Here is a 129285-nt window from a genome sequence, read left to right on the forward strand (position 1 = left end):
GGCTCCTGTTAACAACTACCTGGGAGAAAATAATTTCTTTTTTGGTACCTCAGATCAGCAAGCTGCTCCTCTTCTGCGGCCAGATGCTGCACTATCCGCCATTGTTAAATACTAATAGTGAAACTTAAAAGATGTTCTCTTGCGAGACAACAGGTGGCCACTGCAACCTCCCGCTCTGATTGGTGGAAAGGCCACAGGCGCCCAGTGGCCCAGAGAAAGGGCCTCCACTTCTGCGTTTCAAGAACCTGCTCAATGGGGTGTTGTCCTGATAATATCTCAGCTCGCTGCCAATTTGTGCAACCCGCTGGGCCATTAGGGAGCGCCGCTGGGTTGTCAACGTTAAATGGAGACCCGGGAGAGAGGACCTAAGCTTTTTCGAGGGGGGGTGGGGAATTGGAGTCAACCCAGGGACAATGTGAGCGGTTGTTCCTCTCCTGAATACACACCGCTCTCACAGGCAGTATCCAAACACACGTTTCAGCTAAGAGCAAATACACAAACTTTCACCTAATTGACGTTTATTTTTCCTGCTTGGTTCCAGAAAGATAATATTGGGTGAAGGTACATATACAGGTGTCACCAGGCCGGAGTGCCTGCTTTGGAGAACAGAAGAAATGAAAAGCAACCCATCTGATGTTTGTCTGAAAAAAAGTTCAGGCCCTGGTCCGGCCAAGTGTGCTCAGGGGAGGAAAGTGTTAGCGAGTGTTCGCTAAAATATTTGAAAATTTCTCCCTTCCGGTTGCAGCAGCAACTAGATAACCAAATTGGGGGGGGGGGGTGGCACATCTCACCGCCTCTCCCTAACGTTCTCATCTAGCAATAAAGTCACTTCCCTTCGCCAAGGCTGAGGGCCAAACTCTCAAATTAACCCAAAGCAGTAAAGGGGGGGGGGGGGTGGGAATAGGAAGGAGGGAGGGAGAGGGAGAGAGATAGCTTAAAGAAAGAGAAAGAAAGAGGAGGTGGGTGAGTGCAGTCTGAGGAAGTTAATCACCCAGAACCTTTTAGGAAAATGGGGACATTTTCTCTCCGAGAGCAGTGAATGATCCGCCTAGATCCAGTTACTCAAATGCCTTTCGAATACAAACAAGAGCAAAGGAAATACGAAGAGAACCGACACGAGGCTTAACCCGGGAAGCTTCAAGTCTGCCTACCTGTGAAAGGTCAGGCCCCAACACCCCTTCTGGAAAATACCACAGGTGTACATAGATGGGGTCCCGGCTCCCGGCTCCCAGGAGGCCCTCCTGCAGGTTAGCTGCCAGGATAGGTGCCTCCAAGCAGAGGACATTCGTGCGGGAGGAAGAGTAGGGTAGACGGGACGGAGGACCCGCACCACGAGGGACTAATGGCGGGGGGGGGGGGGGGGGCGAGGGAAGGAAGCCCATGGAACGAGGGGTGGCAAGGGAGCGGACGGCTTGGGGATGCCGGTGGCAGGAGCCGGGGGCCGAGGGAAGCGGGGCTCGGAGAGGGGGTTGGGAGGGCCACACCGCGCCCCGCGGGCTGGCGGCGGGCCGGCCGAAGCGGCGGAGGAGAGGAGGGGAGCGAGGAGCGCTCCGAGGCATCGGGGACAAAGAGGACCGGAGAGGGAAGGGGGGCGAGGTGGGGAGAAGAGGGGCCCCGGGGAGGGGGAGGCCGCAGCGCGCGCGACGGGCACCGCCGGAGCTGCGCGAGGCGCGGGGTGAGCCGCGAGGGGCCGCGCGGGGCAGGGGCCGCGGCGGGGCGGGGTCGGCGCGCCCGGGGGCGGTCCGGGCCGAGGAGCGCACCGGCGGGGCGGGCGGCGCGCCAGCTGCCCGCGGTGGGAGGGGCGGAGCGGCGGCGGCGCGGGGAGGGGACCGGCGGCGAAGGCAGGAGGGGGAGAAGGAGGGGAGGGGCCGGGCCCCTTGTCTCCGCGGCTCCTCTCCTCAGTCCGCCCGGGGAGGAGGAGGAGGAGCGGGGCCAGCGCCGCCGCCGCCGCCGTCCCAGCCTCGCCCCGCGCACCTGAACTCGCCGCGCCGCCCGGGCCCCCGCGCCGCGCCCCGGGCGCCCGGCCCGCGCGCAGCGCTGCCTCGGTGCCCCGGCGGGGCGCGTCCCCCGGGCCGCCTCCCGCTCTCCCGCGGCTCGCGTGGCCGCGCCTTTGTGTGCGGCGGCCCCGGCTCCCGGGCTCCTCGGGCTCCGGTCGCGGCGCCCCTCCGGCCCCGAGCCCCGCGCGCCGCCCCCGGGCAACCCCGGCCGGGCGCCCCCGACGGTGGATCTAGCGGCTTCGAGGAGGCGGGCACCGGCCCCGGCGAGCCCTAGCCCCGGCCCCTGGCCCCGGGCCCGGCTCCGGCATGGATGTGAGATTCTACCCCGCGGCGGCCGGGGACCCCGCCGGCCTGGACTTCGCGCAGTGTCTGGGGTACTACGGCTACAGCAAGGTGACCGGGCCGGGGCCGGGGGGCGGCGGGGCGGGGGCCACCTCCCCATCCCGGGCGCGCCCCGCGCTCCAGCTCCCCTCGCGCTGCACTTTTCTCTCCCCTCTCCACTCCTTTCCCTTTGCGCCCTCGTCTCTGTCCAACTCTCTCTCTCTCTCTCTCTACTCTTTCTGCCCCCTTTCCACCCTCCTTTTTGTCCCTCTGCCGGCGCTCCACTCTCTCTCCCCTCACCCCCCTCCAACCCCGCCGACTCTCCTTTGCCTTCCCAAAGAAACCAAGAGCGGCCCAAGGACTGAAAGGGGGGGGGGGGCACGCTTGTGATTCTTTGTTGTTATTAGTAAACACGATAGCAGCGCCCCGGAGTTGGGGGGGGGCAACGCCGGAGTCCAGTGATCTCGTGGTCCGACGACCTCGCCGCCCTCACCCCCCACCCCCCCCAGCCCCTCTTACCTTCCCCGCGCACTAGAGAGCTGGACCCAGGGCAGCTCGGGGAAAGGAAAGGAACAAACTTTTGAGCGTGCCCTGGATTGAACGGAGGTGGGGGGGCCGCGAAGTGTTGGGACCCCCGCAGGTGGCCTTTGCTGCCCTCTCGCTGGGGCGCTTTGACCGCGGAACGGAGATGCCGGGCCCCTCCCTGGTTAGCGCAAGTGGCTTCTCATCTTTCATTTTTTTGGGAGGGGTAAGTTTTGCATTTCGGGGAGATCAGGCTTGGAGACCTCCACACCACGCCCTGGGTCACCCTACCTCCCGCCCCCCCCCCCCTCCGGTCCCCCGCGCCAACTTCGAGGACGGAGTGTTTCAGGTGGGCGAAGGTGGGTCTCAGAAGGGCAGCTGCGCAGCTCGGACCGGCGAGTCGGTGCGGGAGTCACAGCCCTTGGGCCTGGGTGGCGCGGTCTCCCCTTCTCGGTGTTTCCTGAAGCCCCCAGGGCCAAGCTTTGGAGGAAATATCACCCCGAGGGCGATGTTCGGAGACCGAGCAGTGCTCTGGATGGCCTGTGCCTTTTGAATGTGGTTTTTCTTTCTCCTTCCCCCTGCTCCTCCCTCCTCCCCCCTCCCCCTTTCTTTCAAATCGTAGTTTGTTTATGATTGCTTGGATAACAGAGGAGGAAATAAGGAGCCGCTGAAAGAAAGGTGCTATACAAAACTAATGAATAAATAACAGGAAGAGAAGGAATTGTATCAAGAGTGAGGAACAGTTTGCTGTGCCCCGTGGCTGATGAAGGCTCCAGTTCCTTTCTATTTGTTTATACTCCGTTCCCAACTCCAGTGCTGAAGTTTGTGAAAGACCATTGGGGTCTCTCTGCCTCACCCTTGTGTCCTCGTCGTCCAGCCCCGCGCCTGGCACCGCGGGCCTCCCCACGAGTATAGAACGAAGGGACATTATTCAGTGTGCTTTAACCCTTTGGTGGTGTTGGAGGGGGGGGGTCGTTCATGGTCTCCAAATTCCAAGAGTGGTACGTTGAGCGTTGAAAGGGAAGCAAGAAAAGGCCTATCGCGGTAGCAGGGTTAAGGTTTTACTTTCTGTCCTTGGTTTTGGACTTACTCAGGTTATTAAATGCTTTAAAAAGTCCCCCTTGTATGCTCAGTGAGGGACTTAGGCAGCCTAATTAAGTATGTCGTGTTTCTGAGAATCCACCTAATTGTTCGGCGGGGTATTATTTATCTCCTTACAACTTAGCCTGTGTATGCAAGCCTTGGATAACTGGGCATGCTCTTATTTTTGGAAGCCATTACCTTGCTTAATGTAACTTCTTTCTCTGATTTAAGATCAGCAACACTCGAATGACACCAAAATAGAAACCTTTTGTACTAATCCATCCAGTCACTGCAGTGCGTGGCAAATCTCTCTGTTCACTGAGATCCCAAGGGTACTTCAAGGGACCAGAGGAAATTGTGGGTGTTTTGTGTGTGTGTCTTTTTTTTTTTTTTGAGAAAAGCTATTTTGAGTCCATTTAAACTGAGTAGTTACTTCAGGGAGAGCATAGAAAGCTTGAAAATCGACATTATTTATTGAGATGCTTGTTCAACTTTGGGAGGAGGATGCAAGTTGGTTTGCTATCATTTGTTCTTAATGCAGTTTTTTGCCTGAAATAACCTGGTTTCTTAGTAAATCAGCAATCTGGTGGTCATAAGTGCTGTGTGTGCCCGATTTGCGAAAGTTAGACACAGCGCTCCATATTGGTAGAAATCAAATTGTACTTATTTTAAGGGATGTTTGCATTTAATTCCTTGCAGATAAAAATACAATAGTCCTTAATTTGAGCCCCAATACTTTATTTTCCTACTCTTAATTTCAGCAGTGAAAAACCCAGTTTTATTCCCTGTAATTTTTCTTTATAGGGAGAATGTAGTAGAAGACGATGTATTAACTTTATGGGTATAAAGCAGCAAGTGCTAATTAAGGGTTTATAGCATTTTGTTTCACAGCTAACTTGTGTGTCTGAGTGGTGCTATTCAATATAGGTCTATATTGAAAATGTAAAAACTAGCATACAAAGACCTACATTTATTTCACTTGGAAATACCTGCATTAATTAATCTCTTAAGACTTAACTTTTGCTGCCGTGTATCATCATTCTGGATGGGAAATGATGAGTTTCAAAGAAGGCATGTTTCTGCCCTTTCTTGTTTTAATGACCATCTGGGAAACTTTAGAAGAAATACAGAACCCTTTGCTCCAGGCTTAACAAGTGAAAAGTTAGAGCTTATCTTTAAATTTATTTACAAACCGTGAATAATAGGGGTTCATTCATTTCTGTCTTTAACAAACGACCAGAGAGTCCTTTGTATAAATTATATGTGTGTGTATTATCTTTACATTCTGTGAGTATATGGATCCTTTTTAAATGTCAGCGCTCAGAAAGTGTACTGTCTACGGAGAATGGATAAAAGAGTTTTGAGGGTTCAAAAGTCCTTGCAAGTAAGAGAATAACTTCAAATAAAATATAGCCAGGATCATTAAAATCAGTTAATAATTCATGAACCAGCCACTGATGTATAAACTTACAGTCATCTGTTTTCTAAGGGCTAATTTCCATTTTAATTTCAAGTGGAAAATCTACTGTTTGAACATTTCTTTTTCTGATGTGGCCAACAAATGAAACTAACACCTACGTTTTTTTAAAGGGGGAGGGGCCTTATGTTGCTCAAGCCAATTAGCGACCCATTGTCTGTGTATCTAGAATTTTTCTTTTCCTGGGTTCAGTTTGTCTTTTCACCAGCAAGCAGGTAATATGCAGCATATCAGTTGGCATGTCATTAGAAGTCTGCCACCCCGAAATAAACTATTATATTGTAGGTGGGCGTGCACAAGGTGAAATCACACAGTGGGTTAATAACGAACTTGGACCAAACTCAATATTTCATAGCTTTTTCTGCATATTCTTAGGTGGTTTTTTTTTTGTGTTTTTTTTGTTTTTTACCAGCCCCCAGTCCTTGCAAAATCTGGCTATTGACTTCTTATCCTATGCAGAATAGTCTTTTGTTGTTTTTACTCCATCAGTCCCAAACCTTGCTTTGTAATTACTATATGTGTTATTGATCATTCTGCTTAATTAAGACATTCTGATGTGAGTGTTTTCACTACACCTCCTTGGATTGGCCTCTACCTTGGCTAGCATGAAGAGTTAGAAGACCTGAAGGGTAGTTTGTCATTTGTCTATCTTCTTCGAGACCATGGTTCAAATTGAGAATACATTGAGAGGAGGATTTGATTGCAGCTCTCCTTAAATTGATACTTTGCACTGGCGTGAGAACCAATGATTTCATTTTAGGGCCTGCTGTATGGGGGTGTTGAATTTTGAGAGCAGGTTGAGAGATTTTTTTCTTTAAACATATTATTTATTGTCAAGTTGGCTAATATATAGTGTATATAGTATGCTCTTGGTTTGGGGGGTAGACTCCTATGATTCCTCACTTACATACATACAACACCCAGTGCTCATCCCAACAGATGTTCTCCTCAATGCCCATCACCATTTTCTCCTCTCCCCCTCCTCCAAGTTGAGGGATTTCCATGTGAGGTCTTCAAGCAAGATAATGGGGCGCCTGGGTGGCTCGGTTGGGTGTCTGACTCTGGCTCGGGTCATGATCTTGCAGTCTGTGGGTTCGAACCCCACATCAGGCTCTGTGCTGACAGCTCAGAGCCTGCAGCCTGCTTCAGATTCTGTGTCTCCTCTCTGCCCCTCCCCCACTCACTCACACACTCACGCGCGCGCTTTCTCTCTCTCTCACAAATATAATAAACGTTAAAAAATTTTTAAAAAAGATATTGAAGTCACATTGTGAAAGAGATGTAAAGTTTTTCTAAGAACCTTGGACAAGGGGTCATAAACTCAAAATGCTCCTTGGGACAGCCAGTTTAACCTACAGAAGATAGGGTTTGTGGTCAGGTGGAGAGCACGCCCCGTGTAAAGGGGTAGCCTTGTTCAGCATTTGTGGATTGTTGCCATGCCAACATCTGGGCCCAGTGTCCCCACATTTTGCAGTTATTTTTCCAAGAGAATGATAATCTGAGTTTTTATGTAAGATATCTTGAATTCTAAATGGTGGCAGCAAATTCACATATTACTGAAATCCTTATGTGGGACCCTTAAAACATGCCTGTGGCTTGTGTACTGCTTCTTTGCAGTTTTTGTCCTAGATAAACTCATATGCAGATGAGGTTCAAAAATCAATTTTTAATAAGTCATTTATGGTTTATGGTCAACTATGCAAACAGGTTGGACAGTTCCACTCTCCTGTTCGATCATGCGGACAATTCAGCCGAGTGAGTACAAGAAGTAGAATCTAACCACTTTCAGTGTACTTCTAATTGAATAGTTTGAATTCTATCATTCATTCATTTTAGGTCTCAAGGCAACGGAACAGTTCTAGATCAGGGGCTGGCAGACGGTGGCCCACATGTCACATCTGCCTGTTCTTGTTTGGTTTGTGAGTTAAGAATGGTTTTTATGTTTTTAAATGGCAGAAAAATCAAAAGAAATATTTCATGACTGAAACTTACATGACGTTCACATTTGTGTCCATAAATAAAGTTGCAGAACTGGCAGCCCGACTCACTTGTTGACATATTGTCTATGGCTGCTTGAGTGCATCAGTGTCCAGGTTGAGTAGTTGTAACGTGTAGTATGGTCCCTTTACAGAAACAGTTTGCTGATCCCTGTTCTAGATAATCAGAGCACTTGATGGTACCAGGGTCTTCCTTTGTCCCAAGACTTGGCAGTAGAAGGAAGATGTAATTAACAAGATGGTATAACTGGAGAGATTACCATTTCAGAGAATGTTTCTCAGAATGTTTCTAAAACAGTGGGAGTTTAGCCTTGGCTATACTCTAGTCATAGCTGGTGGGAGGAAGCTTGTGAAAGATTCTCCAGGTCACCCTTACCTCAGACCAGTTCAATAAGAATCTTTGGGGATGGGAACCAGGTAGCAGTGTTTTTAAAGCTCCCTAGATGATTCCAGTGTGCAGCCATGGCTGAAAACTTTGTTTTAGGCTAGGGATCCTCCTTTGGAGTAAGTAACCTGGAGGGGCAGTAGTAGAACTGGGTAAAGAAGTTTGTGATTGCTATAAAGTACGTAAGACTTACGACAGATGATTGGTTCTAGGTTGACACTCAGGGCCTTTTCAGAACCCTGGTGGGTCCTAAGCACTGCTGACCTGGCTCCCCTCCACATCATATCAGACGTGAAAATGCTGCATCCACGTCCTGCATTTTATGTTCTATGATGTATTAATATATCATGACTGAGTTGCTGCTGATTAGTTGACTTCTGTTTGTGTTTTGTCAGCATCTGTTAGTTTTAATTTTGTAGTCTGTGTGTGTGTTGTGTGGCCAATTAATTTTTTTCCTCACCTTTTAAACATTTTTGTGTGCCCTTGAGAAGCTTATACTTCTAGGTAACCAGTCGTTGGTGACTAATGGATAAAATAGTCCAGCTGACACTAATTGAAGTCCATAAACTTACCATTTTGACACCCCACACAGTGGAATGTTGATGAAAACCCTGTGCTCCATAGAGACTGATACACAGTAAGCCAAAGAAAATTAATTTTAGTTGTTTTAGATGAAGTCAATGGAGGTATGTGGCCACGACATTCAAAGTATGTGTAGCTGTTGTAAGAACTATCTGTTTTGGGTCACAAGCTGTCAGGGGGATGCTGAATCCACCTGTCCACTTGAGGACTTGCTTTACCTCATTTGAACCAATATTTTAAAAAATTCAGTAGCTGTCTGTATCTAAAAATCTTTGCAATATAAATCTAGATTTTCAGCCCTTCCTCCCTTCCTTCCTTCCTTTCCTTCTTTCTTTTAAGAAACAATAAATTTGGCAATCTTGGACCTGTTCCCTTGCAAGGCAACATGTTCCTCTCCCCACTCTAACTTCCTCATATTCTGCCCTTGGTATTCCTGTCAAGTCCCAGGAGGCTTTGAGTTTGAAAACTTCAAGAAGAGATGAAGTTAAACAAGCGACCAATGTGATGCTCAAACCCTAGTGAAGTGAGGTCGCTGTCACTGGAAAAATATTCCTTATGGTATGTAAGGTAGTAGGTGAATGGAGACAGGTAATCTGTGATCATATTATTATAAGCAGTGTTTCTCAAGCTACAGCATGCACAAGAATCAACTTCAAGAGCTTTTTGTAATACAGACTCTTGGGCTTAGCCCTAGAGATTCTGAATCCTGGGGTCTAGGCTAGGGCTCCCACATGATGCTGATGCACTGTGAGTAGCACAGCACAGAGGGCCTTCCAGTGGTAAGGTAAGGAGTTTGTTCTTTTTAAGAGTTTGTTGGTCACAATGCACTGGGCTACAGGTAACAGAACACCCAACAAACAGTGGCATAAAGCATAAGGACGTTCGTTTACTTACAAAGAAGTCATTAGTTAGGTGGTCTCAGGCTATTTTGGATGAAGGCAATCATGTCTTTAAGAACCCTCTTTTCTTTTTATTCTGCCATTCCTGAAGTTTTAGCAGTCTCCTCAAGGTCACAAGTTGGCTGCTGTAGCTCCAGACATCACATCTTCACATGATCACATGTAAAATGGGAAGCAAGGTAGTGGTGGGGATGGGAGTGATAGCAAAAGTTTTCTGTACCTCTCTTAATAAGAAGGGATAAGAACTTTTCCGGTAGTTCCATTGCACTCTTGTTTATTGATCAGAAATGGATCGCATGCCCACCCTAAGCCAGTCATTAACAAAAAAGAAGGAGATTGCCGTGATCGGCTTAGATCAATCCCATGTCATCTGGTGGGGGCCAGGCACATTGTCACATGAGCATAGATGATCTTTTATACTCTATTAGTAAGGAAGAAGGCCATTGGAAAGACAGTCGGCTTTACTGCTGAGCATATTGTGAGGACTTTGGAGCAGGCCAGTGGTGTGGTTGGAGTTGTAAGTTGTGAAGAAGTATCTGACCTTTTGACTAGATCACTGTAGGGCCTGACAAGAGGTACGGGGACCAGGGAGGATGCCACTGCCCAATCGAGATAAAGGTGTGTTAGGATTTGAACTGAGGTGATGTGAACGTGGATGGGAAAGAGAGGAGGGCACTGAACAGAGCATCTCTCACTTAGAAGGGAGGGAGAGGAGGCAGAGGTGACTCAGAGTGTTGGAACTTGGGCCTCGGACAAATGGTAGGACCTTGAGCAGAGGCAAAGAGGTCAGAGGAGAAGCTGGTTTCGAAGGAAAGGTAGAGCTGATATTGGATATTTTGGCGGAATAGTCCTACAGAGATATCAAGTAGGCACTTGGCACCAATGCCCTGGAATTCAAGAGAGAGCTCAGGAGGGCCAAGGGACCCAACTGGGGGGTCTTCCCGTGTGCAATGGAGCTGTAGAAATGAAACTGCCTGCTCCCAGAACGGGGAGACAGGACTTGCTAGGACACATCCTTGGTTTGAGGTTTCGTTGGTGTGGTGTTTGCAGACTCACCTCCCCAGGCAGCCAGGCAGTGTTTCAGGAAGTAACGTGTGGAACTCAGAAAACTTGGAAATCCGCTGTACCATGATCGTGGTGTAAAGGAGTACGTGCGCTCATGTGCATGTGCGCGTGCGTGCATCTGTGTGCGTGTGCACGTATGCTCGTGCTTCTGTGCCCAGGCACACACGCATGCTTGATGGTTTATCCTTTCGGTCTTAGGAGTTGTTTGGAAAGAAACATTTTTAAATGGTTGCCTATTAAGCGGGGGGGGGGGGGGGGGGGGGGGAGGATGACATAAAATTTATAGTAACGTAATTTAAAACCGTACGAGCCATATGAATGAAAATGTTTCACGTTTTTTTCTTCATGTAAGAGGTGCAATTTCAAGTTGGATTTTATGACGTGTGAGTGAAGTTGTAAGTATCTTGGAGCATCTGTTTAGATTGTGCTTAATAAGGAAGGACAGGATTTTTGCCGAGTATTCTTACAAATAAAATGTATTTGAAGGTGGGTTGAGCTCTTAAAAAAAAAAAACAACTCACAAAACCCTGTTTAAAATGGAAGTAGAGGCTGGTACTCAAGGTCTGCACGAGCTTCTGATCGGTTATATCTTCACTCCTTGTAGCACCTTATTTTCTTTTCTTTGTTTCCTGGGTTTGTATCCTTAATCCCTTCCTCAGGGAGGCCATGTTCTCTTAACTATGTCCTATGCTTGTGTAAAGCACATCAGCCATTGGCAAATGGCCCTTCTTGTATGACTAACGTTCTGTCTTTAATCATAATTTGATTTTACTTCGTTTATAAAAGAATAATTTGAATGTCTTGATAATCCAGAAGTTAAACAAACTGGCCGATACCAAGAAGTATTTGGATTTCACTCTAAATACATATTTGAATGATATGGATTCCTTCTTTTGGAGAAGACACATTTTAACCTGGGCCTTTCTATTCCAAATGTTGGAAGGTGAATGTGGCCTTTTCTACATTAACTGATTTGGTTATACGGAAGAATTATATTAAATATGATGGAGGTGAGTTTTTTAATATTTCGAATTGATGGGATGTCAGTGGCTGTACCATATTGTGAAAATTTGCAGCAATATTCCATCCAATTTGTAATGAGCAAGGGATTTGACATACTGTAGAATAATAACAAGTTTTACATTTTCTTTTAAAAATTGTCTTGGTACAGGAAGTAGAAGTCTCTAATGTTGACCACCTAGAAAACTTTTCTGAAGTGTGTATGATTGGTTGTAAGTTGATTTTCTTAAAAAAGAAAAAAAAAGGTGGGTTAAACTTTACTAGAAATATTGGACACTTAAGCATACTCTGTGGATCTGTCTTGCTTCTCCTTTATGCCTGTGTGTCTTTAATGAGAAACTCAACCCTTATTATTTGGCTTTTATATAAATTCCAATAAAAAATGTTTAATGGAAAAGCAGTTAAAACTGCTGTATTAGCGAAAATGCTTTTGATTGCAAATGGGCAAAAGTCCTTAAACTGAATCAAGTGGAAAAGGGATAGTGAGTTTTGTGTCTGGCATAGTTGGGCCCGGAGTTTCAAGGGATGTTATCAACACTTCCTTACATTTATTTGCCCTGCTCTCATCAGCGTGGCTTTGCTGTCTGTCTCACTCAGGTGGTGGGAAGGTGTCCGACAGGAGCTGCAGGGCACATCCGCGCAGCTCAGCCTCCCCAAGAGGGACAGAGTCTCTTTCCTCCTTGTTCCAGAAACTTCTCTGGGTTGCTGGACAGATGTGGGTCCTCTGTGCAGGCCCAAAGCCACATACCCATCTCAGGAGCAGGGGTGGGTACTGCTGTTGCCATGGAAACCAGGTGGGCTGGTGGGCTGGAGCGGTGCTTCCCCAGAGGGAGAGCACAGTGCCGATCTCACCGGGTGGGGGAAGTGACGGTGGGTAGGAGAAAAAGTCCGCTTAAATGCTAAATGAAATGAAGCCTGCCAATTTTGTAGATTTCTGAGGACTTGAGTTGTCCGTGCTTATTATTATTCTTTGTGGAAACCAGAAATAGCCTGTGCTTATTGAGGAGATAGGAGATACAATAGTTATATATGAGAGCTAATAACTATTGTTTATTAAGTACTACTTGTTAGGGGCTGATGTCAGATGTGGCCCACCTTCAAGAAACCTCTAGTTTGGTAGGGGAGCAGCTGTGTACACATGAGCATTCATGAAATGTGTGTGTGTGTGCACGCATGTGTGTGTGTGTATGTGAGAGAGAGACAGAGAGAGAGAGAGAGAGGGAGGGAGGGAGGGAGACTATTTGTGGACCTAAGGGAGATACTCTAGGAGGCAAAAGTGCTCCAGGAGCAGATTGGACGAGAGCAATGGTTTCTGAGGCAGCGTGTGGTCAAGTACAAGAGCTCCCAGAGGCTGACAGGCTCGGAATGGACAAGTAGGAAAAATGGGATGTTAGACAGGCGAGGGCAGGAGAAGGCGTTCCAAGGCAGCGCTTCTGCATGAGCGTGACACCCCAGGAAAGGTTCCCCTGGAGGCCTGTGCAGGATGGTCCCATTGACAATGTAGGGGGACGAGTTCGCATCTGTGTGAAAATGTTCTTCTGGTGGGGGATACGGGTGTGGAGGCCCTAGGGCGTCCAGTGAAAGATCTGAGGCTTTACCCAGCAGATACTAGTAAAGTTTGTGTGCATGGATGTGTGCGTGGGTATATACATTTGCGTGTGCGTTTATGGACGTGTTTCCGTGTGTGTGCGCGTGCACACCAGTTTGTGGATGTGTGTGTGTGTGTGCGTAGGGGAGACTGAATGGAGGAGAGGAGGGTAATGAGAAGATGTTTTGCAGACTCCACCTGAGAATGTATGAAGGAGAGATTAAAGGGGCACAGAGAGTGATGTAACGATGGGCGGGATGAGTGGTCGGTTGGCGTTGGGATAAAGGCTGTAGATAGAGGGGGATTGGCCTTGAAAGTTGGGTAACCCTTTCTCTGAGTTAATGGGGCAGAAAGAAAAGATGGCTGAAGATTCAGATACACATTTTAGTGAAATGGTGTGGGAGGGAGGGAGGGAGAGAGACAGAGACAGAGCAAGAAGGAGGGAAGGAAGCAGGGAAAAAGGGAGATGAGAATGTGGAGGAGGAAGGGGTGGGGGAGTGGACTGATAGGCCCACGATCCATCACTGTTTGTTTCTACCTCGCTTCTTGCCATTACCCCCCCTCCTCTTGACTTTGTGTGTCTTACCCACAGGAGTGTGGCCTGACCACTTAAAAATATCTGAATATCTCAAATCTCTACCCCCCCTCCATTCCTCCAGTCACTGTCTCATTACTTTATTCATAGCCTGTATCCCTGTTTGAAAATTTTTAAAAGTTTATTTATTGATTTTGAGAGAGAGAGCATGAGAGGGGGAAGGACAGAGAGAGGAAGAGAGAGAGAGAAACCCAAGCAGGCTCAGTGCCCCCAAGCAGGCTCAGTGGGGAGCCCCATGTGGGTTTCGATTCTGCAAACTGTGAGATCATGACCTGAGCTGAAATCGAGAGTCAGCTGCTTAACCAACTGAGCCACCCAGGCACCCCCCTATTTGAATTTTTTGTTTACTCATTTATTTATGTATTTTCAGTTTACTTCTTTCCATGAGTATCCAAAACTCCGTGAAGGTAGGGACATTTGATGACCACTACGCCTGGCTTCCAGAACAGTGCTTGAGCACATAAGAGAAAATGCAATAAAGAGCGAACTAGAGATGAGTAAGACTATTGTTGAGTAGATCTGGTTCTAGTTTAATCTGAATAAACCCATGTTGGACCTGTTGTATGCCAGATACTTGGAGGCAATGAGAATGCAATGGTGACGAGTCAGCTGTCCAGTTCTTAAGGAGCTGGCCTGTGGTTGTAATGATGATCCCTGTTAGATGTTTTTAAGTTTAAATTTTATTTTAAGTTTTTGGATTTCATGTATTTCATGCACTGCCGGCAGGGAACGGAGCGATGGGTGGTAGGGATGAGGTAGCGAATCTTGTTCAGGCAGGAATAAGAGGAGAGGGGTGGAGAGAAGGGGAATTTGAAATGACTGTTTTCAATCCAAGTATCCAGGCTGGTCAAAGAAGGTCAAATGGTCAAGGACAGGGAGACTCCGATGAAAGGCAAAGAAGAGTATGTTACTTAGCGTTGGCCAGCAGGAAAAAATAACTTGAGTAGCAGTGGCGTAAATGAGGTAGATGTTCGTCTCTCTTTTCTCTAATGAACTCTAGAGGTAAGTAGTCTAGAGCTGTTACTGGGGCTTTGCAGACAACTGGGAGCCAAGCTACCTCCAACTTTCTTGTAGCCGTTGGCCCTTCAGGCTAGAACTCCAGTCATCATCCCTGGTCCAACCAGGAGGAAGGTGGTCAAGGGAAAAGGGAGGTTTTCAGGACCTGCCATGTGACACTTGCTTATTTCTCACTGGCCAGGACTGAGACGCATGGCCACATCTATGACTTTAAGGTGTCCAGGAAGTGCAATCTATATTGTGGTTTGCAGTGTGCCCAGCTATGTACTCCATTGCTGTGGAAGAAGGGGATGAGTGGATAGGCAGGAACAATATATGTGTTTTAGCAGGTGCATGGGAGTGAATGATGGGCGAGGTCCAAGAAACCCTTCTGGGATATTTTCATGTTTGAGGTTTTTGCATACCGATTACAGCACTCCATTTTGGTAAACCTTATTCAGTATTTTAGTTTTCATTGCTCTTTGGAAGGTCCCTTTTTGGTGATGCACTGTGATCAGATAACTTTTCAATCCTTTCTTCATTTGGGGGGGTTTATTTGGGGCATGCTTAAAAATCCCCGGTGAGGGGCGCCTGGGTGGCGCAGTCGGTTAAGCGTCCGACTTCAGCCAGGTCACGATCTCGCGGTCCGTAAGTTCGAGCCCCGCGGCAGGCTCTGGGCGGATGGCTCGGAGCCTGGAGCCTGTTTCCGATTCTGTGTCTCCCTCTCTCTCTGCCCCTCCCCCGTTCATGCTCTGTCTCTCTCTGTCCCAAAAATAAATAAAAACGTTGAAAAAAAAATTTAAAAAAAAAAATCCCCAGTGATTTATGTTCATCTTTGCAGGCACTGCAAACCCGTATGTCCTGACTTTAACTGATTACCTATATTTCAGGCCCAAATTTCTCTTCTTTTTTTGAAATACCTCTTGAATTTTTATACTGCCATTTGTCAAGTCCTGACTGTTGGTAACAAAAGTTTTGAGTACAGGTCAATCTTCAGTCAATGTTTTTAAACTAGATTTTTTTTTTAACTGATATTTTTCTTTCTTGATCAAACCCAGCTTACCTCTGACTCCTCATATCCCTGCATCCACTGGACCTCCTTCCCTAGAAACATGAAGGTCTTTATGCTCTTTCCACCTCATTTCCTCCACTGGCCCATCTTGTTAGCCCTTGACTGTTCTACAGCCTTGGCTACAAGGACATGTCTGCTGTCCTGGGCACCACCAACCCCCTCAGCCCCCTTCCCTTTTGCTGTGCGTGTTGTATCAGACTTCAGGATATGGCATTTCTCACCTTGAGGGTAACTGAACCCTATGAATGCTGTCGGAGAATACTTGGGCCTTTGGTGTGTCATCTTTTTGTTTATCTGTTGATTCTCTTGGACCTTCTTCACAATGGACAGTCCAGGACTTGTCCAGCAGTAGTTCAGCCAACCCTACCCTCATTCTTGGAAGGTAACTCTGATCTTTCAGTTTATGGGGAACGTTGATAATTTGCTGTCCTCCCTTGTCTGGAAACCAGTTCTCTCATTTTTCCAGACCCAGGGGAGAGCAGTTCTTTGGGACAAATCCTTCCAAAGGTGCTTGTCCCTTTCTGACTGCTCTGTATTCTTGGTTTTACAGACAGCTTCCTGATTTGTTCCTTTCTACCTTCCTATGTGCCCACGTATCTTCTGACCCCCACCACGGATTTTCCAGTCTTTAGCTTGTCAAGTGCCACCTCCCTTGTGACAGCTTTTGCTAAGACCTCATTCCATCCACATTAGGATACGGTTCATATTTTTTGTCTAACTCCATTTTTTCCCCTTAGATAAATGTGAAATGAAGACCACCACAAATGAAAAATCCTATCACTTCCCTTACATAGAAGAAAATCCTGAAAATAAACACAAGGGGAGTAAACACTATTACCAAAAGTGCACTGGAGACCTTGCTTACCTAAGGCTTTGCCCTGTGTTTGTTCAAAGGGATATTTGCAAGTGTGAGGAAGGTGTTGAAGACCCCTTAGCACCAAACTGAGACTTTGTCTTTGATTTTATTTGGGGTGGGAGGAGGGCTTGAAAGGGAATTCAAAACAGGACTTTCTCAAGATGTAATGAAAGGCTCTTTGGGTTTGTTGTCTTGGCATCTTCTCCTATTTGGGTGCAAGTCCATTGGGCATCTGGATACAGTACAGATCCGCAGGGCTGGGGTGAGCCTGAGAATTGGCATTGCTCACATGTTCCCAGGGCACGCAGCTGGCCGCTGGCTGCTGACCACACTCAGAATTGTAGAGTCTGAGAGAAAGTACTGCCTATGTTCACATGTTTGCCTGACTCTGCGGACCCCTGTTACAACACCTCTCTGAACAGTTCCTCAGACAAGAAATCTTGACCCGGGGTTCCATGTCTTTCGCACCCAGGCTGTCCTCAGCACTCTGCAAGTTATTTCCCTCCTTCGTTATATTACCAAAACTATCTTTCCACTTTTCCGCAGGGAGCTCCGCCTTGCCGGATTGGACTCCATTCATTGTCATGCAAGAATATGGAGTGTCTGCTTAGGCCAGATACTGCCCTAAGCCCTGGGGTTACGCTTTGCTGATGACTCCTTGAACTCACCTATTTTTACTCTATCCCTGTTTCTCTAACCTCCAGTGTCCCTGGTTCTCTAATATATCTAATATCATCCCTGCTTCTGATTGCTTTTGCTCTGTCATCTTGTCCACTCTCCCGCCTCTTCCCGGCACTGGGGCTATCCTCCCAAAGCTTGGTTTCTTACTCCTTTGCCTCTGTATTCTTTTCACTTTGTGTGTGGATCTTGTTTTCTGCCTTCAGCTGTTCCCTCTCTGGTACTGTTTGTATCAGTTATCTATTGCTGTGTAACAAACTAAGCTTTGAGGCTTAAAACAAACAAACAGAAACCACATTTCCCTGGTTCTGCAAGTCCACGATATAGGCTGGGTTCCCTTCTGCGTTTGCGGTCAACTGCAGGTTTGACTTAGCTTCTGGACGTTGGCTAGCTCTATCAGGGACCCCTCATTTCTCCTGCACAGACTCTCTCTTCCACCACGCTGAGGCATATGCAAGAGCTGTCCTGGTGGCAGCATTCCGAGGGGGTACACTAGGGCCCTTGAGCCCAGGTGCAGACCTGTCACACTGTTTCTTCTACCCCATTCTACTGCCCCAAGCAAGTCTCAAGGCCAGCCCAGATTCAAGGGGAAAGGAAAGAATACATTCCATTTCTTCCAGAGAGAAGCTTCAACAATCACACTACAAAGGGGCACAGATACAAGAAGGTGGGAAGAATCGCCTTCCTTTTTGCAGTTTCCCCCAAGGCCCCAAGTCCTCACCCCTACCTTGATCTGCACCTCTCACTTTCTAGATGGCGGGCAGCTCTGTGAAGGAGGCTAACCCCTTCATGGTCTGCTGTCAGTTCAAGTCCAAAATGAGCCCTATGGCAACCTGCTTTCCTTCTACATCCAAAGCTCGTCTTCAGGTTCTTGCCATTTCTCTCAGTGCCCCCGTGATTTCCAGGTACGAAAAATTAATTTCTAGGGGTGCTTGGGTGGCTCTGTTGGTTAAGCATCCGACTTGGGCTCAGGTCGTGATCTCACGATTTGTGAGTTCAAGCCCCGCGTCAGGCTCTGTGCTGACAAAGCTCTGTCTTTGAAAAATGAATAAACATTAAAAAAAATTAATTTCGATTACTTGTCCCCTTTCATTCCCTTAGTGCAGTGAGTCTTTTTATTGGTTTTATTTTGCCTTCTAATGATCTCTTTTGTGTCTGTCTTCCTTCTTCCATGGATCCCGGTTTAAGCTTCTGCTAGAACCACGGGGTCCTCACTGACTCTCTGTACTCTGGATTTCTTGTATCTCCACTTGAATCTATGCCCCAATGCTGCTTTAATCCTTAGGAGGATGTCAGTCTAAGCTATCATTCCCCTTCCAAAAACACCCCCAGTTGCTTGTCTTTGTTCATGGCAGTGCTTTCTCAGACTTTACCACCTTCATTTAGGCCATATCTATTCACCATTGATATTACTCTTTATTTCAATTTTTTTACAGTACTCATTTTGAAATTTATACCACTGTTGCCTAAGGCAACCTTGTATGGCTCACAATATATGAAAATTACCCATATAATAAGTGCATAACTATTAAGATTTTATAAATTTAGTTATATATGAATTAAATTAGCCCAGCATGCATAATATTGAGAGAATTGGCCTACAGGATAAGTTGCAGTGTCTCCAATTTGACATTGAGGACCCTTCGTATCTAATACTAAAGTTACTGCATTAAGGAAAAATGAAATTCTTTAGAAAAAAGCTAGTGAATTTTCTTAAATTTTAGAGTTCTGCTCAAGGTCATTGTAATGGTTATAGATCAGCACCACAAAGTAGGATTGCCTGCCTTAATTTTTGCATAGTGCTAAACATATTAGTTATTTTGAAAATACTAATTTGAAGTAGTTATTTTCCCTGCCCCTCAAAGCCCAATTGTTCAAAATAAATAACTTTCTTTGTGGCATAATAGCCTTGCTCTGTCTTCATTAATTTATCAAATGTCCTCTTCAATCTTGGCTTTGGCTTAACAGGTTTCTAACTACCAGTGGGCTAAAATTGTATACCACATATTCCCTTTTTGTATAGCTTCTCTCAACTTTAGATTCCTAGAAAACACTGTACTATGATATATACTGCTTTGATAATCTGGATTTCTCTTTGTAATTAGGCACTTTGAAAATACTGGCACTTAAGCAGGTGTATAATGGTGGGTTACAGTTACCATTCCCCTCCCTCCACATTTCTTGTCTATGTGGGAGACACTCGTGGAAGGTTCAAGGCAGAAACCAAGGGAAGTCCGAGTTCAGTTAAAGGAAATTCTGGTAGACTAATAAGAAAAGTACAAATAGTGACAACAGAAGACAAGAAGAGTGACAATGGATGAGAACGATCTAGAAGATTCTTACGTAAGGGTGAGAGACAAAACAGTATCAGTTGTGGAGAGGAAAAAGAGATGGTATATTTTTAGGAAATGAGGCCAATTCAACCTAAAGCGAGCAGGCACTTTAGATGACAGACCACACCTCATTGCTTGATTATGGTTGCTTAACTAAAATTTCCGAATGTGACATAACCCATATAGGTTAGAATTCAGCTCTCTGGGAAATTTTTTTCTGATGATAAATATTGCCATCATACTTAACGGCTGGCACAGAATTTTTGTCCTTTGGTTTCTCATAGCAGAAATTATAGTCTTGACGTCTGCTGTTCAGTCCTTATTAAAGGCTTTGTCGTAAGAAATAATATATTTATGGAGAATGGCCTGAAGAAGATTCAGTGCTTCCATTCATCCAGACGAACTGATCTGATGGGAAGCTTCTGCCAGACTCAGAGCTGAATGCTCGGGGTGGTGCACTGTTGCGAACACCCCTTCGCACTTGCCTTCACTGGGTCTCTCACATCTATGGGATTGGCACATTCACTTTGCATTGAGGGGAATTACGAGTAATAGTTTTGTGTACATCCTTTCTTCGGGTTCTGTTTAGATACAGCCTCTTACATAGCACAGTGTCCATTTGTATGACACTTTACCAGAAAGTCATCTTAGGTTACTATATCAGGAAGAGCTGCAAACAAACAAACAAACAAATCAGTTTTATCTTATGGGTATTATTAATCTTGCCCTTCTCATTTCTTTCTTGGCATTAGGGTCCGTGAAACCAACATGTAACTAACCACAGTAATACGTGCATTCCTGTGCTCTGACCATCTTGGCTTTATAGCTTTCTTAATTTTATTTTTCCTTTGTGTTCTTATAAGTGTTACCCCTCCTTTTAGAATCAAATATACTTTTAAAAAGTCACCCCCGATTCTTTTATGGAGAAAAGCAGGTTGTGAATAAATACTTAAAGTACTTACAAGTGCGATGAATATGTTTGTATAGTGTCAAGGATACTTTGCTTATCTTTCTACAAGAGAAATTTCCACTTAAAAAAATTGAAGTCTACTTGTGCCAATATTATAAAGCTAAAAAACTTAACACTTCCTCTTTTGGTCTTTAAGGATGAATGTAATTCTCAATTTATAGCACTTCCTTGAATTTGTTTCTTATAGGATATTTCCCCTGGCATTATGTAATCTGCTAAAATGATGAAACTAGAGAAATTGCTACACCCCCTGAGCCTTTAAATTAATGTGTGAGCTCTCTTATTATTTAAAAAGTATTAATTCTTGGGGCGCCTGGGTGGCTCAGTCGGTTGAGCGTCCGACTTCTGCTCCGGTCATGATCTTGCGGTTTGTGAGTTCAAGCCCCGCATCGGGCTCTGTGCTGACAGCTCAGAGCCTGGAGCCTGCTTCCGATTCTGTGTCTCCCTCTCTCTCTGCCCTTCCCCTGTTCACACTCTGTCTCTCAATAATAAATAAACATTAAAAAAATTAAAATAAAAAGTACTAATTCCTGAAAGTTCGCATCGCACCATAATCAACATCTGTCTTAATTAAGGTTCAGAGTAAGATGCTGAGACCCAGCTAAGATTACCCTGTCATTGGGGGTCCATTGGAGCAGTCATCAAGTGTTGACTGGTCCACACACGCATCCCATGATCCATGAGTTGACTTCCCAGTGGTCGGAAAGAAGTTTCTGCACTCTCACCCAAGGCATTTGTCCTTTGAGAAAGCACCGCTGACTTGGCCTGGGGAAGCCTGCCTAGTGCTTTGTGAGCCCTGCTCAAATTAAGAGAAGCAGTTAACATCTTGTAAAACTGGCCACCCTCTTAGATTGCTTTCAGGTGACTCATGGCAATGCAAATACGCTTCACCATTGTCCTGGGGTCACTTTTGTTTAATCAGCTTCCTGAAAAGTGGAAAATTTTATTTGGTAGCTTTGGAAAGCAGCCTGATTCATTCCTGCTTAGGTTGTTGTTGGTTTTGTTTACCTGAGGTTAGGCCCAAGAGGGCCTTTGGATTTCGATGACTTCACATATCTAGCGGTTGGCAGGCTGGCAGAGGGGGAGCACAGAAGCCTAGTTTGACCCAGTTTCCACCACTTACTTACTGGCTCTGTGACCTCCAGCATGTTCGGAACCTCTCAGTGTCTTCATCTCTTAAATGGGCATTTTACTCTGTTGGGTGCCAGATAAACAGTGGTGAATGAAACAGAAAGTCCCACCCCATCACATGTAGATTCTGGGGAGTTACAAACCCAGATAGAGGATATTATCCCTATGTAATAGGGTGTATTATGTAATAGGGATATTACCCCTATGTAATAGGGTGTATTCCCCTATGTGTGTAATAAATACACTTACCATGCGGAGAATCGTAACAGTATTTACAATATAGAATTGTAAATACCGACTGTAAGTCTCTATATGAAGTGCTTCATTAATGTTAGCCATAGTCACCATTATTATTGTAAGATACTGTTATTATCCTAAGATCGGGTAAATTTCTTAACATATGGATAGATTGCTGAACATAGACTATTGGAAGAAGAATCTTGCCTCAGAACTCTTTGGAGGACTTTTCACTTTGAGCATTGGTAGGCAGACCCTCTGTTCTTTGCTTAATGTGTAACTTTAGCAAGATTTCTCCGCTTCAGCACTTTGCCGTGGGGGCTTTCCTGGGATTGGGGTATGTTCAGTTGCACCCCTGGCCTCCGCCCACCAGATGCCAATAACACCCACAGCAATAACAAGCAAACATGTCTCTAGACACTGCCAGTGGTCTCTGGGGGCCAAAATCGCCCCTGCTTGAGAACTACTGAGCTTGAGGAATATCGGGGAAAACTTTCTGGTTTTGTCATTTAGAGAGTGCTAACTGGGATGAGTTACTCCTTTGTTACAAAGGGCATCTGTCTAAATATAGGTCAGTTATTTCTCTAGGGCCCAGTGAAGCTAAAAGGAGCCGCCATCACTGTGTGTTTCTCAGAACAGCTAAGAAGGCCAGCGTCCAGGGAAGGAGGCTCCAGGACCCAGTATGCAAATCGACACCTGTCCTGGCACACCTGCCAACTGGTTTCTTTCGTTTTCCTTCTCTCGCTTTCTGTGTGGGAATCTCTCTGGCTTATTAACAGTGTTTTGAATCTTTAAAGCTGTGTGGTATACAGCATTAAGAGGAGAAAGTCTGTGTTTATTAGAGGGAATAATGGACCATAAACTGGGGAATGGGCTCATTTAGGGCTCACTTGTGTCTCTAGGTGCTTAACTAAGTCAGCCACAAAACTGTTTGGGATGAATTACAAAAACACCCATGACCAGCTGGTGACTAGTTCTGTGCGATGATTGTCTTAGAATAACAGATAGGACTTGGATGTCAAGAATTTCAGCTTCTCATCCTATTTCTTTTAATTTGGGGGCACACTCCGGTTGATTATTCCATATGTTTTGGCCAATCCCGGTTTATATGCTACTAAGTTTTTATTTTTTTTTTAAGTCTTGAGTCACATGAACCCTAAGCAAGTCTTTTCTTCATTTCTTCCTCAAATATTTATGGAATGGCTACTGTGTGTGGTGTGGCATGCATAGAAGTTTAAGAGAGAGCTTTGGCCTTTAAGCTGGCTGCCAGAGAGGAATGACTATATCTGTTTGCACAGTCTTCAGTGCCTCACACTGTGTGTGCCTGGTGTGTAGGAAATTTTCAACATGTAACTAATAGTAAGATTTTTATGCTAATATTCAGTGTCCCTTGCCTAATGGTTTCCTAGGCTGACCTACTTTACAAATTTTTTGAACCACTGGCAGGATGTCTTAAGGAAACTGTAGCGATATGTTTGAAAAGACAGATCCCAAAGAACATGTATTAGTCGTGGTCCAGCATTTCCCAGGCAGTAAACCGCAAAGCCTACCTGGTTGATCTTTCCCAAAGCAGTTGTCACCATGACCCCTTCCCTTTCTACCATGCCTGGTATTCCTAAAGGAAAGGGGGAGCGCCCGCAGACAACAATGTCCCCTCTCTGGCTGTGATCAGAGTTTTATTGTCAGGAAATCCCCCTTTTCAGGGACTTCATTGTCCGCATCCTCTGGCCAGCCAGCTCCCATCCCTCCATCCCCCACACACCCCCCCCCCCCCGACGATTTCAAGGCTTTATGGAAATGAAAAGTTGCTCTTCTTCACAAAAAAGATTGGAGGAGATAAAGTGATTAACACTTATTTTGTTCGGGAATCCATCCGAGGTACCATCCTTGAACACTCATTTGGCTTGTTGGAAGGGTAATCTCTTTCAGAAACATTGGACAGAATTGACCAATTCATTATGTATGTAAGTCTGCTTAAGAATGTTTAATTCAGTGAGCCCTCATCTCCTGGCTTCGTAATCTCCTGCCTTGGCTATTCTGTTCTCTTTGAGTTTCTGCAACTCATTTCTCCCCTGATTATTGAATCTTTCCCTGGACATTCCAGGCTCGGTAGAATCTCAATGAATAGGTTTATGGGGGGAAAAATTCCATACTCTTTTAGATGGTTGTCGATGACTGAATTGTTCTGGGGTAATTAAATTTGGGGAACTACAAATGTAGGCAAAAAGTATGAGAGAATGCTTCAGCCAATGGGAATGTTGGAGAATGTTTTAGAGGTAGTGGGAAGATTTTATAAAAAGTAGTTATGTGGGGCCTCATGGACAGTTTCTGTAGAGCCACAGTCTAAATGTGAACAAATCAGCATATATTCCTTTATCACAGACCAATATTTTTGCTGTTGAAAGGTAGACACAAATATTTCACATAATTTCATGGGTATCTTTCAGTGAGATATGTTACACATTTTTATTTATTTATTTTTTAAGTTTGTTTATTTTGAGAGAAAGGGAGAGCACAAGTGGGGCAGGGGCAGAGAGAGGGAGAGAGGGAGAGAGAGACTTCCAAACAGGCTCCACACTGTCAGTGTGGAGCCGGAGGCAAGGCTCAAACTCACGAACCGTGAGATCATGACCTGAGTTGAAATCAAGAGTTGGACACTTAATTGACTGAACCACCCAGGCACCCCATATTACACATTTTTAAAGTTTCTCTTCCTTTTGGGTTTACCTGGTAGGTACATATCGCAGTATTACTGCCTTATCCCTAACAGAGAAGAAGAGAGTGGGTAAAATATAAAAATAGTGGAAAACGTTGTTAGGATGTGTGTGTGTGCATGTGTGTGTGCGTGTGTGTGCATACGTGCATGCACACACACTTGCTCAAGCACCTGCACTCCTGGGATTCACGTGGACTTCCCAGCAGCGGGGAGAAGAGCAAAGGCTGAAAAGAGATCCTTCTTTTGGTTGCTGCCTTTGTAATTCATGCTCCCACTATCTCTGATAGCAAAGAAGCAATGAGATAAATTCATAAATGCTTGACAGTAGCCGCTGATTTCAAATTAGTGTTTGCCCCTCTAGGTGTAGCTGATAAAGTTACTGATGGCAGGATGCATGCTTCTTAGCAAGTGGTCAGGATGCCTGAAGTAGAATTTGATTTATTATTTTATTTTGTATGTGCTCTACTGTCTTAGTAATTTAGGTAGGCACTCTGGGTTCCAGATAAGTTTTCTTTCCTTTTTTTTTTTTTTTTTGCAGTAGGAAGGCTTCAGGGAAAAGAACAAAAGAAAAAGAGAAGGAAGAAACAACCCCAGGAATGTATTCAAGTGTATTACATCATACCCTATGGATAGCCCTTCCCCAGCCATCAACCACTGCATTCATCGGAAAGATTCTCCAGTCACTTTATCTGCTGCATGTACTGTATTTACAGTAGGTGCAGTGGGATCCACAGAACCACTCCCAGTCAGGTCCTGCGGTTTTATTTTTTAAAAAACCAACCCAAAAAATAAACAAAAAAACCCCCAACAACCTCTCTCTCCCCCTTCCCCGCAGATATCTCTCTCCCCCTCCCCCTCAGATATTCTACAGGACAAAGTAGAATTTTTCTTTTATAATTATCACCCCCTCTAAAGAAACTGTTTCAGGGAATTTTACCTCAGCGGAAGAAAGAACATCGGGGTGGGTGTGCCAGCAGCATCATGCAGGGCATGGGGTCAGGAAAAGGCGGAAAGGGGGGGGCGGTTCTCAGAGAGGAGATCCAGGAAGGAGCGTTGAGCCCAGATTTTGGACGGTCTTGGGCTGCCATGCTTCAGAGTTTGGGTTTTATCTTTCAGGTACTTTTTAGCACAATGGGCATCAAGGGACATGCTTAGATTTCTGTTTTGGAAGACAGGAAGTGGGGTGAGGAGCCCAGGGGGAAGAGGAGGAGAGGACGGAGTGGCCGTGTTCCTGTCCCAGGAGCCAAGCCCCCTTCAGCCCTCTATGGAAGGAGGAAGGGCCTGGAAACCTCCGTTCCCTTTATGTCTTGTGCAGCGAATGCCGATGTCTTCTGAAATCTCATTAGGAGACTTTGTGATCATGCACACGTACCCGTGGTGATTTGAAATCATTTGCATTTACTGCTCCATACATGTAAATCATAGTAATTTTAGGAAGAAAAAAAAATTGCAAACATCTAAAAAATTCATTTGAATTCATTTCACAAATTCCATCTTTAATATACCCTTTTCTTTCAGGCAATCTAATGTCCTACCAGATTTAAAAAAAAAAAAATGAAATAGACCACTTTTAGGCCCTTTTGCATTCAGCGAGTTATTAAATTTCACATCTTCCTGGGTTTATTTTTTTCTGATGCCATAGTTCAAGATAATGTTTTTTTAATACTACATGCAGAATTCCAGAGATTCATAATAGCTTATGACATCTTAATGTCCACAGTGACATTCTACTGGTCATATCCAACTGTGATAAACAGCTCTATACTCCATAAAGTCGACAGTCACTAAGCAAAATGCAGAAAGAGGCAAACAGTCCCTCAATCTTATGAATAATGTTACAGATCTTGAATGTTAATTTTGAAGAAAACACATACTTAAATTTAAAGTTTATGCCTTCAATTCATAGTCCTTTTCTTCTTCTAGGGAAAAAAAAATATCAAGCAGCTATGCTTTAAATGAATTTAATGAACTGCAAAGACTGACATTTTCACTATAAAAGTCACACTTCATTTAATGAGTAGTTAAATATTGATGCTATATTAAAATACAGGCAGAATAAAAATGGCACAATGGATTTCAAAATAGGAATTCAGGGTTCTTTTATGTTGAAAATTTCATGAACGGAAAAAAAAAAAGTACCGTTCATCAGAATGTCTTCATAAACACAAATATTCCAGTGAAATTGCAGAGTAGCCTGTGGTACATAAATCCCGGGGGAGGAGCCGAGGTCAGTCTTTCATTTCAACTACCTCATTCTGTGTCAATCTTTGTTGCTTAAAGACCCTATGACGTTAAATGTGGTTCCTGTTTTTGATGGGAAGAATGCTGAAATTCTAGAAGGGGTAGAATCTACCTTCCTTGAACTGATTTGGATATGAAGAAAAGACAACTGTATGTTGAGGAATATTCTAGAAAAGTAAGCTAGCTACTGTCACTCCTATTACTCCTCTGGTCAGAGCTCTCCAGTGGTTTGGTTTCATTCACCAAGTCAAGGTCCACATGGAGGCTTGCACAGCCCTAACTTGGTGACCGCCATGATATCCTTGACCATGACATTTCTTCCAGGCAAGGCTCACTCTTGCTCTTGCCACACATTAGCCTCCTTGTTACCTCTTGAAACTCTAGGCACATCCCCTACCTCAGGGTCTTTAGTTTACCTCTCTCTGCCCCAAACCTTCCTCTTCAGATATTTCCATGTCTCCCTTCCTCATCTTCTCAGGGTCTTTTCTCTGGGACACCTTTTATGACCACCCTGTTCAAAATTGAACCCTCTTTCCTCCCCCTCTGATATTCTCCACCCCACTTCCCTCCTTCATTTTTCTCCAAGTACTTGGTCTTAAAACATACTCTGCATTGATTTTATCTCTTCCATGTTGGACATAACTTTGTGAGGACAGAGATCTTTGTCTCTTTTCTTTGTTGCTTTATCCCTCTTGCCCAGAATTGTGCCTGCTATTGAAGAAGCGTTGAGGCACTGTTTGTGGAATGCACAGATGAATGAAGGAAAGTGTTTTTGGGGGCAAAAGTGGGATTTGCAAGGGAAATGTTCCCCATGAGAGTTGGGAATGGGGACCGGCATGCCAGGACACCTGGAATATAGATCTGGTAACCATATGCATGGAGAAGGTGACTGCTGTGTTCTGGGTTTCTTGGGACTTTCCCAGTTTTAGCATGAAAGACCCATACCCTGGGAACCCTTTCGGTCTTGGGCAGGCTGGCATAGTTGGTCACCATATGCACAGAGAATATACTGTAAAATGTTAGAGTTTGCAGGAGGACAGGGGTTGTAGACACTGGGAAGATGATACATGAGTGCTTCTCATCTGCTTGTGTATGTAGCGAACAGGAGGACACAGGCCCCTCTGAGGGCAGTGGTTGCAACTCTGGCCAACAGTAGCTCTGGGAAATTGGAGGCCAGCATTTCCTGTGCTCATGACTTCTTAAGGGGAAGATATTTTGATTCTGTGATAGTTTTTAATTTGTAAATGTTGGCAACCAATCTGGAACCGGCTAAGGATTACATATGGCCCGGGGGCTCTCAGTTGGCTACCTCTCCTGAGGTAGACCCAGACTTCGTTTCATTAGGCGAGAGGGCCTGTGAATCTTAACTGTTAAGTGGTTGGGGCACCTGGGTGGTTCAGTCGGTTAAGCGTCCACCTCTTGGTTTGGGCCCAGGTCCAAGTGGTTGGGGCGCCTGGGTGGTTCAGTCGGTTAAGCGTCCACCTCTTGGTTTGGGCCCAGGTCCTGGTGTCACAGTTCCTGAGATCGAAGCCCCCATTGGGCTCTGTCCTGACAGTGTGGAGCCTGCTTGGGATTCCCTCTTCCCTCGCTCTGTGCCCCTACACTGCTCACTCACTCTCTCTCAAAAATAAACTTAAAAAAAATCTTAAGTGGTAAATGAACATAGTTATTAAATATCTGTATTGTTTGGAGAAAATAAATGTCATTATTAGCTGTAGATAAAGGTTTTATGTAGCTTCCATGGAAGAATAATACTATTTATAGAATATTTCCAGGATCTGTACTGAGCACTGTTATGTGTGTGAGTAAATTCAATCCTCCGCAACTCTGAGGCAAGTTCTATTAAGTCTCAATCTACAGATAAGGAAATAGAGGCTTGGCTAAATTAAATAACTCGTTCAAGGTCATAGGCTAGGTAGAAGGTGCTAGATCTGGGATTAAACCCAACGGTTCCAGGGCCTGTGCTTCCCCCCTACCCTCCTCCTTGCGTCTCAAATTATAATGAGCATCTGAATCCCCTGGAGGGCTTGTTAAACTCTGGAGTGCTGGGTCCCACACTCAAAAGTTTTTGATTCAGTTGGTCTGGGGTGGGGAGCAAGAATTTGCATTTCTAACAGGTTCCCAGATGATGCTGATGCTGTTGTCCTGGGATCTCAACTTGAGTACTGCTGCTCTGAACCATGCAGAGGCCTCTGAAGAGACCGGGGACCGTTGGACAGAATATACTGGCGTCCACTGGAGCTGTGCACACACAGTTGTTCTCACACTTTGGTGCATACTTTGGTGCTTAACAGTGTCTTCTGCACAGGCAGCCATAGACAAAGGCAGAACATATTTACCAGACACCAGATGGGTTTTATGTGAAATGAAGCACTTCCTGGACCTGCGTGGTCTGACGCACGGGTATACTGAATACTGGAGGCCTCTGTGTGTTTCCAAACGTCTAAAAAAGAAGGTCAGGCTGGCCAGGGTCACGAGCAACCATTGGGATGCGTTGGTGTAGGGGAAGAGGAAGCTAGGTGGTATGAGTTACTACCATTGGTAGTATGTGGTTTGATTTTTAGCTACACTGACGTGTCATTTAACCATATTGAATTACATAGAAAGTGTTTTCTTTCCATTTCCCTTCCAGTCTCTCTTATTACATCAATGAGAAAAATCTCCATTTGGTGCCAGTATGTCTTTAACACCTAACACTTGCTAATCTCTTTTTTTCAACAGAGAGATTGAGAGACTGAGAGAGATGAAAGGGAGAGAAGGAGGGAGGATGAAGGGAGAGAGAGACAAAAAAAAAAAAAAAGGAGGAAGAGAACACAGGACTTAGTTACAAAACCCTTCTGTTGCCAGTAGTTTGGTGGAATGAAATAGATTACTTTACTTTTATTGTATGTCTTTTGGTGATTATGTTCTATTTGTGGCAAAGAATACTGTTTTTTTTCCACTTAGGATGTCAAGTTTCTTTTCTGTTAATAAAAAACACAATTGTTTTTTATTCAAATGGCTGACTTGAGAAATAATAAATTCCAAAATTCTAAAAGTTCTGGGAAACAAAGTTTGTAAAAAATTAAGTTTATGGCAACATATTTGCAGCAAAACTGCAGCTGAACTCACGTGAGACTGTTTTTGTTCTGTATTTATATCCCTTTGTGTGCATACTGAGACATTTGGCTGCAGAAATATTTGTGGGTTACGGGGTGCTGCCTCAGATCACGAGAGGTATTATATAATACATAGAATATGTCCCACATCACTTTTCTAAATCTTAAAAACTCTCAACTATAAAACACATTCTGGCCCCAAGGTTTTGGATAAAGAAGAATGTGGATCTGCTTTAAATTTTTTTTTAAATTTTTTATGCTTTATTTTATATTTGAGAGAGAGAGACAGAAAGAGAGAGTGAGCAGAGGAGGTGCAGAGAGATAGAGACAGAATCCGAAGCAGGCTCCAGGCTCTGAGCTGTCATTGCAGAGCCCTTCGTGGGGCTTAAACTCACAGACTGCGAGGTCATGACCTGAGCCAAAGTCGGACGCCCAACAAGCTGAGCCACCCAGGTGCCCCTGCTTTAAATTTTTTTTTAATATTTTATTTATTTTTGAGAGAGAGAGAGAGAGAGAGAGAGAGCATGAGCAGGGGATGGGCAGAGAGAGAGGGAGACACAGAATCTGAAGCAGGCTCTAGGCTCTGAGCTGTCAGCACAGAGCCTGACATGGGGCATGAACCCATGAACCTTGAGATTATGACCTGAGCCAAAATCAGATGCTCAACCAGCTGAACCCCCCAGGCACCCCTGCTTTAAATGGCAAATACATAAAAGTAATGTATGAATACTGATATTTGGCAGACACTGATCTAAGGTGAAGAGCTATAATTTGCGGTGAATATATTAACATGAATGGAACAAACATGACATCTGATAGAGTACTCAGCTGTTGCTTGCTATAAACAATTGGTAGTGTTTGCATCTCTGTTAGAAGATAACTGTCTTCTGAGTAAGGTAAGGTGCTAGTCCTGCTGCTAAAGCTGATCTTAAAATAAAAGCTTTTCAGGGGAAATTATAGTAGAAAAAATTACCCTACTTTCATTGGAAAACTGAAGACATCCAACCAAGAGGCAGTTTTTAAGTAGATTTAGAGGTACTATCTCAAGATTTTTTTTTAATACACTGATTACTTCTATGGACCTACTTTTTATGTTTGGATTTTATATACCAATACGTTATACAATTGGGTATATCTGACATGTGGTATCTACATCCATATTTCAGTTTCCATTGGCCATTTTACTACTTCTTACTTGGTAAGAAGTGCTGTTGGGTGTTTAAGCCCATCTTCTCACCAGAGAAGAAAAATGACTGATTGCCCAGCCATCTCTTCCTTTCTTCTTTTGCTCAGCAAGGATTCACCTCTTTCACCTAAGGCGATCGAGCAGAGGCACAGAAGAGGCAGAAGTGGTAGAGAGGAAAGACTCAGAAGCTCCCAGAAGATATAGGGAGGGGTGATTGCCTGGCTCAGGGAGCAGAGCATGTTGACATGAACTTTGGTTACCTGATAACCACCTATCTGATAGTGAGACCTAATCTTCTGGTAAGGTTGGCTAATGGATCCTGGTGGGCCAAGTGGCAGTGTGTTTTATCAGTTTGTGTGATGAATGAACTAGCCCTTGCATTTCTAGTTTCAAGAAGATGAAAGTGATCGGGAGTAACAAGGTATAAATTTCAATAAAACATGTGGGAGCTAATGTCAATTTCGTGAGCTTTAAGCAGTTTGTAGCCTCCAAAATATTTGTAGATAACTCAAGACAGCTTAGCCCATCCATCTGCCGAGGAAGGACATTCGGTGCTAGAAGAGGTTGGTTTTACATGCCTTGAGTGGTACTGTTTCCCTTTGATCTTCTTGGCTATAGTTGTCCTCACTGCTAGGAAGGATTTCCTGATAACTGACATTCTGCCCTTCTGTACCTTCTTCCTGCTCCTAAATCCAGGCTCATCCGTCATTGTCCTTTGTGTTTACACTCAAGTGTAAAGTTTGGTAGAAAAAAGATGAAATGATTTACTCAACCACAGAATATTAATGACCATAGAAATATGATTCAAATCAGAAACATCCTACCATGGAAGAGGATGTTTGGAAAAGCAGTTCATTGCTCATTATGCTTGAAATCTCTGAGAAATATATCAAGTAAAGTAGCTGTTCCTTTAATTTATATTATTCAGGCAAACACTAAGCATCCTAAATTACTATAAGGTACTCTTCATCTCTGTGCCATATAGTATTGCCATGGTTGCCTTTTACCAGAGTAAATGTGGATATTTAAGAAATATGTTGCTGACAATTCTTGTAAATATTAGAATTCTGTGTGGGAATATTGATATTAAAGCTGTATTAGGACTGATACCATTAGCAGCAATATAGAGAAGATGTTTTATTAAATACTAATTTCATATGTTATTTAACAAGTAGCCGGCTTTGAACACATTAATCTCTCTTTTTAATTCAAGGTTGATGGTCTGGGTCTTACATATTGTATCCCTGAATAGGCCATTCAATAACTATGCAAAATATCTATTTCTCCCATGGGTATTTGTGCTTTGATATATTCTGATCCTTATTAAATTTAAACAGGATCAAATTTATACAGCTCTGGCAGAGATTTATTAAAATACACTGAATGGACAGCTTGTGGGAGTGCAGTGTACTGTAATAACATATGCCTTTTACCAGAGAATAGTAATTATTGAGAATCAAATAAATCTGTAGGAGGTTAAGTATATATGGAAAAGATATCAATTGCAGATCTTCAAAACTAGCCTGAAATATTATTTGAAGATGTGTTACTGTGCAAAATAATGAACCTCATCCTTTTAGACTCTAAATATTTAGCAATATTTGAAATGCAGGCTTTTAGGGCTGTTGTAAATTCCAAAAGCAGGGGGTGGGGTGGGGACTCGGAATTATCAGAGGGGTTACACGTGTTTAGCATACTCCATCTGTAGAGGCACCTGCTTTTTACTTTGCCCTACTTTTTATTAAATGAAATTGAAAGCACATGTATTATACAGTTTGTAAAAAACTATTTTTTTGGAAGCAGAAATCTGTGTCTCCTTTACTTGGGGGTTTGAAAGAGGGATCTCAGATGGATGAAATACAAGTGTTTTCAGACTCTTAGTTTATATTCTTCAAATATAATGATATGTTTTGTTACTTTTGGGTTTTCCTGCATGCTTTCAAAGTGGTCTTGGTGTGTTCACTCTGATTGAAGAGATCACGGTATTCCCCAATTTGTTAGTTTTTGTGGTGTGATGGCACTGTAGAGAACAGTTAGGTTTTCAAGTACTTAACTTGTGCATAAGACACATGTAGCCTCTCTGTTCTTCCAGAGCTCCCCGTGGCTCTAATATTTTATCCTTCATAAATTATTTAATTATGATATATTAGTCATTATTAGTGCTTTTCTCTTCTCTTCTCTATTTATAGACACTCTTGGGGGCCGGGGCAGGGCACCTCCAAGGAGAAGGGAGTTATCAGTGGGGGCAAGAAGAGATTTTGCCATAACAAACCTGGCTTACCACTACATCTTTCTCCTTCCAGTATTTGAATTTATTTCTCTGCCTGGCTCTTACTAGTGTAGGGGCAGAGGCACAGGTATATTACAGTGAGCCATTCTCTTTCCTGGTCAAAATAATTATGAGCATTGAGACTAGACTGAAGTGTCTGGAAACCAAGAGAATCTTTGAGGGCTGGGTATCTAGAGAAAGTGAGTTAAGATCTGGAAATCCCCCCAATTCTGCCCTAAATTACAGTGAATATTATTAAGGGTAGTTAGGACAGGGGGTGGGAAGTCTGTTTTCTGCTCTGTATTATGGTGTCTAACTTAATTTTTGTACTTATTATCCCTTAACATACAGTGTGTGTGTGTGTGTGTGTGTGTGTGTGTGTGGTTTTCTAGGAGAACACTATTTACTTTATACATGCTTTGTAGCATACGTTGGGTCATAGTATTTGTGTGTACATGGTGTTCTAGATAGGTACACCATAGAAATTATTCTTAGGAGGCATCAGGGTATGGGATTTTGCGGGGGGGGAGTGGAATTCAGATATATTGAGATATAATTTACGCATGATAAAATTTGCCAATTTTAAGTGTGTAGTTTGATAAGTTCTGATAGAGTTGTGAACAACCACCACCGTAATCATAGAACATTTCTGTCACCTCAAAAAGTTTCCTGTGTCCCTTTGTACAACTTACCCCCAACCACTCATCTGCTCTCTGTCTACATGGTGTTTGTGATAAACACTTATGTGTAAACCAACTGAGTTAAGTCAATAAGTATATAAATGTTTAAATATATCTATATTGGTGAACCTTTATGGCTTAGCATATGTTTTGTTTCTTCAGTCTCTTGCTACTTTTGGTAATGTTGAGTCATTATCAGAAAGAAGGAATGTCTGAAATTTTAGTGAAAAGTTTATATCAATTATAGCAAAAAGATTTTTAAATGTCCCAAATTGTTTGTCTCTTGGAAAATAAGTATAATTGTCTCCATTTCCAGCCTTTCTTTTTCATTGTTGCTGATGAATGAGATAGATTTTTCTAAAAGCGTGTAAGTGATGCCTTCAGTTCCCTTTCTCTTGCAATTATAAATTTTCATTTTTATATTTTTATATGGGAAAAATATTATAATTTTTCTTGTATAGTGTGTTGTACAGGGCTATATGGATCTAGTTCCTGAAATTTGAAAACTGATAAAAATGTTAAATGAGATGTTATTTTAATCTAAGTGTGTTAGTGTTAATTGATTGGCTGATTTTTGTAACTGTTACATCCATGACCATGTTACATAGCTGTGTGAAATTTGAAAGTTATTTTACATTTGAGACATCTGCAATACTGAGTCTGGACCAGATGAACTCAGGTGCCGCTTTCAGTCCTGAAATTCTTTGAGGGTTTTTTCCCCCACATATATGTGTGTGCTGGATTTGTGTTTGTGTGTATAGAGGTGTGTATATACAGACCCCCCGCTCCCCGTGCACATACGTGAATAATAAATGAGAAAGAAAAGAGAAAAACCCAAAGCATTGTACTGTTGGTATTTTAGAGTTATTGGTTTAGAAGATTGATTATAAAAATAACCAAAATAGTTTAAAACCATTCTAGATGTTGACTGTGTCAATGAGAAAATGAAGAAAATAGAAAGCTAACTACTATCGTTTGCTATAGATATTCTTACTACCAAAAAGAAGGAAGTTACAAGGGCAAAAAGCTTAAGCTAGTCTTCTTTTACCTCCTTCAAATTGAATGTAACATGATCACTAGCTTCATGAATGCCAAGCTCTTAAATCCTTTGCAGTAACAAGGGCATGTTTTAGTGTTGTCAGAACTTTTGTTTGCACCTGGTGTTACACTTGATCACTGAATAATTGAGTGATAATGACTGTTATTTTTAAACTGAAGTATAACATCAGGGGAGGATGAGAAACACATAACGCCCAACTTCCCAAGGGGAGTAGGGGAAATATTTATAAGTACAGCATGATAGAAGTGTTGAAAGTACGTGCAACCAGCAATGCAAACTAAGAGCAGAAGTCAGGGGATGATTTTTTCTGCAGCTCAAAAAATCAGATTATTTTCTTTATGTCATAAAGATGGAAAATCAAACTGAAAAATCTAGTAGAATCTGGACACCAGTGAATTGGAATTAGGAAACAATCCTATCTAACCAAACACCATTATTCAGGACCAAGGACAGGGACAGAGGCACGCCTCTCCCCACTTAAAAGTTTTTTTTTTTTTAAATAAACTTCAAAGCTATGCTTTTAAGTTATCTATTTGCTTCATTTATTTATCCAGCAATATCTAGTGAGTATCTACTGTGTGACCAAACAAGACAAAACTCTGCCTTCATGGAACTGCATTATCTTGTGTCCCTTTATGAAAGTTTGTTCTTTTCTAAGGTTGTATATGCTCGTTCTCTTTTTCTGGGGCTTGGCTCTTCCAAGTAATTCGTATCTCCCATATTAATACCTGTTCTTAGATTCCCAATCTACTTGCCTTCTTCCAGCATACGTATCCTCTTAATCGGCTTCTAGAGTCTTCTGTTTCCTGCTCTATTGAGCTTGCTAGAACCGTTCTTATTAACCTCAGCCTTTACAACCATACTGTGAAAATGGTACCTGTTTCCCCTTCTTTTAAATGACTGCTCCAAACGTGAGTGACACATGCTATGAGTAGTTTAGGGGTTAAGTATCAGTCGGGAATCTTGCTGAAGACCAGTCATGCGGAGTTAAATTAGAAAGCACTGGCTCTTTGATTTATGGTTGCAATGATACCCAGAAACACAAAAGAAGACATAAAGTGTTTCATTAATATATATATATATATTTATTTAGGTCCCAATCATTTGGAATTTGTTAAATTTGTATATCTGAGAGGCAATCTGATATGGCAGAAAAACACCTAAATTTGGAGCCTAAAAACCTTCTATTTGACTCCCACAGTTTCCACTTATTGGCTTTGAGCCTTCGTTAACATTACTTAATATCTTCAAACCATGATTTCTTCAGAAGTAAGGAGATTGTAATATCCACCTCAGTTCCATTGCAAGGTTTAATGTATGTAAAGTATCTAGAAAAATATATGTAAATTCCCTGCCCTTCTTCTAACTAGTTTTAGTGGATCAAGTAAGTAGCGAGCTTATTTTGAAAGTTCTGCATTTTAGATTTTTCAGTTTTAGATTGGCCTTTCCATTGCAGTTCTAGGGTACTCTCCTTTTACTAAGTAGAGTTAGCTTTAGAACTAGGGCAGAAGTAATACAGAAGAAAACTGTCCCTTTCATTTTGGGAAGGAACTAACATTTACTGAACCCTTATAGGATCCTAGGTACTCTGCTAGGAGCTTTGCATATATTATCCTATTTTAACTACAAGAGAAATTGTTTTCAGTGTATTTTCAGTTTCTGTCTCATCTAGGCTTCTGTGATTTTCACTCATGCCTTTACTCCTGCAACAGCTCCAGTTATGTGCATGTTTGGGAAATATGTGCGTGGTCCTAGATATTTCTGTACATTGAGCATGCAAAGAGGAGATGGTTATTTATCATCCTGTAGCAAATATACTATAAATCTCCAGTTATCATAACACAGAATGTTTGTAGGACACAGGTAACATTGTGTGTGTGTGTGTGTGTGTGTGTGTCATCTGATTGCTTGGAAGTTTACTGGTAATGATGGCTGTCAGTGGGCATGAGTGAAAATGGAGGACCAGTTGCTTTTTCTACAGCTTATGTCCCTACCAGTGTTTATTGAGTAAGGCTGTGATTTATTCAACCTTTTGTATTGGTGTCTCCACCTCTATTTTCTTAAGCCCCTAGAAGAATCAGTTGCTGTCTATATGTATTATAGCCATTCTTTCCTTTTGATCCACTGCTGTTGTACCCAACATGATATTATGTACCTACGTAGTGTTTAGAATTGCAAAAAGAAAATTGATCAACTTTTGGATGTTAAGAGTGGTATTATTTATTCTTTTTGCTTACCTTGCTTATATTATGTTCTTTAGTGCCTTCCTTCCTGTCCTTCTGAGCTCAAGTCATAATATTCACTGGCATTCACTTTGCTGAAGCCATCTTAGTTTCCCTGCTTTACTTGCTTGCTTTTTTCTCTCTTCCCTTCCCTTCCCCTCCCCCTGCCCTCTCCCCTCCTTTCCCTTCCTTTCCTCTTTGCTTCCCCTTCCCTCTCTCAGGCACATTCATTCTTAACTCAGGGCTTTTATACTGTTTCTTTCTTCTGCAAGGAATTCTTTCCCCAGCTCTTGGTTAAGGCTGTCTCCTTGTTGTATATGTCTCAGCTCAAAGTGTCACCTCCTCCAGGGAGCCTTTCCTATTCCCCTTTCAAAAGTATCCTTCTACCAACTCAGTTTAAGTAATATAATCTTGCTGTATTTCCTTCCTCTGCAGTTCTTATCGATTGTCCTCTGTCTTTGCCTGTCACCACTTGTCAGGCTCAGGGACCTTGTTCTCTTTTGTTGCTATCCACATCTTCAGCACATGATAGCACCTGGCATATGTTGTATAAATGGGCATACTGAGCAGTAAATATGCTCTGGGTAAATAGAAAACAGAGAGGTTCATGTTGGTTGGAATATCCTTGGAGTAAAGTTCTGGATTATAAAACATTTGGAATTGGAATCACTTTGAGGAGGTTGACCACAGTCTGTCAACTGTGTAGTGTTTCCTTCTACAACCTTCCTGGCAGTTTAGCAACTGTTTCTGAGGCAAATTTTTATCTCTTTGATTCAGTCAGAAGAGAATCAATTGGAGCTAATATTTATGTTTTCCAGAATGAGTCCTGATTTCTGAAATGTGGTAATAGAAAAATATCTTATTCTTTTCATGGTCAAACTGTCTGAAAGATGAACCAACAAATACAGTCAAACAGATAGATGCCACAGGGATTGTCTTTTTAAACACATTATTTCACGTTTGATCCTCGTTTTCTCTGAGAGGGAGGCAGGGCAGGCATTAACGGTTTTGTAAACTGGGAAGTAGGCAAAGTGGTGTTTGAACCTGGAATATCTGATTCCACGTTTGTTTCTCCTCTGTGCTCTGCTGCCTCCCTCAGGAGTTCTGTGTTTATCCAGTTAGTTACTGTGTTGCTTGCTTTTAAGGATTCTTTGAAATGATAAAGTCAAATGGGATTTTATACTGAAGAATTTATTTTTAAGTACACTAAATTGTTTCTTTGATGCTTATTTATTTATTGAGAGAGAATGTGTGTGAGCAGGAGAGGCGCAGAGAGAGAGAATCCTAAGCAGGCTCTGCACTGTCAGCACGGAGCCTGAAGTGGGGCTCGATCTCATGACCCGAGCCGAAACCAAACGTCGGACGCTCAACCAACTGAGCCACCTAGGCGCCCCAAGTACACTAAATTTTTAAGTCATGAGAGTATGGGTTAAGAGTTCTCAAACTTCCTGACTTTTTAAAGATCAGTCTTTCAACTGTTGCTGGGATCCTTCATGTTTCCTCAGAATATATCTTACTTTTCTGGAAGTATTTGGGTTACTCAGAGTTCTCATATTCGTTCTTTTGTACAAACACAACATAATGAACAATGCAGGTCTATACTTTGTAAAGAAACAAATGCTTTATAGAAGAACCAACATTCCAAATCTCTCACTCCTTCATCACCAATTGAAATTTATTTTAAAATACTTTCTTATCCTCACTCTTCTTTTGTATTACAAATCACCTTTTTGGTATACTTTACATTAACTTTTCTATTTTAGTACCCTGAACTCAGAGCTTTTAGAAGATGCACTTGTTCTGTTTAATTATACTCCATATTCTTACACTGCTTCTCAAATGGTCACAGGGTGACCTGTGGGGCTTCCTCCTTGGCCCTGTCTGCATCACCCCCAGGCATTCCTGAAAGCATTTTTGTTTTCTGAGAACCACAAGAAGTTCCAGTCAATCTTGATTTTCTTCTGTTCCAACACTTGGAATCCGCTATTCTCCAAGGAGCTCTGATTCTTTTTAGTAGAGAATAGTATTAGAGTCCAGAGTTTGGCTACTGTTCCACTCAAGTGCTTCTGGAAGGAAGAAATGACTTCTCCATTAGGTCATTTTAAGGAGAGAGCTGAAAAGATAATTTTTTGTTAAGGTCACGAGTTCAAATAGCTATTTTCAATTTAAAGCCAGCATTAAAAAGCCATTTTAATTTTCTTCTAATATAAATGTTTTTATATATATTTCTGCTCAGCATACCTACGTTAGATCTTTAAGGCCCTCATGCTAAATACTTTTATTCCTTTCTCTGTTTTCATCTTTCTGTCCCATGCATCACTTTATGGACACAAACATTTTAAGATTATCTAAGTTTGTCATAACAGAAAGGGGAAAGACAAGTAAAAAAGAACCTTGCATTTTATCTTGTAAGTGGCATTTTTTTTTTTAAACCAAGGCTTGTATCTTTGTTCTTTCTCTTGGAAATGCAAGTATGTTTTTTGAGGCACAGAGGAGGAGGAAGTGGGTTTCCAGGGATTGGAGGAATATAGCGGATTTTGTACTTAGAAGCTCCTTCCTCACTGTAACTAATTGCAAGTATCTCTGGTTTCTGGGAGGGGAGAACGGAGGGGTCCTTTTAGATCTGGAAATACTCTGACTCACCGTTATGGCACGAGCTTGGGAACCATCTGTGGACCTTAGACTTTGGACTTGTCAATTCACATTTAAAGGTTAATTATATTAATAGAACTGCTGCTATCAATCATTATGTTCAGCGTGTAACGATATGGTATATGCTAAAAATCTGTTTGTTTGACGAGTACCCAGCAGGTACTGTTTCTGTGTATCTAAGTATTATGCGTGCTGTGTGTGCCCACGTATACGCACATACACATGCACATTAGGCCACACCGCATCATCTGGAGGAATCGTGCGTGGGTGTGTGTGATTGGCAAGTGTGAAATTGAATTTAATATGAGATTCTCTGTCTTAGGTAAAATATTTGAAAGAACGTTGATAGCATAAAGCTGTCGAGCTTTGGGAAAAAATGGCTTCTGTGTTTTGGGAGCAAGAGATCTGAATGTTAAAATTGCATTTAGCTGGCAAAACACTTTCAGGACTAAGTGAAGAATTTGGCTTTAGTGGGAAAACTTTAATTTGCCTATAACATGAAGTACAAGTTATTAATTGCACCAAAGATAACACACTAATTAAAAGGTTCATGTATAGTTGTCAGAGGTTAGCAGTGCACACTGACAGACTAGGAATAGAAACTAATTATATTATGTTCTCTAAACGGAGTATTTTTACCCACTAATGTAAGATACCTTATTATAGTGCTGGGTTTTTTTTTTTTTTTTCTTAGCTTGGAAAGAAATCGTTTAGATGTTCTTTGTAATAAAACTGCAATGATAAGCATTCAAACCAATGATGAGGCTATATAAATAGCTTCCCTTGCAACGTTGGCTTCAAGCATAGTTATAGAGATAATTCTAAGTAAACATTTATTCATACTTGCAGCTCAGAAGAAAGATACACAAAGTGGAACTTTCCTGAACTTGGTTGTCCTGGGTTGAAGGAACATCACAGCAACCAGGATTTTTGGCCGTACCCTAACGCTTCTTTTTTGAATTCTCTCATCAGTAACAATCATCTTTTGATTGTTAGGATGCCACAGATTTGGGCTTGTCCGCTCTTGGGTTGCATTTTAAGCCTCTGAATTGTTACATATGTGATCTATACATGTATATAGAACTACCCATGTGGACTTAAATAATGAAATGCATTTTATACATAAAAGTACACTTAATGAGAACATTTAAAGAATAATAAAATGATCACCTGTTTACCCAACACCCAACTGAATTGGAAGTTGTCAGGGATTTTGAAGCCCCCTAAAGGGTCCTTTTCTGTTGCAGCTTCCCCCATCCCCACCCCCAGAGGTGGTCACCCTCCTGAATTTTACATTTCTCATTCCATTGTTTTTCCTGATGGTTTTACCAGACGCCTAGTGATCCCTCAACTATATACTGTCTGGGTTTGCCTACTTCTCATCTCTGTAGCAGTACAGTTGTAACGTGCCTCTTCTTCTGTGACTTGCCATGTCCCCCTCAATATTATTATTGTCACACTCTTATTTGATGCACCTGGCTGCACTTCTTTGGTTTTCACTGCTCTGTAGGATTCCCTTGTATGAAGATACCACTACTGTGAGTGGACACTTGGTTTGTTCTGAACATCCTGCCATTAGGAACAAACGTCCCTGCAAACATGCGAGTGTCCGTGCCCCAGTGCAACATGCAGGAGTCCCTTTCATCTGTTTACCGAGGGGTAGAGCTTCTGGGCTTTCAGGTAGGGTCACTGGCTTGAGTAGGTCATGGTGAACTGTTTTCCAGAGTGGCTATGCTAGTCTGCACTCCCACCCAGAACCCATCGGTGCTAGACATCTTGTCCAAATCAGTCGCCATAATAATGTTTCCAGATGTTTATGGGCTTGCTTATTTCTCTAATTAAATCAAAGGGAAGCTTTTTATATAATGGAAACCTAGAGGAGTTCTGCTTTCATGGCATATTTCTTTGCTCACAGTGCTTCGTCAAAAGCGCTCAATATTTTTGATCAAATATTTAACATGTTCTGTAACCAACCTGAAACTTACTCACAATGTTGCTGTAGGTACGCAAACGCCATAGCGTGGTTGGGACATAGTTGAATCATCGGATTGACTTTCACTCTTTCCTGGGCTTTTCTTCTGCCATGCAGCATGATTAGAAGTCATTATTTTCAAATAATATAACCTAGATACCAAAAGAAAAGAGGGAAAGTGAAGATAGTGTTAGCCCTCGTAAGGTGTAATTAAGATCATAGATAAACTGTGAAAAGTCTGATGTATTTCATTTCTTAGGGTATGACTTCTAGACTTCAGTACCGTTTCTGGACAAACTCATCTCTTGGGTTATCGGTGGCATTCCTTTGCTCCATTAACATGGACATACTGAGTGTATATCATTTTCCTTAAAAATGGTCTTTGGCATCATATTATCGTCACTATTTCTTTTCGTGGTTTGTGGTTTCTTTTGCTTACTACAGTATGTGCAAACAATTGAGCATAAATGTTGAAATGAAGACGTCAGTGACTTCTGAAAGATTCACTTTCCTGACTTTTATCACAGAAGCTCCCTGATGGTGAAGAAGGTAGAGAACTCTTCTTCTTCAAAGTCACTCAGCTTCTTGCAGCAACTCTTTAAAGTTCTTTGTTTTATTTTTTTAATGCAGATTTTGCACTCTTTTATGTAGTGTCTCTGTGTTTGCTATAATACACAAGTCATGCTTCCTTTTCTTTCCACGCTCTGTGTTTTTTTAAAATTTTTTTAATGTTTATGTATTTTTGAGAGAGAGACACAGAGTGTGATCAGGGGAGGGGCAGAGAGAGAGGGAGACACAGAATCCGAAGCAGGCTCCAGGCTATGAGCTGTCAGCACAGAGCCTGACGCGGGACTCGAACTCACAAACTGTGAGATCATGACCTGAGCCGAAGTTGGCCGCCCAACCGACTGCGCCACCCAGGCACCCTGAGTGACCACTTTTTTTTGGAAGCTTTGGACACTGAGCAGAATTCACATCTCTCTGGGTGACTCTTAACTGGGACTCCCAGCTACTTAGTCTCCATGATAACCTTTGACACAAACCATACTACATTATAAATGGTAACACTTCATAGATGAAGTAGATTTAGAAGGACATTCTAAAGATAGGCAGAGTTCTAAGGAGGAGAGTGTTAAGATGTGATTTAGTCATGTTTTTGAATCTTTGCAATGATTGTAAATAGCATCTCATTATTGACGGCCTCTCCAGCCACCCCTCTCCCCCGTCCCAATAAGAGTCTTCTTTCTGGTACCTCGTCCTTAGCTTCTAAAGGGTCCTCGTTACTTTATGAACCTGACCAATACGCTTATGGTAATGAGCATCTTATGGTAGGTGGCTGGCCACACCACGAGCCTGTGGTTACACCACTGTCCAGAAACCCTCCTTCAAAGGAAGAGCTACGAATTCTTGAAGCCCTCAAGCTGTATACAGCAGCCACTTTATAAAGCCTCTAATCTGCCTACCGTCCAGGTTGATACATTACTTGTGTGGGTTGGGTTGAGATGAAGGCACTGATGGCTCTGTGTTTTGAATTCTTATCTGGGAGAGGTTGTTCACTTTCTTGTTCTAGCCTCTTTCTTCACCTTGGACTTGGGGAAAACGTTCCTCTTTATCTGTTCTGTTTGTTCTTGTCTTTTGGCAGCTAGACCTTTGGGTGCATGGGTATTAGAGCTTGAGCACGCAAGAAGTACTTTATGCATTGTTTTTAGCATGAGAAGTTTGAAGTACACCGCTCCCAAAGTTTTTGGATGTAAATAAAATACGCGAAGAGTTTAGTACTAAGCCCCTTCTCCTATGGTATTTGTAATTTTGACTAGAAGTATCAATTCAGGGCTAAGTTAGTAAAATTTATCACTGAGGTTTCAGAGAGGGTTAGATAAAAACTGAGACCTTCCTTTATTGTGATATAAAGTTATTAGCTCGTTGAATATGTTTTTGACTGTTTTGCCTTCTCCGGAAGGAACTTGGGGCTTATCCATGAGGCCATTCTTTGGACGCCAAAGCAGTTAGTGATTTTTTGTGGCAAAATCCAGTCATCAGCTTCATGAAAACCCAATCTTGTTGTATTGTCTAGCATAATCTGTAATTATTCCCATGCTTCCAAGTTATCAATCAATTTGTTTAATGCTTAGTTTGGAGACCCTGGCATTCAGAACTTATTGTAGCTAAGCATACAAGCAAATAAGTAATCCCTCTGAAGCAATAGATTAGCCAGATGACTATTGTTTGAGAGATTAATAAAATCAGAACTTTTGGTGGCATCTATTAATCATTATACCTTACCCGCATTGACTAAAATGGCTACTGTCATTTTAGCGGTAAGATTCAGAGATTCCTATCCGGGCCTTTTCTTTCCCATATATTGCCCTCCTTACCTGATCTTCACTGTCCTGTTTCTTCAAAGGTTTTACATCTTTTAGTACATCACCAGGGACTGCTGTTCTCTTGGACTGCTCTCATCTCCTCTTCCCATTTCCCTAGATCGAGCCCCTCGCCTTGCCTTTCTGTCTTTCATGCCTGATTCCCCGCTCGGCCATTTCAGGAGACATTTATTCCCTTTATTCTCCTTTATTCCCTCGCTGAAGCAAACCACATCTCTTCCCTTCTGCAGATCTCCCCTGGGCTTTGAAGTATTGGCATGTGAGCAAGAGAGCGAGTAGAGCTAACTGGGCCCTCCAGCTCACGTGTGTCTACGGGGCCCATGGGCACATAGACCTTTCCTCATGCGCCCCATTTTAGAACGTGAGCTTCTTAAGGGAAGGTACTTTTTCATTGTTTCCCAACAATAAAAATTATTGCACAACTCGGTTGGCCTACGCTGCCCTCATGTTCAATTTTGTAGAAGAAACTACTTACCCTGTATTTTCCCGACCTGTTATTTGTTAACTATCTCATCTCATGCTGTAGTGAATAGGAAAGTGGTGATTCTGTTGGGGAACAAATACCAGCATATGACCACTTGATTTGAAAAACAACAAAGCCGACTTTGGAGCGATGGGTAATTGTTGGGCACGTTTGTTCTTGGAGTATCATTTTGGGCTGTTCCACCGAACACAACCTTTGGTTCAAGTCCTGTCGTACAACAGCAGCTCTTTTCATTTACTTTTTATGTTTTCTTCGGGAGTGCGAGAAAAACAAATTGCATGGAATTTTCTCTAGAAAACCTATCGATGCAGTTTACACATTAACTATTATTTTCTGTTGCCTTTCTTTTCTGTAAAATATTAGGAGTTTCAACTTTTATTTTAATTTGGAAACTAAGGCCAGAATTAGCCCCCTCCCTTCATGCTTTTACTGTTTTCATTTGCTTGTTCTTTGCATCTGAGTACATCCCTGCTTAGTTATGCTGGCATCAGGCTGGGTGTTTTTTAATGTAATCAGAGATAAGTTAGAAGAAAATTGATAGCAGTAGTTGTGATAAGGCAAGTGGTGGGGTTATGCTTTGCACACCTTCGCTTGTCTGGTCCTCACTGTGAATGACACAAAGTCCGGATGGTCATCGTCTCGATTTCCTAAGTGAGGACACTGGCACTTTGAGATGGTTGGTCACTAGCCTGCATTCACATAGCTCATGTGGAACCTTGCCCTTTGACGTCATAGTCCAGAGTTCTTTTTTCATCCTGCATTTTCCTACTTTCCGAATTTTTTTAATGAACAAACATAATTTTTATGATGTGAAGAGCCTGGTAAACATTAATCTTTAAAAGAAACTAAGTAGCTACCAATAATGGTTTAAACCATGGGTCAGCCAACTAGGGCTCATGGGCTAGTTTGCTTGTTTTTGTCAATAAAGTTTTATTGGAATGCAGCATGCTCATTCATCCATGTCTTCTGTGGTTGCTTTCATGCTACATCAGGCAGAATGGATGGCTCACAGAGCCTAAAATGTTAATATTGACGACCTGGTCCTTTAAGAAAAGGTTTGCCAGTCCTATTTAAAGTAATATGAAAAAATGCATTGTTATTTTTATTAGTAGTATTAGTATTTTACCAGCAAGCCAATGTTTTACTTAATGTAAGAAACAATATTGTTTGACAGTGTTTTCAAATTCCCAGAAACTGAGTTACTAAGATTAGTCTTCAGTAGGGTATCATGGAACTCTTCAGTTAGTTTCTCAAAAAAATGTTTTTTGCAATGATTGTAAAATACTTCCTCCGCTCTTAGTTTTGTTAAAAAGCCACATTTGAGAGCTCTTTGGAAAGTTCTTCATTTTGACTACAGTGCAATTAATTTATTTGGTCAAACTTCAATACTAAAGATTTTCTTAGAAACCTCACTGCTTTTCATTAAACATGGCAGCATGGATCTGAGAATTGTTTCCTTTTCTTGAAGATCTGTTCTTGTAGGTTTGACTTGCATCGTATTTATTGCTGCTTATCTTACTGGAAACCGGCTTTCTGGCTAATGTATAAGGGACAACATTTTAGAAATAAGAATTAAGCTTGAAGCATGGAAGAGTGGGGCTTTTTCCACCAATGTTAGATTTTTTTTTCCTCCTAGCTTTTACTGTGAAATCTTGTTCCTGAATGATTGTCGCTTTTATTTTTGTGCTCCTGGTACTGCACATGGGCTGGCAAACAGTGGGCACTCAAGAGATGCTTAATTTTTTGTCCTATTGGAGGGTTGGAAGGAACTTTCAGGAAGAAATGGAGTTGCAGTGTCTCAGGATACCATGTAGTGACAAACCACCTGGGAGATGGTTTCGTCCTCCCCCTTATTGATATGGCCCAACTTTTATTTGGTGGGTATTGAAATGACAGTCAAGTGCAATATTCTCCTTCCATTTTCTGTTGCTTCCTTCCGCAAGTAATTGTAGGATTTCAGTTGAGAAGAGTCCATTCTACCCCAGGAAGGAAAGCTGAGGGAGCCTTAGCCGGTGGCATGATTGTTTCTTACAGATTATTCCAAATAGGTGAGGTTGTCAAAAGGACTCTGTTTAGCTTGGGGCAGTGGTTTCCCCAATATGGTACCCAGAGTGCAGGGAGTGATCTTTATGACTGGAGAAAATATTAGTAAGTCTGTATTTTCAAATATTACAAAACTTGATATTTTGAAATATGCATAATTTGTCAGATGATAGCAATTGTGTATAGAATTTATAAACAGATCGGCATATGTTGGGGGTGGATGCCCATTTTTTAGAGAGACCATACAGTGGCTCACAAGAGTGTGCACTGTGGAGCCCACGTGTCTGCATCACCGTGTAAGGCGCTCAATTTGTTCTTCTGTAGAGTGGTTATAAAGACAGTACCTGTCTCCTAGGTGGTTGTGACAAATTAATGAGTTACCACATGGATGAGGCTTTGGACTGTGTTTGGCACGATGGCAGGTAATAATAAATAGCTATTATTATTATTTATATGAGTGTCTTTAGTAGAGGCATGTGATAAAAATAACTGGAGACTACTCATTTAGAATTTAAGATGTCAGAATCCAACTGTTCTTAGTTTGAGCACAGATTTTCTTTGTGTGTGATTGTAGACAGGTTACTTAACCTCTCTGAGCTTTGAGCTCTGAGCCTTAGCTACAAATGAGAATAGCAATGATGATAATGATGATAATAATCATAATAATAATACCATATTTCATTGACTAAGGCACACATTTTTTTTCACATTGTAACATGTCTTCAGTTGGGTTTTTTTCTTATAACAACGGTGTCTTAGATTTTGTGAAATACGATAGTTCTACCTCCTAAGATAGTGGTAAAGGATAAATTAGGTAATGGGAGGTGATTAGCACAATGCCTAGTGTACAGAAGGGGCTCGCAAATACTGTTATTAAGACACATTGGCACGTGGATTATTCTAAAAGGGAAGTGTGAAAGCAAAACGCAGTGGCAGTGAGTGGAGGGTTTTGGAGATCAGCCCTTGATATCTAGTAGGAGCGTAACTGTCAGCCATCACAACTCTTGGAAATGCTTCTGTGGTGCCCTGCTTGAGAAAGTTGGCAGCATTTAAATGTTCCTGAACTCTTTGTGAAGCAATCCAGCATGGTACCGTTGGTTCGTGCTGATCAGTGCTGCTGAGGCAGGACCAATACCGGTCAGTTAGCTGGCAGTTTGTTGATGACAGGGCTGCGTCAGGGCTTCGTGGCCTGTGCTGAGCGGGTGATGTGCATGGGATGTACCTGTTTTATTTACATAATCCTCAGTTTTTGTTCTCGTTGTAGTGCCGTCTCCTCCAATAACAGATGTTTAAACACGCAAAGGGAGTATGGAGATATGGGATAAAATTTGATGTGATGTGGCTTCCCTCGCCAGCTGAACGTTAGCAAGTTGTTTCTCTTAGGTCTCTTAAATGTAGCAGAATCTCTTGTATTGGGAGAAGGAAACCATGTCCTGCAAACCCTTCTGCAGTTCTAGAAAGCCCTGTCTTTGCAGAGGTGGAATACTTGTGGCCTACATGAACGTATCCTTTCTTAAGCCAGAAGCCACAATTCACAGTTGTCACTTTGGAGCCAGTGTGACTCTTGTGTTTAAGTCAAAGATTGATGCTTGCCATGGTTTCCACTTGTCTTAGACATCTCATACACCCTCAGAAACTGAGAAAGAACTGACTTGGGAAGAGCTTTTGTGAAGGGCCTTCCATCTTTACCTCGTACCTGGGGGGATGCTGGGATGTCGTCCAGCAGCTTCTCTGCTCATGACCTCTACCTGCCCAGGCAGGTCTGCATTTGAAGCGCTAGGGAAAGTGTAATTTCAGCTTGGTAAGACCTCAGGTGCAGGTGTGCATATCCTGACATGGGTCTTGGATCCTTCCAAGACTGTGAGGGAGGAGATTGGTTTAGAAATCATCACGAGGTGTATGTCCTTTTTATTTAGGGTGGAGGACAGGGAGAGAAGAGGGGCCTTTGACCAGAATCCTTCAGGCAGTTTTGTTTCATCATTCTGTTTATTGTGGATTTTTGGAATCCGCCTGGTCCCAACGATCTGGTTCCAGGAGTGATGGATCCTTCATACTTACCGTAGCATTCTGTCATTTATGGCAGAAAGCGGTGCATTAATACTACCCTCGAACATGGCTTAGCTAACGCTGTGAGTCTTTGGAGCACATGCCGTAAAGGAAAACGAAAGGAATACCTCTCAGATAATTCACAAGGACTGGGCTTTGGATGTCGTTCGATGTAAATGCCGCCTGGCTTCGTATGAGCAGGTGCCCGCATTGCTAAGACTGGTGAGGGAGCACCTAATTCCCTTCTTGCCTGCTGGCTTTCTAATTTTTCCCCTGTGATCAGAGTTATAAAACCTAATTTCCAGGGGGTCTTGTGAATCATATTAGTAGCTTTGTGTTATAATAGCAATTTTCTATTGCATCGGTATTCATTTTCACTATTACGGAATAATCAAATCAGCACCTCTCTTATTATGCCGTTGAAATAGAAAATAATGGGGCCGTAATGTAAAACTGCTAATGTGATGAAACCCGCTCATTGTGTTAGGGTAAGAATGCCCTCCTTTCTTGTTCCAGCTCACTTGAAACTGTGATTGAGGAAGGAAATGGGAAGCATTTCTACATCTGTGATAAGGCCCGCATCTATCCTTCATTTGAATACCTAATTGTCTCCCCCCCCCCACCGGCTCAGGGGGTGCTCGTCAGCCCCCTCGGAGGCCTCCCCTGCCACCCTGGTGGTGCGCTGGCGAGCAGGGGGCTGCACGGACCTGTCTTGCACCGTGGTTTCCCTTTTAATCATAAGTAACGTTTGATGTCTCTTTGCATCCGGAGGAATTGTTCGCACCCTCTTTCATGCTCATGGAGGGCCTTCTTCTGGGTTTAAAAAAAAAAAATGAAGAGCACGTTTAGGCTACATTGTTAGAAAGTACAACAAGCCCCCCAAAGGTTCTGATTTGACAGGGATGTTGGGAGGCAGGTCAAGTGACTGCCTAATGAAGATGAATGAAGAAAATTGCTGGTACCAGGATCACGCGGGGGCTCCAGCCCAGGTTGTTGAAAGTGTGATGGAATCTCATCGCTCCATTTATCAGTGTCATATTTGGGCTAAAAGTGAGCAGTATTGTTCTCATTTCTCCCAGATGGATAGGTCAACTTTAATATTTATTGCTCTTGTAGAACATTTGTTTGATGTATTTCCATTAGCTAGGCAATAATAGAAAAGCAGTGGAGAGAAACATAAAACAGTTCCCTTCCTATTCAGTTGAAATACAGCATACACTAATGTGTAGCTACGGCTTGAAGTGCCATTGATTTCCCCCCTTTTGGTTGATGACATGATTGTATATATTAAAGATTCCCATGAAAATAATGGGGAGGCAGCATGAATGTAATATATATTGAGAGCAGCTGGCGGGGTATAAATTGTGTTGTCTTTTGATTTTCACGATTTGGCCATATAATTGGTGAGTTTCTCTTGGCTATATATTAAATTCTTAGCCCACTATCATCTTTTAGGATTGGGAATAATGTGCAATAGATCGCATCATCCTCCGGGTTCTCCGGCGAATCTCAATAAGGCCAGAATTTTCTTCACATTACAGAGCAAATTGTTTTCGGTCACTGAATTATGTTGATTTTTTCTTTATATCTTTGTAGGAGAAAACCACCCTTGGTATAAAAAGTATTTCCCCATATGTTTTGAATATATTAAAGATAAGACCCTGAACACTCCAAAGAATTGGCTCTGCAAGGACATCTACCTCCGAATTCATTAGCTGATGTTCACAGTTTGCAGGAATCCGAACGTTGGGATATTATTTTGTACTGTGGAGCAAACCCAGCTCTTTGTGAGGAAGGTGTTGTCTTAAGTGCAAAGCAAACATCCTAGCCGTATGTTTCTATAATTTAAATTAATTTGGTACAGTCCTACTGTTAATCTTTAGTGACTTGTTGATTGGCATTTTGCAGACATATTTCTGGAAGGCTCCCAATACCATTTTCTGCAGCCTTTCTGGCAGTAGCAAAGAGCAACATTTCCACAAATTGGAATCTTGTACAGCACTGGGAAGCGAGCCAAGATTTAAATTAGACAATAACCTCTGCTCTGTATATAGCTTCTATACTTCAGCTGTAGGCAGAGTGATTTGTTAATACAGTCAGCCCTGTAGCATATAATAGACTGATATATGAGTCACTCCTTGGCAATGTGTGTTTCTTAAATTTATATAGATTGAACAACTGGTTGGTAATGTACTTGGTTACAGTTGTACAAACAATAACTATTAGCAGGGCTGAGACAGGCCTGGAAATGCTGCACGGGGCTGGTGTTTGCGAGGATGCTGACGTATTGCCGAATTTCAGAATAATTCCCCTTTGGAGGCTAAGGGAGACTCTATTTCATAAACATGAGTGTGCTTTTTTAGCAAAGTAGCAATAAAAGTTTTATGTTACAGTTTTCTGTTTCTCATTTTCTATTTGTTTAAAATTGAATTGGGGAACCTAATTTGCTTCAAAAATTAAACTTAACATCAGTCTGTGTGGGGCAGGATAATTTGGTGGCAAGGGTTTGTGTGTTTGTGCCTGTGTGTGTGTGTGTGTGTGTGTGTTTAGTATTCGCCATTTCTTTTAAAAGAACATTGGTAGAAATACAGATTTTCCATTCCCTACCCCCCCCCCCCAGGTTAGATTGTGGCTGGTGTTAATGTTCATAGGTTGAAAGAGATCTTTCTGAACAACAAAGATCTTTTCTTAAGGGAAAAGCTTGTGCTCCAAGTTCAGTTCATGTTTATTTAAAAGATTAAAATCATTAGACCAGATCTCACTTTTTTGTCCCAAAGAAAATTGATTTTGCTCCCCCATAAAAGTGGGATCTGAAAGAGGATATTCAGGAATACGCAAATAGAGGCGATGTCGAAATCTGTTTGTGCAGCTGAACAAAGCAATTCTGTTTTTACCGCTGAACATTTACTCAGCCTTGGTGTGAAGATGTCTGAACGGAATCGTCACCTGTCTGTAGAGAGCACTTCTTTTGTAAGGCAAAGGAGATCGTTTTGATCCGAGATGTTTTAATGTCTTTTTTTTTTTTTAACGTTTGCCAGCTCGAGCATTTATAAAATAACACACCCTATAAATATTGAACAATACAAAGACATCTCTCAAAACAGTTTATAGTATGTTGCATGTGCTTGGTGGCAGCCAGGCAGTAGTTAGTGGCAAATGATATGCCAATCAAAAATTATTATTGCGAGTGTAACCTGGTATAATGCGGTATCTTATCTGGAAGTGTCAACTTGATATAAGCCAACTCTTTGTCTTTTAAAGTTAAGCTCTTGTTTGCCCTCAGTTAATTCTGTTTCCCAAAGGCTCATTTGAATTGCATAAAGGATAATCTACTTGACAGTTTTATACATTTAAACAATCTTGATTATATGGTATTTTACATGTTTTTTTAAGCTCCCAGTTACTATTTTATGTAGGCTTTTAAGTCTTCAGTTAACAAAGAATGAGAAAAAAACCTCAGAGGTAGGATACTGTACTCGTTTGTGAGCAGCGTTTAGTGAAACTGGATAGAGCACCTCTTTTCACCAGCCCGTGGCTCACGATGGTGATATCTGACCGTTGTTGATGACGGGGTGGGGGTTGTTGTCGAAGTTTCTCAGGGCAAAATTCTAGTGAGAATAAATGGAAGAGAATGTAATACTCAAGTTTCACTATATCGAAATGGAGACTGATGGATAATCTTCTGCCCTCTCCCCGTCCCCCATGATTTAGAGAGTTTCTAGATGAATTTTGGGAGAAATTTTAGGATCCAGTGCCTTGCTGGAAGAATCTAGAGATCGTAGATGTGCCAGCTGGGCTCTGGAAGGACAGGGGTGTGTATAAACACTGTGGTGATTGTGAAAACACGCCATCTGGCAACAGACAGGCTGCCTTCAGATCCTGTGTGCAACACATGTGCGTGTACTGTGTGACTTTTGAACAGGCCACTAAACTTCTCTGAGAATCCGCTGCATCTGTAGCCGGGAGAGGTAGTGATACTTTCCCCACAGGGCTGTGGTCAAGGCGGTGTCCTGAAACTTGCCAATAAATGTCACTGTCCGTACAGTCTCCCCCTTAGATGTTTTAGAGCTAGCAAGGTCTGGAAACACTGATTCAGAGTGCTAAACGTGGTACCTAACCTTCCTATCACTGCCAAATTATTTGATAATTATTAGCGAAAAGTCACATGGCCATTCTTAACGTCTCCAATGAATCTTCTCTTCAAATTCGTCTCCGGTGCATTTTGAAGAGAAGTACGGCCTCAGGGAATTGCATTTTGAGGACTAGGAAGACCTCTCCCCCTTTTCCAGAAGCACTTTCTCAAGTCTTGACTCGTTGGAAGCCCATATGATTGACATCCTCAAGGTACAGGGACTTTCTTCATGTCTCTTACCGGCTGATGGACAACAGTCCTGTAAGGCCAACTTCAGTATTATCTCCATTCCGTAGACGAGGAAGTAGGAGCTCAGAGGATTTAAGGAACTTGGGAAGAGCTGGTCTACCTAGCTGGTGGGTGGGGTTTGAACCGATGTCTCCCAGACTGCAAACCTGTGTCCTTTTCAACCACAGCAATAGGCACCATTCCTATTTCTAGGAACTCTTCATGGAGGATTTATTAACCACCCCTCCTTGTAAGGTACTAAGGACGGTGTGGTCATAAATAAGCTAATTAGACCCTGTTGGCCAGTTGACATATAAACTCTTGCACCCACTGGCGTGTGACCCAGGTGGATGGTTTGTCCCGGGGAATCAAGCCAACTAAAAATAACCTCTTCTTCCCTCCAGTTATCCTGTGATCAGGCTGGCAGAAACTTTGCATCTGAGGTTAAGTACTGAATAAATATTTGCCAAGGGAGGGATCGAAAGACTGATCTAACCCGATGCAAGTGAATGGCAATGTAAACAATATATGTGGCCAGAGGATGATTTTTGCTAGAAGTTTTTATTAGAGAGATGAATTTGGTCAAAAACTTGAATGACATGAAGGACACAGGATCATCTAAGTAATGTAGAAGCATTGGGATGGCCCCAGAAGATATGAGAAGTGGGAGTAAACAGGAGACTGCCGCCCAGTGAGAATAGCCCAGTGGGTATAACATATAGATCCCAAATGGATAATGAGTACACATAATAGAGGCGTATTTCTCATTCACCTGTACAGTTCAAGGTTGGTCTGGTTGGCGGTAAGCCCAGGCTGATGGAGGCTCTGCCGTCTTCCTTTAAGTGCCAACAACCAGCTGGGAGAGAAAGTGGGGAAGCCACCCTTCCTTCTCAACTGCTTTGGCCCAGAAGTGACGCACATCCTTTCTGCTCACACTGCGACGGCAACAGCGTGCAAGGGAGCTGGTCCCACGGCCTCACCAAAATGCGAGGGGCTCGCCAGTAACTCTACCTGATGGAGCGAGGAGCCCGACTTTCAGAAAATAATTAGCTGCAGCCGCCACAAATGACAAGCAGATTTGTTTGCCAGTATTAGAGGATTCTTTGGGGAGTTGGAAGAAGAGATTGTAAAATTCTTCCCAAACCTGTGGATGGAAAGGTTATAGGGGAGTTTGGGATTATCAGTCAGTAGCTGTCTGCACTCCTAAGATAGAAAATTCAAGCCTTTCAGTATTGGTGGAGATAAATGTTTAAAGAGCACGTGCCTGCAAGGGAGAGGCAGAAACACTGGAAAAGCATCTGAAGTATTGACATTGAATAGAGGAAGTGTGGCAGTGACCGAAGAGATGTCTAGATAATTATGTGTTTAAATGGATGGGAGTTTGGGAGATAGTTACTGCCTTTCTTCCAAATTAAGGGAAGGACTTTGTAAGAAAGGTGGGGTTTCTAGAGGAGGAAGCAAAGGTGCTGAGTGTTTGGAGGAGAAGGCATGCTGTGCAAACAAGGCACAGTTGTGAAGAAGATTCTCTGAGACGGACCGGGATGAAAATAAAACAATTGAGGATATTTCCTTGGGAGGAAAAGAGGGGTTGAGAAGGACAAAGAGAGTATTTGGGGTTGTCAAACATTTGTAACCAATTGTTTCTCTTTATTCCTGCCAGGAAGTAATTCTCTTCAGATGATATTTAGTATAAAATGTTGCTTATTGCTTTTCATCACCCTGTGGTTTATTTATACGTTTATTTTTTGACGCCTCCTGGGAACTCGCCATTACTACATTTATTTTATGGTCCAATTTATGGATACACTGAACCTGTAAAGATTGTAGAGCTCACTATTCCAAAGAGCTGGTTTCTGAGAGGAAGCCGGTCGACGTGCATGTGGGCTCGTATGTGAGAGGCAGGGTGTGTCCAGGGTGAAATACTTCTTAACATTAAAAAAGTAAAAAAATAAAAGTAAAAAAATAAAAACTCCTGAGGGGAGCCTGGGTGGCTCAGTAGGTTAAGCGTCCGACTTCGGCTCAGGTCATGATCTCACGGTTCGTGGGTTCGAGCCCCGCTTCGGGCTCTGTGCTGAACGCTTGCTCAGAGCCTGGAGCCTGCTTTAGATTCTGTGTCTCCTCCTCTCTCTGCCCCTCCTCCACTCGTGCTCTGTCTTACTCTGTCTCTCAAAAATAAATAAATGTAAAAAAAAATTTTTTTAAATATTTCTTAACATTTCCTTAACATGTATTTCTCCCCTGCACATTATTCTGCGCGAGTTGTTGGGATTACGGCTGCTGAGTTCCTGTCCCCTTTGCCTCGGTGACAAGTCACTGGCTTCCGTCCCCTTTTCCTTTGCAAGACAGGAGTCCGTCCTGTGCAGGTGTGAGTATTTGACGAAGCACAGAGAAGCTCGGTTCTGTCCACTTGTTCTGTGTTCAGTGAAACTACAAAGTACATATTTGTTTCACTTGTAAGTATAAAGGGGAAAAACCCACCTGTTTTGCCTTCAGAAAAATTCTTTTGATCTGACTGTTCTCAGAACGAAAGCTGGGGTGAACTTTTTTTTCCAGTTGGGTTGTCTGATCTACCTTGCGCCTCTCATGAAAACAAAATTGAGAGTTGAAAGACTCCACTCTTGAGGAAAAAGAAAAAAATGAAGATGCTTTTCATCATTCTGCAAATCAGACGCAAGGATACGGCCTTTTATTTTTCTTGTCATACCCGATAACACCTGGTCACGTTTGGAGCCCCGACTCAGTTGGGAAGGGGAAGAGCGACTTAATTTTGATTGGCCATCTGTCTTCGGTCCCAGATAGAGGATATGAAAATTCAGCTCCTCAGGAGTGTTCTACATAAAAGGAAAAGGAAGGCATTTTGGGTTTTGGTAGTTTTGAAGGTGACTGGCATTAACAGCTCCCTTAAAAAAGTTTCAGAATATCGCCAGAATAATTTGATAACCAAAATTCGTGGGCCAGATCCATTTCGGAAAATGGCTCTTATGTATACAGCCAGAAACAACTGAGAGAGTAATATTTCGAGGGCAGCCTTTACCGTGTCCAGGGGGCCTATCAGAGCCGCTCAGATGGGAGTCTCTCAAAAGCTGAACTTCCTCTTGCTCCCGGCAACGTGGCATACAGCCCCGAGCGCAGCTTGGCATATGGCCGTGGGTGTCTCCTTTCACGAGAGACGAGAAGCAGTCACAAAAGTTGTTAGGGGACGTCGAAACATACTGGCGCGTCATCGGCTTTTTGCCGTGAAACCCCAACCGAAGTGCTTGCACTTGAGTTTCCGCTCTTTAAGGATGAAGATTATACCGTTAATGACCTCACGGGGGCATTTGTTCATTAATGCGGGAAATATTTATGTGGCACCTACCACGTTCCACCGGGTGTGCCCAGGATTCGGAACAGAGCAGTGAGCAAAAGGGGAAGCAGTTCATTGTGACGTTTACAGCCAAGGGGGGAGGGGCAGGTATGTCAGGCAAATACTCGTCCGAATACGTGTAAAACCTCAACTGTGAGGCTCGAACGACAGCTGACGGGGCACGTACCTAACATTCAGGACGTTTGAGCCCTTGTTATTGTAAGTGTTACGTCGTTAAGTCCCACAGTGGTGACACACCCAAACAAAAAACCACGGTCCCCACTCATTTGACACAAATGTGAGGCTTTAGCTGTGCAAGGAGATGATGGGTCTCATAGAGGGGCTCACACACTAACCAGGGGAATGGACAAACAGACACAGTGCGAAAAACAGCCCCGGGCATCTCAGCAGCAAGACCTGTCACCACTGGGTAGTAAGAGGTAAGGGCACTGGTGGGAGAGGGACTGGCAGAACCAAGAAGTGAAGGATCATGGGAGTCGGGGTAAGGTTGACAGCGGGGGAGGGGAAGGGAATGAGGCTGTACAGATAAGGTGATGGCCATTTGTGAATGGCTTTTCTCCCCCTACTGAGGAAAAGAGCTTGAAATCAGTAAGCTGCGGGCAGCCTTTGAAGGATTTTAAGCCCCACAAGGATACGCATGATCAGATTTCCATTTTGGAAGACTAACCTTACTGAGAACTAATTATGTGAATTATGCTATGCCCATGCCTTGACGTACCCTGTAACTATTAAACATCACATCTTAGGGGCACCTGGGTGGCTCAGTTGGTTAAGCATCCGACTTCGGCTCTGGTCATGATCTCACAGTGCGTGGGTTTGAGCCCCGCATCAGGCTCTGTGCTGCCAGCACAGAGCCCGCTTCAGATCCCCTGTGCCCCCTCCCCGCCCTTCCCCGGTTTGCACTCTGTCTCTCTCAAAATAAATAAACTTAAAAAAAAAAATCACATCTTAGAGGGTAACAGTAAGGAAAATGGTTGGGGAACATCTTTAAGCTTAAAAAGTATTAGACACTTTGGTCCCAATTTTACTTTCAAGATTACACTATACATTGTGGAGAGGAAAGACAAGATAGGAAGTCATTATGTGAACATATTGAACGGTCGGTCATATTGGGTAGGGGTGAGAAATGCCTTTTCTGATAGTCCTACTCTTCAGTATTATCCGCTGTTTTACAATGTAGTAAAAATGTTGTTTGGGAGATGAATTGAAAGAACGGTAACTCCAGACATGGATTAGAAGGAATCAAATCTGGACTGGAATCTGAGGGCTGGGTGGCACTGGCATTGGCATTGCCATTAGAAGAACAACGCGAAAGATGTATGTGTCACTGCCCGCTTGATGGCTGAATGACCTTTTGTGGAAGATGACAGAGGGGATCAAGGGCGATGTTTTGGATGGGAAGTTTAGATAGTGGTAGGTTACTTGAGGCAAACACGTCTGCGATTTGTAAAGAAGATCTCTGCGTTGGGTTTGTTGAATTTGAGTTGTTGGTAAGACACCCATGGTGAGATTCAGAAGGAGTTGGAAAATTACAACTCAGTACAACGACTGATATTTAGACTGGAGGGCTGGTGGTGGTTGACACATCGGACGTGATGAATTATCAGAGCATGTGTTAAGAAGAAACTGAGAAATCTTCAGGGGGCTAAGAAAACTGTCTGAGAGTAACTAGTTCCAAATGAAAACACTCTTTCATAAAAGGAATGGTTGAAAATGTCAGAGGAGGAAAAGCGATCATTTGAGACCGAGAGATTGTGGGGAAGTGTCCATGGGATTGGGTAATTAGGAGTCCACGGTGTACTTAATGACAAGCAGTTCATTAAATGGAGGAAGACGGATTGCAGGAGGGTTAGGGGTGAATGAAAGATCAAGGTGTGGAGCTGGGTTAGGGACGATGGGGGAAGGAAGTGATGCTAATTTGAGAGGGACTCAGTGGTTTTTCCCCGCACCCCTGGGGATGAACAGGGTTGGAACGTTTTTGTAAACTGAGGGAGGAAGCAGCGGGGTGGGAAAAGCTGAAGAACCCAATGAGAGGTGACTTCATGGAGCCATGTCTAGATGGGGGTGGGATTTAGAGTAGCTGTGGAAGAAACAAAAGAAGGAAAAGGATGATTTAAGGTGCTGGTGTGGGGGTGACAGTTGAAGAATTCAACTGATAGCCTCTGTATTTCTTGGTGAGGGACAGAGTTCTTTAGAGGAGGATGGGACAGAATGCTGGAGGTGGGGGAAGGGAGGGGGGAGGAGAAGAGGGTGGAGGAGGGGAAAGAAGGAGGGAGGAGAGAATTTGGTAGAGCTGCTCTAGGAAATGAATAGGAAGAGTTACAAGGGATTGCTGAGTGCTCACAGGGGCTCTGCTGAGATCAGAAACCTAATAATAAAGAGATAGATCATGCCTGTTGGGACATACATATTATTGGTGCTCTTGTCTCCAAGGCTTATTTTAATCCTTGTATACATATGTCTGTGTGTGTGTGTGTGTGTGTATTTATATATTCCATAATGAAGGCTCAGTGTACCTTTGTTGAATAAATGAGTCAACTGTAGATTTGCAGACCATTTGGGGCGGGGAGGGAGTCTATTTCCTGGAACCCAAGTAATATAATGTTAAGACTTGAATCCTTTTTCCTTGTTATGTTTTACTTCTATGACCTTTGTTTTCTTTGTCTTCAGTTGGTATTTCCTCTTCCGCTTAAAAAAAAAAAAAAAGTTCATGGAGAATGCAGAGATACATCCAAACACTTACTTGGGTCCCTTCTGCTGATAAAGCATTGTATGTAGTTAGTCCTGCAAGTGTCCTCTGGGACAAGATGGTTCTTGCCCCTTAAGAAGTTTCCAGTGTGTGGGAGATGTGGGGGGGGGGGGGGGGGCGCGCGAAGCATAGGAAGAATCCCTTATTATCAGCACATGCTGAGTGCCATAAAAGAGGTGGAAAGGAAGGGCTTTGAAGATTCTAAAGGAGACAGCAACTCTGGTGGCCCAAGCTGAGGAGGGTTTCTGCAGGAGGAGGTGTTTGCATTGCATCTTGATGAATGCATGGAATTTCAGCTGGAGGCCCCTAGCTGCAGGCAAGGGTGTGTTGCACTGGGGGTGGGAAGAAGCATTTCAGATGGGGACTGGAGCTTGAGGGAGCTTGAAGTCTGGAGAACGTGGGGTATGTTCAAGATGGAAAATACATAGCAGGAGGCCACCTAAATAGAAAGTATAGTCTGTTAGTTACTCAAATTTGGGGACGTGGAAGTTTCTCTTCTTATTTAATAGAGCTGACAGGACAGCAGTTGAAAGGGGAAAGAGTCAGTGTGGATGAATTTCATTCTTTAGACACATCAGAATGGAGGGGGCGGGTAGAGTTCACTTTTCACTATTAATCATTATTCCTTTTTTTTTTTTGCTTCTAGACTTTATTTCCATATTTTCTTCATCATTAAGTTTTTGGTTCTTAAAAACCGTAGACTTGTAGGAATTCACCTGGCTTTGCAGAGGGTTTAAAAAGTACCCCAACATCAACAATCATCAAAACAAATTGTTTTGTGAGGAATGAATGGTTTCAGATTTTATTAGAAATTTCCTCAAATGTTCACATTTACTATTTCCTGCATTAACTTGAACTGCAAAATCTAGTCTGACTCTCTTGTATTTTACAACGGATATTGAGGAGACACGTGGCAGTGGCAGTTTCCGGCTTACAAACGGGTGTCCCAGAGACTGAGACGGTGCTTTTAATCCTGTTTCTTCTAGTGGATGTCAGTTTCTTCTGAACACATTGTGGAAGTTCCTCAAACTTAAAGTCAATAAAACTGGAGATGAGAGGTATTTCTTGCTTAATAATACACGGATGTTTAATTTTGAATTGGTTAGTATTAAGTCTCGAGGTAGGAGTCAACCTGTAATACCTTTTAACATATGACCCTTCCCTAGCAGTGAAAGAGTATTGGGAAAGCTCGTCTTTGTCCCTTTTGCACCACTCATGATGAAGGGGATGGCATTTGATTTTTTTCTTTTTTGTCATCTATGACTCAGCTGCTCCAGTGACCCCTGATAATCCAGGCAACGGGGAGGGATGTGAGGTAGCGGTGTGAGCACAGGGTGGCCCTGTGCTTACCACCACTGGAAGCCAACCAGTTTCCGGAACGTACAGTGCTTACAGATCATAGACAAGCAAGGCCATTCCACTAATCCCAAAAGGTAGATCTCTGCTTTATTGTAAGAAAATCTCTTTTGCCCATTTGTTCCAAGGAATTTTCCTTTACAGACATTTTTTTAGACTCTTGTCTATCTATTGAGGATAACTTATATGCTTAAGGGCATAATGCTTACTATCTCTTCTCCCATAATAAATCAGGATCACATGATGGGTATTCACATTTTCTTTATAAAGTTGACCCTTGAACAATGTGAGTTTGAACTGTGTGGGTCCAGTTTTATGTGAATTTGGGGCATAAATACAGTACAGAATTATAAATGTCTTTTACTTACGATTTTCTCTTTCTAAACTACTTTGTTTATTAAAAGTTTATTTATTAGAGAGAGAGAGAGAGCAAGTGAACATGAGTGGGGGAGGGGGAGAAAGAGAGGGAGAGGGAGAATCCCAAGCAGGCTTCTTGCTGTCAGCGCAGAGCCCCCACACGGAGCTTGATGTCACGAGCCATGAGATCATGACCTGACCTGAACAAGAGTCAGAGGCTTAACCGGCTGAGCCATCCAGATGCCCGGACTTCCTTATGATTTTCTTTTTTTTTTTTTTTTTTTTAACGTTTATTTATTTTTGAGACAGAGAGAGAGCATGAACGGGGGAGGGTCAGAGAGAGGGAGACACAGAATCTGAAACAGGCTCCAGGCTCTGAGCTGTCAGCACAGAGCCCGACGCGGGGCTCGAACTCACGGACCGCGAGATCGTGACCTGAGCCGAAGTCGTTCGCTCAACCGACTGAGCCACCCAGGCGCCCCCCCCTTATGATTTTCTTAATAACATTTTCTTTTCTCTAGCTTGCTATGTGTGTTAAGAATACAGTATATAATACACATAACATACAAAATATGTATTAATTGACTGTTGTCGGTAAGCCTTCTGGTCAACTGTAGGCTGTCATGAGTTAAGTTTTGGGGAATCAAAATTATATGGGGCTTTTCAACTACACAGCAGTCGGTGCCCCTAACCCCCACATCATTCAGGCATCACCTGTATGTGTGACTCACCCTTAGCCACAGCATGACCTCTTGGCCCCTCCATTTTGTCTCCTCCCACCAAAACTGGAGTGAGTATTTGAGTTTCTTTTGGATATGGTTCCATGATGTTGCATAGAGGTCTGTCTTGTCTTCGCAAGTCCTGGAGGGCCTTGGGGCCTGTCCCTCCCTGCATTTCCGCTCTGTGCTTTTTGTGAATGGCAAAGTGTCTTGGTGTCACTAAAACAAACAGATCACACTTCAAGTTTTTCAGTATTTAACATTACTCATCCCTCTCTTCTTCCTGAAGTCTTCTCCTAACGTCAGGAAGACCACCCTCTCTAAGCTGCTTCTACAACCCTTGTCACTTTCACAGGCTCCTTTGCTGGATCTATAGCTGGGTCATTAAATACTGAAGTTCCTCAGGGTTCTGCCCTAGACCTCCTCTTGCCCCACTCCAGATAGTCTCTCTCCCCGGTCTCATTCATGTTCATGGCTTCGTTAAACATCTGCACGTACAAAATCTCTATTCCACACTGTTCCCATAAACTACAGACATCTCTTGGCGCCTCAATCCCAGCACATTGAAAATGCACCCATGATTCAGCCCTCCTTCCCTCAAGACTGATTCTTTCCTGCTGACTCGTATCCAGTTATGGAAGCTCCAAACCTAGCTGTCTTCCCTGATAGCCCCTTCTCGCTCTCGCCTCTCAACTCATCAAGTCCTCCAGGGTCAAAATTCTGGGACTCCATCCACTTCTTCACTTTCCTCATTACCTCCTTAGTTCATACTACCATCATATCTCACCTGCTCTGTTGCAGTATTTCCCTGGCTGGTCAGCCAGCACGCATTCTAATCCATCCCACACCCTGTGTCTTTCTCAGTGGCATACTTCACAGGTGACATTTCACTCGATACTTTTTTTTTTTAATTTTTAAAAATATTTATTTATTTTTGAGAGAGAGAGGGCAAGCAGGGGAGGGGCAGAGAGAGAGAGAGGGAGACACGGAATCCGAAGCAGGCTCCAGGCTCTGAGCTGTCAGCACAGAGCCCGATGCGGGGCTCAAACTCACGAACCGTGAGATCATGATCTGAGCCGAAGTCAGACACTCAACTGACTGAGCCACCCAGGCGCCCCTTCACTCTATATTTGTATAATCGTTAGGTTGTTTTCTTATTTCTCTGCTCAGGGTTGTGTGCTCCATGAAGGCAGGGACTTTTTTGGCTATGTGCTATTTTGACTACTTCAGCAAACTGCTTGGCAACATAGATGTTATCAGAATATATTTGTTGTTAGAAGGGGTAAATGAATAAACAGTAAAAATTGATTATTGCTTTTTTTTTCAGGATTTTTATACACTTACGTGCTTTATGCTGATAGAGACTAGGGAACTCCTTTCTGGGCAGTTCCATTGTAAATGTATTTTTTTTTTCTGATTACAGAACTAGTAGGTACTAATTTTAGAACGCGCACAAAAATAAAAGAAGAAAAATTCCATAACAATGTACATAGTTTCGAATCATGGTGTTTACACCATGGCCATTTTCCTATGTCATTAAAACCACTTCACAACTGTTTCAAATAAAATCAGTAAATTTGAGACATACCACCTTTCTCGAATGTTTACATCTGACGCAGTTAAACTCCTAGGAAGACCTTGCCCAGTGAATGAAGTTTCTCTCCACTACTGGAGTCCATAAGGTTTGATGAACATTAGGCACTTGGGATGAGCACTGGGTGTTGCATGTAAGCGATGAATCACAAGAATCTATCCAAAACCAAGAGCACACTGTATACTGTATATTAGCCAACTTGACAAGAAACTATATTAAGTAAATAAAATAAAATAAAATAAAATAAAATAAAATAAAATAAATATATTACATTGTGTTTAGTGTCAGATACATTTTCTACTTCATTACTCCTGCTACTTGGTAAAACTCCATATCTTATCCAGACCTTCCATCATGAACGTCCCTCGAGAGCAGGATGATAATTCCTTGGTCACTCTTTGTCAGAAAGCAATACTATATCTAGTTCCAGATTGGACCGCATAAAGCATCAACGTCAGGTTCTGCTGCTAGAAATTAAATCTCATCTCTTTGGTAAAGTTACTTTTCTTGTATTAAAAACTGTCAGGACCAACTTTAAAAAACTTCTGGCCAGTGTACATCCACAAACCTATGAGGGTTGGTTTCTTTTTATTTTTAGCTCATTTTCGAAAGGCATGCGGGGGGAGTTTGTAATTGTTCGATGCTGGAACGAGACAAGCACTTGGTATTTTCTTGGGCTCTTATGGTCAATGCCAAGAGCTTTTTTTTTTTTTTTTTTTAAATTTTTTTTTTCAACGTTTATTTATTTTTGGGACAGAGAGAGACAGAGCATGAACGGGGGAGGGGCAGAGAGAGAGGGAGACACAGAATCGGAAACAGGCTCCAGGCTCTGAGCCATCAGCCCAGAGCCTGACGCGGGGCTCGAGCTCCCGGACCGGGAGATCATGACCTGGCTGAAGTCGGACACTTAACCGACTGCGCCACCCAGGCGCCCCTAAGAGCTTTGACTTAATATAACCTATTTCCTGTTATCTCTGGAGGGTGTATTTTCCCATTGGGGAAATCTGATCTTTTACGTCGAGTTCTCTTCTACATGTACTTTTTTTTTTTTTTTTTTTTTTTTTTTACCAGTTGTTCTTTAGGCTATTATCTTTATCACCTGGAGAATGTTATTAAAACATAAGAGTTAAACAGTTTGGGCAGTAAGCATGGTCTTTCCTGTGAGCACTTATTTTTGGTATGGCGTGTTTGCACAGCCCATTGGGGAAGGGAGCCGCTTATGGCCAGTACCAGATGGACATCCCTCATGGAATCTGTTACGTATCCCAGGGGGCCCTATTAGACGGGGTTTGTTTTCAGTATTAATCTTGATATGAAAGCAGCTGCAGTCCTTTTTAAAAAAAGATCATACCTCTAACTTATTTTTATGATGGCCAAAGAAATTTATAGATAGGCTTTATAGATGGTTCGTACTTTTTCCCTCAGTTATTAACCAGCGCCGTGAAATGTGGAGCGATTTTTCCTTTGTGCCATATATATTCTTCCACTAGTAGCAATGAGAAAGAAAAAAAAAAAAAACAACAAAACACATCCCTTTCTAGGAATAAATGGAGTCAGGATTGGTTGGTCATGTGTGCACTTTGTAGAAGTCCCTGTAAAATGGTGCTAACATTTTATTTTAAAGCTAAGCACTTTGTCCTTTTGTAAAAAAAAGCCCTAAGCAAAAATGCCCTCCCCAGATAGGTTGCATTTGTAACTGTGGCATATTGAGAAGGTTGGTCAGTATTTAGATAGTATTCATGTACTGTCTTTAGCTTAAAACGCAGCCCCACTAATATCCTTTTACGATTGTTTTGAGATTTTTGCATCTGCTTTATCTCCTTTTTGGTCACTTTTGCCTTTGCAACTCGATACAGTTTTCCTTCATATAGTTGAGTTACTCCTGTGGAACAGGATTGGACTTTTGCTGAAGTGGGTAAAATTTGATATATGATTTGAGAAGAGCTGCTTACACGTTGCTGTATAATCACATCTTTTTAAATTCACGCAAGGCAATGTTAAGGTAAATGTGTTAGTATACAACGACTTTTTGGGATTCCAAGAATAAAATGCCTCTTTTATATAGGAATACTTGAATTCATGGTTATTTTATGTAAAATGCTAAAATAACTTTGACATCTTGACTGAATTAACATTGACATCTTGACTGAATTCCATTTTTTGTCTTCAAGATGAAAGCCAATGGCCCCTCCTTTGAAGGGATTTTATTTTATGGTTATGTGTAAGAAATCATTAGCCTCCTAACCAAAAGTAATTAAAATACAAGTCTGGGGTGGGGGGAACCTCTCTTTTTTACAGTAAACATGTTACGAAATCTGAAATTACAGATTTCGGAAGAGCTGGTGGGGAGGAATGTAATTTTGCTTTCTCTTGCCCCAGACCTTATCAGAAGTGGGATTTAGGGTCTTGTGTGAGCCCCTTCCCAGTACAAGATTTTAGATTAAAAAACAAACATAACTGGTAAGATAGAGACAACTAATGAAAGCCGTATGATCACCCATCTGGTAAAAAGTTGTCCCTACAGAATTCAGGCAATCATAAAAGCACACAAAGATGTACGTAATCAAGATATTCTTGCAGCGTGAGCAAAAGCTCCCTGCCACTGTGCTGTAAAACACTAGGCCTGACATGTTTCAATCACCAGAACAGCGCTGGTGGCTTCTTTTTTATCATCCTTATCAAGTATCTGAGGCTTGCTCTTAAACTTTTGGAAGTGATGGATGTGAATTCGTAGACATTAATCCTGTTGGATTTAAATGATTGTATTTTATATATGTTTGGGATCGTCTTATCACTGATGGTTTTTGAGTGACGTACTTGAAGTATTCGGTCTATCAAGTATGATCGAGACTGAAAAATAAACACATTAAGTCACAATTTTTCAGGAAGAATTTATTAGAGGTTTGTTGCTCTTTTTTTAAACGTTAGCCTTAGAATAACGTTACACTATTTCTGTTTCTTCATTTATTTGCGGCAGGAAAAAGAAAAAAAAAGCAACTGAGCATTTATGTAAATGGAAAGCTTCCTAGCTGACAACCAACTATTTGATACATATTTGAAACACATTTAAGATAATCCTTGGTTGCAGTCAATAATCTTATAAGTAGGTCTATCCAAAGTCAGCATAATGCCCACTTGAAGAAAGAACACTGATTGTGTTTGGATAGCGCAGAAGCAGTAATCCTGTAGTATTTATTTTTAAAACACTTCAAATATCTTTTGTTTATGCTTAATGTATGGATTGTTCTATATCAGGGTTTCTCAGTCTTGGTACTATTGACATTTTGGACAGGATAATTCTTTATTGGGGGCGTTGCTCTGTGTACTGTTGGATGTTTAGCAACGTCTCTGGCTTTTACCCACTAGATGCCAGAAGCATCCCCTAGTCGGGACATTAAAAACTCTCTCCAGACATCATCAAATGTCCCTTGGGGGGCAAAATTGCCCGTGGCTGAGAATCTTGTCTGTATATCTTGATGCTTTACCTGCACATCTACATCTATAGCTTTATCGGCCTCTCTGTATTAGCTATTTGTCTTAGGCACCTGGACATGATATAGTTGAAGAGCACTACGTTTTATACTTTACAGATCAAGGAATGGAAGACCGATAATGGGAAGCCGTCGATGATTTGAAGGAATTCATAACAAATCATAATTGGAGGGACTGATTGAAATTACAGAACATCAGGAGTTTTACCCCTGGTTAGGAGAGTTTAGTTATTGAACTCAAGAAATGCTGTGATTGTTTAAAACATTTTCACTTAAAAATCCTGCAGGATATTTGGCCACTTTTACATTTGAAATTTCATATAGTTGTGTAAGAAGGGAAGCCCAGGAGACTTACTAAGGGTATTCGGTATAAATAGGTCACATCATTAGAGACCTTAAAGTTTGTTTTCAGTGGAAAGTCTCTGAGGTCCTTAGTCATTTGGTTGCAGCATGAGCTACAGAATCTGGAAGTATGAGGAAAATAACTCCCCGATTTTATCTTCTATGACTTCCCATTTCTGTTTTGTTTTAGGCTGTGCAGTACTTTGGGGGTCCATAACCATTCGGGGTTCTCCCGAATGCAATGTGGACTGAATCACGTGCACAGAAAAAGAAATAGCTCAGTTACACGTTTTTCAAACCACACTGAAGCTGCCAGTTGGAAGTACCCCTGAGCCTGATCCTGGGGCACTGTCTTAGCAGTTGAGTACCTACTGTGTGCCAGGATATGGTGCCGCGGTGGCCAGTGAGGCTTTTATAGCCCCTGCCCTTGAGGGAAATGGACTGGGAAGTAGGTCACTTTAGCACCATGCTGCGTGACACACAGACTGCCTTGGAGCTTGGAGGCGAACCCCGTGCAGCCGGAGGTGGGCAAGGTGGCTCCGAGGAGCACTTTTCCAAGGTGTTATTTTCTGACCACCCTTGCAGATGATACCTACTGTGCGTCTCCATGGCTCTACCTACTATAAACAAATTACCACTGAAGTGCCCCTAACAGATGAGAGCTAAGTTGTTCTTCCTCCCAGGAATATTAGAATTTATCAGGAGACACAACCCTTTCTACACCCAAGGGATGTACCAGTGGTGATGGAAACCTGCACACGAACGTCAAAACTTTTGGGGACGGGGAAGGGTTCTTTCCGGTTCTAACACTGACATCAAAGAACGTAGCCGCCTTTTTCCATCCAGACCAATAACTATTAGCTATCATGTCAGTGATTTTCAAGACACCAAAGCAGACCAAGTACATCTATCTCTTTTACAAGTTGCTGTCACTGTATAAAAGATGCCCACAGTTTGCCGAAAACAACAGAAAACACACAGAATAGACGTTATTCGTACTTTCTGGAAATTATGCTCTGAATCTTCTCTTCTGCTTATTGTTGGCTGATCTTCCTTCACTTTTGTGTTTTCTCTCTCCTCCACCTACAAACATGTCGTGAGTCTCCTTTTATCCATACAGCATGTTGGAGCTAAACTTCTCCAGAGTGTCGTCTGTAAACCTCTCCAAAGTATAGTCTGTACTTGCTGGCCCTGGCTCCTGTTTCAACCCTCCCTCTGTCCTCTGCCAAGAGGGCTTGTAGCCCAGTGTCCTGGTCAGCCAGGCCCACTTTTATGACAGGGCTTTGCCCAAGTAGTTTTCTCTGCCAGAATGCTCTTGTCTCACAGGCAAGCTCCTCTCCTACACACCCCTCAAGACCCCACTTGAATGGCTCCTTTTCTTTGAAATCTTCCGCTGACGTTTCATGGGGAGTGCTTTGCATATATCCATACTGTAGCACCTGTCAAAATTCCTACCTTTTGAGAGTGAGGCTCCTCACTCTCAATTCCTGACATTTACCAAGTGCCTCTTCCATGCAAGACCGTTTGCTCTCCCTCCTCACACAGCCCAGCCCCGACAGAGCTCTATTCTTTCATCCTTAGAAATGAAGAACAGAAACTCGGAGTGGTAACATGAAGCAGCGCGCAAGTGTGATAGAGCTGGGATTTGCACTTGGATCGCTCTGGCCATTCCTTCCCTCCCCCATTCAACAAATATTTACCGAGCACCTACATATCACAGGCCACCGACTGTCCCAGGGTCAGAGGAAACGGCATGGAGCCAGACATTAAGCAGAAACCTGCATAGAGTAAGGAGAGAGGGGAGAGCATTCGGGGTCAGGAGGATGGCAGGGGCAGAGGCCCAGAGAGTGAGGAGCAGTCAGGGCAGTGTGCTTGGGGCTTAGTGGGCAGGAGCGGCCCTCTGAGGAGGGAGTTTGGAAAAGCAATGAGCAGCCAGATCATCTGGGAACTTGGATTTTACTCGAAATAACATTGAGAAGTCACTGGAGTTCTTCGAGTAGTAAAACTCTCTCCCTCTGCCAGTATAAGCCACAACAGTCTGTAAAACAGATAACACGTGGTCTGCTTTGGTTTCTGAAAGACTCATTGAAATGTTACCTAGCCATTAGTACAGATAGAAAAGGTGGCTTCTTAGGTACAACGCTATTTAGTCCTCAAAACCCCCAGGATGAGGCAAAATGCTGTTCTTATTCCCATATCGTAGATTGGGGCGGGGGGAAGGGAGGGACTTAAGCGCACAGAGGCTCAGTAGCTTGTGCACAGTTAACATGGCTAGCAAGGGGATCAGCTGGGGTCTGAACGGGCCCTTAAGACAAGTTAGGCAACTTGTCTACCATCCCGCAGCTAGTGTGGCAGGATTGGAGTTCAGAGCTGTTTAGTTTGACTCGAGATGAAGCGTTCTCTGTATCCGCTCCTCCCTCTGCCCAGTCTGGACGCCTGCAACCCCATGCCAACCTTGACGTGTTCTTAACCGGTCTTGCTTCCGGTTTTTCCCAGAACTGACCGTGTCCACCCCAGACTCTCCATGTGCTCAGGTGTGGGTTTTGCATCTCTCTCTGCTTCTTCCCTCCAACAAAATCCTTCACAGACCTTCCGATGTAATACATTTCAAAATGCTTAGACTGGCCCTCAGGGCTCTGCAGAGCCTGGCTGCCGACCATCTCCCCTAGCTTACCTCCCCTTCTCTCAATACCTGGTGCCTCCCTGCAACCAGACTGGTCTCTGCTCTGCTTCTTTGAACGCAGCCTATGCACACTTTGCAGCCTCGCGCACTCCCTTCTCTCTGCATGGGACGTCCCCTCCTCCTGCCCCCTTCTGTGGTTCCAGACTTGTTCCTCAGGGTGGCCATTCCCTTTTGTTCTTCTTCTGAAAGTACATGTCATTGGTCAGCATCACTCCCGGACTTAGCCCTTAGGCTGAGAGATGTTTTTGCCCCATCACCCTAACTGGGTTGTCATCCCTTAAAAGCAACAGTCGGATCTCCTACTTCTTGACATCTTTGGAAAGTTAGATATATTCCCCAAACACATCCTACTAGTTGGTATCCAGTAGGTGCTGGGTTCAGTGTCAGTGAGCCTTTTGGGAGAAAGGGGAGAGCTGAGAGAATTACACAAAACGTGTGGCCACTTAACAGCAGGTGCATTACCACTGGCTTCTTTTCATTGGTTGTGTGCTTAAGACCTGTTGGGTCTTTCTTTTCCCATCCTCTCACTATTGGTGATGCTTGCTTGCTGGGCTAGTCTCGAAGATTGCTCCATTTTTGTGAAAAAGAAAACTTGATTTGGGAAGCTTAGTGTCTTCTCCTCTGCTTCTATTTGTTTTTCTGATACTAAACAAGTGCAGTTGGGTTTGAGAGGGTGTTGTGTTTTTTTTTTTTTCTTGCCACCTCTAACTAGTCCAGATGGTTATGCAATTTACAGACTCAGATGCATCCAGATCATGAAAATCCAAAGGCCTCCATGTTTGAGTAGAGTCCATATGTTGAGGCATTGTTTTTTCCTTGTGTGGGTCCCTGGAACTTGTTGAGAAATCTAAAACCTGTATTCTAGAAGTCTAGAACCTTTATTCCCTCCTTGGTCCAACTTAGGACATTCCTGTCTTTCCTTCTGCTCATGAGGGTGGGAGGGGGGCTGATGGTCCCCTCATGGGTGTTTACATTTTCCCGTAAGTGAGGAAGGTAAGAAGAGATTGGAAATAATTGAGCCAAGCATTTATTGCTTTAAACAAAACAGCTTGTGCTACATCAGCATTTCAATAAGATCATCTTCAGATGTATGGAAAGCTTTATTAAAAAAAAATTTTTTTTCTACATTAGTCCAAGATGAACTAGACTAGTAGTTTTCAAATATTAGCACGTTCTAGAATTCCCGAGAAGCTGGTTAAAAAAAAACGCAGAATTTTAGGGCCCCACCGGCTAGAGATTCTGATACAGTAAACTCTGGGGAATTAGGTAATCTGCATTTTTTTTTAAACAGGCATCTGGTTAATTGGTAGTCCCTAGCACCGCACTTTGAGAAACTCTGACCTAACCTTTGAAGCAAAAATTTCTTAAAAACAGAATATTTTAAATTAGAAAAAAAAAATCAACTGTCAGATTTAATACTCAGATTCTTGGTCCCTTGATGTTAGATTATTGGCTTTCCCTTCTCCGGGCTTTTTGCCTGCAGGCCAGAATCAGCCTTGTCCACTGCAGTGCATTTTCAAACACCAAGGCACCCACCCTTAACACTCCAACCTCACCCACCCAGGCCTCTGTGTCTTTTTGATAAAAGGACTAGTGCATTTTCTAGAACGAAGCTTTTTTTTTTTCAAGCTAAGTGTCTCTAACATTTGAAATATTAATTTTATTAGAATATATGATTCTTCCCTTCACCCTTTCTTTCCAATAGGTGTGGTTTGTGCAGGAACATTTGGTGATGGATGCTTGGTTTCTCCTTTTTTGCTTGAATTTCAAGTGCTTATCTGGTGCCCTGCTTGGCTTGGAGAACAGTTCTGCGTACCAGCATTTCACATCTAGAAATTAATTTATTTGCTCATGCATTCAACACAGATTTGTTGAACACTTACTATTTATCAAACTCTCCTTGGTACTGGGACATCAGCGTAAACAGTAGACAACACGTACTTATCCTCATTAAGTTTACATTCTAGGTTGGGGGGGGCGGAGAAGACAGTAAATATGTTACGCTGAAAAGCATCATGAGAACAATCAAGGCAGGGAAGGGGACTAGAAAGTACTGGAGGAGAAAGAGGGCTGCAAAGAAATCTTAGAGGGTAGTCAGAAGATGACCTTTGAGAAAAGACTCAAGAGGGAAGTGAGGCTCAGTGGTTCAGTCAGTTGAGAGTCCGACTTGATTTTGGCTCAGGTCATGATCTCAAGGTTCAAAAGTTTGAGCCCCATGTTGGGCTCTGCCTTGGGCTCTGCGCGGGCAGCAAGGAGCCTGCTTGGGATCCTCTCTCTCTCTCAAAATAAATAAACATTTTAAAAAGAGAGAGAGAGAAGGAAGTGAGCAAGAGCCTTGAGGGCATTGCAAGGAAAGAGCCGGTACAAAGGCCCTGAGGTAGGAATGTGTCTGGGGTATTGGAGCAACAACAGGGAAGCCAGCAGGATTAGAGGAGGAGAAGCAAGGGGGAGAACATTGGCCAAGGGTCAGAGAAGAAATGGGGGGCCATTATGAGGTCTTGGCTTCTTCTCTGAGGGAATAGGAAGCCATTGGAAAGTTCTACACAGAGGAGGGGTATGACCTGACTTAGGTTTTCAAGGTCTGTCTTTGGTTCTGTGCTGAGAATAGACTGGTGGACATTGTGGTAGGACCAGCGAGACTTGCCAGGAGGGGGAGCATTGACCCCAGGAGGGGATGGGTGGCTTGAGCCTGGGTGAATCCAGTTGAGGGAGTGACCAGCGGTCAGTTGTGTGTGTAACTGGAAAGAGGAGCTAACAGAATCTCTGATGATTTGATGGCGGAAGGAGAAAGAGTGGATTCAAAGATGATTTTTGGCCTGAGTCACTGGAACTGAGTCATCTCCCCATCAAAGGAGATGGGGAAGGCTGTGGGTGGAGCAGGTTTGGGGAGAAGATGAGGAATTCAGTTTTGTGCATGTGATTGGGATGCCTGTTGAGATCCACATGCAAATGTAGGCAGTTGGGTATGTGAGTCTGGTGCTCAGGAGATAATTTTCTAGGAGTTTTTAGCATATGGAAAGGCAAATAATATTTTTGAAAGTTTATTTTGTTGCAAAAATCTTGCTTTATATTTGAACCTATTAATATATATATGTGAATTTATATATGTGTGTGTATAATTATACATATATGTGAACATAATCCTCTGTGTATACATAATTAGCGGACTTGTGTGTGTGTGTGTGTGTACTCTCCTGCTAATTACACATCTTAGTCCATTGTTTGCAGTTTCTGTTTCCAGACTGCTGTTGAACCCGTAGCCTTTGGTATGGACTGTCTGTATTCACTACGTCGTTTTTCGTTCATGATGTGGTGTGCCAGATCCACCCCTGATAATCTCCAGTATTTATTGTCACTTGCCATATCTGGCTTGTGTTCCCTCTTTGGGGCTCTATATCTCGAAACAGATTCCCACTGCCGGAGATGGTTAAACCTTGATTGTCTTTGGTAAGTTCTTTTTTCCACGGGGTAGCGAACAGAGCCTTTGAGAGTGTGCGAACTTTGAGGCACTGCCTTCTCATCATGTGACCGTACTTTGGCGCACTTGGTCCGTGATGGCGCAGTTCATCTGTGTAAGCAACTTGACAGATGTCCTTACTGAGGCATCAAATTGGATGGTGTCTGCTAACAAATCTAATGGGAACAAAGAAAAGAGAATTCGAAGGATTATCTTTTTTTTTAAGGATTAAATTGGTGCCATTTAGCTGTTTGATACCCTGTAGTTAATGCAGCTTTATTAGAAGCCTACACAATTCTTCACATGGGTGTCAAAATAATTTTAGTGAAAATCATGTTGTGTGGACTGATCAAGCCGAAGTATCCATCTTGTGATTACAGACGGGTTTTGTCTGGGCTGCTCTACTTTCTTCCAAGCCTTTTGCTGGACAAGCGAGAATTAACAATCTCCATTAATTTACTTTGGCACTTCACACGGGTAGACAGGCCATGAACACGATGGTCTTTAATAAATTTTTTTAGAAATCCTGCAATGCTCCTTTTTAATTGATGTCCTTCACAAATTGTATTTGCCGAAGCTATAATTATTCATCAAGCCGCAAAAGCAAATCTACCTCCAGGTACAATGAAGATGTGCTTTTGTGAAATTATTAAGATACAGAAGTTTGACATGCAGAGTAATTCCGTCCTGCTTTATAATTATATCTTTGGGGATTATATCTTTGGGGATCACATCTATTAGAGCCTATCAAAGTGGAAAGGACCGATCATCACCAGTGTACTTCATAAATGCCCCTGCCTCGCAGTGACCATTCCCCCAATGTGTAAGCTCTTTGAAACACTTGGAATTGGTCTGTTTCTTAAGAAAGAAGCATTAAGGAATGTTTTTATGTGCTCTCCGTCGTAGGTAACTCTGTTTCACCTGACGTTCCTTCAGTTGATTTGAAATATTTTGTTTTGACTCCTGAAATCACGGTAAATAATCTTAATGTGGCTGAACTGGGGGATCTTCAAAGGAACATCAGTGGAGAGCTACCACCTAGAAAACTTGGAAGTCGGCCAAATTACGAAAGCCCAGAATGAGTAATTTAGAAATTCTTATTTAAGTGATTCATAAAAGGCGTAAACTTTACCATGGTGCAAAATGAGGATGTTAGCTTTTTGTAAGAAGTATTTGGGAAAGTAAAAGAATATTGTCAATAAGGGGTTTGGAACAAGGTTTCGCAAAGTGTTCCCACAGACTGTTGTGGGGGAAACCAAAAGAGGTGTCCCATGGCAAATATGGGGGAAAGGGGAGGTTTGCTATCTCCCACTCAAAGAAAACTGTGAGCTGCGTCCAGGTAGGAACTTTGTCATCTTTCTCACCGTTTTGTTGCCAGAGCCTAACGCAGTGCCTTGCACACAGTAGGCACATAAATAAGTGTTTGCTGTGAATGAATGAGCTGCAGGACTTCTTGGAACGTTTGCCTGGTGTAGTGGGCACAGGGACTCATAAAAGAGGGGTGGTAGTCTGCAGCCTTTCTCAAACTTATGGGCTTTGCAACTCTGCAACTCTTTTCTTTAAAAAAAATTTTTTTAAATGTTTATTTTTGAGAGACAGAACACAAGCAGGGGAGGGACAGAGAGAGAGGGAGACACAGAATCCAAAGCAGGTTCCAGGCTCCAAGCTGTCAGCACAGAGTCCGACACAGGGCTCGAACCCACGAACTGTGAGATCATGACCTGAGCTGAAGTCAGAGGCTTAACCGACTGAGCCACCCAGGTGCCCCTACAACTCTTTTCTTAAGGAGCATTCTGCTAGACTTAGGTACCTGGAAACACCTCCTGGGAGACTGTAGCCTTGAGTGAGAGGATAAAAACCAAGTTCTAACATTGAATTCATCACTGAGTGAAATATTCAAGGTTCCGTGCCTATTGAAATGTTAAGAGGGGTACCAGACTCCAGTATTTACCTCTGTGATTTGGGGCATGGACCCCTTGAAGCCTCAGTCTATTTATCTATAAAATAGGGATAATTTCCTTTTTTCTAACTTGTTCTTGGGAAAATAAATTACATTTAGTCCTGCTTGGGAGAGTTAAGTGAAATAATGTATGTAGAAGGCCTCTCAGGGTCATTAGAATGTGATCAACCTTTCTCGCCCTCCCTCTCTCTTCAGCAAGTGTTGGAGTGCTTCTAATATGCCTGGCATTGGTGCCAGTTTGTGGGGAGACAGCAGTGAACACAGTGAAGGCCCTTTCCCTCATGGACCTAGGGATTTTTTTGTAATATATTCTGTTTACCGATGTCACTGTCTCTTCGAACGTAAAGTAAATTTAATTGTACACAATTCAGTTACAGCTAATTGTTCTGAGGTCATTATATTAGAGATCTGCCCCCAAAGGATCACTTTTTCTCTCAGAATCAGATCTGTTCTTACACAAAATGAGTAAAGCAGGATTCATAGGTCACATTTTAAAATAAAGCAAATTAAATTAAGCTAGTGTTACCAGATAAGGTAAATCAAATGGAAAGTGGCATTCCTGTCATCCTGATCAATTTAACGATGCTGTAGGGTGGCCAAATTTAGCAAGTAAAAATACACAATAGCGGGGTATAGTTGAATCACAGATAGAGAATACTTTTTTTAGTATAAGTATATCCCAAATTGTGCATGGGACATACTTACACTTTGAAAGTCGTGTATTTGAAAGCCAAATTTAACTGGACAGCCTGTATTTTATCCAGCCACCCTACCACGCTCAAGCAGGGACCCAGCCACCTGTGCAAGAGAAAGACCCTTCCCTGCACAAGTCAGTATCTGAGGCCATATTTGTAGGGGAGATACGTTACCCCCAGTGGAACAGCAACCCTTGCTTCTATTTGAAATGATTTATAACTGTTCCCGCCCAATGGCCAAGTGTTTCCAAATTAAAAGCCATTAATTAAGGCCTGCTATAGATACAAAAGATATGCAAGGAGTGCTTTGTAATTCCAGCTCAGTACTTCAGGTGAGAGCTTTTCAAATTACGTGGACCACTGGAGCCACCTGCTTGACTAAACGCAGCGCGGCCGTCGCGTGGCTCGTCAGCACACCGCGGTGCCAGCGTCGTTCCTGATTTTTCTCATTTCTCCAGGGCAAATACTAATTAATGGATACAATTCACAGCTGATTAGCTGTAGTTTCTTCAGTAATTACATTCGCATACTAACTGTTCAGAAGAGGATTTCTAACCCAGTTCTTATTTTACTCTAAGCTTAATTTGTTTTTTGAATTGTTTAGGCCCTTAGTTTAATAGCCATTTTATTTTTCTTTGTTGTTTTAGGTGCTATTAGGTAATAAGTGAGTTTAATCTTAAAAAAATACTCTCTGATAATGAGCTGCTTTCCTTAAATGGATTTCTAATTCCCCAACAACACGTACATTTAAATAACGTTAAAGCTGGGTGGCAGGCTTTGGGCCGCTTGCGGGAGGCATGGAATGAGTGCCTGGAAGGCACATGGTGACCGAAGTCCTCATAAACATCCAAAAAGAATAGAACGGAGGCCCCGAGATTTAATTCTAGGATCATTAATTCATCAAAAATTCCCAGACAGAAACCTGTGCTTTTGCTTGCATGCATTTAATGTCGTAGGAAAATGGGGGGAAATGTGTCTGTGTATGTGGGCGGGAGGTGCAGGTGCGTGCGCACCCGCCCACGCAGGTACCTTTTTTCATTTTAAAATTATTTTAAAACCGTTTTATTGAGATATGATGGGCATACCACAAGCGGTACCTATATAACGTACATGCACCTTGATGGGTTTGGACGTAAGTATGTGTTGGTGAAACCATCCCCACACGTTTTGGATATCCCGTGCCTTCAGAGAAACTAGGTAAAGGTCTCTCTTAAGTGCTAACAAATACATCTTTCAGAAATCCTTATAAAGATGTTTATCCAAATGAATCTGAAGCTCATTGTGTGAGTATGTATTTAGGAGTCGTTTTACAGGGTGGGATTTTGCTTCCGGAGACCACAACAGCACTCTGGAACCATTAGAGCCTTCTGTGTAAATCCTGCTTAGTGCTTGGATCCCTGACATGATAAAGTGTAGCATGTCAGTTGGGCTTCTGTGCACGAATCCTACAGGTTCAGAGTCAGGGGCCGAGAGCCCCCTAGAAATAAGTGTTGGTGGGTTTACTACGAGGAGAATTATGTGGATCTTCCATATCTATGTGTCTATATTTATTCTCTACATTTATCTATCTGTGTATCTGTATTTCTTTTCTCTCTCTCTCCCTCTCTCCTTGGGGAAGTTATGCCTTTTACTTAATTTTTAAATGTTTTGTAAAGTCTATTTATTTTGAGAGAGCAGGGAAGGAGCAGAGAGAAGGAAAGCCAGAATCCCAAGCAGGCTCTGCACTGTCAACATAGAGCCCCACGTGGGGCTCGAACTCACAAACTGTGAAATCATGCTCTGAGCTGAGATCAGGAGTCAGACATTTAACTGATTGAGCCACCCAGGCTCCCTGCCTCTTAGTTTAAATAATTGATAGCTCTATTTACATGAGAGAATGGATGTATACATTTCACCCTTTGCAGACCAAACCTTTATGTTACTTGATGCACTGAAGGAAAGAAACAGTACACGTTACAAAAAGAAGGGCATTCTTTTACCACTTCATAAAATCGTGAAAATAATATAGCCCCAGATAATTATGCTCACAGAGCCTTTCCATATTGCCAGACTGATAACAGAATGTTTAAAGCAACAAAACGCGCCTCCTTATACCATCTGAACCTGAAAATACATTTCTGGCAAAATCCAAGTTTTACATTTTGATAACAGGTCTCTAGCAGTAAAGAGCTTACGTCTGAAATGCTGATACAGTCTTATTTGTGATGGTATGAATGGGCTATTGTGTTAGGGAATTAAATAAAAATTGCTGTGTTCATAGGATTCCGTTTATATTTTAAACCTCTTTGCACTTAATGTTACATCGAGAGATTAAATATCACTGTTTTCAACAGCTCTGATGGATACAGATATCGTTTTCAACTCTGTTTGGAGATTTGAAAAATATTCTTTAGTCTTATTATTTATTTATATTCATGCCACACCCCATTCGCTAGAAAATAGAATTTGAGTCCTGGGAATTGGATTCTATTCCCTTTAATTCACATCTTAACCTACTCACACTCGTGACATCTGTTCTTGAAAAGTGAGCTATGAAATCTCAACATGCTGTAAAAATGTGTCAAGGTGGTTTTCTTGGAAACTTTTCCTTCTCCTCTCTCACAAATGCCAGTTCAGTAAACAACACCCACTAGTGACCGGGCGGCCAAAGGTTCGTCATGGTCTCCCTTCGCTGTTAGTCTTGGTGAGAATCAACCCCGTTTCCCAGAATTCTCAAGTTAGCTTGACTCTCTGCTTTATTTTCTGAGGGAAGCAGCCGGACTACATGTAGCACAAAACCTGTCACAGTTCACATTTGGTCCGAGTGAAACTACTCTTTTAATTCATGACACTAGCATTCTTTACAAATCCCATCTGAGTTTTAAGCACACCACCGGGATTCTTGATCTGTCTGCATATTAACGTAAAACAATCTGTTTTCTTTCAGTTTGGAAACAACAATAACTACATGAACATGGCTGAGGCCAACAGTGCTTTCTTTGCAGCCAGTGAGGTAGGTGTCTGTCTTCATGCGTCCGTTCACGTTTCGTGTGTTATTTGGATCATTTAAAAGGCTGGAAGGGAAAAGCAGAGTATCAAATTTATCTCTCTTATGTGGTGCAAGGTAACGACTTTGAAGGAGAAAAACCTTTTGGAAAAGAAAATGACCTGACAAGACTGTCACTTATCCGGAGGCTGTTAGGAACGTTAGTAATTCACACACATCTCTTGATGAAAAGAAATGTACATGCCAACAAAAGTAAATATGTAAGACAGCACATAAAATCTGTCTCTCCAAATTGGCATCTAAGCAAATAAGTGGTTATTTTGAAAACTAGGGGGTGGAAGAGACTTTTAATAGAAAGTATTTCAATTCCACAAAGCTCTGGGGATAATTTCATTAAGTTGCCATGGTTTGGGAAATGATGTGGGGGAATATAGTATTATAGTTTCTTGGGTCTTCAGTGGGAGTGATGTGAAAGGAATGTTTCGTTTTCTTGTTAGATCCCCATGGACCATTACAGTACCTGGCACATAGTAGGTGTTCAATCAATACAGAGAGATGGAATGAGTGAAAGGGCACGCTCCAGGACTTGGTCATAGCAGGGAAGACTGGATGATGGCTCTGGGTTTGTCTACAGCTTTACTGGTACAAATGGAAAAAAACAAAACAAAACAAAAAACATCTTCTTGTTGCTGTTTTTACTGCATTCCCTACTCACTGACCTAGGGCTGCTGTCTGAGCTCATTGGCCTGCCCTTCCAGAAAAACCTCCATCTTGATTAGATCAAGAAAACGGTTTCCTCACAAGTGGCAAACGGTGAGATCTAAGATGCTAGAACAAGAACAAGCAGGTGAAATTGGTCCAAATGGAACATTCCCTCTTGTGGTCCCCGTAATAAAAAGTCTTCATTTTCCAAGTACGTTCACATATAGGAAACCGAACTAGCCTGACCCTCGAGGATGGAAATCATAATGGCTTTGTAAATGATCTTGGTACAGGGAAGCAAGTGGTATGAAAGAAATGAAGTTTGCAAAATTATTAGAGAAAAATGGGGAAGCGAGGATTAAGGGTATTCCTAGATTAATCATTTCTGCAGTGGCCATCATCTGTCTAACCAAGAAGACCGCCTACATAAGGGATATTGTCTGGCACTAGCTGCTGTGTTGTTTGTGATAATGAACACAAACCCCATCTGTAAGGACAACATGATGTTTCATTCTGTAGGATTTTTTCCCTACATTTGAATCAAACATTGATGAAAGCTCTACTGCCAGCAGCTGTTCAGAGACAATTTAATTCCAGCTGTGATAATTCACCGTGTCAGACATTGGCTGTTATATGTTGATACAACAATTCTCCAGATTTGCATTTTTATCAAAAGGAACAAATGTTTTGAACATTTCAGTACAGATGGTATTTAACCATGTACATACTATTTTAACATGTTCAAGGTAAACACTGAAAAGCCAGTATCCGTAAAAAGTAATCACTATAGACTCCGAACGACTAACCTGATAGCGGTCAGATGGCGGAGTCACAAAAGTCAGTGTCTTTTTTGTTGGTACTGGTGCCAGACGTGGTTATTTTTATAATCTCGGATTTTTCCGGTGTTTGGGGCTACTCTTTTCTCTAAGGAATGCTTAACTTTACCTCTCTTTTAAAAGTGGTTTAACATTTTAGCATTTTCTTGGTGATTTATTATAATGTCACTTTATTAGGTTATGCTACAGCAATATACTCAATTCTCACTTAAAATTAATTTGTTTTTGAAAAAATTATACCATAGGGACACATTATTCGTAAGACACCTCTCTGTTCCTTAACGAAAATAAAAGTGAAAGCCTCCTTAATTTTGACCGCCTAGCATAAGACGTGCTTTATGTTAGAGTTTTTGAGAGCTAATCTTACGCCATGATTTCACTGTACATCTTGAACAAAAAATAAAGCCGAAGTAAATGTTAACGTGCCACATTACAGCATGTGCCTAATTTCCCGATCATTGCGTTAAAAGTAAATTTATTTGGTTTTTTAACATTTTAATGAGTGCAAACTAATTCAGGAAGACTTTAGGTTTGAATGCTGTGAAGTCGAAATTGTGCCTGAAACCAATTCCCTTCACATAGATATTGCCCTGTAGATAACGCCACAGGGACTGGGATACTCTGGGTTGGAAATTCACACATTTGCTTTATGTTTTCTGTCTGTGTCATGATTACCCTGACCATTTTTAAAGTACTTTAAATATTTATTGAAATAATATTTCAAGTGTTAATTACAGTGGTAATGAAAACAGCCAAATGCCACATATCAAGAATGAGTGTTTATCCGTATTGTTAATGTGATATGTTAGATTTCATTAAGCAGTAATGGGGTAGCAAATGAGTCACAAATTACAGTTGCATCTGTTACTAGACCACATTAGTGCCAAAATAACGGCAAATGCAGCCATAGGGTTACGTTCATTAGCCAACCACGTTTGTGGCCAATCCATCCCTTTGTGTTTGGGAACTCGGGGCACCGCAGTAAGAAATTGACGTCTTTTGGGGGGTCAGTATTAGAATAAATATGTCAGAGAATCTAATACTTCATTCTAGCTTTCAGACATGTTTTTGTGCTATAATGTTTTTGCATATACCGAATCTGCTGAGAACCTCAAGGTGTTCACCTGTGCCACCGTAGACTCCCATAGCTTGTGACCTCTTTATTTCTGGTGAGATACAATTAACAGTGGACAGGTTCTACATGCACAGAATGTTTTTTTTTTTCCTTCAGTTTGTTTCTATTTTCTCTCAAGTGGTTATTATGTATCATCATTGATAGTTCGAAGAATGATGGTTTTCCATTCTTAATTAGTTCTCTTAACCGATTACAGCAGATCCAAATTAACTTGCACCGGTTAATTCTTCAAAAAATGGTACTAATAATGAACTATAGCTTTGATCCTCTGAGCTAGAAAGAATATCTGACCCCTTCACCCTACCCAAGAGAATATCCTAGACCTTGACTACTGCCCCCCGCCCCCCCACCAATCTAAGTTCTATTTTAAGAAAGGTGGTTGGTGTAATAGAACATGGAAGCCCTCATTTACATCAAAAGGCCCCGTTTTAAAACACTGTCTTTAAGGATCTAAGGTCCTTATTTACTTAGGTCTTGAGAGATAACACTTGCTTAAGTAAATGAGCCAGTACAGTTAGTACATGTATATCAGTGTATCTCTGTGCTCATTCTGTAGATAGTCTTCCAGACTTGAAGACTCCTAAAAATGTTCTGATAGATACACATTAAAATCATCATAAAAGCGAATAAGTCCCCCTTATTATTTTAACTCTCCTTTTTATTTTATTTAAAATAAAAGCACTGGGACCTTTTAATATATGCTCTGATAATCCTTATGTAAAATTTTGTATTCTGAACTGTAACAATTTCCATAGAAGCGTTCTCGGCACTTGGGAATATACCCATAAGGAACTTTAAAAAGCAAACCACCAATTTCATATTACTTGTTTTATATGTTGTGGCAGAAAGTAAACGTGTAATGTTCACTCCTGGATTAATGTTGTGTGTGTGCACCACAAAATCGTCAGCATTTTATGAAGCATGTGGATAATGTAAGCGGTTTGAGCTGTTTCGCTAACATATCAATAAAGTGGCAATTTGTTATATAGCCAAATCTAATGTCTCTGATGCTCCAACTAACAACAAAGACAGATGTTGCTAATTAAGTACGCATTAAAAAACTGTTAATACTGATACTCCATTAAAACCATATGATAATGAGACTTAAATCTTTAATCAGACTGATCAGCAAAACTTTATATATGGAAATCTGTGTTTAAGATGTTTTCATTTGAGAAATAAATATTTGGCCTAGCTATGCCGTGTTTTCATGCAAAATCTTTCTTCTTCCCTCCAAGGAGAAATAAGATATAGGAATAGAATATGAAGATGTCTGTGTTTTGTTTCCTTTTAGCAGACATTCCATACGCCAAGCCTCGGGGATGAGGAGTTTGAAATCCCCCCTATCACGCCTCCTCCAGAATCAGACCCTGCCCTGGGCATGCCCGATGTTCTTCTACCCTTTCAAGGCCTCAGCGATCCGTTGCCTTCCCAGGGAAGTGAATTCACACCCCAGTTTCCCCCTCAAAGCCTGGATCTTCCTTCCATAACAATCTCAAGAAATCTCGTGGAACAAGATGGCGTGCTTCATAGCAGTGGGTTGCATATGGTAGGCACTACATTTATTGCTTGAAAGTGTTTTTTTTTTTTTAATCATTGCACTTCTCATGGTAAAGACCAGGAGTCTATGTTCTGAAACGTGCTCTGCCTATCTACTGATGGGCGTGAGGACTGTTCTTCCTAGTGCCATTTCAGTGCAGGGACAAGAGGGTTATGGGTTGGTTCATGATCACCTAAAGGAGGATGACCCAGCAAGATCCTTCCGATTTGAAATGATTTTCAACAAGTCTGATTCGTTGGCCTGGAATTAGCCAACCTTCCCTTGGCTTTGGTTTACCACAGAGATGTCCTTGAGTTAGAAGTTTGCCCAGGAGAGATTTGAGAAATGGAGGCCCTTATCTGGTGCCGAGGTCTTTTGCATTTGTTGGATTGTGACATGATGTTTATTATGGTACATGTTCTGTTCCTACCTCAAATGAAATCTCAAACTGTGATACGGAGAAAGGGAAGAAGAATAATTTCTTATAACCAGCAGAGGAAAATATAGAGTGAGTGATTGTGTGAAATATACCTAATTGTGTTATTTATTGTCATAAACACGGAATAAGGCACTCCAGAGAGCCAAGATCACTAATGCAATAATTTTGGTTCCATTTTTCTTAGTGTGCAATTATAGTCAGCAATCGCCAGAGTAAATCTGCTTAAGTATTTTAAACTCTTCTGCTGGGATTTTTTTTTTTCCCCATCATAGTGTATAATACATTTGTGTCAATCTAGGTGAGGTACTAAGCAGACATTTTAAAACAAGATTAATAGTTTATAGGGCTTTTTTTTTTTAACCCTGATAAAATGAAACAGATGTGTTGGTATAACAAAAAACAAATCCTGTTGCTTGTTTACATACTTCTCTGCACGTTAGGACCACGCCAATGATGTTTATTGGTTTCATTGTTAATTCCCCAGATAACAACAGATGATTGCAAAGTATGTAGTAGATTAGCGCTGTGAAGATTCCGCGTGCTCTCTGAAATGTAAGATTGCTTTCCCAAATAGGATTGACGCAACAGAATTTTCTTTTGCCTGTGATCTCTTGTGTTTGAGCTGAACATCGGGTTTTTAGGTTTCCTTTTTTGTCAGAAAAGAAGCAGCAAGCAGTCAGGAAGTGGTCATTAAGTATTCATAAATGTTCCTCACCCTCACAGATAATTGTTTCCTGTGGACTTCCTTACGTTTTTGTCCCTTTGACACTGGAATGGAGGGTTCTTGTCCTCTGTTCCTCTACAGTCAGGCTTGCAGTGCAGTGCCTGGAAAGTCATAAAAATAAAAAAGGGTGTTTAGTCACCAAGGGAGTTTACCAGGGCTCACCATTATTCATAGATGCTCAGCAAGGCCGATGGAAGTTGCAGAAATAGTTAAAAGACCATATAATGTGTGCTAAAATGTGTATTTTATTAAATTGGTAAATATTTATTAATAATATAAGAATCTGCCTTTGAATTAAACATCTGATGAATTACCTTGCCTTAAAGCTATAAAACTGTTATTGCTGCTATAAAAAAGTGTAAAGGAGGCATTTTGACTATGAAATTTCATTTCATGGTCAATTGAATTTACTATATTGGAAAGAACTAAAGATGGAATCATAAAATAATTATGATATTCACATACACTTAAAGAACAATGCTTTCACGGACTGGCCTTGGGAGAGAGGACTCAATTTTTAATGCTTCTTTTGTAATGTATTGCTAATCACTAAAGCAGTTGAATTATTTCATTGATTTTTAAGGGTATAAGTACTTTAGCTAAGTGCATGCTGTTGTCATGGTATTTACATGGACCTCATCACATTTATTGGTGCCTTTCTGAAGTTTCGCTGAACCTGAGTGATATTTATTTTGGCTTGAAACAAACTAATCTTGTTGAAAATTCTAGCAGAATTTCACCTTGAAGAAATGTCATGGGATTTTAAATCACAAATGTTGGAAAAAATAAAATGTACTTGGACAGAATTATGATGAATACAACGTGTCGTTGGCTTTGTTCTATGTACTACCTGACATGTTCACCTATAAACTTGAATTCAGAATCGCCAGAGGCATGGTTAAAAATAGGCTATGTCAAGGTTCTTCTGTATCTCCCTCCGGGTACCGAGTTGGCTGGCTACATCATAATACTCCACAGCAGCTCCTCAGAGATTTCCCTTCGGAAGGTCACCAGAAAAATAATAAATAATACTTTATACATCATGCATTCGGCTTCCCAGTGTGCAGTGGATATTTCATACCTTATGCAAGTAAGAAGTTTTATTATCCAAATGAATATGGCTGTCTGTTAAGGTTTGCTGTGGTGAATTAAGACTCTCATAGAAGAAGAAAAGCCAGCTTGTTTATGTTGTATCGAACCAGCTTTTCTTCAGAGCTTCATTGGTTTTCCTTTAGAAAGACTTGACAGTTTTGTCACATTACTGATTAGCTGCATTTTTGTTGGCAACAAGCACGACGTGTTTATCTTCCTTAAATTTATGCCATCATATTTAAAAACAGAAAGCAGGAACAAAAAGGAGGGATTAAAAAGAGCCCAATGATTAGCATTCACATTTCAAAATATGCAAATAATGCCCTCATAGTCAGAAGCAAATTGTTGAAAAATTGAATGTCGATGCGTTTGTGAGTTCAAAGAACAACCTTGATTTGCTTGTGGCGGATGTGTATATTTTCAAACAGGATGTGGTCGGCAAGTCAAAGCCAGCAGTGTATTTTGGTTAGAAAAATCTTTACCTCTAAGCATTATTGTCAGTTCAGATGATCATCTGGAAATTATTTTAATCTACAAAAGATTGCAATTCTAAAAATCTACAACGTGCGCTCCAAAGGGTTGGCTGTTTTTTTTTTTTTTTAACACCTCTCTATAATCTGCCCAGCCTGCTGAGTAGCATTGACATCAGTAGTACATCAATTTCAGAAAGTGGATTATTTTTACTAGACAGCTATTGTGACATATTGGGTCAGTCATAAATGAAAGATATTCATGCAAGCATGCAATACTTGTAATGAAGTCTCACTCTGACCTTCTGTATGATTGATTCTGTAATTTAGTTTTCTCAGGCAGTGCCTGAAATGAAATGAAATCATGTTGAACAAGTTTTGAATACCCACAGTGCACCAGGAGAAGAAAAATCTGCAGCCCTAGAGGCTTGAGAGAGAGCAGCTGAACGATTTATCTCTGTGCTATTATAGCCTTTGCCAGCGTTCAACATTTCTTTTTTTTTTTTTTTTTTTCTTATTTGGCTTAAGTACTTAATTCTGCAGGTAGCTGTAAATGGGAAAATAAAATGCTGTTCAGATTTAAAATGACAGGACAGGAGTATGTGCAGGGGACTGATAAAATATCTTGAATAGAACTGACCTTTCATGTAGCTGAAAGTTACTGGGGGATTCATCCTCATAATTACCATATAGATTATTTTTATTTCTTTCCTGCAATGAAACATTTCAGAGAGCAGTAGTGCTGATTGAATGAAAATTGAACTTGTTAACATTCTTTTCAGCTTAGCCTGTTGTACATAACAGAAGGTTAGCTTTGATGAATTTCAGAATTCTCTTTGATATCCAAGAAACAGTAAAATAATTGTCTCTGGTCTGATATTTTGTATGCCCCCCAAAAGAGAATTTATAAAACACACTGATAATTCACATACTTTTTCTTCATACATTATATTTCATGTTTAGAGGACTGACATTTTCAGTTTGATATTGCTTTGGATTTCATTGTGATACCACATGTTTATAGAAAACGCTACTCTGGTCGCTCTGGTAATATCAAACGTAGCGTGAGGGACCAGAAGAGGATGGAAGTAAGGGAGGTGTATTTGAGTACGGGAGTCTCTGTACCTAGTAAGGAAAAAGAAAAAGAGAGATAAACGTCCTATGGAAGAAACGCATGCCCAGAAGAAAATTAAAAGCTCTTAAAATATTCAAAAGCTCTGAGGTCACACTCTATACACAGATGCCACTTTTGACCAGAGAAATGGGAATATAGCAAAATAGCACATCTAAAATTACCAGGCTTATTTTCCAAGTTTTACTTTTTCACGCCATCATTTGTTGTGGCTCCAGTTTCGAAGGTGAATTATTTTTGTTTTTACGAAATGACTTTCATGCCGTTTTTATACTTTAAAAAAATCTTACATTTAGAGAAATAGACTTTCAATTAATACATTGTTTTAGCAATGTTGCCTAATGTGTTACAGATAAAACAGTTATTTCATGGGTCATTAATGTGTTTAATGCGTGGAACGTTCTATTAAAACAAGCCCTTATTATTGTTATGAACATGCTCATTGCCATTGTCAATAGGGTCTGCAGAGCTGCATTCCACAGGATTGCCTTGTAGCCACTGGAGGGACCAACAGTCTCTCATACAAATTGAATGATGACTTCGTTTAGATTTATTTTTGGTCAAGTGATGGTCAAAAAGCATTCTTATTCTAAGTTAACACTGGAAAAGGCACAGCTTACCTAAGCAAAACACTCGCTTTGAGTGGAACTAATTCAAGTCCAGATTGTATAATTGAAACGGTGTGAACCTTTAACAGATATTTGCTTAGACCTACTAAGTGCCATATATTGTTCTTAACCGTTAGAGACTAGACTGATTACGCTATTTATAAAGTTGTTTTCTTGGTACCAGTGTCTGTTCCATGTAATACAAAAATCACAGAGTCTGATGACTATTTTACAGATGTTTGTCATCCAAAGTCACTTTCCAAAAAAAATTTTTGAATGTTTTTATTTATTTTTGAGACAGAGAGAGAGAGAGACCGAACACAAGCAGGGGAGGAGCAGAGAGAGAGGGAGACCCAGACTCTGAAGCAGGCTCCCGGCTCTGAGCTGTCAGCACAGAGCCCGATGCAGGGCTTGAACCCACAAACCGTGAGATCATGAGCTGAGCCGAAGTCAGTGCTTAACCGAATAGGCCACCCAGGCAGGTGTCCCCAAAGTCACTTTTAATTTAGCTGTTACTACACCTTGGCAATTGTCTGCCAAAAATGCACAGGCCGCAGACATTTTTTATGGGCTGCCTTTCTTTGTCGAGCAAATAGCCTTGTACCATACACCGCTTAAAATAAATATTCTTTGTTCTTCTTGGCCTGTAAATACTCACTGACCCTGAACGTACGAGTGCTGTCTTTAAGGTCAAGTTAACGTTAGGCTCATCTATTAAAAGAGGAGCGTGTTCCAAACTTTTCCGCTAAACCTGCTTAGCTTGTGTGCAGTATGACACATGGTCACGTGTTTGATTTATAACATGCAAGAAAAAGCATCGTTAGAAAGTTATACTGTGATTTATTTCTCCCTATCTTGGTTTTAGCATGTCTAATCTATAGCTACCAACTATACTGTGGTATTGCCAGTAACTCCCAGTGGGTCAGGGACAGTAGAGACACCATTTTCCATCCCTCAGATTCCCGAATAAAACTGGCTTGAGGACTCCAGTGTTTTTTCAGAGGGATGGGTGTTACTTTCCATGCCACTGCCCCATCCTTTTATTCATGGCACCTGTCGCCCTTTGACACGGTTTCCGTTGCTTGTTCACATCCTGTCCCCTCCTCTTGCCTGTGTGAAGTGGCCAGAACAGGGTCTGGGCTGGAATACAATTCCAGGCTCTCAGTAAATATTTTATTCGTCGAATATATATGCACGAATGAGAGAACGACGAAGGAATACGTATTTGCTGTGAAGAGAATACCTTGACCACTAAATAAAAAAGTGGAGGAGGGGGGTTTAAAGTTCCAAACAGCTGTGAACACAGAATCCCCCTTTAAACTTTCCATTTAGACCCGAATAAAATAAGCAGGGAGCTGACTCCTTGGTAAAACAAAGGAGTTACAGGGTATATTGCTGAAATACCATTAAGTGTTTTATGGTAAACTCTTGGAAATTTTGTTTTGCTAAGAAACTATTAATTAGCTCTCGGGAAGAATGTGTTTCACAAAACACTCATGTGTAGGTATGTTTGATTACAACCCTGAGAGTAGCTATTAAGTAAAAATTATCTATTTTGGTGAAGTTCAAGTTTGTGGTATTGAAGGTCTGTAATTATCATTGGTATGCATTTGTCACACCTGTGTTTGTTTCAGGGTTCACTGGGGTTCGGAATATACTAGCTTTGCACGGCAGCTGCCTGCTGTTCACTTGGAAACAAAGTTTTAACATCGCAATAGACGTAACTTAAGTAATGGAGCATAAAATTACCGGGCCTGAATTTCATATTTGTACTTCTCTGATCTTTATTAATATGAAGCAATTTTTATTACTGATAATTGTTTAATTGCTCCGTTTCTCAAGAAATATTGATTGAAAAAAAACACCACAGTGAAAAATGTTATTTAGTCACACTCGCTAATATATTTGGGTTATTTGCTTCTTAATTAGATGCTATCCTCTCTTATGAAAACCTAACATTGGATCGTTACAGAGAATATTTATTTGCATGGAAGGTGCGTATCAGATGTTTCAAAGTCCTTTATGATAAAATCAACCCAGACAGAAGTCAGCACCACTGTCGTGAGTAAAAGGAAATAAAACAGAGTAATAATGTGTGGTTTTAAAAATAAGGAATCAGTTTGAAAGCCTCTATCTTCCATTTGCACAAGAAACCAAAACCCAACGCTAGAGGATGTGTAATTACATAGTACCGAGCGGGCAGCAAGAGATAGTATAATAAATACCAGGGGTGAGAGGGAAAAGAGTCCCTGTTCAGGCACCAAGATGTCATAGAGGCCCAGACCCTTGCTCCAGACCTGATAGAATGAGTGAAGACAGATTTTAATATGTAGAGGAGGGAGAGTTTTGTTGGCTGAGAAAGTCTGAACAAACTGCTCATTTCCCGCCCCCACACCCCCACCCAGAATCCCCACATATCTTTATATGAAGTATGGTGGGGGGTTGGGGCGGGCAGTAATATCCCGTTGTGATTCATACAGGGAGGACATTTTTCACCTTGCCAGCCTCCTTCAATCTTGATTAAGTCTAGGAGAAAGTCTCGGTTTGGGACTAATAAGTCTTTCACCCCTCTTTTATCTTTCTAAATAAGAGAAAGCAAGGCTCACAGCCTTAGGCAGGCCCCATACCTTGACCGTAAAGGTGTTGTTTCCTTTCCTTGGTATTTATTTGGCAGTCCATTGATACGGGTGTCCCCGGTTTTTAATTTATGCTAGTGATCCAAAGTTTCCTTTTTATTTAACCTAAAACTATTCAGATTTTAACAGTTCACTCAAATGGTTAATGTTCAGTCATAGACTAGATTTCAGGCAATTTAAGAAAATGAGGGACCACCACCAGAAATCTCCGTTCCTTGGTTTCCTGTTAAAAAAAAAAAAGACAAGACAAAGAGGCTCTTTTATCAGGTGGAGAGAGGAGCCAGTCTCAGCTGAGCACTCCCCACACCAAGACCTACACAGGCCATGAAGGCTTCGTTGAACTGTACTTCTAGGCAAATAGAAGACCCTGCACGTCCTATTATTTTGTGAAGTCCATGGCCTGTCCTTTCAGAAAGAATTGGGTACTCTTCAAAATGTAGGAAATGTAGGTTAAAGTGTTAGGATATATATTTATATTTGTGTTATTTATATTGTAACCAAATTGTCCCCCACTGATTTCAATGGGTTGCCCATGAAGGGCAATCAGTTACTATCTATTGGAATAAATAATCCCCCTAGATAGATACAAAGCCTTTAAATTTATCACGACATCCTTCTACACTATGAATAAAATCCAGACTCCCTAGGATCGACTACAAGACTTGTCACGTTGTGGCCATTCCTTGCCTCTACAGCTTCAATGCCAGTCTTGCTTTTCCTGGCCCAGTAACACTGGCCCCTCCTTTCCTTCCTCATGCACCAGGCCTTTGCACATATTCTGCTCTGCCTTGGATGCTCTTCCCTCTTTTCTAGCTGAGTAGCTTCTATTCTCCCTTTATACCTCAGCCCTAGTGGGTCACCTCCTCAGGAAGCCTTCCCTGATTACCCCCACCCTTTGCACCGTCTGGCTCATTGCCACCTCCCCAGTCCACTGAATGTCACTCTTCACCCTGCCTACCCTGCTCCCATCTGTATTGGCATCCTTTCCATTTCTCAAGCAAGCGAAGCTCTCTCCCACCTCAGACTTTGCACATGCTGTTCCCTCTGCCTGGAACATGATTCCTGTACCCTTCTTCCCTGGCTAGCTCCTCATGCCCCAGGTATCTGCTCACATGTCCTCACCAAGAAGCCTTTCGTACTGACCCATCAAACGTAAACCCTATTCTTGTGCCAACTTTTTTTCTTTAACCTACTTATTTGCCTCACAGTATTTATCGCAGTTTGTGTCTTGTTTATGCAAATGTTTTCTATTCTTACCAGCAAAACATAGGCTGCGGACACTCCCTCCACACCCAAGATGATGTTTTCCATTATATTTGTCTAATGAAGCAGTTCTCAAATGAGCGGGATTTTGCCCGCCAGCGGACATTCGCCAATGTCTAGAGACATTTTGGCTGTCACAACCAGATTGGGGAGTGGAGGCTCCTGACACCTAGTGTGCAGAAGCCAGAGATGCTTCTAAGTCGACTACAATGCACGGGAGACCCCTCCCCCAATAAAGAATCATCCAGACCACAGTGTCAGTCCTGCCGAGGTTGGGAAACTCTTATCTAATAACATCAGAGATCAGAGTGAGACGAAGAAGAGAGAATGAGTTTTTCCCAACGGATGAACTGTTTTAAGAAATGATACACGTGAACCCTGCAATTGTGAAAGCTACCAGCCTTCCGTTCTTATGTGGGATATAATCGTGGCAATCTCTTATAACCCGCTAGTTGCTTTGCCTTTCGGTGATCGTTGGTAAGGCTTTAGGACTTAATTTTAGGGGCACCTGGGTAGCTCAGTCGGTTAAGCGTCTGACTCTTGATTTCAGCTCAGGTCATGATCTCACGGTCCATGAGTTCAAGCCCCACCTGGGGCTCTGCGCAGACAGTGTGGAGCCTGGCTGGGATTCTCTCTCTCCCTCTGCCTCTCCCCTACTTGCTTCCTCTCACTCTCAAAATAAATTTTTTAAAAAAATCTTGTAAAGACTTAATTTTAGTAAGTGAGAGGTAATGATTTTCAAAAATGCATTAATTTCTTAGGGCTGTATCTGTGGTTATACATTTCTTTATTGTGTCGTGACTACTGGGAGAAATTGCGAGCTATTTTTGAGGAGTATATATGAATTATTCTTGCCTACACTTTGTCAGAGTATATTTATTAGTCCATTCTAAATCATGTTTAATTTGGGTAATGCTTAAAAGAATCACATGCTAGCTTTCTAGTTTTCAAGGATTTGAGCATTGGTATATTGGTTGCTCTGGCCTGGCACATAGCAGGTGCTTAATAAATACCTTTAAACTGAACTGACATCTTTCTTTTTTTAAGTGGGAGTCCTAAGATCAAAGGAAGTATCTTTCAAAGGGTACCTTTTTTTTTTTAAGGAAAATGATTGGAGCTGCTAAGAATCAACAAGTTCCCCAAGGCAGTTGTTAATAATTGGTGGCCCTAAAGGAACTTGAATTTCTAAAGAGACGCTTTCACTACTAATCTTCTTGTTCTGTAATAGTCATGCATAGAAAGTTATTATGGCATAATTGTGGACCATGGCAAATGCTAGCACATTTTGATGCATCAGTTATGTGGTTCAGGGGTTACTGGAAAATATGTTAGAGGACCTTGGTGCCTTGTCCTATGGGAGATAAGAAAAATGGCGCCAGCATGTTTGGGGGTCTGAAGGCTATGTGGATGGCTCGAAGTTTTGGCAAGGCCTGGGCCCCACCACCAGTATGTTTCAGGAGTAGTTTTCTCTCTGTCCCCAAGGTAGAAATTTCTTGTTATTTCTCTGTCTCCCTCTCTCTCTTTCTTAAGTGAAATGTTACGAGCACTCTCAATTTATAAAATAAATGAATATAGACTGCTTTCATTAAAAGGGGGGTGATGGCAGTAGAGAGCCTGGGGCCCCATTCATTTCTTTCTGTCAACACATGTCGCCACTGTTGGGCCATGGCTCCCGAGAGCGCTGTTTTCCCATCAAGCTAGCTCAGTGACACTGCAGGTGGAATTTAGAAAGAGCTGATGAAGCCAAGAAAACTTACTTCTTGGCCTTCTGTTTGACCAGGAGCTCCATTTGAAAGGCAGTAGGTGTGGGATAAGTCAATCAAATACCTGTATGTGCTGAATTTCATAGGCATTGGAGCAAAGCAAGTTCTCTGTTAACGAGAAAGTTGTGTAAATCAGATCATCATGTTTCATGGTCACGCCAGTTAGCTGATTTATTATTTTACAGTCAGAATTGAGATACGCAATTTAAATGTAATCTGGAAGTTCCTTGTAAATACTTAAAACATCTAGATTTAAATAAGTCTGAAAGGGCTATTAAAGTGCATTCTGAAAGACCTATATGGAGAGTAGAATTAAAAATAAGATCGCTTGGGTGCCAGGGTAGCTCAGTTGGTTAAGTGTCCAATTCTTGATTTCAGCTCAGGTCATGATCTCACAGTTTGTGGGAATGAGTTCTATGTTGGGCTCTGGACTGACTGTACAGAGCCTCCTTGGGATTCTGTCTCTCCCTCTCTCTGCCCCTACCCTGCTCACGCTGTCTCTCAAAATAAAAAAAAAAAAATAAACTTGAAAAAAAAGAATAAGATGGGGTACCTGGGTGGCTCAGTTGGTTAAGTGTCTGACTTTTGGTTTTGGCTCAGGTCATGACCTCGTGGTTTGTGGGTTCGAGCCCCACGTGGGGCTCCACGCTGACAGTGCGAAATCTCTCTCTCTCTAGCCCCCCTCTCTGCCCCTCCCCTACTCATGTGTGTTCTGTCTTTCAAAATAAATAATAAACTTTAAAAAAAGTTACAAATCAATCAATAAATAAAAATTTTTTAAATGAAAAGAGTAAGATCACTCAGTTGTCACTAGCTGGAGGGTAGAAGCGACATAAGCAAGCAATGGTGGAAATTGAGAAGAGCATGGGAGAGCAGGTAGACAGCTCAAATTTTTTAGGAGGAATGGCTAAATGAGTGGTAGGATGCCAATCAATAAAAACAAATTAGGACACACCGACACTGTAAAATCCACTTTTGTGATACACGTCTGCAGAGGGACACCTGCCAGTAAGTGGAATGTAATATTTCAGGGACAGCGGAAGAGGGTGTCGGTATTGTCAGTGAGACCAGGAGGAGTGGGATTGTTCTGGTACATGTGACACGTTTCTCCAGGATTCCCCAGCAGTTTAGGAACTCAGAAAGTATTAAGAAATGGGAAGCTTATACATTTAAGATGAAACCCTAGCACTTAGCTCTACTGTTTAAACTACTCATAGATCTTTTTAGCTTTTCCTCACTAGTGTGTTTTTTTCATTCATTTTGTTTTGTGTTTTTATAAATGGAAACGTTTAAGATGCTCTTCTCTTCACCCTTCCAGTTCTTTCTCTTATAATGTGACCATTGTTAAAAGTTTAGATACTTCTTAAAAAAAAAAAAAGAGGAGACTCTACACTATAATTATTTTACAACTTGATTTTTCAATTTCTTTTTTTTTTTTAATTTTTTTTGTTAACATTTATTCATCTTTGAGACAGAAAGAGAGAGAGAGAGAGAGAGAGAGTGGGTGGAGGAGGAGCAGAGAGAGAGGGAGACACAGAATCTGAAGCAGGCTCCAGGCTCTGAGCTGTCAGCACAGAGCCCGATGCAGGACCCGAACTCACTGGCTGCGAGATCATGACCTGAGCCAAAGTCGGAAGTCGGATGCTTAACTGACTGAGCCACCCAGGCACCCCATCTTTTTCAATTTCTATATCTTGGATATCCCTCTAGGTCAGTGGTTCTCAGATGGGAGAATTTTGCCCCTCGAGAGATAATGTCTGGAGGTATTTTTGATGGTCATGACTGGTCAGGTGAAGGAGAAGTTGCTTCTGGTTCTAGAAGAGGCCAGGGTTGCTATAAACATCCTACAGTGCAAAGGACAGCCTCACAACAAAGAATTATCTGCTCCACAATGTCAATAGAGCCAAGATTGGAAACCCCATTCTAAGTCAATACACATAAATCTAATTCATTATTTTACAAAGCTTCGTAATACTTACAGGATGCTGGATCATCGTGCATTCAACTAGTTTCCTATTGATATTTGCGGCTTCTTATTTAGTGATGTTTATATATTTGATATTTAGAAACGAAACGCTCCTATTTGGGTATTTACAACTCATTTGTTTCTTCAAAGAGCAAAAGTAAGTCTTCTCAGAGAGACTCAAAAGAGGAACAGTTAAGAATTCATAGGCTTCTGTATAAAATTAGATTCCGGGTCACTGTGAGTCGAGAGAAATTTGGTTTTGGTAAAAATCACAGACTCACACTAAATGACAAGTCTTCAAGTAAGTTGTTTAAAAGCAGGTCTTCATTTTTTGATTCTTCAAAATTAAAAAAAGAAATAGCAGCAACAACCCTAAAGCCTTTTAAATGACTGCCCACAACAGAAGGGCTGCTCTTGAAGTCACTGCAGTAACTTTCAGAGAAGCTACTTCTGATGATCTCTGCTTCTTCCTCATATGTATTTTTAAAAATCCATTAGTATCTTAAATCATGGCGGGTTGAACTAAAGGGTTCAGGAGAAGAAAGTGATACCCAGTCCTAGAGATGTTGAATGACTTCCAGATGCCATTGACAATGGAATTCAGACTGGGAATGGCCCTCTGGTTAACCACAGAGGGTTTTATAGAAAGGGTGCCCTGAAGCAAACAGATGTTGGCTCTGTGCCTCCCTAAGCCCCTCCTCTCTGCTTGTCAAATGCATTCCTGGAAGGGTCAAGTGAAGACCAGATTCTCCCACCCTTGTAGAGCTGGGTCTACGGGAATGGTACCAGAAGTATGTGTGAGAATGTTGGAAGACCCACCTGGTAAGCTGGGAAGGAGTAAAACCCCTGCTTCAACCCTTTCCTTCTTGCCTGTTTCCTCAATAAGAAGCCTGAGTTGGACGTTTATCCTTCTTTGCCAATAGGCTTTTACTATTATTTTTTAAAGCCATTTAGTGACAGTTCTAGAGTGAAATAGACTAGGCTGGATGATTTGGTCTTAGTGCTTTTGACCCTTCAACTTTGAGGCAAGAGTCCTTCTAGTTAATGAATGAATAGGGACCATCATCCCGGAATAGGTCAGACCTGTCTAAGGAACTGCTAACATTTTCAGCTTGTTGACATTTCAGAAAACGGAGAGCTCACCTCCTCGTTGACTGTTGCCTTTTTAGGACCAGAGCCACACGCAAGTGCCCCAGTACCGTCAGGATCACTCCTTGATCATGAGGTCCATCGTCCACATGACTGATGCTGCTCGCTCTGGGATCATGCCTCCCACTCAGCTCACCACCATCAACCAGTCTCAGCTCAGCGCCCAGTTGGGGTTAAACTTGGGAGGCGCCAATATGCCTCACACGTCTCCTTCACCTCCAGCAAGCAAATCAGCGACACCCTCCCCTTCCAGCTCCATCAATGAAGAGGATGCTGATGAATCCAACAGAGTAAGTTGACTACCTTAGTGTGTCACGTACCCAAGAATTTCGAATCACCTCATGCTGTGTCTTTGAGTTTCATTCATGGTAGTTCCTGCCTTCTCTTCGTGGATTTGGCTAGCATTTAACTTTATGATGGTTTGATTCCCCCCCCCCCCTTTACTTATTCATTTTTTGTGTGTGTGAAAAGTGTATTCTGCTGGAAATTGGGAGATCTGGCTTCTCCGTCTGATTGTAAGGCATCAAACATGTCACTTAACTCATGTAGGCATGATTTTCCCGGTCTGCAGAAGGGAAGGCTTATACTAGATTCCCCAGGAATTCTATACTAAAGTGCTCTGGTTCTAAGTTAATGTCCATGTGGATAAGTTTCATCAAGTTAGTTGGCTGAGCCGCTGTCACATTGGGGAACCTTGCACCTTGGATGATGTTTATCACTTAGTAAGTTCTAATTGTTGCACATCTCTGCTTTTGTCATGGAGAGTGATGCTCATGCTCAAATATGCATGGGTTGAAATAAAAACTTAGTTGCAGGTGGGACCTTTATGAATGCCTAGAAAGGTATTCTGTTTCATTAAAGTTACTTGTCCAAGATACACAATTACTCATTCTTTATTCATTATGTGTTGTATACCTACTCTGTGCTTTGCCTTGTACTTGGTTCTGGTGACATAAAGATTTATAAGAGAATTACTACCTCTGGGGCTCCCCACGGGGGACGAAAAGCAATGCTTAAAACTAGCTCCAGATGTGATTAGTGGTATAATTGATGTATCTGGTGTGCTAAGATTGTAATCGATTCTGCTTGGGAGAGTGATTTGAGGAAGACTTTATTGAGAAGGTGATATTTGAATTAGGTCTAAGAGGATACATAAAAGTTTGTGAGGCAGAAGAGAGAGGCCAGCATTCTGGTCGAAGGAGCAATGGAAGTACATGTCAATTTATGAGTGTCATGAACAGTTTGATATGGGGAGGAAAGACATAGGCATTGAAGAAAGCAGTAGCTGAAATGTGGAAGCCTTTCTCCTGCAGGTCGTTGAGAGCTGATTAATGATTTGCATAGAGGAATAGCAGAAGCAACTTTATGCTTTAGAAAGATGGCTTTGGCTGTATACAGAATGCGTTACAAAGGGAGGGATGGGAGGAAAGGAAACTAATCAGAAGATCTTTTTGTCATGAAGAGTTTCCTTTTAGCAAAGGAAGGAATGGACAGGAGGTACCAGATCCGTGAGACATATAAGAGGGAGAATCATAAAGTTTTGGTGATCCGCTGGGGTTTGAAGGAATAAAAGATAAATGGGGTTTTAATACGAGAGTTAGCATGGATACAGCAAATGAGAGAATCAGCCCAGAGAAAGAAGAATGTTACTTTTTCTCCCATGGAAAAGATGAGAGTTTGGCATGGTATGGGTTGAATTTGATGCACCCACATTTGAGCTAGAACTCAGTTCATTGGAGGGAGAACAACCGATTTGGGGACCATCACACGTAGACAGGAAGACGTGCAAGTAATCAGGATTTCTCAGAGTGCATAAGGAGCCCTGAGCATCATTTATTTTTATTTTTAAGTAGCAAATGGAAAAAGAAGAGCTAGAGAAGGTAGAGAGTGATGAAGGAAGAGGGAAGCGAGGTTAGAATCTATTGCAGGGATTTAAAGGAGGGTTTGATCTGTCCTGACATCTTAGCACCCCACTGGATATGGTAGCACCCTACTGGACACAGATTGGGTGAATGGATGACCAGTCTCTGCTCACACTCAAAAGAACTTTCGTAAGGTGACGTGAGAAACAGGGATGTGAATAAGGCACGGCTAGGTTACAACTGGCCATAACACATTTCAGATGGATTCCTTTCATTTCACTCACATTTCCACTGATCTGATACTCACTTCTGTACCACACTGAAATGGTCATGGCTAAGGAGAACCTTATCTGTGACTCCTAGCTTACTCCATTTTAAGCAAGAGTCTAGGTTTCGTGTAAAGGCAAGGAATCCAATTTGTTCTCCTTTAAGCAACTGAGCCGAGAAAGAAAGATTAAAATTATCATTGATTGTGTCTCTTTTGAGGAAAACTATTTCCCCACCTTTCCCAACCCTCTTCAGGCAATCACATGCAGGTTCCTGTGGGAGAATTAATTCTAAGATTTTATTTAAACTGCAAGATTCTGCATTTCAGGTTTATTCTTAAAAGGTAATGATGTTTAGGGCACGTCATGGTTATCCAAGGAAGATATCAAAGGTTGTCAACATTTGAATGCTACTTTACAGGAAGGGAGATTGAGCTCTTTGGGAAAGGTTGCCCTGGAAATCGCTTTCACCTTGCCACTGGTCAGAGCATTATTGCTGCAAACAGTGCCAAATTTTCTTCCAAGAAACGAATATAGTTGTTGGACTCAATTAGAAAAATCTGTGGTATATGTATGTATCTTTTTCCTTGGGGCCAAAGCAGTATTTTTTCACTGAAGGAAAACTTGGCTCCCACTGAAGCTCTAACTGAAAGGCATCTGACAGCCTTACGAGAAGTTCAGATTCATTAACTAGAATTAAACAAGTCGCATTGATTCTGAGAATTTAAAAAAGAAAAAAAGATTATTGAAAATTATTGCATTCATTGTGGGAGTTATGAAAGATGGCATTTTGGAGAAGAGGTGAGATGTGGCTTACCAGCCTCTGAAGTAGGTAACTACTTGTATGAAGTATGGATGTTGTTACCACTCAAGTAGCGTGTGTAATAGCCCCGCCGAGAAGTGGACTTGTGATACCCCAACACATTGAGGGTCCAGAGCGCTCAGAAACAAGGCGCTAATCAGTTTCCTCCCTGAGAATTTCAGTAATTGGATTACGTTTCAAATGACTGTCATGCAGAAAGTAATGATACTCTCGGAAAATTTGAATTTAGGATTCAAGACTCAAGGCCATTAAAAACCAATCTGTCAGCAACTTGAGTCTATCTCTGTTGATCTTCCCCCACGACTGGCTTTTAAAACTGGTCTTGTCAAACATTTCAGCATTCTTGATGAAGTTAACGGCAAAATGATCTTCAGTATGGTCCTATTATAATCTAGGGGGATAAAACAAGGCTGATGTATCTTTTCTCCTGCTTCTCTGATAAGGATATTTTACGATCACTGACGTTAGATAATGGTAGTAGCAGGTTACTCTGGAGCTCATTGGTATATCAATGTAGGGAGCTATACCCATGTCATGTCTGTGGTTTTGATCTCAGAGAGTTTGTATGATAAGTATGTGTGAAGTATTTACTGTCTCTATGGCAGGATTCTTCTGGGCAGAGTTAGTCACCATATATCATAACTCTTTTCTTATCAGTCTTCTTTGTAGCCTGGGTGATTTTAAGTATCAGTTATTGCTCTCATACTGGTTTTTAGTTCAGTGAAGAATACCAATTTCCTTTCTATCTCCAGTTAAAGGACTTTTGACATTTTTTATGTTTCTTGTTATCCTATTCTTCAGAAAGTTTTAATTGCTTAAAGAAATAAAGACGACCTTTCTTTTATTGTGCAAGCTTAGGGATTGTAGCTACTTTCCACTGGCGTTTCTGGAGACCCATTAGCCAAGTAACATTCTGGTAAGATAAAACTTGAAGCTTCAAAAAATCGATTCAGACTGATCATATATATGGCAGGTGACTATGGCAAGGGACCTCATTTCAAATATCTGAATATGATCCACGTCCTGAATTATTATTTAGATTTACTTCTAAGACCTCTGAAAATGTAAAATATTTTATGCGTACACATGTAATGCACACACACATATGCACACACTTCATTGCCTGGTATAATGTTCTGTTTTTCATTACTCATAATTGCTATTTAGAGCATATGTTGTGAATGTATTGAAGATACTTCTGGGTCTCATTAATCAATGTTCTAAATTCTAATCTCTGCTGTCCAGTTAACTCTAAGAAAACTTACCCCTCCCCTGCTTTCGCCAGTGATTCATCCATTGATGAATCTGCTTAACAAAACCTTAAAAGAACAGTTGTGGATCTGGTTAGGTCTTGCTGCCTTCTCTGCGAGTACATTCTAGGCAGTGAATTTTCTTCCTGCTTTGCAGGCCATTGGAGAGAAAAGAGCTGCTCCAGATTCTGGCAAGAAGCCCAAGACTCCAAAGAAAAAGAAAAAGAAAGATCCCAATGAGCCCCAGAAGCCAGTGTCAGCATATGCCCTGTTTTTCAGAGACACACAGGCCGCAATTAAAGGTCAAAACCCCAATGCAACCTTTGGAGAGGTCTCGAAAATCGTTGCATCTATGTGGGACAGCCTTGGAGAAGAACAAAAGCAGGTGAGGTAGAGATCCATTGTGACCATAAAATCAAGAAGTTACCAGAGTATTTCTTACATCTTCTCTGAGTGAATGTTCACTTAATATGACTGTTTCCTATGAAGGCCTTTCTAAGCTGTGGAATTTAGAGACGCAGTTGTGTAAACCTAAGCCGCTCCCCAGGTATATGGATTTCTCGGTCCCCCGTAAGGGTTCGTGTTGGGAACCCATTCAGTGGAGAAATGGGGGAAATTCACGCAATATCCTGTAAGCATAAACTTTTGATGATCATCGTTTCACGTTAGATAATGTGGTATTTGCCCCCTTGGTTCAGAAAGGGCACTACAAACCGATCAGGACCATCCCGCTTGCCTTTTCTCTGATCATCTTCCCGAACCTTTGTGCCGTCCCAGTGGGTTTCCAAACTTTGAAGCCACCTCTGTGAGTCTCAGTACTGTCCCGGGCATTCAAAATTCTATTCCAAGTTCATTTGAAAGCTTGGCTGTATGAGATGTATTGAGAGATTACCAAGCTGGTGGGAGACACTTCCTTTGGGGCCTCACCTCCTATGCTTCCCTTGAGGCTCCTCCACACAAAGGGGAGTTTCATGCACCTCTCATCAAACTCCAGTGACCATTAATGGGATTTCACATTATGTGTGCTCAGATGACCAGACCTCCCTTGGGAATAAAATGGAATAACCATTTCGGGAATGAGGAGTGCCAAGGCCTCGAGTTTTCTTTTATGAATCATGACCTCATTCCTACTCGCTGGTTACTCTGGGATGGTGCAGCTATAGAATTTGCCCATTTGCGGTGAGCTTATTGTTGTATGTGGCGCACTGATTTTCTGTCCCAGAAATGTAATCCTCAGGGACTGCCAAAGCTGCTGCGTCTTTTACCTCTGGAGACAAAGGCAGTTGCACTTGGGTCTAACACACTACCGTCAGATACTGTTAAGAAAAGGAAGAGCAAATCATGGGATTTGTTTATGTAACTCGTTGGCCTCACTAATGGAAATTTACCACCTTTTAACTATTTCTGCGTTGTTTTTTGTTTTTTTCCTTCAGAAGAAAACTGTGCTAGTTCCGTCTTTTTCTCTTACGTCTTCGCACACCGCACCTGTTGTTGGTGTTATTTTAATCTTCTTACTTGGTGCAGGTTAGACGTGTGTCAGGGCGAGAGAAGACACTGATGGAGAAACTCGTGATTTCCTGTAATTTGAACGATTGGTAGCAAATTTTGCTCTTTTTGCTATACCCCATCCGCTGCCTTAATGCGAGGCCCTCAGCTGGCTCTCTCAAGGCATCTAGGCCACAACCTGAAATCTTTTTTTCTCATTTATCATCGTACACATCCAAATTGTGCTCCTGTGGGGATGGCAGGGTTTTGTTTTCGTGTGTGTGTGTGTGTGTGTGTGTGTTTTCACGTTTAAAAACCAGAGCCACCGAAACCAGCTTTCTCTGTGAGTTACGTTGTGACCCAATTTGTGCAGCCGTTCTTTTATGGCTGAGAATTTGTAGGCTAACGGTGATGCTAATTGTGTCTTTTAATAGGTTTATAAAAGGAAAACAGAAGCTGCCAAAAAAGAATACCTGAAGGCCTTGGCTGCGTACAGGGCCAGCCTCGTTTCTAAGGTAAACCCGTGCAGAAACGGCCAGTCTCTGAGTTACAGTGTTGAAAACAGCCCAGTGCACTGAACACATACAGGCAGCTCCCCTTAACAGTTGGCAAAAAAAAAAAAAAAAAAAAAAAAAAAAAGGCGTCTTGAACAATTCATTAGCTTATTTGTTCCCATTGGAGATTACCTCAATGATGGTATGAAAAATAGGAGTTCAGTTAAACCGCTGCATCTCCATTGTTTCCAGAAGCTTCACTTTATGTGTGTTGAGACTGTTTAACAAAACACAAAAATTAAAGACCGATCTCGAATAGCCTCTCATTTTTGTTTTTTGTCAGGGACTGGGATCGGTGTCCATGTCCTCCATTTAAACTGGGCGGTATTTTGGCCAGGCGGTTTGGGACATCCTATCATAAATTCTCGAGTGCTTCTATTATTGTCCTAGGGGATGTTGCAATTTGCCCAAACTGTCCCACATCATATACATAAATAAACCTCACGACTTTTTAAAATAAAATTAGGCTCCAAATACTTAAAAAAAAAAAAAAAGGACACGTATATGTATTTTACATAGAGGAACAAATGGGCCCTGATGTATTATAAAATGCACCAGTATCCCAAAGCAAATGTCACTCTGGATTATTATTACCTTGATCCAAAAGGAGTGTGAGCTATTACGTTATATTTTAACATTTAATTAACCTTGTCTTTAGCCTCTCGAGAATTTTGAGAGGCTTTGGGGAGAATAATTTGAACTAATGTTTTTGCTCTTGATATATTTCGTCTGGCAATCAGGGATTCATTTCCATTGTCATGCTTGTTGCCAGAAGTACCACACGAGGCTGCAGGGCATGGTGGGTGTTGTTGGCAAAGCCATTTCAAAAGGGGCTACTTCCGGGGCACCTGGGTGGCTCAGTCGGTTAAGGGTCCAGCTGTTGGGTTTCGCTCAGGTGATGATCTTGAGGTTCGTGAGTTCGAGCCCCGTGTCAGGCTGCAGAGCCTGCCTGGGATTCTCTCTCCTCGTCTCTCTCTGCCCCTCCCCTGCTGGCTCGCTTTTTCTCTCTCTCTCAAAATAAATAAACTTTAAAAAAAATTTAAAAAGGGCTTCATTCCTTTTTTCTCTTCTTCCCCTGAGTTGTTTCTTCTTTATATTAAGATCCACCAGCAGCAGCAGTTCAAATCAGATCAAGAGGGGTCCCCCTTGTTTAGCTGTCCGCTGTTAGGACAACTTCTGCGTCATTAGAAAGAGAATACAAACATTCACGAGGTCAATAGTGAGACCTTTTTCTGAGACACTGGAAGACACACATTAAAAGACGTACCAGTTCTGGACTCAGATTTGCCTACTGGCAGAACACAGCCGAATGTGTAGGCTACTGATGTTAAGAATGGAGGTATAGTTGGCTAATTAGATAGAGTGACCCGGCTAGAGGAGCAGTGCACATGTACTTCCTAAGTGGATCATTTATTCATTCATTTACCCAGAAGCAGGCATAGGTGATCTTTGTGTATTAGAGCATGAATAATTGACCACACATGGATTTCAGCCAAGAGGCAGTATCTCAAAAGACATCCAGAAAATAGCAACCATGATTGGGCTCATCGAGTCTGTGACTGATGTGGAAGGGACACCATAAAAGTTATACAGCGGGGACTAGAGTCACGATTCAGAAGTATGTCAGAATAAAGCTTAGTGAGTCCCCCAAACCAACAGGATGGAATTTAAAAAGAATAAATATAAAGCAGTGTTTGTTTGGGGTATTTTGGGTTTTTGTTTTTGTTTTTGTTTTTGTTTTTCACTAAGTTAGTGCAGTTTGAGAGCATCCTTAATTTATATTCAGAGTCCTGGCAGGTACCTAAAATAGTCCGTGAAGTAGAAGTTCAGAATAATTTCAGTCCGAACCAAAAGTGTAAAATAGCTTCTAATGTGATGATCTCACAGGAAATAGTATCTAATTGTACAGCATGGTGATTAGACCACATCTGAAGTATCGGTTCCATTTTGGAATCCACAATTTAAAGGGGCGTGGTAACCAACCAACAAAAGTTAATAGAAGCTTAATATTAAAACACAGGCAGTAAACCTGGCAGGCAAGCAAGAACTCTTTCCACTCGCCCACCCATTTCTCTTCACCAGTATGGTGGTGTCTTAAAGGCACACTGGTGTGATTGGCCAGGGGTCTAAATATAGACTTCCCTTGCAGTTTCATTCTTAAGACTAGCTGGGTGATTTTTAAATATTAGAATATATAAGAATTGTTTTCCTGTTTATATGTAGAACACTGTGTGTATTCTACCTTATGGGTGATTTCATAGTTTTTTAAAGATGATTAATGAGTCTTTGCAGGCTTCTTCTTACCTGAGGACTTTAGAACGTGAACCTCCAGTAGGCGTGTAACCCACCAAGCTTCCGTAAAAAATCGGAGAGCTGTCCACCCATAGCTGGTGTTTCGCCATGATGATGTGTTCAAACATAATCCATCAACAATGGCCTCTCCTCCATTGAGTGACTGTCAACATAAGATCACCACTCAGAAGATCCTTCTACTAGTAGAGTTTATAAATGGGAGTAATAAAAAGCTGGATGTAAACATTCAGTATCATTGAAGAGTGGATGCCAGCTTGATGCCTCCAAGGTGCTCCCACTCTCCCCTTCCAAAAACACCTAATTTTGTGAAGAACAAGAGAAGAAAATAGCCAGTAAGAGCAATCACTTCAGTCACGGCTACATTAGTAAAAGAATTTATCTTTGTGGAGGTGATTACGTATTTTTAGTGCAAAATGTAATAGCCTCTCTCCGTGTTGAGCCTCAGATCAGATCAGTTGTTTATCTTATGACACATTATTCAGACACCCGAGTGTTGAACGTTCTCCCCTGACCTAGGACTCCTGTGATAAATTCTGGAAATCTTTGAAGATATTGGGTAAACTAAAACATCTCTTAAGCCATAAAATACTTGCATTTAGTATCTCTAAGGAATTCAGCCACAGTCCTCCTATATTCAAGTGAGCATTGTCATACACTGCCTGGAAGTGTAGAGCTTTGACATTTTCTAGTAGTAGTTTTCTGGGAATAATTATTAATTAATAAAAAATAGCTAACATTTACTAAAGGCGTCCCCTGTGCCACGCGCTATTGTAAATGCTTGACAACATAGGAATTAATTTAATTCTCACAACCTCTACATAAGGTAAATACCATAACACCCCGTTTTATAGGTAAGGAAACTGAGGAACAGGTGGGTGAATTAACTTGCCCAGAGTCATGAAGCTGCCAAGTAGTGGGGCACAATTTGAACTCCCCGGCAGTCTATTGTCTTTTCAGTATGAGTCATAGTGATGAGGGCTAGCTCAGGCTTCACTGCTGGAGGTGTTGTTTCTTGAACATGTGTATCTGTTATCTTTTGCTACCTTGTGCTGTGTAACACCCAGCCACAAAGCCCAGTGACTTGAAAAGACAAGCCTGTGTCTCAGAGGGCGCCAGTGAACTGGCTGGTTCTTCAATCTAGGCCTGACTCGGCAGGATCCACCAGTCCTGCTCATTGGTCTGCAGTCGGCAAGGGGGTTGGACCTGGCTGGGGCTTGTTCTCGGACAAGGCAGTTGGCCGACTGGCTGGCTTTTGAGTGGTGGGTGACTGGGCCCTGTGCCCCTTGTCACGCACATGGTGATGGCAGATGCCTAGGAGGGTACAAGGCCAGCCCGATTCAAGGGGTAAGGAATTTGACTCTACCTTTTGGGGGGGGGGGAGCTGAAAAGTCAAAGGACAGGAAAATGGAGTCCAGAGAAGAAAAATGGTGGTCATTTTTTTTTTAAATCAATTTGCAATACTTAAAAAACAGTTGACTATTTTAAATACTTGGGTATTTTAATATCTGGGGATTTTCTCCCCCCAAATGCAGGCTGCTGCCGAATCCGCAGAAGCCCAGACCATTCGCTCCGTTCAGCAGACCCTGGCGTCCACCAATCTGACATCCTCGCTCCTTCTCAACCCTCCGCTGTCGCAGCACGGGACCGTATCAGCCTCACCTCAGACTCTCCAGCAGTCGCTCCCCAGGTCCATCGCCCCCAAACCCCTAACCATGAGACTCCCCATGAACCAGATCGTCACGTCGGTCACCATCGCCGCCAACATGCCCTCGAACATTGGGGCCCCGCTGATAAGCTCCATGGGGACGACCCTGGTGGGCTCGGCGTCCTCCGCCCAGGGGAGCCCTTCCGTGCAAACCCAGCAGCAGCACCTGCAGAGGCAGCAGCAGCAGCTCCAGCAGCACCAAATGCAGCAGCAGCTCCAGCAGCAGATGCAGCAGCAGCATTTCCAGCACCACCTGCAGCAGCACCTGCAGCAGCAGCAGCAGCACCTGCAGCAGCAGCTCAGCCAGCAGCAGCTGCAGCAGCAGCTCCAGCAGCAGCTCCAGCTGCAGCAGCTGCAGCAGCACATGCAGCACCCGCCTCAGCCCTCTCCTCGGCAGCCCTCCCCGGTCACCTCCCAGATGACGTCCCCCATCCCCGCCATCGGGAGCCCGCAGCCAGCCTCTCAGCAGCACCAGTCACAGATACAGTCTCAGCCACAGACTCCGGTGTTGTCCCAGGTCAGTATTTTCTGAAGGCGCCCGCGGCAGGCGCGCCCGGATTGGCGCACGCGCGTGCGGAGGCGAGTGGCGGAGGAGGGTAACCCGAACGCGGCCGAAGCTTGTAAGTTGCGGTCGGTTATGCAGAAACGTGTCACAGATCACATGGTCCTCTCAAGTGTCTATTAGATAGGCAATAAGAACACAGTGTAGCCGAGTATCACCTTCTAGCTGACTGTAAATCACTTTGTTTTTAAACAAGAAAAGCTGTGCTCTTTTATGTGATGCCTTTTTTATTTATTCAGGCTATACCTACAATATGTGAATCAAACCGTTTAATGAATCCTGGGACGTACTGAGGACTCTAAACTGGCCTCTCTGAGTCATAGAAAACGGCCTTATTTCTCCAGAAGTGAATAAACCGCACTTCCAGGCTATTTGAACTTCCGGAGCCCTAAAAATAAAAAGCACAGTGGTAATTACCTGACATAGGAAGATCCAGTTTCATACAAACATTTGTATGACGTGAATAGTTGATGGCATTTTTTTGTCATGAAAAAAAAAAATAATGTAAATCACAGACTTTTGCCAAAGCTCTTATTTTTTTTTCCTAAATCTCTCCAGAAAAAAAAAATACAAGTGATTAGATTCAATTATTGACTTATTTCCACTTTTTTAACCCATGACTTCTCCAAATCAAACCACAGTATATGTTGTAACGATATCTATGACCACTGTTAGCCCATTATGTTCATCCCAATTAGAAGAAAAGAATGTGAATATTATATTCTGTGTTTTGAGTGACAAGTTTCGAAAATAAAAACACTGTATTTTTAAAAGGGAAATGCACTTAAATGAAAACAGTTATTACAAAAGTTAAGATTTAAAAAAAAAATGCAAGAGTTTTTATTATGATGTAATACCGGTAGAATATTTAAAAGGCGCACCACATCTGAATAATCAATGTAAATATTTTCTTTCAAAGTTGTAAGTTTTCATATCATGTGTTGTAAAGTTTTCATACATGAGGCTTTAACGTAAACACTGGTGACATAAACCATTCATTGCTACGTTGCTTATTGTGTTTTTATGCTGTTTTATACTTTTTTATGAGTTATGATAGCAGCGATTAAGTTGTTTGTATTTTGCTTAACTAAAACAAAAAAAATGCTTTTATCTTGCTATAGAATAAACACATTTCAGTAAAAACTGTGGACTGTATTTTGATGCAACAACCAGGAAAATGTTCACTTTTCAAATAAAATGATATGTCAAATTTCACTTTCGGTTCCTTGAATACGTATGCTATGGGAAAACAGGCCACATACCAACTTTTCTTGAGCCAACGCATCATACTCTGTTTTCAGTCAGAAATAGGATGCTCATTGCCAAGAATTCGGGTTGCATGGCCCACACCCAGGACCTCTTAAAAAATGGAAACTATTTTTTTTAATGATCCTTTTGTTAAGATGCAAGGGACAGGTAAGTATAGAGGAAAAAGCAATTGTCTTGTCTTTGGGGCCAGAACTTGCCGGCAGTGTGTTGGTACTGCTGATAAGAGGGATGGCGAATGCTGATTCTTAAGCCAAAATCATTATTTCAGTGCTCATTTCTTCCCCCCTTTTCTTGCTCTGTAGTGGCTCCTCTTTGAGAACAGTGTGACCACTATCCCCAGTTGTCTTGCATGATTAATTACAGCATCTGTCCTGTCAGAAGCTATAATGAAGAGGTCTTGATAAAAATTGCAAATTACCACTGGCAACAGTCTTAAACTGTTTATGATAAAATGAAAATTAAAAACAGCAAGTGTCAGCCCTGACCAGAATCCTAATCTGGAAAACATGAGGGTGTGAGTAGGGTGTCCGTAGCTCCCGTGCACAAGACATTCAGACATAATGGAATATGGATTCCTCCAAGTTGTTGTTGTATTTTCAAAGAATATTTACTGTATGTTGTGGGCTATGAATAATGAATTCAGCTTTCAATATTTCATAGTCCTCTCGTACTCTGTATTATGTACAAATATTGAACAGCAAGAGATTCTAATTATAAATTTATAGATTTCTTGCTGTAGAAAAATTTATGTCTAAATTGAAGCTTTTCATAAGATGTATTAGTTGACAGGTATCAGTGTTCAAACAGTCTTAGAATGATGCCTAATCACATCGACAAGGAGGCAATTGTGTTCCACAAAGAAATGATCTGCTTGCCTCGGACCCATCAGAAGGAGAGCTGATGGTAAGAGATTTTCTGTGAATTGAAACTAACATTACATAACAATAAGAACCATTTTATATTCTGTTGTGAAACCTTTAGACAAACGTCTTCAAAATTAATTGCTAAACTACATGTGACAGTAATTGTGTATTAGTTCTGTCATTGTCATTTTGAAAACCCATGAAGTATTGCTTGGGAAAAAAATGTCACTAGTGATAAGACTTAATTGCAAGCGAAGTCTGTTTTCAACTGTTTGCAGTTAGAAGCAGGTGTTGTAACATCTATTAAATGATTTTGTAAATCTTGAGTTTTATCACATTTGATTAAATGCTGCTAAGCCACTGACGGTCAATTTCAAGGCAAAAAAAAATAGCTTAATTACGACAGTTTAAGAAAATTAATCAGGCAAAACTGTATGCTTAAAATGTCAAAAGGCTTGAATCATGAAAAGAATTCTCCAACCTTGTCACCAGATTATTTTTCTCAGAATTCACTAAGGCATATTATGAATCAACGTGTATTTCAATGTATACATGTGACTGGTTCCTATGCCTGAGAAGTCAGTAAGTACTTGCTGTACTTTTTGTTGTTGTTGTTGTTGTTGTTGTTACAGGTCAGAAATAAATCAGGGTAATGAAAAATAGACATGAGAAATGTGGTATCTGATTAGTGGGATTTCTAAATGGTCTAACTGCCTTCCCTCTTAAGCGGTCTCGAGACGTGAAGGAGGCCCCTCCGCACCCCCGCCCCCGCCTCTACCGCTCACACCTTTTCACTCCCCCTGCCCGGTGTGCGTTGTTTAGTTACTCTAGCTGAATACATTCCCTTTTTTTGCGTTAACCTGTACTGCTGTATGATGGAGGAACATAAGGAGTTTTCATTTTTAGCTGACACGGGGGTCATTAGTTCCCAACTCAAAGAACAAAAGCTTAAATGCCTTCGTGCAGCATAATTTTTGCAATTTATTACCACCTGACGGAGGTTTGAAGGCGTTCTAGACAGATGGATTAATATCTCAAGCTTAAGTAGAACTCCTCTGCTGTGTCCATTCAGCGGGTTTCAGACATCTGAATGGTTTCTTTCCCGTAACTCACTTCATGGAGCATTTTTCAGCACTGGACTTCAATCTAACCTTTCCTTCCACCCCCCCCCCCCACCCCCTTTGTTTGGCTTTTGTTTTGCAACAGCTGTTATTATCGTTTTTGGTCAGCTGTGATTGCTGGAGGCAAAATAGGACCAGATGGTGTTTTGCTATGCATGAATGGCGAGTTAGAGGCGTTGAGATTGAATAGGCCAAGTTTGAATGGTGTCTGTATACCACCTGCCTGCCTGGGCTGTGGCACACACATCACAGTGGCAGGATCCGCCGCCGATCTACTAGAATCGGATGGGAAAGTGGGGCGCCGCGGTGGATTTTCCCCATATTTATTGATCTTCCATGCACTAACAGAATAATGCAGTGTACTGTCAATCTGAGTTAATTGGATATGACACAGCATGCGCGCGTAATCTATCACTCTAGAATTCTGGTTCGCTGTAAGGATTTCATTGCTCACGCAGACACACACATATACACACACACACAGGGCAGAAATTAATGGGCTAAGTAGACACAAGTTAAAAAAAAAAAAACAAGTCTGTCTAAAATTATAGACTCACAAGTCTAAGGTTGAGGTTTTGGAAGGAGAAGACCTCAGGATTTGTGTCAGCTAATAATGCAAGGTAAAGAAGAGCCATGATTCTAGTATGTTTACAGAGCCCTCCTATTTGTCAGTTACCCATGAAGCAGTGCACATTTAGAAGAAATGTGCCTTGGTAGAAAAACCGCACAGATTCACAACCAGATTAGAATCTTCTTAGAAAATATTCCTAGATAGAATTTTCTTCTCACCCCCCTCAAATATAGTTAGTTTTGCTGACCATCTGAAGTAAATTTAGGGATAAACACTATCCCTGAATTTTAAAGTCTGTGAACGGCTTAACCCACCATGCTGCTTAGGATCCTACAGGTGTGATGGGTTTGTGTGTGCCAGTGTGTTGGAGGAAAAGCTTAACCACCCACGAAACATGGAGTTAGATATGCAGACAGGCAACTCCATTTGCCTACGGCCCTAATTACTTAAATTTACTTCTGCTACACGCAAAACACTGTGATAGGTCCCAAAGGAGATAGGAAAATAAACAAGGCCTTCTGTTTACTTTGTATATGTTTGAAATCTTCCATAGTAAAGGTTAAAAAAAAAAAACAGATAATAAGCCATCTTCAACATCAGGAGCTTTTTTATTTTTTATTTTTTATTTATTTATTTATTTTTTTTATCGTGGTGGAGAAATGTACCCAGCAGACAGAATATGAACATGACAATAAGAGACAAAACAAACTAAACAAATTGTTCTGGGTGATTGTATTTTTGTTTCTTGGGTTTTTTTTTTTTTTTTTTGGTACTCTAAGAAACTGAAAATTTATTTAGAAAGGGAAGAGATTGTAATTGGTTTGGGGCGTTAGGGAAGGCTGCATGGAATCATCGGTGTTTAAGATGTGCCTTGAAGTTTGGGTGGATTTCAGTGGGCCGGGATGGAAGTCCTATCCTGGTGGAAGGAGATGACTCCGGACAACAGGAAGCAGGAGAAAAGCCATTCATGTTGAAATCACAAGCACCATCAAAGCAGCAGTAGACAATATAGCAGACTGGCTACACAGGGCTTCTGGGGAGGCGAGCAGGAGAAAGTTCTAGAAAGGAAGTTAGAAGTTGGATTTGTAGAAGGTCTTGCAAGCCTGGTGAGGGACTTAAAAAGCACTGAGGTTGTCCAAATGGGGAAGGTATGATCAAGACTGATTAAATGCATGCAGGATTGTATCAACTGACTTTTGAGAACGTGGTATCCAGTTGGCTTTAAAGCAGAATGAAAATGGAACAGGATTCCCACTTGAACATATATCTCAAAATTTTAATTATTCACATACTAAATAAAGCTATAACTTCATGCTCTCTCACCTCACCCCACCCCTATCTCCCTGGTGCAAGAATACACCAATGACAGAGCCAAAGGAAGGCATTTTTGGCAACAACTGTAGAATAAGCCTTGTCCCTACATTAGCATCAAGAGGGAAATCATTTTTCTGTGTTTCTGCTGTGAAAAGAAAGCTATTTTCACCACTGGTAAAAAGTACCTCTCAGTGCTTGAACTCCAATGTGATGCATGATGAAAAGAAGCCCTTGCTTTGTGGCCGAGTAAAACCTCAGGCAGGCAGCACTGGGAGGGATGTTGCTTATGGTCTCAATTTCATTTCAAAGAAGAACCTTCACAGATAGAAAATGTGAATGTGGCTGTACACTTCTTAGCAGAGGAATAATGCTCTTTTGTAAAACATCTCATTATCCTGAGCATCTGTATAGTGCTCTGCACTTTTCAAAGCCATTCCCTCGCTAGATAGGGCAGGTGTTAACCCCATGTAACAAATTAGGAAACTGAGGCACAGAGGGACTTGTCACATGTTCTAATATCTCTGCTTGTAAGAGGCACGGTCAGAACTGGAATGGAAATATTCTCATTGTAGATCTGCTTTTTCACCTTTTTAATATTTATTTATTTTGAGAGGGGGAGAGAGGGAGGGTGCGCATGCATTCACGTGTAGGTGGGGGAGGGGCAGAAAGAGAGGGAGACAGAATCCCAAGCTGGCTCCACACTCTCAGTGCAGAGCCCGACACGGGGCTCTATCCCACAAACCTTGAGATCATGACCTGAGCTGAAACCAAAAGAGTCTGGAGCTTAACCAACTGAGCCACCCAGGCACCCCCTTTTTTAATGTTTATTTGTTTATTTTGTCATCTTCTGATATTTGTATATGCCATGTCGAAGACATATATTTATATCTGTTATATATCTGTATATAGACTATGTAGATAAGTGTGTGGATAGTAGATATACCTAGATAATGGATGATGGATGATGATAGATGATAGCTACAAAGATAGATGATAGACAGATGACAGAAATCCACCAGTACAAAAAAGAATAAGTAACCCGCGTTTTCCTCATGGTTGGACAGTCTGTAAACCAGGGTGAATGCCACCTAGTCTGTGTTCTCCACGGAGCATAACGCCACATGGCAGTTTTTTCAGTGTGAATACTTTCCAGTCTGATTGTTTTCTCTACCAAGGTCTCTCTGTAATTATTTTGTATTCAGGCAAACAGCTTTGACCTGTGGTGTTCGAGCGTTAGGGCTGGAGGCACCACAAAAGTGCCAAAGCATACTATCCCACTGCGTGTGTAAAAAGAGGGGAAAAAAATCGGGTTTTAAGGAAGATGGAGATGGATGAACATCAGGTAGATGTGGGTTGTTATGCATTATTTAAGGCATCCAGTGAATCCATATTGAGCATGGGAAATCAATGACTATATAGGGAGTGCATCTCCTTGGGGATTAGGCAGTGCTGACCCTGCCTACTGCTTTGTGAGTTACCACTCCATTTCCAAGACTACAGCCCCACCCCCCCCACCCCTCCCACCCCCCGCCCCCTGGGCTAGGTGGGGTATGTTCTACCACAGTCCACCACCTGTTAAAGGAAATAACAGGGATGAGGACCTCTCTCATCCTTTGTCCCTTATCTGCAAGAATTTATTATTGCCTTAACTTTAAACGAACAGAGCTCTAAAGCTATCTTTGCAAACAGTCACTTGGTAAGATTGAATAGAAATGAATGACAATTCCAACTTACTCACCCAGAAGACCAGGCATGAGCACTCTGGTGAATAAATATTTGGGGACTTTCATTTGCAAGGTGTTTGAGTGACTTACACGGAGTCAACAGAGTCACGGTTATTTTGAGAGCCACATCTTAGGTTTATTTTCAGATTTTTGGCCCACCTTTTTCTTTCTGGTCAGTTTGCTTGCATCCAAGGGTCTGTTGTTACCGATAGGTACTTTTTGATAGCAAAAAGATTCTTTTTGATAACATTCCTTGTTACCTGTCATCCCTCTGACACGGAGAGGGAGTCTTAATTTTCACTTTGTCACAATGAGTGAACACGATGCCATGTTCTAAACCTGCCTTAATTGGTAATTTGCAAATTTGATACAAGATCTTAGTCCAAATCATTCAGGCCTGCTGTTCTACCCTCGCCCTCTCTCTGCTCATTCTTAATCCTCTCCTCTGTAATTGCTATTGAGTATGTAGGATCCCAGGGGACAAATAATAGCATCTGAGGAAATTACCTACATGTAGTCCGACCTCGTGTGTGCTTTTTTGGATGCCAAATTAAGATATCCATCTTCGGATGTTTGGACAGTTACCTGGAAGGACTGGCACCATTCTCTCCATAATAACACTTTTATAAATTGTGTCCAAATGCTGGCATACCTAGCATGGGATTTTCTAATGATGTTCAGAATATTGTGGCCAACGAATGTCAGTACAGCTATATAGTTCTTTTCAAAGCAGAACATAATTCCATGGGGGAAATGCGCTATCCTTTTATGTGCAGAAAATAAAATCACTGTTGCTTATGCTATTTGGAGGTAGAAATTTCTTACCCAAAAAAAAAAAAAAGTTTTCTCACAGTTTAAATCCTAAAATCTTAGTTAGCAAGGAGATTGGGACTATTATCAGGAAAATTTTTCAGGATTTAAATGTGCAAAGAAGAGGTGGCAATGATATTTGCTTCTAGACTATCAAGGTCCCCAAAATGGGCTGCTTGGCCTCAATCAACTACGGGACAAAAACAACCAGTCAAAGCAGATGACTCTTCAGAATGGGTGCAAATAATCCTTTTTGGATTGGGCTTACTTTCTGTGAAAAAATCTGTTTGTTTACTTCTAGGTTGTGCCTGAAGTTTGTTTATTGCTGAAGAACATTGTCATGGACAAAAATATGTGCTTTGTTTATATTTGGAACAAAATAGGAAGGTCAGACTCTTGAGAAGGTCAGACCTCTTCTACAGAGGTTTCTATCCTTTGAACCAAACACTGTTCTAAGATCAGAGTCACGTTTCTTAAAGTTGTTTTCTGTAATTGCTAAATATTTTTATGGGGTGAGGGGCCTCTTTGGGAGGAAACCTTCATTTGGGGGTTTCTGGAGGAGAAACTGGTACCCCACGACCTCATAGCACTTCACCAAGGGAAATTCAGGAAGCACCAGTTGGCCAATTTCAAGTGCTTACATCACTGCCACACGTACGAGAAATGAACAGAACTCTGCAGAGCATATTAAGTGTACTCAGTGCTCCACCAATACTCTGACAAGTGTCAGCGGTCTGCACACAGGGGCCACAAGTCCTGCAAAGAACCTGAGCTCACAGGTAAGTAGCCTGTGTGTCAACGAAACAGAACTCAGCCCAGGAAGGAGGTGATGGTTGAATTCCTGTGGTTTGGCAGGGGGGCCCCGGGCAACAGCCATGAAACTGCTTGGCCCCAGAACTAATAAGCTGCATTTTGTAAGCCTGTATTCTTCAAGCAACTAAGAGTTTTATGTTTGTTACAGATGGTGTTTATATGGAGTATACGAGCTCAGCGTGAGAAGTAGTCATAAAACAGACTGGGGCTTGGTATAATTATTCACAATTACTATTGTATAATTGGATGCCGTAACTATTATATAAAAAATATTTTAAGAAGTAGACTCTGCTCATACTTTCATAATAGTTCTTAACAATAAGAGACATATGCTGTAAACATCGTAACATATTTTATGGTGTTTACAAACTTCTACAAGGTTTGGCAAAGTTGCAAATATAAAAAGGCCAGGTTCTCTCTCTTGCATTCTCAGGAGGACCAGTGGCCCTTGTCACTTCTGGTAGCAAGCCACACGGGGACTTCGGGGGCCAACTGCTCTAGGCCACTCAAACGAATGGATAGTTGTGGCTAACAATATTTCAGCAGTTAAGAAAAAAGAGGAAAAAAAATGGGTCTGTTCTGCGGAAATTACCAAGTTCTTCAGTTTTGTTTTTTTTTTTTTTTTCCAAGCAAAGTTCTGTTATGCCACATTGTCACAACTGGTGCATCACATAATGCTTATTCTAATGTTTCTGGATGGAATTAGTGAATCTACAGACATCAGATCATTATACACATAAACGCTTATGTCTTCTAATAGGAAGAAAAGACGAGCCTATGTCCCTCTCACCCCCAAGCTACAAAACAGGCACGGAGAAAATTCATTAGTGTTTTAAGCGAAACTTCATTTCCTTTTAATTGCGTTTACAAAGCAGGTCTGTGTCCATGAGCACAGCAGCTCTTGCCGGGAACAGTAGAGCATGGGAAGTAAATTTCAGAACAAATGACTTCAATGGTAGTCTTGTTTTCTGATGCATGTGTAATGGACATTGAAATCCGTGCGGCTCTCCAGGTGCCCCCCTCACTCCTACTCATGGGTGGCATCCATCGCTGAACTTTTGCCTGATTCTTGAGGGTGATTAATGCACTTCGATGACTGGAGTCTTCAGTAGTATCAGGGGTTTCCAATGTTCCTGCGTTACCGTCAAGAAGTGAGAGGCATCTCTACCATCTGGACGCCTCTCTAATTTCCACGATTCCTGATGCAGAGGAGTGAGGGCCAGGCTGGAGACTCTTATATCAGCTCACCCCCTGTTGCTACAAGGATGGTGCCCTTGGGTATTTATCTGCCAGGCAACAACAAGCATGGCGTCTTCTGCCTTAGCAGTCAGGAAGAGTGAGGGTTAGCTCCCTTGTTATGTCGGAGGCCAATACTGAATGTTCCTAGCGTGGACTGTTTGAGGTATGGTTTCCAGAAGGACTGCTTCCCATTGCCCTCCTTGGCCCTGAGGAGGGAGTCAGTGAAGAATGGCTTTGGTACCCTGCTGTATTATGCCTGAGTGTGCGGCCCCAGCCTTTCAGAGATTCTCAACTATGCTGCTGTTTCCTGTACCTGGAAGGTGGCCAAGAACGCTCCTGACTCGGTGAGAGCAGCACCATGTACAATGAACCCCAGGATCAGGTTCTCCCGCAAAAGAGAATATGAATGCTTAGCGAGTGCGGATGCTTGGGATTTTGCCTACTTGGACCTACACTGCTACACCCTGTTTCTTTTTTTTTTTTTTTTTAATATAGATCATATAAACATGCATATGTATTTATGTACTGCTAAGCTTAACCAGTGTATCACAACTGTTTCTTTTATTTGACTGTATGGAATCCCTTTTTTGCCAACCCGGCTTAATTCTATGGTACAAGCAGCCCAAGGGGACTTTTAATAAAAGCGGACAATTGGCCTTTCTGACATTAGCCTCAGAGTTCAGGATTTGATTTCCAACATCCTAGCGTCCATTAATAGCTCATTCGGAGCGTACTACCTATCAATTATTCTCATCTTCTCATATTTACAAATTTTATGATTTTTCTCTGAGCTTTATGAAATAGAGTATCTATTGATTTGACTTCTTATGCTTTATCCCATCATCTTATTGGCTTATTGTGCAGGCATAATATTAATAATACTAGTATTGTTATTCATTCATGCATTTGTTCAGCAAATATTTACATGGTGCCTCCTTTCATGGAGTTCTATTCTGATGGGGAATATAGTTTTATTAATTCATTAAGTAATTGGGTACTTACTAAAGTGCATTAGAGAAAAATAAGCAGAGGGAATGGGGATGAGTGAGTATGGAGGGATCAGTAGAGGATGTACCACAAGTTTGAATAATCAAAGAAAGCCTTATGAGAGAGTGACAGTGGGCAGGGGAAGGGGCTGTGTGTCCATCTAGGGAAAAAGCATCCAGGCAGAGAGAATAGCAGAATGGCCCATGCACAGACTCAAGGCAGCCAGTGTGGCTGGAGGTGAATGAGCGTGGGAGAAAGCGGATGAAATCCAACTGGGAGGCAGAGAGACAGGCCATGGAGGGCAGTGGTTCATAATCGTCACAGTGGATCATATTAGCTATTATTTTCTTTGTTTAGGTGTGATCATAATGTGGTTATGTTGAAAAAAAAAAAGAGTCCTTAATTTTCTGAGCCACATACTGAAATATTTATGGATCAGATGAAATGATGTCTCGGGTTTGCTCTGTAATAGTGCAAGATAGAGAAAGTATATGGGGATATGGAGGGAGCAGCCTTGGCCATGGGTTGAGAGATGTGGGGTCTGGGTGTTGGGTACATGGAGGTCAGTGTATCATTTTGTCTACTTCTGTGTATGTTCAAAATTCATCATAATCCTAATAGAAAAAATCGCATGGGGAGCCTTTAAAAGTAAGTAACAGCTCCAGTAATCGGTGTAATTGGTTTGGGGTACAGCATCCACATTGTTTTGTTTTATTTTGTTTTAAGCCTCCCCAGGTTTTGTTAATTTCCTGTTCATGTGAGAACCATGGGTGTGAGATCATTATTAGGACATAGGCTTTTACTCTAAGTGAGAAAGAGAGTGAGAATTTTGAGCAGGAGAATGACACAATCTGACTTCTACCGAAGCAGATCATTCTGACTGCTGGGTTGAGAACAAACTATAGGGTGGCACGGGCAGAAGCAAGGAGATCCAGGCAATTATGGACAAATGTACCAAATAGTGTGGTGAGGGCTGTGACAGAATGTTGGGCACATGAAAAAGTAGACTGAACATATATATATTGTCACTCCATCCAAGCCATTCCTGGGCAAAGGACTTTCCAAAATATGCTAGGATGCTGTGCTGAGAGGATAATGGTATTTCAGGTCTTGGATGGAATATAGTGAGGGAGAGAGTAAGATGACCCAGGGAAATACACACAGCTAGGCAAAATCACTTGCCCTAAAGACTTTTGACTTCCTTCACCAGAAGTAATTGTTACAGTTATGTGTCCAATCCCTGCCCCGATTGGTTTTTAATGGGTGGGGCAGGGTTGGGAAGGTTAGAAAGAAAATTTCAGGGCCCAACACACAGGAACTCGGCATCTCCTAAACCATCTTTCATTCACTGTGAACATAACAGAAGGCTTTGGAAGTCCAGCCAAACCGATCAAATCAGTCTTTCATTGACAGTTCTGGCATGTTTTCCCATATGATGGAATCTTAAAGTAGAGGCGGGGCATTCCCCACCACACCCTGACCTGTATCTTCCAGATATTACTCTGAGACATTTTCAGCAAACCTTGTTTAATCCATAACTACATATCGAGTGTGCCTTCTGTAAGGCCTGGTATTGGACTTAGTGGGGAAAAAAATTGCTCGATATGTAAACCTTGCCTTTATAATTGTCATACATTCTGACCCCTCTTCTTTTTTTTTAAATTTTTTAAATATTTATTCATTTTTGAGAGACAGAGAGAGACAGAAAATGAGTAGGGGAAGGGCAGAGAGAGAAGGAGACACAGAATCCAAAACAGGCTCCAGGCTCTGAGCTGTCAGCACAGAACCTGATGTGGGGCTCGAACTCACAGACTGCAAGATCATGACCTGAGCTGAAGTTGGACGCTTAACCCACCTAGCCACCCAGGTGCTCCTCTGACCCCCTCTTCTTGAACCAACCATTGCCCTTATTTAATACACAAATAAGTACTTCGTGATGATCTCCTTTGTTGTGTACTTTGCTACTGGAAATACAGTAGTTCATGGAATACAAGGTCTTACATATAAGCATTCATAGCCCCCCACCACCAAGGAAAGTACTGAATCCACAATGAATGGTTAAAGATGTTGGTTGACTGATTTTTAGATAATTTTCATGTGAAATCAATAGACGTTGATTTTAAATAAAAGGGTCCTTAACTTTTAATCAATATTGACTTTATTAATAATTCTTTAGTTTAAGAATTGTGCCTTTCCTAACAGTTATTGCAGGGGGATGGGAAGATGACTTGGGCTGATCTGGCCCAGCTTCTGGAGCACTGGGATAGTTCCCCAAATCCAGCTTAACAAAGAGCACATGAGATGGGGAAGTTGAATTGGTTAGATTTTCCAGTGGCACCTAAGAAGATCGCAGAGTTGACCATGACTCTTAGTGTTGTCTCCAGCTTAAATCCTTTGGCCCAGGCATGTCTGTCTAAGAGGGAAGAAATGCCAAACTTGACATTGAGCCAGCTGATCTCACCTCCGAGAAAACTCAACTTCTGCCTTCTACTACGTTGATCTTTCTCTTTGTATCACCTCAACCCTCTCCTATATCATTTGATACACAAGGCTTAAATCTTCTTACTGTTTTAAGTAGAAGTGGTTCTGTATCTTATGCATGTATGAACATTGTCTCTTCCTTGAGCAACTAAGCAACTTTTGGTGGAAGAACAATGCCTTCTACTTCTTTAGAAGCCCCACAGCAGGTGCTCAATAGATAGTTTTTAAAGAAATAGAACTAACAAAATGCATTATTGTGTTCATTCCTGTTTTAATTAGGACTCTCAATTGTGGGAGATTAAAAACCCGAATCAAATTGGCTTAGGGGAAATAAGGGAATTTATTTGCTCATATAACTGAAAAGTCCAGGGACAGAACTGGCTTCAGGCACAGCTGGTGCCAAGAGCACAGACAAGTCATTAGGCTCATTTTCTCTTCTGTCTACAGTGTTATCTTCATCCTCTGGTTCCACTCATTGAATCCTGGAAGTACTGGTTTACAATACCCTTTCTGCTGGCCTTCCCAGCAGAAAAGAGAACGTACTCTCCCACCAACGCAGAAAATCTCATTGTGTTCAGTTGGTTCTGATTGGGTCTTGTGTTCAAGCATAACCAATCACGGTGGACTATGATAATGTACTACTCTGATTGGCTAAGCTCAAGTCACCTGTTCATCCCTGGAGAGGATGGATTAAGTTCCACTAGAAGTACACGGAGTAAGACCAGGAACAGGTTGTTCTCCTATGGAAAATTAGAGAATTGTTAACCAGAAGAAGAGTGCATGGATTCTAGGGGGCATCAACAGTGCATGTAACATACTTTCTGCCTAGGAAAGTCCTCTCAGAGCGTTACAAAGCATCTAATGGAGTCTGGGAAAAGGGTAAACTTGCCTTTGGTGTGTGCCAACATAATTATTTTTGCGGCTTTGTTCTCTGTTGCTCTCAGCCTGCCTTTTAAGTGAGGACATTGCCTAGAGTAAACTCTTATAGTTCATCCCTTAAAGTGAGGCCATGTGACCTGGCTATTGTTCAGATTCCCTGTCTGTGGTTTGACGTCTATAAAATAAAGAGAGAAATTCTTCTCTGCAAAACCCACCAAAACATCCAAGCCCACTTGCCTCCTCTCTTTAGTTTCCCTGGGTGACTGTTGAATAAATGATTGAACATGGGACGGCGCTTATCTTCCCAACAATAGCCCTGCAAACATCCAACACTGTCAGATGCTTTTTCTGGCCTTTGAAAGTACGCCTGCAGCAAAACCATCTATTGAATGTTCACTGTGACTAAGACCTTGTGGACAAAGAAGACTGTCTGTGAAGCTGCCATCATTTGGCAAAATCACTCTCCGCAGGGCCTGCTGGGGGAAGAAGAGCAGAAGACGTGGTAGGTGACACCCCAACACCAGCCAAGAATGGGGTGTTGGGGATTTCCCAAACTCGTACACTGTCTTGATGCTTTCCATAGAGCACAGCTGGGATGGGCTCCAGGTTGAGGACATTTCAAGGTGTGGGCCCGGGAGTTGGGAAGAGGCACTGGCCTTCTGCAGCCTAAACGATGTCCCAGATGTTGCACTTGTCTCTGTAAGGTTCTGTGTCTTGACTTCTTGCCACTTCGTGCAAACTCCTGATCCAGATTGGATTTGCCAGGGGGATATTCCCTCTAATTTTCCAGTACAGCTATGTTTCATAATTTTAATAACTGCTGATATAATATTTCAGAACTCTAAATGAATTGTGAAGATCTGATCGTGAATTCTACACAGCTTTGGCTTATTGTGTTGGTAATAGGCACCACTTTGTGGTGGTTCCCCTGCTCTTGGTGATTTCTCCTCCTCTGATTCGTTGGACAGGGTCCTCTGACACAGCCCTTCTGGCCATAGCTGATGGACCAGGGACACCTGTCCTTGGGTGAGCCAATCAGATTATCCTTTCCTGGAACTTGCCAATTGGAGCAGAGCCTGAGGGCCAATGGAGTGGAATTAATGTTAGCCCTTTGCAGTGTTTCTCAGTTTTTTCTGGTAAGTGTGCAGATTCTGGGTTACTCCCTGAAAAATTTTGATTCGGTAAATTTGGACTTGAATCAGGAATCAGTCTTAGCAAGCACTCCTAGGTGATTTCCTCTCATCACGTTGATTTGGAAAATACTTGGAAGTCTAGGAATTTCCACTCTGAGTTCTCCACGGTAGGTTGGTTCTTCCTTTCCAAGTTCTTAACGAGTGTGCAACCCTTGATTCTACAAATAACACATTCTCTTTTGTCTTAAATTGACCAGACTTAGTTTCTATTGCTTGCAGTGAAAGATTACTAATTTGGAAATATCCCATGTCTTGAGAGACCGGCCAAAGGGCATCATGTGTTGAAGGCAGAAAAGGGAAGGAGCTACAGATGAATGTGGGAGAAGTAGATGAGCGAATGAAACGAATCCACTAGCTGTCGAAGAAGATTCCATACTATGGTATGCCCTACATTCAGTTGTCCTGGGAAAGAGAAAAAAAGCATAGTAAATGAGGGACTCCGACCCTTTGAGCAAATGAACGAATTGTAGCTCTTGCTTTCAGAGACTATGCGATCTCTTAGTACATGTCTGATGCCTTATTTTGCTCTCTCTCTCATTTTATGTTCAGAAAGTGCCAACATCCCGGGCTCTCTTGGTCAATACCCCCTTTTGTGTGAGAATTAAGTGTTCATCTTTGGATATAACATTGACATATGAGATAAACCTGTGGCTAAATTGGGACAGCACCATGATCCCCCGCTTGACAGCTGGGACAAGAATTGGACCAGCCTACCAGTAGGCCAAAGGCTTTCTCCTTGAGCACGTAGTTAGTGAGTTCTAGTTTCATTCAAAGTCTCTTAATTCCCAGGCACTGGTTGGCAGCTTCTGCCTGCTTAAGCGAGATGAGTCTATCAAATGCACCTGGATGTTCTTGCCAAAGGATCAAACTCTAGGGGTCATGTTACTTCACCAGTTTTTTACTTAGAGATCTCTAGCTCAACTTTAGTCTTAAGCACAAGGAGATTTACAACCCCATGCTCTCCGACTTAACACCAATGCAACAAACAGAGGGTTTCCAAAAGGGATGTTCTTCATAAGAAGGAATCTCTTTTGGGACGCCTGGGTGGCTCAGTCAGTTAAGCGTCTGACTTCGGCTCAGGTCATGATCTCACGGTGAGTTTGAGCCCCGCATCTGGCCCTCTGCTATCAGCATGGAGCCTACTTCAGATCGTCTCTGCCCCACCCCCTTCCCCACGTGCGTGCTCTCTCTCTCTTTATGAGGGAGGTACATATGTGTATGTTAGGGCCCCAGAGCAAGAGATAAGTGCAAAAAAGACATCTATTTCTTGAGTTCTACGATACTAGCATACTCTCTCTTTTCTCTGTTGCCGAGAGCCAAGCCTTACAAATCGCTTTCACCACCCATTCCCCAATATCTGGTATGTGGATGGGATTCTAAGTCACTCTAGATTTCCCCAAAAGTGCCGGTTTGGGCCTGTCTGACAGTGTCCTCTGGGCAGCCCAAGATAATTTGATACAGAGTGACAGTGTCCACTATAGTATATCAAACCTTTCTTCTTATTTCTCAATCCTGAACTGGCTTTTTGTCCCCTCTCACACTGACAGCCTGCTCTCAATTCCAGCCAGGAGAACACAGCCTGGATATTTGGCAGGTAATTAGTTGGCTATATATCAGCAAGAGTTGGTCGTTTTATTAAGCGTGTTCCCATCTTGTTCGCGGTTCCCCACCGGCGTCCATCAGCATGGTGGCAGCCTTCGTTTGCTCGTCTAATATTGTCTCCCGGGTAATGAGGAATTGAGGAAGAACATTCAAGGGGAGCCATGTTTGGCGTTCGCATTTTGGCACTGCGCCTCGGGTATCTAGGATCAGCCGTAGGACCCCACTGTCAGGGAGAGGTGCTATCTTATTTTATTTTGAGTCCCCACCCGACTCCCCATAAAAGTGTCATCAGGGAAAGTTGCTCACGAAATACCAGAGTGGAATTAACACCAGGAATTCCGAAAAGCTTCAAACCTCCTCGACGCGGAGCGAGACCGCCTTTTCGATCCGTGCTTGAGGCTTCCCCCGGTTTGGCTGCTGGTTTGACAAGGCTGATGTGTGCCTTAGAGTTCATTAAGACTTACCTATGTCTCATGTGTTCAGTAATGATTTCACCTGTGGACCGGGCTTGCCTGAATTTCGGGGTCCATCTTCTACTCTTCCCCACATTCAGAGTGAGGTACAATCTGTAGAGTTGTTTGCTTGCCTGGTATCTGTGCCTCTTCGCACCTGAATCCTGGTTCTCCCTTGTCTGTGAGGCATGGGTACTGGCCAGTTCCATTCTTGGCCCAGAGTTGGACATGTGGACCAGGCCTGGCCGGTTACAGCATCACATCTCATGAGCCATGGGAATAGATTTCAAGACAAGCGTGGGACCCAGTCACAGCCTAGATCTCCAGGGAAGGGAAAAACCTCCATTTGTTCCGTAGCCTGCTCAGAACCAAACATAACGTTATCACAAGCAACTACGAGAGACCCTCCCGTCGGTGAAAATGGCCTCCGACAGAGGAAGGTGAAGTCAAGAGATGCAAGAATAAACCTGAGTCGGGGCGCCTGGGGGGGCTCAGTTGGTTGAGCGTCTGACTCTTGGTTTCTGCTCAGGTCACCATCTCATGGTTTCGTGAGTTCAAGCCCTGCATCAGGCTCTGCACTGACAGTATAGAGTCTGCGTGGAATTCTCTGTCTCCCTCTCTCTGCCCCTCCCTCAGTCATACTGTCTCTCTCGAAAGAAAGAGAGAAAGAAAGAAAGAATAAACCTGAGTCTGGTGAGATGGTTTAGGTTTCTGGACCCACTTGTTCCTGCAACAATTATTCACGCCAATAAAATCCCATTTCTACGTAAGCCACCGAGTAGCATGAGTCCCGACCAATACTCTTACCTCTTTTAATCCTATTTCATACGTCTGCTTTGCCTTCCTGTTCCCACTCCATTAGATGCAACTCTGCCAAAATCCCTTCGTCCTCTCAGATTGAATTCATGGGTCCCTGCTTCCGAAACTGATGTCCTGATACTCACCCTAGTCAAAATGAATCGCTCCCTTGTCCCTTTTCTTTCCACCTAAAATTCCCTATGGGATTTTGCATGTTCACAATTCACATTCACGTCTCCACTTATTAGAAGCTGTCTGGTGATACTGTGTCCCGAACACTTTATTCAGTGAAGGATGGACTTGAAACTCGTTCCTTTGGAGGATGTGAGCACTTTTACCTTCTTAGGAAACATTCACTAGATTAGTGAGGAGTCCCCAGAACAGCATTTCCCAAACTGCTCTGTGGAATACGGGTGTACTTTAAGATACTTGAGTAACATGTGCTCATCTATAAACAGGTCTTATGGTCAAATAAACATGGGAAAGTTAGTTGAACAAAACTGACAGTTGGTGCTTCCTGGAGCCTTTATCACACTCAAGAACAAGAGGACACTCCAGGCAGGATATGGGGGATGTGGATATAAAATAAAAGTACCAGTCAGGGTCTAGTCAGGAGACAGAACTCGTATAGTCATTCAACCCGGCAAGGTTTAATGTGAAACAATTATTAACTGGAACCAGAGGACTGGCTATTCTAAAGAATACAGGAAGGAGTAAATTTGGGAGAGGGCTCTCCCAGGACCGAGATTCATACCTCACTGTGCGGGTTACAGCTCAGCCCACTGGATGAAAGAGAGTTCACTGAGGCTCCACAGCCCAAGGCTGCAAGCAGGAAACCACCCACTGAGATGCCAACAAACCTTTCCTGGAAGGTGCCCAGCAGGTAGTCTTGAACTTGCGCCTCAGATCTTCTGTCTGAGGGAAAGAAACCTTTACAATCTTACTTTGAAAACTGACATGTTTTAATCCTTATTTCAGATGTGCATTGACAACTACCACTAAATATTTTAAGTTGCCTGAAGGCAGTGAACGTGTCTTCTTGTTTTTCTCTCTGGGTCTCACGGTGCCTTGAAGAGTGCCTTATATATCTTGTCTTCTTTTCCAACTTGACACTGAGCTGCATTTCTTTAAGGCTCTTATTACAGTTTACCTTGCATGAATTATGTCAGAGCGTCAACAAGAATTCTAGCTTAAATGCTATTTATTCTACTAAGACTTCCAAGACTTACCCAGCTGGACATTTCATTTCTTATTACCTATGATTAACTTTTAAAAATCTTTATTTAAATGGCATTGTTATTCGTATACGTTCCTTAGCCCCCTGTTCAAGGGCAGTCGTGGGCATAGCTGACTGACTTGACATCTTGGTGGTCTTGACAGTGTCTGAACGATCACAGCTGAAACTGGGAGAAAATTCCATCACACCGGATTTAAAAATGAAGATATTTACTTCTCTCATGTAATAGAAGTCTAGAGATCCATGGTTCCATGTTAGCTTAGCTATTTAACAATGCATGTGTAGAATCTATTCCATCATCCACAGCCTCTTGGTTTTCTTTTTTTAATATTTATTTATTTATTTATTTATTTATCTATTTGGAGGTGGGGCAGAGAGAGAGAGAGAGAGAGAGAGAATCCCAAGCAGGCTCTGCAGGGCTCAATCCCATGACCAAGGGATCATGGCCTGAGCTGATAACAAGAGTCAGGCACTTAACCCACTGAGCCACCCAAATGCCCCCCCCCACTTGGTTTTCACACTCAAACCTGTCACCTCAAATTCACAAGATGACTATTATAACCTAAGGATCAAGTCTTCACATGAGAATATACAAATAAGGAAAGGAGGGAAAATTAATGTCTCTCATATCAGATCTGGATCACATGATCATGCCCAACTGCTGGGGAACCTGGGAAAATAGGGACTGGGCATTTGTGGTTCTGTCATGGGAAGTAGGGGGTGGGGGAGAGGGGGAGGGCAACACCTGTTGAAAGGCAACCTATGGTGTCCACTAGAGTGGAGGCTCATTAAACATTCACTGAGTGAATGAACAAATGTTTTTAGTGCGCACTTCTTTTCCATTATAGTTGACCTACAATGTTGTATTAGTTTCAGGTGTACAGAATAGTGATTTGACAATTCTATATGTTACACAGTGCTTGTCATGATATGTGTAGTTACCATCTGTCCCCATACAAAGTTATTACAATATTATTGACTATATTCCCTATACTGTACTTTTCATCGCCATAACTTATTTATTTTATAAGTGGAAGTTTGTACCTCTTAATTCCCATTGCCTATTTCACCTGTTCCCTTTCCCTGGCAATTGCCAGTTTGTTCTCTGTAGTTATGAGTCGGTTTCTGTTGTTGTTTGTTTTCTTTTTTTATTTTGTTTTCTTAAATTCCACATATAAGTGAAATCATGTGGTATCTGTCTTTCTCTGCCTGACTTATTTCACCTAGCGTGATACACTTTAGAACCATTCATATAGTTGTGAATGGCAAGTTTTCATTCTTTTCTGTGGCTAATATTCCATCACACACACACACACACACACCCCTTCTGTATCCATTCCTCTATCGACGGACACTTAGTTTGCTTCCATGTCTTAGTTCTTGTAAAGAATGCTGCAGTGGGGTGCCTGGGTGGCTCAGTCGGTTGGGCGTCCGACTTCAGCTCAGGTCATGATCTCACGGTTCGTGAGTTCGAGCCCGTGTCAGGCTCTGTGCTGACAGCTCAGAGCCTGGAGTCTGCTTGGGATTCTGTGTCTCCCTCTCCGTCTGTCCCTCCCCCCACCCATACTCTGTCTCTCTCTCCCTTTCTCAAACACAAATAAACATTAAAAAAAAATAAAATAAAATAATGCTGCAATGGACATAAGGGTGCATACATATTTTCGAATTAGTGTTTTCATTTTCTTTGGGTAAATACCCAGCAGTGGAATTACTGGAAATTGTGCATTTCTACATTTCTATTGTTTACAGTATTTCCACTCTAAGCAAGATGTGCTGGATAAGCAAACTGTAGGTCCTACTCGCCAGTTTCTTATTCCTTAGCAAATTGTTTTCTTCGCTTGTTTCTTATTTTTCTGTCATTGAAACATTACGCTAGTAATATTTAGCTGGTATGAGTAATAGAGTTAGAGGCAACAATGGGAAAAACGATCTGGTTAAAAAAGTTTTACTGTCTTCTCTCATTTACGTGTTACACCAATCTCTTCATTTTTATGCATGTGAGGCTCTTAATGTTCTCACTATTTGAAGCATTCCACAAAACTCTTCATTCTCCATATACTACCCAGGTATTATTCACATTATTACTTTTCACGAATATTCACCGGGTCCATGTTGGAAAATTTATAAATTAGTCTGGCTATGTATTACGAATATTCTGCCTCTACCAGGTAAGGATTTTTGGTACTGTGTTTTACTTTAATTTACTTGTCTTCTTTAAAAGTTTTATTCTTCTTCTTATTTAAAGTTTATTTATTTATTTTGAGAGAGAGAGAGAGTGCATGAGCAGGGGAGGGGCAGAGAGAGGGGGGGAGAGAGAATCCCAAGCAGGTTCTGTGCTGACAGCATGGAGCCCAATGCAGGGCTTGATCCCAGAAACCATGAGGTCTCTCCCTGAGCCAAAATCAAGAGTCAGACCCATAACCAACTGAGACACCCAGGTGTTCCTATTATTATTTCTTGCCTGCGATATTTAGCAGATATATTTACTTTTTCATAACAATGGTAACAAAGGAGGGTCATAAGCACGATGGAAAGCTTTGGGGAGAAGTCATTTGGGTTATATTATGACACATAGATAGATAATGACCCCATTAGAATGTAAGGAGAATTATAGAATTGCTTCATATAAGGAGCAATTTTTGGTGTTCTACCCACCATTGTTTCCCTAGTATCAACTACCATAGTGA

General features: G+C 42.1%; 1 protein-coding gene across 5 annotated transcripts; it reads left to right on the plus strand.

Annotated features, from left to right (window-relative positions):
* Positions 1-1074: 1074 nt before the first annotated feature.
* TOX3 (TOX high mobility group box family member 3) lies at positions 1075-108460 on the plus strand. Of its 5 annotated transcripts, none has more exons than XM_053209920.1 (8): positions 1075-1160; positions 78911-78976; positions 82938-83192; positions 96446-96715; positions 100784-101011; positions 102546-102626; positions 106511-107200; positions 107485-108460. In XM_053209920.1, exons 2-8 carry the CDS (start codon positions 78932-78934, stop codon positions 107536-107538), a joined length of 1623 nt encoding a protein of 540 aa, XP_053065895.1. In that variant the 5' UTR covers positions 1075-1160; positions 78911-78931; the 3' UTR covers positions 107539-108460. The 5 variants fall into 5 exon arrangements, with proteins under 5 accessions (XP_053065895.1, XP_053065893.1, XP_053065892.1 ...); XM_053209918.1 differs by lacking the exon at positions 1075-1160 and adding an exon at positions 1917-2390 and having other exon boundaries at positions 82941-83192; XM_053209917.1 differs by lacking the exon at positions 1075-1160 and adding an exon at positions 1918-2390.
* The last annotated feature ends 20825 nt before the right edge of the window (positions 108461-129285 follow it).

This window comes from Acinonyx jubatus, chromosome E2, assembly GCF_027475565.1.
Source record: "Acinonyx jubatus isolate Ajub_Pintada_27869175 chromosome E2, VMU_Ajub_asm_v1.0, whole genome shotgun sequence".
Classification (NCBI taxonomy): domain Eukaryota; kingdom Metazoa; phylum Chordata; class Mammalia; order Carnivora; family Felidae; genus Acinonyx; species Acinonyx jubatus.

Bases quoted from the DNA above. Each gene is read 5' to 3' on its own strand.
- TOX3 (XM_053209917.1), top strand. From the start codon at position 2,304: ATGGATGTGAGATTCTACCCCGCGGCGGCCGGGGACCCCGCCGGCCTG. The intron at 2,391-78,910 runs GTGACCGGGCCG...GTTTTCTTTCAG, and splicing joins GGTACTACGGCTACAGCAAG to TTTGGAAACAACAATAACTA. The intron at 96,716-100,783 runs GTAAGTTGACTA...CCTGCTTTGCAG, and splicing joins ATGCTGATGAATCCAACAGA to GCCATTGGAGAGAAAAGAGC.